This window comes from Canis lupus, chromosome 15 (assembly GCF_003254725.2).
Source record: "Canis lupus dingo isolate Sandy chromosome 15, ASM325472v2, whole genome shotgun sequence".
NCBI lineage: Eukaryota > Metazoa > Chordata > Mammalia > Carnivora > Canidae > Canis > Canis lupus.
Genome location: NC_064257.1, coordinates 40,526,141 through 40,670,319, shown reverse-complemented (window position 1 = coordinate 40,670,319; position 144,179 = coordinate 40,526,141). Strand labels below are relative to the sequence as shown.

The following is a 144,179-nucleotide window of genomic DNA, read 5'->3' as shown; positions in this document are numbered from 1 at the left end:
CACAACATGTACAGGACTGGGGGAAAACAAAAACAATCCAACTCCAAACAAAAACGGAACCAAAACCAAAACGAGACCATAACCAAAACAGGCACAGGGAGGAAAGAACTATTAATACTACAGAATTTTAAAAATCTAAGTAGACCATACATCTCGATGCATGTAAGTTTACAAAACTAAATGAAATCAAGAATTCCTTAGAAAACCATAGTTTACTATAATTGGCCCCAATAGAGACAAATCATTAAAAAGACCAATTTCTATAGGAGAAATCAAGAAAACTATCAAGGAACTACCTCACAAGAAACTATCACTAGGCTCAGAACCATTTTACAAAGAAATTCCACAAACATTTAGGACCAAAGACTCCCAATATTAGTTGTTTCAGAGCACAAAAAATGAAGGAAAACTTGAAAATTCTTATTTTTTAAGAGTTTTTATTTGAGAGAGAGAGAGAGAGACCATGAGCAGGAGGGTGGGCAGGCAGAAGGAGAGGGAGAGCAGACTCCTTGCTGAGCAGGGAGCCTGATACAGGGGCTCAATCTCAGGACTCCAGGACCAGAACCTGAGCCAAAGGCAGATGCTTCACCAACTGAGCCACCCAAGTGCCCCAAATCCTTTTTATGAAGTAAATATGACATTATTATTTAAATCTGATAATTGCAGCAACATAAAGGTAATTACAGACCAATATTCCTTATGAATATCATTGCAGAAATCCTGAACAGACTTCAATATTACAATAAGAAAATAATATACCATGGCCAAGTAAGACTTATTCTAATACAGAGATTGATCAATAATCATTTTAATATAATGTATTGTATTAATAGGTGTAAGGAAAAATTGTATAATTATCTCAACAGGTGCTGACAGAGCCTTTAACAAAACCTAACACTCATTTAAAATAAAAATTCAGTTGTAAAGTCATCTTAAAATGGGGAAATACCTGAGGCATTCTTACTAAGGTAAAGAAGCAAAAATGCCCACCACTTCTGCTACTGTTTAACTATTTGACACTGAGGTTTTAGCCAATGAGTGTCAAGAGAAAATAAAGACCCAATTGGAACTAAAATAATCACTGTTTACAGATGCTATGAAAACATACCTGCAGAACTCTACAGGCTCAGTAAGTAAATTAATACAAACATGAAAAGAATTTTGCAATGTGGCAGGATATACAAGTAACATGCAAAACCCAAAAGCCTTCATTAACACAAAAGATAATCAGGTATATAATGGAAGAGGAAAAAGTTTGATTTATTCTTGCAATAAAGACAATAAAATATTTAGGAACAAACTTAATGAAAAACATTCAAAACCTGTAGTAAAATATTTTTAAATGCTTCTTTAAGATTTTATTTGAGAGAGAGAGAGCTTGCACACATGAATGGGGGAGAGGCAGAGAGAGGGAGGGAGAAGCAGGCTCCCCGCTGAGCAGGAAGCCCAACACAGGGCTCCATCCCAGGACCCCAAGATCATGACCTGAGCCAAAGGCAGACACTTATCTAGCTGAGCTACCCAAGGGCCTCGTATAGTTTTAAATGTACATATAAACAAGAATAAAGTGCCACCCTGAAATTCATAGCTTTCGGATCACAGATCTGATGTCATGGGGACTGTACATGTGGGCCCTTGACATGTGTCTTGGTTTGCTATCCATGGGCAGATAGTTCCAGGGTCTGTTCGACTGATCTCCGGCCCGGCACCTTCTTCCCTCCAACTACTTACCTATCCCCATAAATATTGGGAAGGGAAGAAAGGGAAGGAAGGGAAGGAAGGGAAGGAAGGGAAGGGGAAGGGGAAGGGGAAGGGGAAGGGGAAGGGGAAGGGAAGGGAAGGGGAAGGGGAAGGGGAAGGGGAAGGGGAAGGGGAAGGGGAGATATTAAAAATAGAAAGTATACTACAATGGTGGAAAGATATCTTGCTCTTTGTTGGAACATTTCACCATCATTAAGATGACATTTTTTCCTAAGCAAATTAAAAAATATAATGAGATCCCAATAAAAAGTCAAGGTTTTTCTGAAATGAGAAAACTTGAGCAGACTAATAAGCAAAGAAACTGAATCAGTAATCAAAAAATTCCCAACAAAAGTCCAGAGTCAAACAGCTGCACAGGTGAAGTCTACCAAATATTTAAAGAGGTCATATCAATTGTTCTCAAACAATTTTGAAAAAATAGAAAAGGGAGGAAAACTTCCAGATTCATTCGATGAGGCATTACCCTATACCCAAACTACATAAAGACTCCACTAAAAAAGACAACCGGCTAAATCCCTGGTGAGCATGGATGTAAAAATTATTAATAAAATACTAGCAAACTGAATCCAACAACACATTTAAAAATAATCATTCACCATTGATTAAGTGGGATTTATTCCTGGGTTGCAAGGGTGGTTCAATATTCACAAATCAATGTGATACACCACATTAATAAAAGAAAAGAACCATGTGATCATTTAAATAGATGTAAAAAAAAGCATCTGACAAAGTAAAATATACATTCATGATAAAAACCCTCAACAAAGTAAGCTTAGAGGGAACATACCTCAATGTAATAAAGGCCATATATAAAAAACCCACAGCTAACATCACCATCATTGGGGAACAACTGAGAGCTTTTCTTCTATGGTCAGGAACAACACAGGATGTCCACTCTGACCATTGTTAATGAAAACAATCCTGGAGGTCCTAGTCACAGCAACCAGAGAGCAAAAATAAACAAAAAGCCTCCAAATCAGCAAGGAAGAAGTAAGACACTTACTATCTGTTGGCATGATACTCTATAGAAAACTTGAAAAGACTCCAACAACAACAACAACAAAAAAAAATGGCTAGAACTGACACATGAATTCAGTAAAGTTGTAGCATACAAAACCAACATACAGCATTGTGCTGCATTTCTATATACTAATAAGGAAGCAGCAGAAAGAGAAATTAAGCAATCAATCCCATCTACAATTGCATCAAAAATAGTAAGATATCTAGGAATAAACCTAATCAAAGAGGTGAAAGACCTGTACACTCTGGAAACTACAAAACACTAATGAAAGAAATGGAAGACAACACAAAGAACTAGAAGAACATTCCATGCTCATGGGTTGGAAGAACAAATATTATTAAAATGTCTATACTACCTAAAGCAATCTACACATTTAATGCAATCCCTATAAAAATAACATCAGCATTTTTCACAGACCTAGAACAAACAATCCTAAAACCACAAAAGACCCAGAATAACCAAAGCAAACTTGAAAAAGAAAAGCAAGGCACCTGAGAGTAGCTCAGTCGGGTGGCTAAGCAACTGCCTTCAGCTCGGGTCACGATCCCAGGATCCCAGGATCAAGCCCTGAGTTGGGCTCCCTGCTCAGTGGGGAGTGGGCTTCTCCCTCTGCTCCCCCCACCTCATGTTCTTTCTCTCTAAAATAAATAAAATCTTAAAGAGAAAACAACTATAATGAGATACCATCTCACACCTGTGAGAATGGCCAAACTCACCAAAACAAGAAACAGCTGGTGTTGGTGAGGATGTGGAGAAAGGGGAACCTCTTGCATAGCTGGTGGGAATGCAGACTTGCACAGCCACCCTGCAACACAGTGTGGAGGTTCCTTGAAAAGTTAAAACAGAATTACCTATGATCCAGCAATTGCACTACTAGGTATATACCTAAAGAATACAAAAATACTCATTCAAAAGGTTGCATGCATCTTAATGTTTACAGCAGCATCATCCACAGTAGCTAAAGTATGGAAACAGCCCATCCATCAACTGATGAATGGATAAAGAAAATGTGATATAGATATAGAATGGAATATTACTCAGCCATCAAAAGAATGAAATCCTGCCATTTGCAGCGACATGGATGGAGCTAAAGGGTATTATGCTGAGCAAAATAAGTCAGTCAGAGAAAGACAAATACTGTATGGCTTCACTCGTGTGTGGTACTTAAGAAACAAAACAAAGAAGCAAAGGGGGTGGGGAAGAGAGGGAGCAAACCAAGAAATAGACTCTTACCGATAGAGAACAAACTGCCGGTGACCAGAGGGAAGGTGGGCGATGGGTAAAACAGGTGATGGGGACTGAGGAGGACACGCACTGTGATGAACACCTAAAGTTGTACGGAAGTGCTCAATCACTACCATACGGTATGCCTGAAACAAATATTACACTGTGTTAATGGGGGTTTAAATAAAAACTTTTAAAAGTCAAGGTTTTTCTTCTTAGAGAGACGTAAGATGGTGCTAAAAGCTGTATTTTAAAAAATGCAAGAATAGCTAGGAAAACCATGGAAAATATGGCGATGAGGGGAACCAGCCTATCCAATATTAAAATATACTCATGGGGTGCCTGGGTTGCGTGGTTGGTTAAGCTTCTGACTCCTGGTTTTGGCTCAGGCTGTGATCTCACCATGGTGAGACTGAGCCCCTGCGAAGTATGGAGTTTGCTTGAGATTCTCTCCCTCTCTCTGTGCCCCTCCTGCTCTTGTGTGCACTCTCTCTCTAGAATAAATAAATCTTTAGAAAATACATATGCTCATAAGTGTCTATGATTCAGTGTGGTACTGGTACATGAATGATATGTCAGTGAGATGTAACAAAATCCAGATATTGACCCAACTCCTTATGGAAATCTAGTGTCAACTAAAGGTGGTATTTCAATTCAGTGGAGGCAAAGATTGACGTTTTAGTAAATGATGTTGGGATAACTGGATAGACATTTGGAAAAAGGTGAAATTAGCTTTGTTCCTCACACTATATACTACACAGAGTTTACATTCTAAAGGGGTTGGGGGAGACAATACGGTAAATAAATTACACTTATAATAAGAAATTGTAAGTGCTAGGAGAAAGGTAAATGGGGAAGGGGAATAGGGAAAGAGAAGAAACAAGGTGCAGAGTTTGCATTTACAGTACCTAAAAGTAGCGGCAGAAGAGGCCTCACTGATATGAATAGTAGTGTTTGAACAAAGACCTGACAACATGGAGCAAGCCATGTACATAGACTTCATTCCCAACTAGGTAAGAGCAGAAAATTACAAGCCAACCTCAATCATGAAAATGGACACAACACACTGTTGAAATCCAACAAAGCAATGTGCTTAAAAAGTGAATATTATCAGGATCCACTTGGGTTTATCACAGTAATGTAAGTTTGGTTTTACATTAGAAACACATATAAATCTTTCTCACCACATTAACAAGCGATTATTTCAATAGATATAAAAATAAAATGCAGCAGTCATTCGTGATTTAAAACAGAATGACAAAACAAAACAAATAAGCACACAAAAAACAGCGTACTACAAATAGAAGCTACATTTTCAAAAAAAGCAAACACCTAAATCCTTCATTTAGCATCATTGTTAGTAGAAGTCTTAGAAACGTTACCTTTAAGATAAGTAAGGATGTTCAATATTGATGCTTCTATTCATCTTTATATGAAACATTCTAGTGAGTACGGTCAGAAAAGAAAGCCAAAGAATTAAGAGACAAAAATGTCGTTATTTGCAGATGATATGATTATACAGCCCCAGCCTCTACAAACTATTAGAAGTAGTGTATTCTTATATCAGATTAATATCAGAAATCAATTGGATTTTTATATACCAGCAATTAGAACAAGATAACAACATGACTTATAATCTAATAACAGTGCAGACCCTGTGCAGAGAAAAAAAAAGGACTAACTTTATTGATTGATATTAACAAAGTTCTAAATAAATGAAGAATATGCTATATTCAAGAATAGGAAGACTGAAAAAAATTTTTTAAAAGATTAAAAAAAAAAAGAATAGGAAGACTCAATTTCCTCAAACTGAGCTACAGATTCAATGCAACGCCTATCAAAATCCAAGTTTTTTTTTTTTCCATGGGACTTGGAAAATGGATTCTAAAATTTACACGAGAAACAAAAGTTCAAGAATACACAGAATATTCCTGAAGAAAATAGATAAGGTATGAGACCTGCCCTATCAGATACCAAAGAGATAAGGCTGGAGTGATGAAAACTACAGTTTTGGCCAAGGAATAGCAGACTGGCCAGTGGAATAGGTTAAAGAAGCAAACTCAAAAACATGTAAAAAATGTTATATTATACAAACAGATACAGCTGTTGAAAGTTTGCACTATTCAATGAATTGGATTTCTCATGGGGCAAAAAAAGTAATTGGATCCGACCTTGACACCAGGCACAAAAAAATTGCCTCTAGATGAACAAAGGCTTAAAAAATAAAACCTTAAACCCTCTATATTTTTATGACTTCAGGATTAGGATATGTTTCTTTGAAAAGCTAAAGAAAGAGTCATAAAGATTAACATCCAGCATATATAAAGCCTCAAATACATCAACAAGAAACCTCCAATAGAAATCTTGAGAAAAAGAACATGCAGATGGCCAATAAGCCTAACAGGAGCATAATCTCATGAGTAACTGGAGTAAAATAAAGGCGGCCCGGAAGTCGTACCATCCTCTACCTGCTAGAATGGCAAAATGAAGAAACCTGCCCACACCACGTGGTGAGTCCACCCAACGGCAGCCGCTCGCTCTGTCGGTGGGAGCGCACCTCGGAAGCCAGGGCTGCGTTACGTGTGGTCCAGTTTGCGACCTGGTGACGTCATACCTCGGGTCTCTGCAGACTTGGTCGTATATACCTGAGCTCCGAATTTCATAGGGCCGACGTTCAGACAGGCTGTGCTCCGACGCAGCCCACATGTGCCGGGCAAGAAAACCGATGAAGAAGGTGCGGGAGTCACAACAAAATCTGTGCAGTGAAGATGAAAGAGCTACGGATGCACTTAATGATGTAGATTCTCTGAGTGACATAATGTGAAGTAAAACGTGAGTGGCCGAGCATTACAAGGGATATGGTATCATATATGTATGCTAATATGACGTATATATTTTTACTATCACCCAAACACAAAACCAAGCGAGGTGAAGGACACATATATGTAGTAATAAAACTTAGAAAATAGGAGGGACGACGATTTACACAGAATTCCGGATAATTAAACAAAACAAAACAAAACAAAACCCACACATCTGAAAGGGGAATTCGGGGCGAGGATGGAATGGAAAGGCCTTCCTAAGGAAATTCCAAGGCTTCCAGTAAATTCTACTTCGCGAATTAGGTCGTGTGTTCATCATGTTTCGTGACTTACATATTCTGCAATTTTCAAATTAAATTTTAAGAATTAAAACTTAATCTAGAAAACCACACACGAACAGGCCTCCAGGACACCAAGCCTCCACAGGCCGCGGCCCGCAAGGCACTCTGGGGCAGCCGTCTCTTGGTCGGTTGCCCGCAGGGGCGGAGCCTGTGGCCTTCTATACGCACGCGCAGAGCCACCAGCCAATCAGCGACGCCCTCACTAACCAATCAGCGACGCCCTCGGGCGAGGCGAGCCTCGCTTTTCTCCCGCGTGAAGTCTAACTTTCCTCAGAAGCATCGTGGCGGCACAGCGAACACCTCGGGGTAAGGGGCTGGAGCGGTTGGGACTGGGGTGGCGGGACGCCTCTCGGGAGACCAATTCCTGTGGTTTTGGCCATTGGGGACTTTTTTCAGGCGGGAGGAAGGGAGGACTTTGCCTCGCGCTCCCGTCCGAGGCTGCTTTTGATCCGTGAGGTAAATTTTTAGGGCCTCTGACAGGAAAATGAAGTCCGTGAACTTCCCTGAGGGCGGGGCTTCCTGCCGTCGAGTGACCGGTGGAATGCAGCGGGCAGAACCGGATCTGACTGGTCCCGACGGCTCAGGCCGGTTTCTGTGGGTGGGCTTTCGCCCGCCTGGCGTCGCTCGCTCATGCGCGCCCCCCCCCCCCCAGAACGTGATGAACTAAGGGTTTTTCCTTTGTACCCCGTGTTCATGTTGTGAAAATCTTAGTCGGAATCGTTATTTCCCGCGGCACGGGGTGCGAACCGCCTTTATTTTAGATTTAATTTACCGTGAACTTACGGAGGGGCGTGCTGACGGGGTTAACCCCACCAACTATTCTACAGTTTCCCTTTGTGACGGAAGTGCACAGACTTGAATTTAGCGAGAATCTTGACAAAGGCGGGACTAAAATTCAGATCTCCCAGCCCCCAGAGGTGAACCCTCCGTGGGTGGGTGTGTCGTTACCTCTGTTGATTTAGGGCCAACAAAATAAGTGAGGAGGGAACTCCTAGTAAAGTGTTTTTCGACTAAGATCTTTATTCGATAGCGCTGATTTTGAAATTTTAGCAGTTTACTTAAATGATGTCTTTGGATTCAGAAGGTTTGAGAGATTTATTTTTTAAAAGTCAGAAAACCTGTGACTATGGTGCCCTCTGGAAGAAAGCACACGGGGAAGTCTGGGAAGAAGTCCATGGAGGATCAGGTTATAAGAGCCTATGAGTTTGAGAAAGAAGATAAAAAAGATCTGAGAGGTTCCGAGGAGGATGTCCCTGAAGGTACGCAGTGTTTAAGGTGGTCGGGCAGTGACCATGTCCTGGCGGTGATTTGTTTGAGACGCACTACAGTTTAAACTTTAATAAAACTTTATTTGTAAAGCGTTTTCATGCACTTCTTATTTCTCATTTCAAGTTTGAAAAGCTTGTACAGGGACTTCTGGGTGGCTCAGTGGTTGAGTGTCTGCCTTTGGCTCAGGTCGTGATCCCAGGGTCCTGGGATTGAGTCCCGCATCGGGCTCCCTGCAGGGAGCCTGCTTCTGCCTCTGTCTTTGCCTCTCTTTGTGTCTCTCATGAATAAATAAAATCTATTTTTTAAAAAAATGAAAAGCTGCATACCATCTCTTGCCATTACAGTCACTATTCTCCAGATGCCTGCTTCATGAATATAGAATATACACATAACATTAATGAGCAAAAATAAAAACCTCACTTACGACATTAACATGGGAAAGCTTGCAGAATTGTTCCTATAAAATGGTCCCGAATCCCGATTTAATTCTATCTAAACTGCAGGGAAAGTGTGGTATTTACATGTCTGCTTTAAAAAGTTATGTTGGCAACAAAAGCCTAAAAGTACTCAAAATTAAGATATCACACCATAAAAAAGTACCAAAATGGAATACTTAGTTTCGAAATTTTTTTTTTTTTTATTGTCAATGCAGGGAAGACTCCAGTAATTGATAAGCATGGGAAGAAAAGGACTTCAGCAGTATTTGAAGATGTGGGGTGATGTGTTCAAAATAATTTTTGCCTGTTACATAACGTACTTTAAGAAAAGTCTAGTTTGGTTGTGCAGTGAGTATTGTATGTAAATACATTGTACATACGGTATTTCAATCCTTAATGAGAAGTTTTTTGATGTAATTTCACAGGGGTGAAGTACAAAATATGCTGGAAAGATTTGGAGGTATGTTTTAGGAGATATTTGTCTTTTAAGATAATTATTTCAACAGTATAGCACCTAACTTATATAACAGGAAATGTTAATCAGTGGACAAGACTTACCACATAGATTTCCTTACTTAACCTTCTCCAGTTGTCCATAGGAAGAGTAAAAATGGTATTAATGGTGTTGAGGTAAGAATGGTGATTTTATTTTATACATGTGTGAATTTAATGGACTTTGGAATTTTAGAATAAAAATGGAAGGGGAAAATATCTACCCCTCTTTGTATGAACTTTCACAAACTCACAGACCAAGTGTTACAAACACACATATCTGTATGTTATGTTTTCATTTTCTCAATTTAGTTATTTTCTATGACATTCCTGTGTTCTTAGGAGGGGCAATATAAATTGAGCCCTTTAAAATCCCTTTTTATTGTTATTTTTTACATTATTACATTATGTAGTTGAGAAAGGTAACCCTGCTAGCTAGTAAGAGCTCTATAATCAGATAAGTTCATAAACTTTAAATGGTATATTAAATATCAGTTACCTTAACTCTGTTAGAGGATAGGTTTTTGTTTTTGTTTCTTGTTTTTTTGTTGTTGTTGTTTTGTTTTTTAAGATTTTATTTATTAGGGCACAAGCCAGGAAGGGGCAGAGGAAGTGGGAGAAGCAAACTCCCCATTGAGCAGGGAGCCCAACACAATGTGGGGCTAGATCCCAGGACCTGGAGATTGTGAACAGAGCTGAAACCAACACTTAACCAACTAAGCCACCCAGGTGCCCCAGGGGTAGCAGTCTTAAAAAGAGAGTCAATATTTGTTTGGCTCTTCTATATGGATTATTCAGTCAAGTGTTTCTTGAAACCTTTGCTCTATTTGGTGGTGGAAAAATGTTTGCTTTTTAATCTTTTAAATTTGTCATAGGTGGATATTGGAAATATAAAATATTTGTATAATACAGATCCATCATGATTAACTGAAAAATAACTATTGGCGGTAGAGCCATAGTTTAGCAAAGCATTTTTTGAGGTATTAAAAATTTTATAAAATACAGTGCTTAAAGATGTCCTATAAAAAGCTTCAGAAATCACTCTTACTCATTGAAACTAATATGTAACGCTGTGTTGATTATACTTCAATAAGAAATAAGTGTTCTTTTAATAAGTCCAGGGGAAAAAAGTTCCACAAAAGTATTTAAAAGATTTCATGAATGAATTTATCAATATATTTTAAGATTTTTCTATGCTTGGTTTTTTATATTTTTTTGGTAAAAATTATATTTAAAAGTATCACAGACTTTTTTAAACTAATTTTCCTATTTAACTGTTTTTATTCTTTTTGGATTCTTTTTAAAAATAATTTTGCGTTTCATATGATGAGTTCTAGAAATAACTCATCTAAATGAGTTTCAGTTGGAGAGTATTTTACAAATTCAGAAAAATTTAGCCTTTATTAGTTTTTTCTTATGAAAAAGTTAAAGGTCTGTCTTTGAGACCCCCTTTTTTTCATGTTTAGCATTTTTCAGTCCTCTCTAAATTAAAAAATTAACCCTAGTTAGGAAAATCAAAATTGAGATACTAATAGCCGGAAATTTCCTTAGGAAAAAAAAAAAAAACAGATAATCTTGCTTTTTAATATTGTACCTACTGTAGGATTTAATTTTAACCATCTTTCCAAAACTGTTGAAGCAATTATATCTCTATTTAATTTGAATATGTGGGAATAAAATAATTTTCAACATTAAGTTTTAATGGATATTTATTTTTAATAAAGCTGATATTAACAAGGCCCTTCTTGCAAAGAGAAAAAGACTAGAACTGTATACTAAGGCTTCTCTCAAAACCAGCAACCAGAAAATTGAACATGTTTGGAAAACTCAGCAAGAGCAAAGGTAAGGTTGTTGGTTTTTTCATAGCCACAAAATTTGTATCATTTCTTGGTACAAATTATGAAAAATACTATCATTTATTTATTGGAGTCTCTAGTAAAATACATATTTGGCTTGATTTTTCTTTAAGCCTGTTAGTCCTAAAACCTTACTCCTTCACAGACTTGAGATATATTTCTTAGAAATCAATGCAGGTTATAATTTTCTCCATTTAAATAACAACTGGTGTTTTTACCCTAAAGGTTATTTTCATTCTAGAAATACATTGAATAAAAAGTAAATGTCATATAAATTATTAGCTTTGTGATAGTTACCTGTTTTTAACATTGTAGAAAAAGATCAGTTTTATTGTAAATAATCTGTCTATTTTAGCTGAATTGACTTAATTCTTTTTTACAAAATCATTATACCAAAATGGGGAAAAACCAAGTGGTATATTTCTATTTAGACATCTTACATGATAAACACGATAATTTGACTTAATCTACTTATATTGGAACCTATATTCAGTTGGAGAAAAAAACTGCTTGGAAATGAAATGGACTTTTCTGAAAAATGTATATATAATAAAACTTCCATAGTTTCTGAGAACTAAAGCCTGTGAGAGGGCTTTTCTGTTGTTAGCTGGCTAGGAAAATCAGCATAAATCATAATTTTACTTTTTGGTTTCGTATTTGACAATTTAAGATGCCATTATTTTCTCTTTTAGTATTTATAAAGTATGTCATCAATTTTGTTTGGAATATTTTGATATAAAATATGAAAATATTCATTGTTATGTTTTATAGGCAGAAGCTTAACCAAGAATATTCTCAGCAGTTTGTGACTTTGTTTCAGCAGTGGGAAATGGATATGCAGAAAATTGAGGAACAAGAAGAAAAACTAGCTGTTAGTATCATGCTTAATTTTATAATCTATTATAACCGAGCGTCAAGTGGGAATGGAGACCTTAGCCATGTAGTAGATCTAGGACACTCGGCTGGGTTCCATTTCCCATACTGGCTATGTGTTTCAGTCCTGCTGAATGGTAAACCAGAGAACTCAGGCACATTTGTGAAAGCTATTGGCCTTTGCTTCCTATATTGGTTGTGATTCTTGCAGTTCTAAGTGACAAATTATCAAAGTACAAAAGAAGGATTATTTGTTTATATAAAAGAAGTTCAGGTGTAGTTTTAGTTAGCTTCAGACATAGCTGGATGGATGTAAGGAAGGACTGCATATTATATAGTGTCATTTGGGCTCTGTCTGCGATTCTTAATAGGCTCTTTCAATGTGGTAAGCAAGATAGCTTCTTAAAATTTAGACTTACTACAAGTTTAGTAACCAGTGGACTGTTGTTTTTTTTTTTGTTTTTTGGGGTTTTTTTTGTTTTGTTTTGTTTTTGTTTTTGTTTTTCAATAGCTAGCAGAAAGAAAAGTCCTCTGGAGGAATATCACTGATAAAGTTTGGATCATTTGCCCATTCCTGAACCAGTCATTACGGTCAAAACATGGTTTACTCTTAATGGCCAGACTTGTGTTACATGCGCATCTCTGTGGGAGATGGAAGTGTGCTATACCTATATGTTATATAACTACAGTAACTATCCTGTTATTTTACTCTTTCATTTATAAAATTATCATGTATTTCTTATTTAAGAGTTAAGTACTATTCATATTAAATAATTTTAGGGGTTGGTTGATCAGCTCAGTTTTGGAAATGTTAATATGAAATACCCAAGGGGATGTGTTGAGTAGGCCCATTGGTATAGGAGTCTGGAGTTCTGGAAAAAAATAAGAGCTGAATGTGCAAAGTTGGGAATTCTCAACATAAAGACAGTAGTTAAGCCATAAGATGGATGATGAGACCACCAAGGAAGTGATTGTAAATGTAAAAGAGAGGCCTAAGGACTGATTTCTGGAATAAGTACTTCAGTGTTCAGAGTTCAGAGATATGAGGGAGAACCATAGGGTGGATTTGGCAATGTAAAGGTTGTTGATGTTCTTGATCAGAATGATTTTGGTAGAAAATGAGTGCAGAAACTTGATTAGGAGGAGTATAAAAGAATAGGAAATAGAGAAATGGGGTGGTAGCTTGAGCAAAAAAGGAATAATGTGTGGTTTTTGTTTAAGAATGAAGAAAGAGCAACATATGTTTGCTGAGAAGAACAATCTTGAGGGGAAAAATAAGTAATGGAAAAGGGGGACAGTTGAATTCTTAAGAATGGTTGGAACATGTGAAAAAGTTGGGGGTAGCAGAGAACAAGGACAGTTCATCCTTAAAAACAGGAAAGAAGGTAAAGTATGTGAGCACAGATATAGGTGGGTAGGTAGAAATGATGATGGAGACTCAAAGTTCTCTTTGGATTGGGTTTCTTTAGTGAAATAATTAGGTTATTGGATGGTAGAAAACATGTTGCCTTTTGAGGTCAAATAAAACACTTTCCTGAGTGGATCAGTGAATGGACTAGGGAAATATAATTTCTAAGCAGCATTAAGGATCGAATTTAGGCCAGTGATCATGATTTCAAGTGAGACATGTTAGCATAATTGTGGGATTTTCGCTAGTCAGGACCAGCTATAGGGATGCAGGCAGAATTACTGGAGAGTTGAATTTTCCAGGATTGGAGTTTAGCCAGACAAGTGTGACAGCGTGAGAATTGGGCAGGATATATGAAAGGATGATTCACCATAGAATTTAAGCAGGATAGGAGGAAAATGACATGGGAATAGGGATAGGGGATGTGAAAATGAGTAAGATGAGTGGATTTTAGGTATGATAGAGATTACTGAATTATGGTACCAAGAGGTAACTAGCATGGTAGGCAGGTAGTGGTTGTGAATAGTGAGTTATATGGAGAAATAGCATGAATAATGAATGGTTAGACCTGAATTCTGGAAATTCACTCTTTGGAATCACATCCTGGTATCACCAAATGCTAGCTGTGAAACTGAAAAAATTATCTTGATGCCTGTTTCCTTATCTATGAAAGAGGAGTAATAATAACCTCATGGAGTTGTTTTGAGGATTAAATGAGTTCATATATAATATGTTTATTTAAAGAGTTCAGAGTAGTATCTAACACATAGTTAATGAGAAATTTTCTATTGTTTATACTGTGTAGAGGTTGTAGTTATTGGCAGTGACAAAATCTAGGGTATGAGCATGTACTGTGAATGGCTAAAGTAGGGTGGGGAACAAAAACTGTTGGTGAAAAGTGGTCCAAGGAACTGAAAGATAAGCATTGGAAAGATCATACAGGGGATCCGTGGGTGGCCCAGTGGTTTGGCGCTTGCCTTTGGCCCGAGGCATGATCTTGGAATCCCGGGATCGAGTCCCACGTCGGGCTCCCGGCATGGAGCCTGCCTCTCCCTCCTCTTGTGTCTCTGCCCCCCCCCCATAAATAAATAAATAAATAAATAAATAAATAAATAAATAAATAAATAAATAAATAACCTTTTTTTAAAAAAAAGTAAAGATCATACATGTTGATACTGAGAGCACCAAGAATTAAAACATATTTTGGTATTGTTGGGGCACCTGCATGGCTCAGTTGAGTAAACTTCCAACTATTGATTTCAGCTCAGGTCTTGATCTCAGGGTCATGAGTTCAAGCCCAACATTGGGCTCCACATTGGGCATGGAGCCTACATTAACAAAGCAAAACAATATATTTTGAGTATTGTTAAGTGTTGCTATTTTGTGACTGGTAGGATTATTACTGTTGTATATTAGTGGTGAGCTTGGTCATAGTAGTTAAAACTGTTGATAGAAAAACTATTCCTTTTAAATGTAACGTAGAATCACATTTTGCTAAATTTTAAATTTCACCCAAATTGTTATCACATATTTTTTTTTTGCTTGTATTTGTAGAACTTGTTTCGACAGCAACAAAAGATTTTTCAACAGTCTAGAATTGTTCAGAGCCAGAGACTGAAAACAGTTAGACAGCTATATGAGCAGTTCGTAAAGGTCTGTTTGTTGTATTTGGTTATGTAATACATTGTGTAATACATTGTTATATAACATTATATTTGAAAGCAGAAGATAGTATTTTTCTAAGTTTAAGGGAAAAAATTATATATTTTAAATTCTTTCCATTTTAAGTGTTAAATATATTTTTACTTTAGGATTCTAATGCTTTGTGGGGATTATTCAAAACAAGAAATGGTAAATTGGGAATTTTACCTAAATATACATAAAGTGCATAAAATTCTTATTTTACTAATAAGAATAGTAATAGTAATAGTTCTGTCTTAACTGAAAATAAAAAGTCCATAAATCATTTCTAGGTAGTCTTTTACTTTGTATCTCCAGAATACAAAGTACTCAATTGAAAATGAGGAATATTTTTCATTTTCTAATATATATGTACGTTATGTCATATTTCTTGTTAGGATTACTGCAGTGACTAAAAATGGCTTTATATCCCATCTTACAAGAAATGGCTCAGATACATAATAGAACGAAAAACCCAGCTGATTAAAAACTTGTGCATCGAGAATTATCTGTTATGCATATTAACAAATTGTGGTTTGTGGCATTGACCTCTTATTCATGCAGATATGTACTTTTTAGTAACTATTTGTAGGAGTTCATTGGAATCCTGCACATACCTTTTTTTTTTTTTTTTGGTGTCAGGATTCTGTTAATCTTGTGCAAATGTTAAAATGTCACCCTTTTAAAGTAAGTGGGATGCTCTGAATGAACTAGTAGTAGTTTTAAAAACTTTTCTATGTACATCAAAGTTATTTTTAAAAGTGTTTCCAATCAGCTTGCTCTAATGCTCCCTAAAAACCATTTAATCGGTGTGAAGATTGATAAAATACTAACAAAGATTTCTTTAAATCTTATCACTAAATGTTACCACGTAGGGTAGGAACTTTAGTATTACGTTTGACTCCTCCATCTCCCTTATTGTTCATAGTAGGTCCTGTAGTTTTTACTCCTGCAGTGGTTCCTTCTTTTAATCCCCAGAACTACTCTCCTAATTTACAATCACATCATTCTTTGTTTATACTACTAAACCTCAACTCATTTCTCTTTTCCAAACTACTCTTCATAGGTCTGTCATATCTTCCTAAAACAGTTCTTCCCTCCTGAAAAAGTCAGTATTTCTCATTTTCAATTCAATTCTTAGATTTCAAGTCCCCTTCCATAATGTGATTCTTCTCTTTATGCTTCAGTTACTGCATTTGTTAGGTAACTCCCACCCCACCAGATAATTGCCTTCTCTGAACTCATTCATTGTGTACTTCTATGCATTTATCTGTGCTCTTGCTCTGAAATGTTTTTAATTACTTTTTCTTTTATATTACTCTTTTGCCAACTAAATTGGAATTAATCCCTATTTTCTACTACATAGCTATAACATGTTGCACTTCGTTCTTACTATTAAATTTTGGATTATTTTGTATGTATCTCCTTACTGGAGTAAGGGAGTAATCATATATTACTACTTTTTAATTTCTCCACAATACTTAATGTAGTACTTTTTATATAGTAGGAGTTAGGATCACTATTTGTTAGATGAGTAATAAAGATTTATATAACATAACTTGTTTTTCATAAATTGAAAGAAGAGGTAGATTACAGATCATTTTATTCTAATGAATTCACATCACATTGACTATTATAATAACATAATTACTTGATATTTAGAAAGCTTATTAGAAATTGTAAGTATTACAGCATTCCTTTTTTGTTCTATTTTGACCTTAGCAGCTCATTAACCCATTATTTTGAGCAAAGTATACTACTGTCATACCTCCTGTAATACTTGATCCATGTCTGATGGTTTTCTTCCTTTGTATTTTAGTTTCCACTATTAGAATATTTTCATTTGGCATAAATAATTCACATTATTTGAATAGTAGAAAGTTCCTACTATTGAAAATTAATTATATAAGTTTAGAATCTGAGATGAAAAGTGATGGTTTGTAACTGAACTAGCCTTTTGTGTTTTAGAATATGGAAGAGTTGGAGAAGAATCATGATAACCTACTTACTGGTGCGCAAAATGAACTTAAAAAAGAAATGTCTATGTTGCAAAAAAAAATTATGATGGAGACTGTAAGTCGTTACATTTTAAGTTGGAAAAATGAGGAGTAATGCAAGCATTGAAATATTTTATTTGGTGAAATATGTATAACACTTATCTAAAAATTAAACAAATGTTTAATATTTCCTTTCATGTAACAGCAGCAGCAAGAGATGGCAAGTGTTCGAAAGTCTCTTCAATCCATGTTATTCTGATGACTCTTTGAAGGAAGAACTTGAACCTAAGTAATATGATACAATTATAACATTAGCTAAGAGGCATGTAATTCTTTTAGAGTGGTTTAAAAATTCTAGTTTAAAATAATACATTGTGTTGTTAGCTTAAGTGCAAGACCTCTCTACTTGTTAACTTTCACATAAAGCTGAACAGTTATATGAATAGTAGCAATTCTTAAATTATTTATACCAAGTTTCCAACTTTTTAATAGTATTAGTGTATTTTTCTCTTTAACACTTGTATATTAACTTTTAGCAATAAAGATGATTTAATTTCAGTTTTTGGCTTCGGTGTATTTGTATTAGTCCCAAAAGGTAGAAAGCTACAAAGCACAAGTTTAGAAGGTTACATTGTTCTTCTTTAAGAAAAAATATACAAAATTTATGTTATATGTACATTTTACTGTATATACTTAAGTTACACAGCCAGTACTAATTGAAAATAAGATTTCAAAAGAAAATTAATAAAATTATAAAATTTATTAAAAGCAACTTAAGTTTGTGTTCTGAAATAAACTGCTAAAAACTATTAAGAAAACTAAACAAGATATATAAAAGTTTTAAGACATGTATTTGTGAATATGTCATTTCCAGAAAGACGTCTAAATGCCATTTAATTAGGCTTGGTCCACAATTAAATGACACATGCCCTTAGTAATGACTGAAAGTATATCATTAACATACCTAATTACTTATGGTTTAAATATGTCACATTCGTCTTTAAAGTTAATTACCTAGAAAATATTTTGTTTTTCAGTTTTAAATTCAGTAAATATATGGAAGTTTGATTACATTCATTTTCAAACTTGAACACTTAACTTTATACCTTGTCACTAAAACTCTGCATTTTTTAAACACAGTAACATGAAACACTAGAGTCAATAGACTAAATTGTCTCAGCATTTGAAATATATCCGCTAAACTTTACTTTTTGCTGAAATTGCTTTCACTGAATCATTCAAAACAAAAAATAATGCCCATTAGGAGGAAAGAATTGATTTTTTCCCTCTTTTTTTCATGTTTTATATTCTGATTTTTGCCACTATAATCCACCTTTACCTTAGTTTCAAGGTTTTCCAAGTTTTAAAAAGCAAGTCCATAAGATAGTCCATGACTGTCTTTTTCTAACTATGATAAGTTATACCGGAAGAAATTAACCATTATAACATTAAGGAAACAGTTCCTAAATTTTGTGAAGGACTTTTAAGCCAAAGTGTATGTTGGAATATACATGTTAAGTACTATTTAAACCCCTAATAAAGTCCTATTTGAGCTTACTAATAGAGGCAAATAAGTACTCCAGAGTGGTTTCTGTGTACTTAATTCACATATTTTTTACTTTTAAGGAATATCAACTTTCACTATTTTTTCAATATGCCTTTTTATTACTTAAGGTGTAATGTGTGTTCATTACTCCTTTATTTTTTTAAAATTATTTCATCATAAGGCTATGGTCTACAGAACTTGGACAAAATTAAAAATAAGGTAAAATGGGTAATCTGAGTCACAAGTCATACTTTTAATGAGAGTGGAAAGATAATTTATAATGTATTTAGTGATGGGATAACTGATATTTACATTATCCAGATTTCCTCATGAGCCAATGTCTATTTGAGGTAACTGTGGCTGATATTCTAAAGGGAAGATATTTTTGCCATGTTGTTGTCACAAATTACTAATTTTCTTACATCAACTTTGCTTTGGCTATTTTTTTTTTATGTTTCATAAAAGGGGATCTTTTTAATGTCCACTTTTTTGTGACTGAAATTTTACTATCAAGGAATAATGTTTAAAGGTTCATTTGTTTTTCTGAACTGTGAGACACATTCCTTTTACTAAATATAAATTATAGAAAATTCTAGTAGCCCTTTTAAATTCTAGTTCCATTTCCTTTTTCCAACAGTAATTAACTCCTTTGAAAAATAGCTTAAAAAATCATTTCTTATAACATCATTTGACTCCGTAATTACAATCCATGCACTTATGCAGTATTATGAACTCATCAATTATTAGCAATTGAAGTAATAAGCATCACCCTTAAGATGGCTAAAATCCTCTAAGCCCTCCATTTTTATGTAATCCTTTAGCAATTAAAATCCCAAGTATCTGATAAAGATTTTTGAGACAGGTTTTTAGAACCACAATGGTTTACTTTCGTGTCCTCAAAATTTGATTTTGTTTCTAATTTATAGATTGTAATATCCTGATAATACCTGTGATCAATAATGTTGATAGGCAATGAGGGCTTCACAACTGAAATAAACATAATGGAATCTACAGGACTTAATGTTCTATAGTCAAATATAACCTTATTTATTGTATACTAGCCTCCTGCAAAGGGGAATTTCCTTCACTCATAGGTTCCCCTAACTGCTCCTCTTTTCCTTGGGCTATTAGTCAATATGCTTGTGAACCTGTTCGGGTGCTTCATGATATGAAGTCTTGAAGATATTTAGATGAAGGTGTCTTGAAATTTGCAGGCACAAAGCACTAAAATACATCATCATATCAAATGAAGAAATGACCTTTAGAAGCAAAAAAAAAAAAATATTACAGTCTATCTTTTCTGAAGCAGCAATTTTTTTTTGTCTACCCCCCCGCCCCCCGGCAAGATCTCAAACCTTAACCTAAACTTCTTCAATGAAAATACAGTATTTTAGAGTATTTCATATATTTCATATTTGGATCTCCCTATAATCCTTTGGAACATGCTGAGTATGTCACAGTTATAAGTACTGAGGCTCAGAATGGTAAACGGCCTAGAAAAAATATAAAAGCTGGCAACACAATTTGTCTTCTGACTCCACATTCTTTACATTTTCTGCTGTGCAACAAGGCTCAGAATGGTAAACGGCCTAGAAAAAATATGAAAGCTGGCAACACAATTTGTCTTCTGACTCCACATTCTTTACATTTTCTGCTGTGCAACGAAGCCATAAATTTTCTATTAGGAGGGGCTGTTCGTCACTTAATAAAATCATTCTATCATATACATTTCTTTTTGCTTTGAGATGGTTGTAAGAAAATAAAGGCCTCGAAAAAACACCATAGTTGAGGGGATGCTTTTTTTTTTTTTTTTAATTTATTTATGATAGTCACAGAGAGAGAGAGAGGTAGAGACATAGGCAGAGGGAGAAGCAGGCTCCATGCACCGGGAGCCCGATGTGGGATTCGATCCTGGGTCTCCAGGATCGCGCCCTGGGCCAAAGGCAGGCACCAAACCGCTGCGCCACACAGGGATCCCGAGTTGAGGGGATGCTTATACAAAATTGTGTTGAATACAAAATTGAGGAAGACACACTAAAAAGTTTACCAGAGACCAGGGACAAATGCTTCCTTTCAGAGAAAGGAGGCTCACTGCTCTGCCAGTAAAGCAGGAATTCTCTCACTCTTGAGGGGAAAATCTCCCACATCATTTACTTGAAGCTCTGTCTGACCCTTTTCTCGCTGAAGTAAGCTTTTCTCTAATGATGTTAAAGGACACATAATGTTTTGTTTGATTCACATAAGTGTTTTCTATTGTTTTAAATTGTCCACATAATATTTTAGAGAAAAATTCAATTTGCTTTCCTCACCGTAATCTCTACCACAGGCATAAACCAGGCCTAACTCACTACAAAATAGGTGCTTGAATTTTTAACATCTGATTTAATTATGTTAAACAATTCCATTTGGTAATACATATGCAAGATTAGTAAAAGAAACCCTATTGAGTTTTCAGATATTTTGAATAATCACCCTATTTCTTAAATTTAGATTATTTTGAAGCCCTAAAATTACATATACTGGATAACAAAGGAAATTACTCTGATTTTCACTTTTTAGACTACTGCCTGAAAATTTGCAAGGATTAATATTTACATCTCACCACCATTTGAAGAATGGAAGACTTAAATATTTTAGTGCCCAAATCTAATAAATAGGGTAGATTATTTAAATTATCAAGAGATTAACTGAAGGATTTATTTTAGCACACTTTAATATGTGTCTATATATTATTAACAAAGCCATGAAGGTCCAGAGGTAGGGGAAAATGAAGCAAAGATGTTCAGAACCACCATAATTGAGGACAATAAAGATAATGTCTCAAAAATGCTCCTTTCATCCATGTCTGTGACGATTGAACAAGTTTAAGTAAAAGTCAGACACTTAAGTATTTGCATTTCTCTGGGCAGAGTGAGGTGATTTTTGTCATCTTTGTATTGTTTTTGGTGGGGAAGAAAGATCTATTTGTAAGGTACAGGGTTGTGTTTTTAAAGATTTAAGTTGTTGGAAGCCTGATCTCCATATGTGGGCCATTTCTATACCAAAAAATAAGAAAATAATAATAATAAAAAAAAAGATGCACAGCTTGAAAGGAGTTAATTTTAAATATTCTATTCAGGAACATTTACAGAATAGACTAGATAATGAGGCTGCTATATCACTGAAGTAACTTTTTAGCATAAGGTTATCTGACATCTATTAAAGAAAAATATTAGCAGTAAAGAACTTACCATTGCTATCCAAAGAACAACATATTCGTCTATAAAATTATTAAAGTACTGGTCTAAAAATAAAAGACCTGGGCCAAAAAAGACAGTGTCTTGAAGATACAGTTCACTTTTGGTCATGTGAGCTATCTATAAAAAGATAAACAAAATAATTTCACTATTAAATTTTAAATATTTTAACTTTCAGTTTTTAGGACAGGATTTATACTTTAATCGCTATTAAGACAAAGATAAAGAGACCATTTAATCTCACATTTAATATGGAAATACTGATTCTAAAACTTCTCACATTCATGACTGGGTAGCTCATTAAAGTTCCCAATATTTAAATTCCTTGATATCAGAAAATTATAGTTGACAATTATAGCTAAACAGATAATTAAAAGAACTTAGCATTCAGAAAGGAAAGTATCTCCCTGAATATAACACTAACTCATTTACAGTTTTACTTGGAGCACAAACAGCCATTTATTGTAATGACCATACCATTAAAAGCCTACCCATTGTATGAAACGGTTTCCAGCTTTGTATTTGAAGACCAAGTACATTATTTATATTATGAAATATAAATGAAAGAATTTCTTACCACCAATTTTTGTGATACTTTAGCAAAGACACATCCAAACATAAGGGTATAAAGACAAGGATGCTTTTCAAACACATTAGTTGCTGACTTTTTATAGATCATTATTGCCAATATAATAATAATTCCTATGTGGAGTCCAGGTGACAAGACACTGGTGCCCTAAGGGATAAATCAGAAAATCATATTTTAACATTGCATTTATCACAGTGCAAACATTTTCTGAACATCTATTTTGTGTTAGAAACTAGAGACCTAAAGAATATAACATACTATATGGCCTAACAGAGTATACAGACCTTAACTGTGCCTTCAAACATCCGTAAAACCCTAGTGTTACAAAGAGGTAATACAGTGCCACAGATGTTTGATTTCAATTTTATATATACACACATTTTAAACTAATTGCCACTAAGAAACAGTATGATTTATTGTACACCAATTTTACTGTGCCAAAGGCCATCGACATTTGGATTGCCAAGTTAAAACATATTTTTGTTACAGGTATTGAAATAAAGTTTAACCTGCCAATTTTATTTTATTTTTTACTTATTTTTTAAAATTTTATTTTTAAATAACCTCTACACCCAACATGGGACTTGAACTTAAACAACCCTGAGATCAAGTATCACATGCTCTACCAACTGTGCCAAGCACTCCAACCTGCCAGTTTTACAAAGTACTTTAACTACCGATCAGGAAAAGTTAATTCTGCCCTGGTCTCTCTATACCAACAGTCCTCACCTCTGCCTTTTTTGGCATTTGGATTGCAGATGCTCTCTTGTATAACACTGTAATTCCAACCCATTACATTTTTATCTGTGTGAATCAGGATTCTCTCAATACTGCTTATCCTAAACAAAATACTGAAATAAATTTGGTATTAAGGCTTACAAAATCCCAAACTACCAATTTAAATATATTCATCAAAACAGCATTATTCTTGTTTATTGTTTACATGTTATAAATTAGAATTTACTATAAAATTACAGCAACATTATAAATACTATTATACATATTGTATGCATAATAAAATGTGTACTATATGTTAACAAGTTATAAAAATTTAGACTAATAAAATAGTGCTTTTATCTGTAGTATGGTTCTGTAGATTTTATTCAAGAAAATCTGCTAAAAATATTGGAAAATCAAAAGCATAGTGTTTGATTTTTTTGTCTTCCTTCAAACATTTATTACTTATTTCTTAATAAAATATTCTCTAAAGTGGATACTGATCCTCACTAAATCTTATTTTCTTTAGTAAAATTCATGTTCCAGGTAGTACTCTATTTTATCATCCATGGTCAAGCAACAAGTATTCCTAAGCACCTCATGCATAGTACTGAAGTCAACTGACAAAACACCTCAGAAAATGACTGATTTTTCCAAATATATCAGGACTTCTGTATCTAAATAAGTTTTATACTTATGAAATAAATTGGCTCTCAAGATAATTTCAAAGGAATCCACATAATTCATAAATTTTCAATCTTTATGAATACATTTTATATACATGATTCAGAAGCAATTTATGTCATTTAAGAAAATGAGGCTTTTTTTTTTTTTTACTAAAAATGCCACATTTCATGCTTATTACTCTTATTTATTAAACCTGGCTCCATATGACTTTGGCTTTTTCTCGAAATCATAGCTACTCTTGAAGGATAGAAATTTTGAACTACAGCACCAAAGAAATCCAAGAGAGTAAGCTATCGCTCAAATGACTCTAAAAAGTCCAACAATGTTTTCATATTTTTTTTTCCTTTTTAAGTAGGCTCCTGGGCATGGAGCCCAACACAGGGCTTGGACTCATGACCCAGAGATCAAGACCTGAGCTGGGACTCTCAGCTGACTGAGCCACCCAGGAGACCCAGTGTTTTGATGGAAGATGACATCACTAGACTAAGTACTTATCTTCTTATATTTATCTTAAAGATGACAATATGGTTTTTAAAAACATAGATATCATATTTGTTTAAAAGTTGGCAGGAATTCTGACCCTTTCCCATATAAAAGTATTGAAGTTTTAAAGAAATAAGTATGAATAAATACAAAAGTATTATAGCATGAGCAAAGTGTAAAAAAAAAAGTACACAAGGTGTACCTATTCAATATAAGAATTAAGGTGTAAAATTTTACCTTTTAAAATATTAGAATAATTTTTAACAATACATTTCAGTGAAATTTCAATAAAATTTATTTCATGAGTATTAAATTGCCTTGTATGTGAAACCATGACCTTTGGCAACTTTTCTGCTATTAAATCAGGAATTCATTTCCTTCTCCTCCTCCTCCTCCTCCTCCTCCTCTCCCCTATTAATGTAAGGTACAATATGCAAGAAAACAAATGGCAACTCAATTATATACAGTAATGAGACAGTGGATGATTATACAGGATGTCAGAAAAGTCTACTAAGAAAAACAGAAAGTCAAAACTTTTAAAAATACTTTTGGGGCAGCCCCAGTGGCCCAGCGGTTTAGTGCCACCTTCAGCCCAGGGTGTGATCCTGGGGGCCTGATTGAGCCCCACATCGACCCCACATTGGGCTCCCTGAATGGAGCCTGCTTCTCCCTCTGCCTGTGTCTCTGTCTCTCTCTCTCTCTCTGCGTCTCTTATGAACAAATAATATCTTTAAAAAAATACTTTTGTATTATGTGCCTAAAAAAGAAAGATATTTGGTTTCCTTTCCCATTGTTGGAACATTGACATGCTTTTAGTATCTCTGGATCTGATAATAATAAAACTTATAATAAAATTAATATTAAATGATGATGAAATTAATATCTTACTGCTATAGTGGATCCATTCTTGCCAACACCACCATGGAGGATAACATGGAAATAATTTGAACAGGAAAATATTGCTCCACCTACTACTCCAAGAACTGGAAAGATCTTCAATTTTATTTCTAGAATGGGTATCTTTAGGGGTAGAGGAAAGAAACAAATCATTAAGAAAAAATAATTTCTTTTCCTATTAAATAGTAAAGAAACATTATGATATGGCCCTGTACGATTAGGTATCCTTTTTCTTATCAAACCTTAACTCCTGGATATAGCCTGTAGTGACAACTTTTTCTTTTAACAGTTTTATTCATTAAATGAAAAATGAATCCACCATATTCATGTCTACTTACATAACTGTAATGAAATATTTAATCTCACAAATGAAAAATGATAGTCCATTTGAATTTAATACCTCTAAAAGGCAGCATCACAGTAAAAGTCAGACACCATGATTTGCATCATGAATGTGACAAATATCACAATGTGTGTGCATGCAAGAATTCTGTGTAGTTAATATCCAGGATTAAATCTCTAGCAATATATTTACCTGTTGGTCAATTTGCTGTTCAAGAAAACTTCCAAAGGCAGCAAAGGATTTAAAAAACAGTAACAATAAATTTCCAAAAGCTATAGGCTAATGTGTTTTGAAAATAGGCTTTGAAATATTGTACCAACATTTGTGGAAACTACAGACTAACAAATTTAGAAAATCTACATCTAAAATAAATATTCTTGTTGGTAAGAATAATAAAGTGTGCTTTCCTCCTATGGTATTGCCAAAATATTGAATGAAATGATTTTAAGATTAAATTAAATTATTCCCCATTATAACTAAATCAGAATTAAATTCAGACATCTGATTTAATAACCTAACTGCCTCTAGGTCAACATTCACCTTTTTATGAGAACCAGCTGAGCAGCTAACACAGAAGACAAAGACACATCACATCATATCCCTCTAGATTTACTTTAGAGGTCTACAGTAGCATATCTTTGATTCTGTTATTCTTCTGGGATGAGAAGGAATACGAATGTCTCAGGAAATGTACCACTACTTAAAAATATGCTCCAAGTCTGAGCCCAGTGGTATGTACTTTAATTGGCTATTCTGAAACTAAATGCCACAGAGAAATCTTACTACTTTTTAATAGACTTAACTTTTACAGTAATTGTAGATTCATGGCAAAATTGTATGGAAAATACATAAAATCCTCATATATTCCCTTCTGTCTCCCCCCAGTGTCTCCCCTACTATCAACATTTCCCGCCAGAGTATTACACTTGCTATAATACGTGAACCTACACCAATACATTCTTATCACCCAAAGGCCATTGTTTACGTCACAGTTTAATACTGGTGGTATACACATTCTTGAACAAACGGCTTATGACAAATATCTGCCATTACAGTATCATACAGAATAGTTTTATTGCCCTAAAAAATCCCCTGTGCTCTGTTATACCTCCTTCCCCCATAACCTCTGGCGACTGCTGATGTTTTCACTGTCTCCATCATTTTGCTTTTTTCCAGAATGTCATATATCTGGAACCATACAATATGTAGCCACCTTTCCACATTGGTTTCTTTCACTAAGTAATATGCACTTAAGGTCCCTCCATGTCTTTTCATGTCTTGATCGTGCTTTCTTTTTAACACTGAGTAATAATCCATTGCCTGCATGTACCATAATTTTTTTTTTTTTTTAATTTTTATTTATTTATGATAGGCACACAGTGAGAGAGAGAGAGAGGCAGAGACACAGGCAGAGGGAGAAGCAGGCTCCATGCACCGGGAGCCCGACGTGGGATTCGATCCCGGGTCTCCAGGACCGCGCCCTGGGCCAAAGGCAGGCGCCAAACCGCTGCGCCACCCAGGGATCCCTGCATGTACCATAATTTATTCATCACCTACTGAAAGACATCTTGGTTGCTTCCAAGTTTTGGCAATTATGAATAAAGCCGCTGTAAGCATCCGAGTTCAGGTTTTTGTGTGGACATAAGTTTTCCGCTTACTTAAATATCAAGGAGCACAGTCGCTGGATCCTATGGTAAGAGTATGTTTAGTTTTGTATCTCTTACTATTGTTACTGGATGTATATATCTGAGTGATTAAAAATATAAAGTCTGGAATCAGTCTTCTTAATTCCAGTACTTACTAGCTATGTGTTCTTGGACAAATTACTTAATTATTCTAAGACTTACTTATAACACAGAATAATGATAATATCTATTTCATAGTATTGTTCTAAGGGTCAGATAAAACAGTGATGGTAAATTGTGGGAACATAAGGTGTTCAGTAAATGTTAGTTGTTGGCTGTTGATATTATCCTTATTATTCTTAACTCTATGGGCATGAGGTTGTGAGTCAGCCAGTGTATGGACTTGGGTTGCAGAGACAATAATTTATTTCTTCATAAATTCTTTTCCTATGCAAAGCATGGATTTGTAACAGTGGCCTCCCAAGAGTTAACTTTTATCAAAATACTGAGGCCAACCAAGCAGAACATAAGAACCCTCCTTAATATGGGCCACTTTACCTTATAGTAGATTATAAAAAATGCAAATTATTAACTTCTCTTTCTAATATTAAGGGACAAGTTTCAAACAAAATATTTTACTGAATTTACTTTTCAATATATTTTATGAGATAAATTTAAGCCTGGAAAAGGTAGTTCAACTAGTGTGTTAAAATTTTGTATTAGGGTAATGGGGTCATTTTCTTCTATGTGGTAACATATTCATGCATAGAGGAAAATGCCAAAATAAGGCATATAGGATAGTAAAGTTATAAAATGAAGAGAAAGGGTTAAGAAGTGGTATGATCATTAAATACAATGCCAAGAATTTCTGAAGAAAATTAACGCATTTTTTCCTAAATATCTGCTAAGTATTTAAATATAAATTTAAATTCAGATTTACCGTATAGTCCCACATTGTTGCTCCTCCAAATGTAGAAAACACAAAGACCATCACTAAAGCTATCTGAATTTCAGTTACATCCACTCTGAAGAGAAAGGACAAAGAATAGAAAAGGTGTTTGTAAATAAAATTTCTGAATATGAAAATCAGTTAACCATATGTTAAATATCAAAGATGTAAAAATCTTTATAGGCTTAGCTTATTTTTACCTTTAGTTCCATCATTGAATTATCAATTTAAACTGTTAAATAAGGGCAGCCCTGGTGGCTCAGTGGTTTAGCGCCGCCTTCAGCGCAGGGCGTGATCCTGGAGACCCGGGATCGAGTCCCACGTCAGGCTCCCTGCATGGAGCCTGCTTCTCCCTCTGCCTGTGTCTCTGCCTCTCTCTCTCTCTCTCTCTCTCTCTCTGTGTGTGTGTCTTTCATGAATAAATAAATAAAATCTTTAAAAAAATTAAAAAAGTAAACTGTTAAGTGAAAAGCCCACTGAACAACATGTGCTCACATACAGGTAAACATTATGATGTGCACAGGGGGGAGAAACACTTGTACAGAATGTATAAAATTGCTATGAACAGTTATTATCAAGATTACAGAAGGAGTTTACTTTCAACTTTATGTACTGTAAAGTTTGAATTTTTAAATAACAATCAGGTATTATTCTTGTAATGAGGACAAATTATAACATAAAAACAGCCAGATGACTTAAGACAAATTCTTAAATACTCCCAAGTGAATGTCACTTAAAAAATAGGGAAAATTCAAATAGCTTTCCTTATTAGGTTACTAACAGTCACTATAGTGTTTTGATTTCCACAGACATTATTTTTCCCTAATGTATGAACACGCTTAAGTTTCTTAAAAAAAAAAAAAAAACACTAAACCAACCAACATCAGTCTCTAGTTAGCATTCCCTGAAGCTACTGACTTCTCCTCTGCGCCATAATTAGGCTAACTGAAAAGTAGTGGATATATGTGTAACTTCCTCCTCTTCATATTTGCTGCTTAATTCATCGTAGTCTGGTCTTTGGCCCCATTCTACTAAAATCGTTTAAGGTAAATAATGACTTTCAATTTATCAAATCTAAGGGATACATTACAGTTAATACCTTGGGTAACTTTCTGCAATATTTAAAATGCTGATTGTTCCCCCTTTCTTAAAATGTTTTGCTATGTTCTTATTTATTCCGTGCTTTTTCATGATTCGGGTGCCTTGTTGGAAGCTCTGCTCAGTCTCCTTCCTAGACTGCTGCTGCTTCCATTCTGCTACTAGTTCCAGAATTCCATCTTTTCTCCTTTTGGATTTCCTGAACCATTGTGTCTATGCTTAGACTACCATCTGTAGGCTAAGGACCTCAAAATCCCTATCTCCAAATCCACATCTTTTTTTCTGAGCTCCAGATTTTTATGTCTGTCTATCCACTTGACATCTCTGCTTGGATGCCCTGGAGTCTTTAGATGATAGAGGAATACTCTCTGCTCTGCAAATATAAGATATGTAGTAATTATATGACAAAAAAAAAAAACAGGCAGGGAAGAAGAAAAGACTTCTAGACTAAGTTACTTTGGGGGCAGTTGAGAAGGTGAACTGAACATTAACCTACAAATAAAAGGGAAAATAGAAAAAATGATAACTAGTATTTGTAAGATCAGTGGCAGGCAAACCAAGGCTTCTAGGCTGTAAGTTAGTTGAAGAAGGTAAACATATTAATATAACATGTAGTACTTTGTAGAGAAAAAGGAGGAACGTTGGTTTCACATATACATCATTCATACTATAGATTTTAAATTAAACTCAAAGCTTCATTCTCCCTCTCTGCTTTTTAAGGATAAACTAAATAAATAACAATTATTAAGTCTAGAAAAAAGAAAGCTGAAATGATAAAAAGGGTAGAATCACTCACCAAATATTCAAACATCTGAACTATGAAGAAAGAGTTGAGGCTTGAAAAATATATTAGATTAAAAGAATCAGAATTAGAATTATTAGAATAAAAGAATGTTCTATATAACAATTTACAAACTTAGAGAACTCAATAATGGATCTAAGTTTTTAAAGTTTGGATCCAAAAAAGACTTTAAAACTCCAAGACAGATGGATACTGGGGATATTGTGCAAGTTATCCTTAATCCCCAACTGTAATCATGGAGGACAATCCACAACACTGTTACAATGAGATTGGTATAGAAATTGAGAGTAAGCATTTAAAAACTTTTATGGTATTTGACAGAGTAATTTTGTATTTGTTGAATTAAATGAAATATTGAGGACTGTATTTTGCAAGTAATTTTTCGTTTTTTATTTTTAAACTGCATGTTATTAGTCCACCATGGATTGAGGGTACAAGTAGAAACTAGTCCTTTACTGTATTTTTTTTGAGAAATGAACCTAATACCATATGGAAATTCTCATACTTTCAAATAAAAGAAAGTTAATAAGTCTATATGTTCACATGTAAATAACAAAATAGCACATAATACAAGTAAACACTGGACTTGGTTCAGGTTTTAAAATTGAGTTTTAAGCATTACTCTATAGAATTGCTTAAGACTCTTGCTACAGGAAAACAAACACTATAAATAAGTCATGTCTTATCTCACATGGCAAACATTAATATACAGACAGATTTTAACTGTAATCTTATATTGTGCTAAGGGAAATACTAATTGATGTGTCACTGATTTATTTTTAAAAAACTATTTTTTTTTGTTTTTGTTTTTTGCTTTGTTTTTTAAAGATTTCTTAGAGAGAGAGTACAAGCAGGGGGAGGGGAGTGGCAGGCAGAGGGAGAGGGAGAAGCAGACTCCCTGCAGAGCAGCGAGCCAGATTCAGGTTGGATTCCAGGACTGAGACAAAAAAGTAGGGATCGTGAACTGAGACAAAAGTAGACACTTAACCGACTGAGCCACCCAGGTGCCCCCAATTTACTAAAAAAAAAAAAATCTTTAAACAGTTGAAAATTATAGTTAAAAATACTTAGTAATGTTTTATAGTTTAAATGATCTAATTCAAGGTACCAAATTCTTATTTGCACCGAAATCCACTTATTTTCAAAAGATAAAACATACAACAATGAAAATATCCACAAGTAAAATAGAATATTATTTACATTTCTCTTCTGTATTACAATAACATAAATACTATAAAAACTAAGCCTCTCAATAGATGGATAAATATACGAGATACACATATATACATGTGTGGGAATACTAGCCGTAATAAGGACAAAATCTTGTCATTTGCAGAAACATGGATTGAACTAGAGGGTAAAACGCGAAGTAAAAGAGGTCAGAGAAAAACATACCATACAATTTCACTCCCATGTGGAATTTAAGAAATGAAACAAAAGCAAAGTAAAAAAGAGACAAATCAAAAAAACAGACTGATGGTTATCAGAGGGTGGGGGAATGCATGAAATAGGTGAGGAGGATTGAGAGGACACTTACCACGATGAGCACGGACTAATGTACAAAATCATTGAGTCACTATGTTGTACCTGTGCTAATATAACACGTATGTCAACTACACCGGAATTAATTTTTTTTTTTAATTTAGCCTCTTGGAAAATGACAAATTTTCAATTGCCAACAGACAATTGATACTGATATGGTTCGTAAGCATTTCCAAAGGTGTGCTTGAGAGCCTATATATGGGTCCTTCTTGTGATGCTAAGCTAAGCCATCATTGATTCTACTCAATGATCTATGAGGGGATCCCTAGGTGGCTCAGCGGTTTAGTGCCTGCCTTCTGCCCAAGGCATGATCCTGGAGTCCTGGGATTGAGTCCCGCATCGGGCTCCCTGCATGGAGCCTGCTTCTCCCTCTGCCTCTCTCTCTCTGTGTCTCTCATGAATTTAAAAAAAAAAAAAATCTTAAAAAAAGTGCTCTATGATATTTTTACCTTGACAAAGTAAAAAATATACTACTTAGGATCTCTGCCCCCTAGTGTTGGTATTAATTTAATTAATTACTTAATTTGGGGGGGGAGAAGCAGAGAGAGAGAGAATCTCGCAGGCTCCACACCCAGCATGGAGCGGATGTGGGCTCAATCTCACCAACCTGACATCAAGACCAGAGCCAAAATCGGAAGCTTCCAAAGTGGAAATTTTCCAACTGACTGAGCCACCCAGGTGCCCCATAATGTTAGTATTTTAAATGGCTGTCTACCCCCGCTACTGTAGGATCCTCTCCTGTCCCCTATACGCTAGGGACTCAACCACAATAGTCGTTTCCCTAGTGTTCTGAGTACTTTCTTTCTTCATCCTTCTTCCTAGGGGCTTTTACTCCAATTTGTCTGGCAAGGACCACCCACAAGTAACTCATCTCTGCTCCAGTCCTAGGCACACATTAGATTCGCAATCAACAGCAAATGAGTATAAAATTTACAACTAGGCCAGAGTGAACTAATTCATTTCAGAAAGATTTTTAATGAAGTTAGAAGCCAAAATGATAAAATATAGTTATTAAATAGTAACAACAATTAACCAGAACACTCATTATTATATTATTCTAGTTTACCACAGCAAGTTCAGCAAATAAAAATACATTAGATTTTGTAAAGCTATTTTTCTATTTTAGCATATCTTTTTTTTAAAAAGTATTTATTTATTCATGAGAGACACAGAGAGAGGCAGAGACATAGGCAGAAGGAGAAGCAGGCTCCATGCGGGGAGCCCGATGTGGGACTTGATCCCGGGACCCCAGGATCACGACCTGAGCCAAAGGCAGACGCTCAGGTGAGCCACCCAGGTGTCCCTATTTTAGCATATCTTAAGTTTTTAAAATAGATACAGATTCTTAACTCCACATAATTGCCTAGAATTTTTTCGTCAGGCTTTCTGATCCTTGGGCTCTTGATCAGCAGATAAAGAATTCTAAAGACTCACATATTCCATAAAAGCTTTCTTAAACTAATTCAGCCTATTGTTACCTTTTCCTTACTTAGTATTTCTTCAGTGCTTATGGAAACCTAGAGAAAGGCGTTTTCCCCTTGGTGATGGAGTATATTAGCAGTGTCACAGAAGTATTACCTCATCCCTTTAGTACAGTGCATTATAGCTCCTTAAACAGGGATTTTAAAAATGCATTTTGTATCCTTCTACAGACTTTAACACATTGCTTAATCCAATGTGATTAGCTGAACAGCAGTCACTAAGAGTATGGGGTTTGGAGTCAAACTTGAGTTTTAATCTTGGCTCCATACTTAGTAGTATAAGAAAGGTAAAAAACCTCTGCCTCATTTGTACAGCGGTTAATGTGAGGAATAGATGAGAAATACATATAAAGCCCTTAGTACAGTGCCTGAAACATGCAAGTGCACTAGATGGTAGCTGCAATTATTCCATAATTTAGAATCAATCTGATGAGTTCCCTAAGCCTTCCCTCTGTTATATGATCCACAGATTTGAGCTTCTCTTTTTTATCATCACCAGAGGTTTGTGGTGGTGTTGTTTTCCAGAGCTGTTTCTCCTATGCAGCAATAAAGACGGGCCAAAAAAGAACCAGAAGACACGGGAAGGTAGAGCTGAGAATGAACCAATGGCAGATAGTTCTTGAAGGATTGGGCAGAAAGGCAGCTAATGGGAAACAGGAAAAGTGAACTGAGCTCCTGCTTCATGCACTATTTCCTGATGTCTAAGAAAGAGGCATCGGGGGCATATATATCATCTAACATTTAGCTCTGACATTTTCAAGGTGCTTTTACAGGATCTCCCCAATTGCCTACCACATTTAAAGAGTCTCACAACTATCTGTTGTTGGTGACTGATGTAAGGGGTGCACCTTTTTGGGCACATGAAGACTTGATCAATAAGGACCTTTAGATTCTATATTTCATTATTTTATTATGTAAGTCAAATGCTATTTACTTAAGTACTGGACATTCTTTTTCTATATTATTCAGGTCCTTTATTTTTCTCTTTCTCTTATATAATGTAAACTTGGGTTAGTAAGCTACTAAAGTGAAGAAAGGGAGAAAAAATTATCAAATATGTAGCCATTTATAACATACAGAATATCTACAAGACTTAAAGTGTAGCATTTATGGATGCTCCAGTACATTTAAAAGATAATTTAAATTCCTGATTGAAGCTTTGTTTCCTTATGGATAAATAAAATATAACAGACTGTGAAAATAAACTGGATTATATTCTAAAATGTACAACTTGAAAAACATACTTACTTTCCAAACCTCAACACGCCTGAAACATAAGTCTGCCAATGAGCACAGTAAAACATGAACATCCCAATAAAAGAGCAGAAAAACAACCAGTCAGGATGAGTTCCTAAGCGCACAGCAATTGAAGCTCCAACTGCCATAAATACTGAAAGAAACAAGGTTTAAGAACCATTAATAATTAAAAATGATTAATGAAATAATGGTCATGTACTGTTTTTAAATACAGAGTTTTAAAGTACATAATCTTGACATTACAATAAGGTACACTAAACAAAATTAATTTTTGAACATACTTTCAAAATACACTGCAAATTTTCTCCCAAGTGTACACCTGCCCAAAAAATTGACCAAACAGCTCAGTTCATTTTAGTTTTTGAGCCATCGTCCCCCCACCAAAAAAAAAAGGGAAGAAAAAAGAAATAAAGAAAAAAACCTTCACTAATTTACCTGTGGAAAGAGAGTCACAACCATGGTCAAAAAGTTCTCCTAAAGGAGAACAAGAATTTGTTCTTCTGGCTTGTTTCCCATCAATAGCATCCAGTGACTGGTAGATAAAGAGTCCCAGTGCACATAAAAGGTATGTCCAGTATGGTGCCTAAAAATAAACATAAATAAGAAATACTGTTATGTGACAACAAGCTGGCTTCTGTTTGAAAATAGTTCAGCCCATGCTAACTGACACATTTTTCTTGTGTTCTCACCTTATATTATCTCAGGGTGTTACAAGAAACATTCACAACCCTCCTTTTACAGATGAGAACTAAATTGAGAAATCAAATGAACCGTTCTAAGTCATGTGAGTAAAGGGACAAAGAAGTTCATATGGTGAGAAGCACAAAGTTAAATGAGCAAGGATTAGGACCCTAATTTTAGTTCCTAATCCACAGCTCTTTCAATATATTATTTACATGTGGCCCTAGATTTGAAATTATTCAATAAGATTTTCTACGAAAAAAAGATCTTAAAGACAAATTGTGATTTGGAAGATCTCTGCTTCCATTCATGATAGAATATGAGGGGACTGGACTATTTCCCCACCTTATATAACCAGAAAAGCAATAAAATAAATGAAACAAGCTTTCAGACATTGCAGGCAGTGCAGCACTATGATCCCTGACAGAAGAAAACAAAGGAGGTAAGCCCTAGACGATTCTGGCTTAGTACCTACAGGCAGTTTTCCCATCACAGTATAAGAATGGAGAACCTGAACAGAGCCCAAAGATCTTGCTATGTTGAGAAGAAACGTAGCAGAATTCAAGAAGGTCAAAGCAGCTAGAATTTGTGGAGCACAGCACAGAGAAAAGAGGGACACAAGAAGGTACCTTTGAGTCTAGCTGAGAAGTGACCTGTGCCTGAATGAGAGAAAACTATACCAGGGCCAGGGAAGGAAACACCGAATGGCAGAAGGCCACATAATTCTTGAAGACCACTGAAAGCTGGGAATTTTTCATGCTCCTAGTATACACAGCAGAAAGACTTTGTAATACCTAGGATACTGGGTAGAGTTCTCAGGAATGTATCGCCTTAGCAGTGGGGAGAAATTAGCCCCAAGACTCACAGCCTCCTGGAATAGTCCTAACAGACATAAAGTCCATCCTCAAAAGAACCCAACTGATCCCATGCAACTCAATTACAGCCAACACAAAGTATCATGTCTTAAAGGGACAAAAAAAATCTAGTACCCAAAGATAGAAAGTTCACAATGTTTGGCATCTAATAAAAAATTACCAGTCATGCAAAGATGTAGGAGAATATGATCTACAATTAGAAGTAAAATCAATCAATACGATTGGATCCAGGAATGACAGAGAAAATGGAATTAGATGGAATTATATGAGCACATTAAAAGTTATTATAACTATGCTTCACATGCTCAAGAAGGCGAAGGAAAACATAAAAGATTCAAGTGAAATCCATAGATATGAGAAAACAATATTTGAAATGTAAAATATACTAGATGAGACTGGACAATGCAGGAGAAAACTCCTGATGGACTCCTGATGGAAACTATCCAAAATGAATGCACAGGAAGAAAAAAGACCACCAATAACTGATCTTGGTATCAGTGACTGGCGGGACAACAGAAGCAATCTAACATTTTTATAGGAGTCTTGGGAGAGAGAAGGGAGGGTTGGACATGAAAAATATAAGAAATAATGGCTGAAAGATTCCCAAATTTGGTGAAATTTATAAACTCACATATCTAAGAAGCTCAACAAACACAAAACAGAATAAATCATAATCAGAAACCAGAAGAACGGGCAGCCCGGGTGGCTCAGTGGTTTAGCGCCGCCTTTGACCCAGGCGTGATCCTGGAGACCCTGGATCAAGTCCCACATCAGGCTCCCTGCATGGAGCCTGCTTCTCCCTCTCTGCCTGTGTCTCTGCCTCTCTCTCTCTCTCATGAATAAATAAATAAACTCTTAAAAAAAAAAAGAGAAGCCAGAGGAAAACAGAAGCATAGATAATAGTGTTGTCAGATTTCTATGTCTTAGAGAGGAAGTACAGCAAAATTATTAAGAAGGGTTTTGAAATTAGCTCTGTGTGTGAATCCTTGGCTCTGTCATGTAATAGCCAAGTGACCTTGGTCAAGTCACTTTAAAGAGTCAGTTTAAAGAGGTTACTCTTTAAACTGTGGTTACTCACATGGAAGATATGAATAATAGTTCTTGTATCTGATGAAGCAATTCTTAGCTCTTTATATAGAGCCTGGCAAACAGTAAGTGCTCAGTAAAAGTCAGCTATTCTCACTAAATTGTTTTGTATACTTTCAGTGGCATATATATTTTTAAAACACCAAATACAAATTCCAAATTGTGGGAATTCTACAAATATCTAGTCAACCTGTTGACTCAATATTTCTAAGCAAACAGAAGTTTACTTTCAACTGACTTTAATCAAAGTTTCATCATTTGCTAATATTATGTGCCCAATATTAATGATTACACTACTAATTGCTTAAAAGGACTTATTGAGTCTCTTCCAGTTAAAAGACAAGCAGTATAAATATAATTAAGACTAGAAGCAATCTGAGTTGTGAATATGCATATTAAAATATCACAGTCAAAGAAACAGTAAGTATTGGTGAGGATGTGGGGAAAAGGAACCCTCATGCACTGTTGGTGGGCATGCAAACTGTATGGCCACTGTGGGAGACAGTCTGCAGGTTCCTCAGAAAATTAAAAATAGAGCTATCCTATGACCCAGTAATCATACTACTTGGCGCTTATCCAAAGAATGTGAAAACACTAGTTTGAAAGTACACATGCACCCCGATGTTTACTGCAGCATTACTTACAATAGCCGAATTATGGCAGCAGCCCAGGTGTTGAGGAACGAGTAAAGAAGATGCGGCCTACATACAAGGGAATATTACTCAGCTATAAGAAATGAAATCTTACCATTGTTGGACAAAACATGGATGGAGCTAGACAATATAATGCTAAGTGAGATAGTCAGAGAAAGACAAATACTGTTATATTTCACTCATATGTAGAATTTAAGAAACAAAATAAATGAATAAGGGGCGGGGGAGGAGACAATCCTAAAAGCAGACACTTCAGTATGGAGAACAGAGGGTTCCCAGAAGGCCAGGGTTGCGGCGGTGGATGAAGGGGGATGAAGGGGCGCACTTGTTGTGATGAGCACTGAGTAAGGTAGGGAATGGCTGAATCAGTGTATTATACTCCTGAGACTAACGTAAGACTGGATATTAACTATGTTGGAATTAAAATGAAAAAATTAAATGTCACATTCAATTCTAATTAGCATAAAGGCTTATCTGTAAAATATGAAACAAGAGGGAGCTAAAAATCAGAACTGATAAATCATTGTGACAGTATAAAAGTAGAAAAAGCAAAATAAAACAAACCACCTAGAATCTTTTTTGAAAAAATCCCAAAGTGTTTTTGCAGAGAACAATTCTGGTGATTCTTTTCAAACTAGCAAATTCTTTTTTTTTTTTTTTCAAACTAGCAAATTCTTATGCATTTTTTCCTACTATGAAAAATTATATTGTTTTAATTTTGATAAAAAGGATAGCAAAGTTACATATCAAACCTATGCAAAATTGGAAACTGAAGTTCTTAAAATTTCTAGAATGCCATAAAAAGTCGCTTTTCTTACCTATTTTCCATCAGGTACCTTCCCCCTAAATGATAGACTCTAAAAGTACACCCTCTCTACCTGGCAGGTAGACCATTTCTCCCTTCTAAGCACAGAACCTTCTTATACTAAGACATTGGAGCCAAGATCCACGTTAAAAGCTTAATTCTGATCTCTGATCTGGGAGTCTGGCTACAGCTAAGTTGAAAGGTCAAGGCATTAATGGAAAACCTACTGACAGTGCCTGGGTGGGCAGCTGGCTAAGTGTCTGCCTTTGGCTCTGGGCATGATCCCAGGTCCTAAGTCTGGTCCAGGGTCTGGTTCTCCCTCTGCCTCTGCCCCTCTCCCCTGCTGGTGCTTCCATCAATCAATCAATCAATCAATCAATCAATCTCTCTCCCCCCTCTCTCTCTCAAATAAATAAAATCTTTTTAAAAAATCCATACTGAAATAATTTCAGTCACTCCAGGACACCACATTTGGGGGTAGACTCTACCTCTCATTTGGAAAAAGGAAAGGAAGACTTACTAGTTCACTAACTTAAAATGACTTCATCAGGACACTAGAGGAGTTAAGATTTAGAACTTAAATAGGTGAAGAGTGCAGGGGAATTTGAACAAAGAAAAGAGAGAGGAGGTCTCAGCCAATACGAAGGTTGAGGCCTGGAAAATGCAAGATTTACCCACAAATCAGGGATCAGATCCCTGCTTCAGGACCAGAGGATCCATGAGCAATTACAGCCATTGGATCAGTATCTTCAACAGGACAACAAAGGGCATTCTTCAGCTTTATGTCGCTTGATGCGGCAACCCACAGAGGCAGGGCAGTTATCATGTGCTTGTTATTAAAGTAGAAAGGAAAACCTAAGGGGGAGTGAAGATATCCTATTGAGATGAGTGGCCGGACTGGGCCCATGAGTCAGACCTGGGTCTCCTGTCCTGCCCTAGGTAAGGGACCCATCATGCCACAGATGGCACAGACCCTGCTGAGAAGCGCTCTCCTGCTCACACACAATCCAATTTCAAGTGCACTGAGCCTGAGAAGATGGCTGTGACCACAGGACACCTGCTTCCTTTTAAACCCAGGAAGGCATTCTGATCCCCTGTATCCGGTTCACCCCTTTCCAGTCTTCCCAAGGCCAGAGGGGCCCAGCCTACCTTTTCTTTTCCATGATGTCATCATCTCCGCCCCTACCTGGAAGCTATTACATAGACTGCAAGCTGTCATCTTCTCTCCTAACTTGTTATCTCTACAAAACCAGGTCTCCAAAACCAGGTTGGAGATCCATTGGCTAAGAACTGCAGGACCCTTCCTTCCCAGAGTCTTCTCAAAACAGGTATAATTACAGAAGAGACTCCAGATTGAAGGAGGATCTACAAAATCCACCCCAACTCATTTCATCTTTTCATGTGAACGTCTTTTCAAAAATTTTAAACATAAGCCTGGAAAAGTCAGGCTTGGATTATGCATTATAAAGTCATAAGCAATTTATCAAAATACTACTACAGAAGGAACCTATTTCAAAAAGTAGAGCTTCTCCAGGTAAGATTAGATTCCTGACATTTAAAGTTTTAAATTATATAATTTTCATAGTATTTACTATGTCTTTTAGGATCAGAATTTAACTATATTGTCATGGGAATCTTTCCAGGTCAACCATTAAGACCTGCATCAATCTTTTAAATGAGGACATGGTATTCAATTATGTGGCTATATCACAATTTAAGTAATAACTTCACCAATGAAAGATAGATAGATAGATAGATAGATAGATAGATAGATAGATAGATAGATCCTATTTATGTAAATTTTTAAACTTAAAAAAAATGAAGTCTTTGCTTTAAATGGCCTTGGTGTGTGAGCTGACACATAGGCAAAAGTTATTATATAACCAGGAACAACGGGGTCAGCTGCTAACAGCAACTGACTTCTCTCTCCCCAAAAACAGAAAGCGCATTTGTAAGAAGTTGGAAGAAAGAAAATTAGAAGACAAATCATGCCTATGTGAAGAAATGTAATGCTGGTGTGGTGTTAACAAGAGAATTTTTCAAAGAAAATCCGTGGCTTTTCTTATAGACACCTAACCTGACACTGTGGTGCCCCTGACATGACTGTGAGGCTGCTGAGCGCCTGTAGCTGATCAGGCCACTTCCCTGGTCACAGAGGGAGTTCCCCCCAACCCCCCCCCAAGGCCCCCAGAACCGCGGGGGGCAGGGGGGGGAAGGCGGTGCTTGCACCAGTGGGGAAGGGACCCAGGGCCTTACTGGTTTGAACTGGACAGAGCCTCAACTCTGCTCAGGGCCAGCACTTGAGCCGGGCAAACCCATTTTGAGGAAATGAAGCAGGTTCCAAGACGGGAAGGAAAGCAGGCAGCATACAGCAAGGTGGCTCCACCTGCAACTTAGGACCCGAGGGGCTCTCACGATTTTAGAAATCTGTACTTTGAAAGGTAGCTTTCTTTCATTTTATATTTTGGGAAACAGTCCTTTTTTCCCCTCTCTCTTAAAACCTTCTTTAGTATTTGAGCTTTCGTGAAAGTGCCAGTCCCCCATTTTGCTCAGGGGAACCAGAAGGAGGGGGGCTCGAAGAGAATCCCCTGAGCCCGATGGATCATCAGCACCAACTGCACTGGGTGCTTTAACACCTGCTCTGTTAACGTTGCAAAACCCAAGGGGTCAGAGTCTTTAGACCCAGGTCAAAAGTCTCAGGAGGAACAGCTCATATAATGGAGCACAGGGAAACTATGGGAATCAAACGGGCAAGCCCCAAGCAAGGCTGGGACTAGGGTGAGGCCCGGGAGTCCATGCAGGCCTCAGAGGTGGAGGCTGCACTGACCCTCAAGGTTGCGGGCCAGCACATACCTCCTTAAGTCCTGAGGTCCGAGTGGCTGCTGGCCTCAGTTCCCTTTTGCTCTAGGAGCCTTAAATCTTGCTTACTCTTGTTAAAATTCCCAGGCCAGAAAACAAATACGTATTTAATCCAAGACCAGCTTAAACTGGGTAAGAGTGGGAAAACATCATCTCCTAGGATGACATTTCATGCATAAAGGCAATAATTTAGTGAATATTTATTTAGTTGGCCTCTGTATTATGCAAGGCACTGCGTGGTACACAATGTACACACGGGCAATCTCTATCTGAACTTAAAAGCTTGTAGGTTGTCCTGCTCAGTAAGACACACAGAACCAAAATAAAATGGAAAAGTTAGGCCCAGTCTAAAGTTCCAGGGAGACCTACAAAGAAAGCCCTGCGGCTGAAGCGCCACGGTCTGGCTTGGACTCTGGTCTCCTTTAAAGCTCTGTACCCCAGCTTTGTAGTGCAACCTGAAATATGGCCTTGTGATGCCCCCAGCTATGGTTTTCTTTTTTAAAATTCCCCTGGCTATTCGGGGTCTTTTCTGATTCCACACAAATCTTAAAATAATTTGTTCTAACTCTCTGAAGAAAGTCCATGGTATTTTGATAGGGATTGCATTAAACGTGTAAATTGCCCTGGGTAACAATGACTTTTTCACAATATTAATTCTGCCAATCCATGAGCATGGAATATTTTTCCATCTCTTTGTGTCTTCCTCAATTTCTTTCAGAAGTGTTCTATAGTTTTTAGGGTATAGATCCTTTACCTCTTTGGTTAGGTTTATTCCTAGGTATCTTATGCTTTTGGGTGCAATTGTAAATGGGATTGACTCCTTTATTTCTCTTTCTTCAGTCTCATTGTTAGTGTATAGAAATGCCACTGACTTCTGGGCATTGATTTTGTATCCTGCCACACTGCCAAATTGCTGTATGAGTGGAAGGAGCCTCGGTGTCCATCGAAAGATGAATGGATAAAGAAGATGTGGTCTATGTATACAATGGAATATTACTCAGCAGTTAGAAATGACAAATACCCACCATTTGCTTCAACGTGGATGGAACTGGAGGGTATTATGCTGAGTGAAATAAGTCAATCGGAGGACAAACATTATATGGTCTCATTCATTTGGGGAATATAAATAATAGTGAAGGGGAATAGAAGGGAAGGGAGAAGAAATGGGTAGGAAATATCAGAAAGGGAGACAGAACATGGAAGACTCCTAACTCTGGGAAACGAGCTGGGGGTGGTGGAAGGGGAGGAGGGTGGGGGGTGGGGGTGGATGGGTGACGGGCACTGAGGGGGGCACTTGGGTGTTATTCTGTATGATGGCAAATTGAACACCAATAAAAAATAAATTTATTATTAAAAAAATAAAAAATAAAATGTATAAACTGTAAGTGAAAAAAAAATAAAGCTCTGTACCCCAGGGGCGCCAGGGGGCTCAGCGGTGGAGCATCTGCCTCAGGCTCAGGGCGTGATCTCAGGATCCGGAATCAAGTCCCACACTGGGCTCCCCCCGCAGGGAGACTGCTTCTCCCTCTGCCTGCCTCTGCCTTTCTCTCTGTGTCTCATGAATAAATAAAATATTTAAAAACAAAAACAAAAAAAGCTATGTATCCTGGAAAAGGGTAATTTCCCTTTCAGTTTCCTAATCTATCAAACAGGGAGAATAATAGTACCACTTCATAAAGTTGTTGAGACGACTTTAAATGAGGCAATAGGCTAAAGCACCTTAAAATAATGCCTGGTACATAGTTAATATCCAGTAAATGTTAGTTGATGTTGTTATTTTTATTGGAGTTTAGAGGATTGACTCTGGAGAAGGAAGAAAAATTTTATAAAGAAGTCATGTTAGAACTGGGCACGGAGAGATGGAAGCAGGACAAGAGGAAGGAAACAAAAGGAGAAAAGAGAGGGACAAAAAGAGAAATCCTTGCTAGAGCAAGTAGTTGAATTTGGCTGCAGTAGAAGTTCTTTAACAGAAGCAGTAGCACGACATGCAATTCAGAACACCATTGTTGGGGGGAAAAAAGAAGGAACACCGATTGTAGTACTCCACATAAATCACTTATTTTTTTTCTATTTACTTCCCTTCATTCCCATTTCTGTCCTAGAAATGAACATAGTAGTTAAAAAAAACAGATCAAATGTTATTATTAATAGACATATATAGTCAACATTGCATATACATAACCCTCTACAGGTAGGATTACATCCTGTATGGGTACATAAGCCTAAGCAACTAAATCCAAAAACCTTATGTATTTTTCCTAACCCTTTCTGGGTTTTATCAAGTTTGAAAAAGCACTAATAATTCTTAAGCTTAAGAATCTGAAAACATGTTCCAAGTCAGGTATGTCACTTAACCCTCAGGGGCCTCAATTTCCTCTTAATAAAAATGTGTATACTACTATTACTTCAGGATGGATGGATAGAAGAAATACGAAAATGGTAGAAAGGCCATTCTAGGAAGGGAAAAAACTGGCCAAACTCTTAGGTGGATATAAAACACAAAGGCAGCAATGGATGTGAAAGCACTTTACATACCTGATAAATCTTATATAAGACACAAGAAATTTTTCCTGCATATCACATAGAGAAAGGCAGGAACTCCATACAAGAAGGTGATGTGTTGTTTATATGTATATATATATATATTTAAATATATGTATAAATTTAATAAATATATTTGTTATGTTATATATGGTTATAAACATAACCATAGAAATATAACTTGTATAAATATATATAGGCCTTGGGCTCAGATTGACTTGGATCTGAATCCTGTCGGGTCCTGTCATTTACTAGCTTTGTGACCTGAAAGCAAAGTAGCTCAGGCTGCCAATGCTTCTTTCCTGTTATTGCTAGGATTTTATCAAACAGGCAACATGAATCCTGTGATGGCTTGTCCCCTCACTACTTCAGCCACTTAAAAGCATGTGCAGGAGGATCTAATATGTTTCAGAAACTCTTCTCAGTTTCATCTTATTACTTTAACTCTCATTCCTCCTTTTTAGGGCCATTCTGATTTTTTCACTTTTCCTTTTTTTTTTTTTTTTACATGTCTGAGATTCCCCTCCCCCCAGCATTGTTTTTGTTTGTTTGTTTGTTTGTTTTTGGAATGAGGCTGAGCCTAAAAATTAATCATAAATTACCTCTTCCATCAGGCCCCTCTTGATACTCCTAAACAGGATCTCTTGGACTTGTTTGTGTGCCTTTTTTTTTTTTTTTTGCCCTGCTTTTTGTAAGTGCTCAACAAATGGATCTGAAATTAGTAATATTGACAAGTCACAGTTTAACTGGCAAGTATCAGAAACATCCAAATGCTGTTAGCCAAATTTAGGCCCAATAAAAATTAAATTTAACTACAGGTTTTTAGGCCATTTTTAGTAACAGTGGTATTTTTAATGTGTTGAGTAATATTTTTAATTTGTTGGGCAAATCGCCACTTCCTACATTTATCTTCAGCTAATACAGTATTTAATCTTCACTGTGTCCTTGTGAAATTGGTTTGGCAGGTATGACTTTCTATTTCACACATGGGAAAACTGACCAGCCGGTCTCTCCATAATGTGGCCAGATGAGAACCCAAACCCAGCGCTCCTTCCATTCTAGCCCACGACCCCTAGGTCTCTAGGAAATTCTGCAAACAAGTTTCAAAAACCAAAAACTAAAGAAATTTACTTTGTGCAAACAATATGAAAATGAACAACAGTGGAAACGTCTGCCGAGAACTCATATGGTAATACACATAACCACCAACGGGCAACAGGTGTTTAAAAAAATGTAGGCTCCATGACGTAGTTTGTTAAATGGACACACTATGGAAGGCATAAAATAGTTCCATTATATTCCTGCAATCCAGCCTCGATTTGAATCAGTTCTCCCACAGAACCTATGCTCACATATGATCATAATGGGGATTTCGCTATTTGGAGAGCAAAGACAAGAAAGTGTGGCAGCATGTGCAAGGCGGTGTTACCGGCCTGAGTGCACCGCAGGACAGCCAGGGGCGGGAGTGGGCCCCCTGGGGAGCCGGGCTTCCGGGGAACAGCTGCCCGGAGCCCCGCTCTTCGCTCTTATTTGGGACACAGGCCATACACGCACGGCCAACACGATCTGCGGTTCCCGGGTCGTGACGATAAGGATCGTGCCCTCTAACTCCCTCTTATTGGTCCTGTCAAGGAAGCACAGAGGAGTCGCTACTCGGAAGTACCGTGTCTTCCATCGGGGCCACCGAGAATTTCGGGGTCACCAGCACAAGCCCCAGGAACCTAGGGAGTCATCAAAGTGTGCACAGGGTCCCTCGGGCGGGCCGGCCGGGCGGGGACGCGGCGTTCAGGCCGCAGCGTGCAAAGCAACCGACGGCTCCGGGGGCCCAGCCGGGCGCCGACCGCGGGGCGGGGCAGGCAGGCCCCCGGCTCGCGGTGGAAGGGGCGCGGCTGGAGTGGACCCGGGGCGGCCGCGGCGACCTTGACGACCCGGCCGCCGCCGGGGAGGCTCGGGGCGGACCCCGCGCGGGGCAGCGGCCGCGTCCCCCACCTCCCGCCCCCGAGGGCCAGCCGCGCGGCGGTCCCTCCGCTCCCGGGACGGCGGCGCACTGGGGCGGGGCCGAGGCGGGGACGCGGGCTCCGGACAGCAGTTGGGGGGTCCCTCGTCCCCCGGGCGGGCGGCGGGCCCTACCTCCTCGGTGGCCGTGGGGCAATAGGAGATGAGCGCCAGCGTGGTGAACAGGTTGACGGCCAGGCCCAGCAGGGTGATGGAGTTGGGGGCCACCCAGAGCGGGACCCACCGCAGCAGCCAGGTCCAGTAGACCTGCAGCGGCGGCTCGAGCAGCGACACGCCGGCCGCGCAGTAGCGGTGCTCCTCCAGCCGCCGCAGCTGCGCCGCGCTCAGCGGCTCCGCCAGCGCCCTCGGCCAGCGCAGCCCCGGCCTGGCCCCTGCGCCCGCCGCCATGGCCGCCCGCCCGCCCCGCCGCCGCCGCCGCCGCCGCCGCCGCCGCCCGCCGGCCGAGCCGGGCGCCGGGGCGGGGACAGGTGGAGGGAGGGGCTCGCGGCTCGCGGCTCGCGGCTCGGGGCTCGCGGCTCGCGGCCTGCGCCTCGGGGTGGCACCCGGCGACCGCGGGCGCGGGCGCGGGCGAGGGCGCGGGCGAGGGCGAGCTCGGCTGCCCCAGGTCCCGGGGCCCCCGCCCCCAGAGCGGCCCGGCCGCCGGCGCGTCCGCGGAAGGCGGGGCCTCGGGGAGGGGGCCCGGGGGAGGGGTCGGGCCGGCGAGGGGGTCCGGAGGACCGGACGGGCTCTCGCCGGCCAGCGGGTCACCGCGGGGCTCCCACGCACGGGAAGTCTCGGGCCGGCGTGCCGGGACCGGCGTCCCCGCGGGGCTGGTGCACCTGCGTCTGAGGTTCGAGTCTTCTCGAGGAGCGTCTGGCGGCGCCGCGCGAGCAGGGGCTCCTCCCAGGCCGCCCAGGGAAACGCCGGCCTGTAACGCGCGGGCTGGTGCCCAAGGCCGCTCGCCTGGCGGGGGCGCCCTGGCGGGCTCACGGCCGCAGGACAGCGCGGGCCGGGGGCGTGTGAGAACCGCTTTGCGCGTGTGCCCGCCCTGCCGGCCCCGGACCCCCTGCGTGATAGACACACAACGAAGCGACCCTTCTTCCAAGGAGGCCCTGCCACGAATTAGTCCCGGAGAAGGCTCCCCGCGGGTTCAGGACTCAGAGTTTAGAGACCGAGGTGTTGAAGCAACAAACCAGGACTTGGAAACATTTGCTGAAAAGGGGCCTGAAGGAATGACTGAAAGCCCAACGCCCTTTTCCCAGAGCGTCCGGAACCAGTAACGGCGGGTGCTTTACCGGCAGCCCGCTCGGGGCGCAGTCCTGGGCCGGCGGTGCCCTCCCTCCCGCCGCACGGCGGCCTGAGCTCTCGGGCCTCCCAAGCTACCTCAGCAGCGCCCCCTCCCCCCACAGCGCGCCCGTGCAGGCCGCGGGCGTCCCGTCACACGCTGTTGCACACCCCGAGATGAGCCTGCCGTTCGCCTTTCCCTCACTTCCTGGTTCTGACCTCTATGCAGGCTTCGAACGCACAGAACCACCTGGGACACTGCTTTCCAGATAGTGAAGCACCGTCTGTCTGTCAGCAGATGCAGTCTGTCCCACAGGATTCATTTAAATACCTTGGAGAAGGAGCAGCAAAGCACTCCACAGCCCACCGCTGGTTTTAATACAGCCTACAAGCGGAGTGGCTGAAAAAAATTCAGAAAAAATTTTTGATGCGAAATTATATTACGTTCAAACTTCAGCGCCATGGATAAAGGCATGTTTATGCCCCACGTGTCGTTTACCTTATCACTCTAAAAGCAGAGTTCAGTGGTTGTGACGGACACCACACTGACCTGCAAACACTGGAATATTTATTTACAGTCCGGCCCTTTACAGAAAAAGGTTAGCAGCCCCTGCCTTAGAGCAATCTGAGGGTTCCTACAGACCAAACTATTCGTTGAATATTCATCTCCTAATCTAAAAAGCATATAATCTTTAATATGAAAAAAAAATGAGATCCTGAAAAGTGCAGGAATCAGAATGACAGAGATCTACTTTTTACTATGCTGGTTTTATATAGTGTAAACTTGGGGACATCTGCTTTTTAATTTATCAATGCCATCCGAGTAGAAATCCTTTTCTTTTTTTTTTTTTTTTTTTTTTTTTTTTTAGAAATCCTTTTCCACATTAAAAAATTAAATGCTATTACAGGTAATTTCCAGTATACATCAAAATGTCACAGGAGGATGAAAAGACAAGCCACAAGCCATGGAAAGGTATTTCTCTCAAATAAAACCCACATTGACTAGTACCGAGATTTTATTTTTAAAATTCCTAAAAATCAGTGAGAAACAAAAACAACTGGGCTTACATTCGGATACCTGTAACGAAAATCCCCCAAATCTGGTGACTTAAAATGAAAGTTTATTTCTTTCTCACATAAGTCTAGAATTATGGTGGCTTCATGATCACCAAGAACTCAGGCTCTTCTTTCAGCTCCAACATCTCTCTGACTTATACCTGTAAGGTCATCTCTCGGTTCTTCTGAACGGCTGCTGGAGCTCCAGCCATCCTGTTTGCATGTCCAGTAGCAGGAAAGAGAAAGAGGGTGAATGAAAAGTTAGATACTGCTGGCAGCTGAGCCAGCAAAGTAAGGTGCTTTTCTAGAATTCCCAAATGGCACATCAGCAGACGTCCCACTGGCCAGAACTTGGTCATGTGGTCTACCAGAGTACTAGTGTTGGCAAGGAGGAATAGATGGGGTCAAGCATTTTGAAAACCAACCTGGAATGACCTGCTAAAGTTGAAGATGCACATTCTCTAACCCCACAATTCTGATCCAGAAGTATGTCCTAGAGAAATTGTGGCACGTGTGTCCTAGGAGACAGGTGTAAGAATATTCATAGCATCTTTTTACAATAATCAACAATTATAAATATCCTGAATGTCCAATAATAGTGAATGGATCCACTGAGGCATTTTCACATAATTTAATATCACCCAGCAAAGTTTAATATAGCAGTGGAAAATTAACAAACCATAGCTATACTTATTAGCATCAATGAATTGTGAAAGGATAATATTGAGAAAGAAAAAAAAGCAGCTTGTAGAAAAAATGCATACAGTAAGATTTCATTCATATAAAGTTCGAAATGGGGATGCCTCGGTGGCTCAATGATTAAGCATCTGCCTTAGGCTCAGGTGGTGATCCTGGGGTCTTGAAATCCAGTCCCACATCCGGCTCCCCACAGGGAGCCTGCCTCTCCCTCGTTGCTCATGAATAAATAAATAAAATCTTTAAAAAAAGGAGTATGTCCATAAGTGAACAGTTATGAAGAAAAGGAAAAAAAGGATACATACAATTCTAGAGATGGGATCGTTAGAGGAGCACACAGATGGCTTCCAACATATCAGTAATTGTATTAGGACACAAAGCCCCACAGCCTAAATATGATGTACCTTTCTCTCCCCCAAGGTAGGCCCCTCTGCGCTTGGCTGGCGGCTCCTAAATGTCAGGGCCACAGCTTTCCTCCATTTTATTAGTCTGCCATCCTTAGGGTGCCCCCCTCGCCCTCGTGGCCAAAATTGGCTAACCCCGAATTGCATTTACCTGGAAGGGGAAGAGAGGGCAGAGAATACAGCACCCATGTCCTTGCTGGGCGTGGCCTACGTGTACGTGTCACCTCTGCTCTCCTCCTATGGGCCAGAACCTGGTCACATGGCTGTGCATAGCTACAAGAGAGGATGGCGATATGGAGTTGAGATGGCCAACTGTTCGCCCTTCTAAATACCTTCTATTACTACCAGAAAGTGGGAAAATGGATATTGGAGGGTCCTTTTGCTCTCTCAGCCACTATTTTTAAACTAGGTAATAGGAACGTGGTATTCATTTTATTATTATTTGTGCTATCTTTAACACTCATGCTCCTAAGCTGTTTTTCCCTTGTTTTGGGGGGCAAATTTTTGGAAGTTTCTAATGAATTGGAGACCTATTAAGGCCAACCTGTCTAATGTCAAGGAAAAGTAAATTACAGATTTTCTACTATTTTATCTCTTGCATCATAGCTCCCTTTGATTATCATGGTTTATTAAATAGTGATTGATGTATGCAAATTTTTATTTTTCTGAACTAACATGGTAGCTTACATTTATGAGCTCCAATGAGGCACTATTGTAAACATCAGAATTATTTAATATTCATAAAAATCCTGTGAAATAGGTATAATTATTGTCCATATTTTATACAGATTTTTTCACTGGAGCCTAGTGAGGTTCAATAACTTGCTATGACTGCATAATTAGAAAAGTAGTGAAACAGGAATTTAAGACCACATAGTCTGATTCCAGGTCCTATACTCCTAACCACTGCTAAATACCTTCTAATAAATTACACATATTCAATATTGGACTTACAGTCAGCGAAAGACAAATACCCTATGACTCATATGTGGAATTTAAGAAACAGGGCAGATGAACATGTGGAAAGGGAAACCAAAAAAAGAGAGGAAAGCAAACCATAAGGGACTCTTTACAGTCAACTAAAGAGAACAAGTTGAGGGTTGCTAGAGGGGCAGGAGTGGGGGTGGGGTTGGGGCATGGGCTAGATGGGGATGGGCATTAAGGAGGGTACTTATGGTGAGCGCTGGGTGTTATCTGTAAGTGATGAATCACTGAGTTCTACTCCAGAAACCAATAAAGAAATAAACAAACAAATAAATATCAGACTTAGATGGGTGTTTTTGTCAATATAAAACAGACATGATCTACAGTTTCTGTAGATCATGTAGATTTGGTGCTATTTCAGTCCTTTCTAAATATTATGTAAAATTACTTAAATACTAAAACTGATGATGAATTTCCCTGCTCAGATGCCTTCAGTGAAGTTCAAGTTTCCTCACTTGGGATTTGAAGGCTGAATCTACTCTTCCAGTTTAATCTCCCAAATGTCTCCCCTTCCTTCACCTCCCTTTCCGCATTCCATGCTGCCATTAGTTGTTCCCGAACACACCCAGAGCCTCCCCTCACCCTGATCCGCTCCCTGGGCCTGGGGAGCACCCTCCATCCCTCATTACCTCAAAAACATGCTCATCTGTCTGGACTCAGCTTACATTCCCTCTTCTCTGAGATGAGCCCTCACATCTTCCAGTTTGAGGTCTCCTGCTTCCACACAACCAAACACTTTGTACTTGTATCCCAACCTATCTTTGGTCACTTAATAATGTGCCAGTGTGCCTCTCACCCAGCTTGTAGAGTACCAGGACCACATCCCTGCACTGAGTGTGTTCCTCAGTGCCTGGCGCTTGGTAGACATTCACACTTTAAAAAACTTTTTAATTTTGCAATAATTATAGACTCAGAAAGTCGCAAAAATAATACAGAGATATCTCTTGTACTCTTCACCCCAGTGGTAACATTTTAACATATTCATAGTAGGATAGGTCCATAGGTTTTTTTGATTGTTTAGCTGAATTGAATTTCTTTCCCAAAAGAGAAAGGATCTTGGTTTTACTCTTGGTTCTCTTTGTGTCTGTAACTTTGACACACCTTTCAAAACTCCTTCCTCAGCATCCTCAGCATCTCAGCCAATTTCCCACAAAATGCAACACTGTCGTCTCATTCAGCCAGATGAGGAATGCATCTGTTGTGATATGACCACTTCAAAACGCCACTGACTTGCCCTGGTTTGGAAAAAGGCCTGGGATGCAATCAAGTAATTCACTGGATGGGTTTTTGGTGTAGCAGGATGTTATCACGCAGGGAACCAAACTATCCGCGTATTTCCAGGTCTGGACTCGGAGGCTGGAGTATTTATAAAGATTACTATGGTTCTGCAGGGTGAAGACTCGTGCTTTTTTATTTACCTGCTTTTATCTAATTTATGGTTTTATAGTTTTGCACTTTGAGACTTTAAAGTCCACAGATTTTATAGAACTATGATACCTTACAAAATACATGAGCAGACATGCAGTGTTTACTTGCAGATTGCCAAAAACCTTTGCTCTCCTCTTTTACAAATGCTTGATTTCCTGGACAAGATCAGAATACAAAGTTTCACAATAGGGTCACTGAGATGCTGTAATTGTGCTTTTTATCTGAAATTGCGAAAGCAATTTAGGATTAAGGAAACGGATTTCCCTCAGAGACAGTTCTTAGCACTCTTTTTTATATCCTTTAACCTTTTCTTAATTCATTATCCTTTCTGGAGCTCACAGCCTACTGCTTTAAAATTTTTTCCACAGTCTGATTTGAGGAGCATGAGCGGGAATGCCCTTCCTCCAAGATTCCTTCTTCAGCAGTCCAAGGGACCTAAAATCCCAAGAGTTATTCCTGTGTTCAGGACAGGGCTTTTAGGAGTGACAGGTTAGGTCACATTTCAGTGTTAGTTATCGGTAATATCTTAGGAGGGACATTTTTATCAGAATGTCTGTCCTTTGGGCAGAGAATGGCCCCAAATACAGATGCACACAGGAAACAGGGTTGGAGTGTGCTTCTCTCACAGGGCCAGGCACAGGACTCACCTGGAGATCCTGTTACAAGGCAGGTTCTGAGCCAGGGGATGTGGAGTGAGTGGTGCTTCGAGGTGACACCCAGGCTGCTGGTCACAAAACCACAGTTTGAGCGATGAGGAGGGAACTGAAACATCCAGTCTCAGAAGGAATGGGTGGAGGCATTGCTCTGGCGGAGCCCCTGGAGCCCCAGGGTGGGCTGGGGCAGAACGAAGAGACAGAGCACTCAGGGCAGTTGAGGGACAAGAAAGACCAATTTGACTCACTTAATTTTGCTTAAAGCTATTCTTCCCAGGGCAAAGAAGAGTTCGCTAGATAGATAGATGATAGATTAGATAGATAGATAGATAGATAGATAGATAGATAGATAGATAGATAATAGATAATAGATACAGATGATAGATAGGATAGATAGATGCTCACAATTTTGTGTTTTATATTTCTGAATTTATATTCATGTATAGATTTATTTAAAACCCATCACATACTACTATCTCCAGTGAAATCAAAATCTACTCATTGCTCCCCAGTGAAGGTGTTGGCTGGTGGTCGTTGGTGAGGCCTTTCTAAGATTATGCCTCTGTGCTTCCCAGACTGGGACACCCTTCAGCTCCCTGACAGTATGTCTGGAACAACATCCATTGGAAGATCTGGGAAGGGAAAATTGGTTTCTAGACTCCTGTACCATGGAGAAGAGAACAACAAGCAGATGAACGTCAATGGTAAGCATGCCAGGGGGTGACATAGTAGCCTCAGGCCATGCTCTCAGGTTCTGTCCAAGGTTTTCCATTTTCTGCAAAGAGGGATAGGGCAGCTGTGGACAGGCTAAGAAACCACAGCTGAGAATGTCTGTAAGTAAGGAAGTAGGTGCTCTTTTTTTTTTTTTTCTTTTTAATTGTTGACTTTATCATTGCCATTTCCTCTTTCTTTAGTTCTTGCCTTCAGAGGTTATTTCTGGATTTGTTTCTATCTCACTGCTCCTGACTTCCCTTCCCTCTGTACAGATAGTAATGTGTCAGTCTGTCCTCCTTTTCTCTCGTTTGATGTTGATTCTTGGTCTTGACCTTTGCCCAGCCCCATCTTGCCATCTCCTGCTGCTCTGTCCCTCACTCTTGCTTAACCCCCTAGAGAGTGGCCTTACTAATGGCAGACTTCGGGTCAGGGTCTATGCTTGCCATCACAAGGACCTGACTATCAAACTTATCTCACCAATGAGCTCCTACTACTGCTAGCTAATGTTTATTGAGACCCAACAATGAACTATTAAAAATAACCCTGTGCAGAGATAACCTGCCTCTTCTGGGCAACCTCCACTATCACCCCACCTGCCCCCAGCTCAGTGGTACCTCCCAGTGCAGGAATGGGAACCGAATTGACAGTGAGCCCCAGTGCACACTCAGGAGTGGGACTGAGATGACCAGTCCAATGGCGCTTCATCCCATAGTGGGCAGGGGATGCATTACTTGGCTCTCTAGTGCCTGGAATTTTCCAAATGACTGTATGACTCCAAATCAGTTTTGGTTTATTTTGCAATATGGCTCCTTTCCAATTACCCCTCATCCCGATCCTTCAAGAGGGACGCCTTACAAAGTCTGAATAAGGGTTTCTTTCCTTGCCATAGTGTTGCCAGAAGCCCTTCATTCTTATTTATTTATTCATTTCATTAACCAGAAAACTGTAAGTCAAGATTTTAAAATTGGTATATAATGTTTTTAAAATGTTTTCTTGCTGAGTGAAGTAAGTCAATCGGAGAAGGACAAACATTATATGTTCTCATTATTTTGGGGAATATAAATAATAGTGAAAGGGAATATAAGGGAAGGGAGAAGAAATGTGTGGGAAATATCAGAAAGGGAGACAGACCGTGAAGACTGCTAACTCTGGGAAACGAACTAGGGGTGGTAGAAGGGGAGGAGGGCAGGGGGTGGGAGTGAATGGGTGACGGGCACTGGGGGTTATTCTGTATGTTAGTAAATTGAACACCAATAAAAAATAAAAATAAATAAAATAAAATAAAAATAAATCTGTTCAGGGGAAATATGAACCTATAAAATGTGGTTTGAAGTCTGACTTTTCACGTATCCAGGTTTCTCCATTTATTAACAATAAAACCTTGGATAAATTAAAAAAAATAAAAATAAAATGTTTTCTTGGGCTCTAAGTCAAGGATGAAGGTAAGAATATAGTAGTAAAGGAGGGAACCTCTTGCCTGTGGATGGCTGTGTAAGTGCCTCTCTCCAAAGAACAGAAAGATGCTTTCTAAAGTGATTGCTTGGAAGAGAAGGAAGTTGTAGATTATGTGCTTGAGTGCAGTGTTTTTTCCTTTCTTTTTTTTGTTTTTTTTTTTTTTGTTTTTTTGTTTTGTTTTGTTTTGTTTTTTCCTTTCATGACTTGAGTCAGCCAGTGTACCAAGCCACACTGAATGCATGCCCCTCTGGGAATGTTTAATTGTCTTGCTGCCTCTCTGGTATTTTGTTCCTAGTAATCTACTCCAGATAGAAGAAAAATATTCAGTGAGGCCATAGATTGCTCAGGCCAGTGCATTTGGGGACAGAGAGAGCTCATCGGGTGATGTAAAGAGGGTGATGACAGACCTTAGCATCAGGAGAACTGGTTGTTCCATTAGGTTATTTGTTTCTTTAGTCCATGATAAGTTATCAGAGTTTAATTACAAAGGATTTTATAAATATCTACACATAGCAACCACCTGAATCTTTGGTGCAAGGATGGTAATTGGTGGCCCTGCTAAAATAGGAAATAAAACAAATGTACAGTTCAATCTAGAGTCAATTAATATCATAGGAGAATTGGTAAGAAGACTGTCTGGTATTATTATTCCCAGTTTTATTCCTACTCCCAGGAAAAAGAGGGCAAACTTGTATTTCTGGAATTCTCATCTAGTAACTTAGGTGTGGAAGGAGAAGGAGGGTCAGACACAGAGTTTGGGAAGTGATGAGGGGGATGAGTTTGGGGCAGGGTAGGAGAGATGTTGGATGGGGACCCAGGGAAGGAGACACAGGAGGTTGAGAGGTGGCTGACCCCTAGCTTTAATAGCTCATACACAGAAGTATAAGTTATAAATCAAGCTCACAGGTGGCTAATAAAATAGTTGCATCCTCTAGTCTTCATGGGCTGAATCCATAAGGACTTGGAAGGCCAGGTTTGAATTATAGAATGATCAGATTCCTCAGAGATACTTGCCAGAACATTGTGACCCACTGCCAGGCTCTGGTTTCCCAGCTTCTTTCATCCTATGTCCTTCTCGCACCACACCATGAGGGTTCTCAGCTGCCTTGGCCTCAAGCACAAGTTCTGATCACATCCCCCACACCTCAACCTCCTGACAAACAGGTATCTCTCGGCCAACCCTTGGGCCGCAGCATGCATAAACTGGGGACGTGTTTCTTCCTTAGGAGTTTGAACTCAGGGAAGAGGCCCAGCAAGTGAGCTTGGGTTCAGTCTATAAGAAGGAGATGTGGTGAGGGTTCCGAGTAGGCACATCCCCTTGGCATCTTGGCCCTCCTGTGGAGGGAGATGCAGGTGGACGAGGCCCTCTTGCCCAGGTCCAAGGCTAGTCCTAAGTGTAGAACTGTCCAGTGTTCCCACAAAGAACATCTTTAAAAGGAACAGGCAAATAGTCAAGCTATGGCTTTGGAGGTTGAAAGACCCCAGGTCCACTCTTGTCTGGGAAGTTTTGGAGTCACTTGTCTTTGAGGGGACCATGATGCACTGGACACAGACATCTCAACAGTCATCCATGTGGACTGAAATGGAGAGACTTTCCTTCTCTCCTTTTTCTAGGGGCAGAAAATATTCCAGTTGACCCAGAGCCTGAAATAGGACCTCCAAACAGAACAGAGAGAATTGCTCAATCTCCCTGGCTGGTGGAGAGCCATATTTTAATTTGATTTAGAAAAATAAAGTCAAACGACACATCCTGTACTTCATCTTAGTGTGGTACATACATGGGTAATAATAAACACACAAGCCACATTATCCAGCTTCTGAATCCTTAGCATGCTCTCCTATACCTGCTGTCTTTCCAGTTTATGTATTTCCCTTTGTATTTCTCTTCTGCATTATAAACCCCTTGAATGCATGAAGTGACTTATTCATCATTGGATTCTAGCTGAATCCATCACAGTGCTATGCATGCACACATCAGATACTCAATAACTCATTTGTTGAGTGGAACAGAATGTTTCAGAAGTATTAAAAATGAGTGGCTAAGGACATATTACTTTATTCCAATGTTTCTTGGAACTAGTGATTTTTTTTTCTATTTCTGTATTAATTTAGATGAGGCATTCATTAAGCTTTCTTTTTAAAGTAAGTAAATAAGCATGATCCTTTAAAACATTTTATAAATGCTTAGTTTCCAAAAAGAATTCTTGGTAAATTCCTGTGATATGTAATTTTTCTTAAATAAAGTGAAATTCAAACAGAATTACGATAAAGTTGTAGGAAAGCTAATAGCAACAATAGTTTCTGACATTTTTTTGTTCCTTGTAGTTTCAAAATAGATTATTTTTCCTTTTTGGGACTTTGTGGTGCATGAGCACCCTTAATAAGAGATTGCATGTAGAAAAGTACCATTATCTAGTACAAAATTTGAGAGCATAAGTCATGACTGGAGAACCAGTATTTTGTAAGGATACTTTACAGTTACTTTTAGGCAATGTTTATAAAAGGCCTAACAAACTTGACCCTGACTTGGCAAAATCAGTCAATGATGGTTTGAATTAAGCAACCAGCTGGGGCTCTGGGGTCCTGGCCCAGCGGCTAAACTGCTGAGGCCACACTGCTTGGTTTTGCCAGACAGTCTACCATTGGGTTTGTACATAGAAATATGACCTCCTTGACTTTATAGATACACCAACCAGGCTTCTCTTACATAAGATAACATGTAAATATATTTTCTGATTAAAATGGTTATTTACCTAAGGGTTGCACACACTACTCTTTCACAGTTACTGAGCATATGGGATGGTAGCCAATATTCTTAACATCCAGTAACAAGATCACCAACCCATCAGAACAGAAGAGACCCGAGTTGGGACAAGAACATGAGTTTTCCCTGGCCATTCCCAAAGGTACTACAACCACCTGAATTCTCCACTCCTTCCCTCAGTGAGATCCCACGTCAACCCAAGAGCATGACCACCATAGCTTCCCAGCTCTAACCTGGAAAACAAGCAGAGCAGATATTTTAAAATTCTGTCCCAGGATGCTACAGGCCCAGCTGCAGGTGGCAATGATTCTAGCTTCTAGGACGAAAGACCAAAAGGAAGAAATGGGAGGGGGCAAGGGAGTAAACAACAGGGGTGAGGTGACACACTCACACTTCACCCCACTCCCTGAACTGAAACCTGTCTAGTGCACAGGGAAGAATGGGAGCAATTTGCCGAGAAGGTGATGAGCTCCTGCAGATGTTTCTCAGCTTCCAGATGTGGACAGTCGCCACCAGGTGGAATGGATGCCATCAGCACACTCCCCATCTGTCCCTGCTCTGTAGCCTGGGAGCTCTGTCACTGTGACTAGCTGTGTTGGCACGGGCCCTGGTGCACTGGCCAGGAGGCTGTGCCAGAGATTAGGGAAGGTCAGGCCCACGTTGAATAGCACCCCGGCTCGCAGCCCTTTGTCCTCAGCTCTTTCTGGGCACACAATCCCAGACACCTAAATGAATGCCGTGTCACCTCATCATAAGCACTTCAAATTTATTGTACCATTTATTGAGTGCCTTTTTCTCTTCCATTGAGAAAACTCGTCTGAAAGACTATGAAGTCTCACAGTGAATTCAAATGGGAAAAAGGATACAGATTGACTGGTGTTAAGCAGGATTGTGTGAAATGAACAGCCCTGCTTTGCATAGAAAAATCTCTAAGATCAAAAGAAGAGTGGATTTTCAAGAGAAAGATGGGTTTTCAAGATCTGACTGTGCCCGTTGTACTACGTGTTTTCATTCTGGGAAAAAGAAAGCATTTACAGCTTACTATTTATTTTAAACTAAAGCAACTGCTTTTGCTAATTCTACAGCTTGCTCTTTTTTTTGTGTGTGTGAAGTATAGGGACCAAGCACAGACAATAATGATGAAAAAGCTGACTTCAAATGACATTTTGTATGCAATTTTTAATGAAGCAATCCGTGCAAACATTTTTTTTTTCTTCAACATTAGGAGGAAAGAAAACGACCACACTTGAGTGCCTGGTGGAAAAACAGAAAATGCTTTCTCATTGCAACCAGATTTCAAAGCAGTGGAGTGTAGGGAGGCAGGGCCCAGGCCCTTAGTATTCCTCGGGATTGCTTGATTGCAAGTCTCGCAAATATGAATCAATTATGTTAGGAGGCACACCTTGCAAGAGGAGCCTGCAGAAGGAAAGGCCACCTAGAGAGGACAGAGAGGAAAAGGCAAAGTCAAAACCGTCTACACGAAAGATTATTCAGATACTACTTCCTGACTAGCTGCCTAGAAATGTGACTAATTACGTTCCAGTTAGTTACAAGATTCATTCAGTCCCTGCTTGGAAACCTTCTGGGTTTAGTACATTTAAAATTTAAAGCGCTTGGCAATGGGAGGAAAAGCAAGTTCCCAGCAGACCCATGGCAGTTTTTTGTTCCCTGCTATTATTCAGTCTTAGTTGAAATTCCTGACTGGTTGGAAAGTAGTATCTATTGGTCTTGGAGAGGTTTTGGGATTCTTCTACAGATGATTTAAGCCTCCTGACTGAATAGTAGAATAAAGACAAGCCATGTTACGAATCAGCAGGAAGAGCTGTTCCCTGTTTGTTAATGTTCTTTTTGTTGTTGTTGTTTTACATTTTATTTATTTATTTCAGAGAGGGAGCTCATCAACGGAGGAGCAGGGGGAAGGGCTGAGGGAGAGAGAGAGCATCTCAAGCCGACTCTGCACTGAGGGGGAGCAGATGTGGGCTCCATCTCATTCTCACGACCCTGAGACCATGACCTGAGCAGAAATCGGGAGACAGACGCTTAACTGAGCCATTCAGGCGCCCCTTGTTGATGTCCTTTTTAATTAAGCACAAAGACTTCCTATTCAAGTATATTAGAGGAGAAAATAGGGACCACTCCTTTAACTGTGGCTATTTATACCCTGTCAAAAGTGCAAAAATTGGAAAGATTTTGTTAAAAAGAGTAAAACCCATCCAGTATCTTCTGAAGGTGAAACACCTACTGATATTTCAAACTTATCTTCCATGTTTCTGAATTATATTTAAAAAATAAAAGTACCCCTCACCAGAGAAAAACCAGAAAAATTCATGGTCCTTTACAGAAGTGGTTCACTACTTGCTAATAAATTCACGTCCAGGCAAAAACAGCATGCCATTTGAACATTCTTAAAACTTATTTAATGCAAATTTGGGAAAGTCATTCTCCTTTTTTTAAAAAAAAAAATTCAAGTCACATATAGGTATAAATGATGCCACTTATGTACATGTCCATTCCTTGATGCAAAGCGTTCAGAATGCTTGGGTATCATTTTCATCTACATTAAATGCTTTAATTCATGCTCTACTGCATTCAACAACTTGCTTCATGTCAACGGGAGATTGCTGCGATGAATAAGTACTAGCTGTTAATTTCAAGATACTTAAATACAAATTAAAACTACAAAGTTAGAGATTTTAAATCGTCTATTTTCATTGGATTACATAATGAAAATCATGCCATACTCCACAGGCTTTGTATGGCTTATGACAGTCATAAGCTTCATATGCCAAAACCATATGAAAGCTTACCTTAGATGATAATATACATTCAAAAATCCTTACTGTGCTACAACTAAGGGAAAGAGAGAGAGAGAAAGAGAGAGAGAGAGAGAAGTTGTAAGCATTAATAAAGTGCTAAAACCAAAGTTGAGTACTTGTTGGATGAAATTATAGTCATAATTATGATGAGGTGATGTCATTAATCCTTAGTCATGTGAAAGATGTAGGAAAGTAGAAGCGCATGGAATGAAGGGCAGGGATCCAGTCACTTCAAAAGGATCATTAATATGTAAAACATTTATTAATATGCACAACCACTTTGCCTGAACGAGTGGCAAAGCCAATCTGATTGTACAGTGAATATTTATGGTAAGAGCTTCCAAACCATCAGCTTAAAAAAAAAAAAAAAAAACCTACAACATATATATATTGTGTTTTTCAACAAAAGAAAAACAGAGACAATAGACAAAGCATTAGTGTACATATATATATGTTGGAATTCTAAAAGGCAAAATTATCAAGTAGATATAATATTAGAATAGCGTACTCTGTAACTGTATTCTGAACTGATTGTATATAACTGATGTAAATAAACACAAGGCTTAAACAAACTTAGGCTAGAAAGTAACTATATGTATAATCTATGAAACTTTAAAGAAGGAGCCCTAATTCTGTCATCTTTTGCAAGCTGATATTATCTCTGGGAACTGTAAACTCAGGCACAGATTTACATCATCAGAGTTTACATCACGTTGCTTACCCAGGCCCAAAGAACTTCATTCATTCTTCCAAATGGGGGCCCATTATATATATAGGATAGGACTCGGTTATTGCTTAATACACTAGTAATGGAGCCTGGAATTTTCTTTCAAGTTCATAAATATATGAAACAATTTTGATACTATGAAAATATCCAAAGTGTCCAACAGATAAATGGGTAGACAGAAATTCTACTGGTAAATTTTTCACTGGAAATTTTATACAGGAAAGCTCCAGAATATTGGATCCAAGTATCCCAAATAATTCTTATTTGTGTCCTCTCTCCATCAAAAATGTCCAGGATACTTTTTCTACAACTCGCAATTTAAAAACATTCAGTCTTCTGAATTTTAACATGAATCTCAGGAGACTACAGTGGAAACTATCTTAAAGGAAGATCATATTTCTCTACATTTGAAAAATGAAACTATCAAAGAAATGTTACTGATTACTAAGGTCTGATAACCTGATGTCTACAGTGAGGTCATCTTCAAATGTAGCTCCCTGGCTTTACTTATGGGGGCGTGGGGTATGGTACTTAGCTTTCTGACAAAACATACTGTCTACATTAATTAATATCCTTGAATAATTTGGCCTTCCTGTTCATGGCATAAACAGTGTATGCCATGAGCGGCTAAGAAATACAATGAAAAGCAAATGAGAAAGTCAAGCTTTACATGCAAAGTGCGATTTCATGTAAGAGGAATGGAACAGAAAGTAGAAATATCCAGTGGGATATGAACTTTTAAAACCTGTTGCTGCCCCTCCAGGAAGACTGGTTGTCCAGGGGTATTTACTCCTTGATATATCACTGTAGAATTAGAATATTTGTACCAGTATTTATTTATTCTCGGATGACATTCTTACCTTTTTTTTTTTTTCACAGCTTAACTTGATTCAAGTCACCTATTATTATCAGATAACAATCTGATGATAAACAATCTTGACTTTACTCTTAGGACCAAAAGTTTTCACCAGTATATCACAGTTGCTACCTTAATATGAACTTACATCTACGGTACATTAATTATATTATTAAATGCAATTACTATACAACTTACTATACAATTACTATAAAGGATAGGTCATCCATATGTACAATATTACTGGCTTCTATGGAAGACCCCAAATGTTGAACCATTTATGAACTAATCATTTTATATCTTTAGCAACATTCTTTATTTTCAAAGCATGCAGAAGTGGTACTGAGTTTTCATTGTTGTTTTTTTTAATCGGATATTGAGATATAAGTACCAACAATACCTTGAAAATAAGTCTAGGAGTCGAGAAACCAAATATATTTGCAACTGTTAACTTAGCCTGTGTTTAGAGCTAGTAAACAGCTAAAACGATATTTAAACTTGTAAATACTATCTCAATAGTCATATTTGACATTTTCTAAGGATATTGTTGTCTTATACTTGAGAGAAAAAAAGCAAAAAAATTTTCCTCTTATTCAGTTATGAATCTACTATGCTGTATTACTTGGTGGACAGAAATCATAGCAAAAGGAATACTTTTTTTAAAGTTCGAAAAGAACATTTTTTCAAGAAGTATATTTATATTAGAGTCAGGACTAAAACCTCTTTTTTAAAAAAATATTAATACCTTAAGTATTTGCTATGTTTTTTTCTAAATAGATATTTACAAAGTTGTATTTCTGATTTGGGGATCATAATTTCTTCATTACAGAGAGGTAAAAAAAAAGATTTTGGTTATCACAGAAAAGCAATATAAGAAAAAGAGAAAAGGGATTTATTTGCATCATGTCACACATTATCTCGTAACAGTGACTCTGACACCTGTAGGAGTTCCCATGGCCCAAAGTAGGTTCTGATTGTTGAGATAATTTTATACTTCAGTATAAAAATTATACACAATTACTAGAAAAACTGATTCAGATGACAGGTCATTCTGAGACTTTCCTACCACATAAATCCTTACATGTTTTCTTGGTTTATATGAGTTGCAACACTTCTAAAAACTGGTATAAATGAAATGCATACTTATAAATGGAAATCCTCTAATGAGATTTTTAAAGCAATTGATTATAATAGGGATATGCTGTATTCTATACATGCAATAGTAAACACTAAATTAGCAAACTTACCCATATAAATATATATATTAGAAGTTTCACAAAATAGTCAACTAATTAAAAATAGTATAAATTCCTTAACTGCCGTTTCATTAGATGAACTTTTGCACTAGTTTTTTTTAAAGTGGATTATATCACCAGAGTCATATCCCCCTGTCTTTATTCGTTCCCACTGTGCTATACATATACTAGAATTCCACTGAAATTACTATTCCTTTAGTTAACAAGAATTGCAAGTGATGAGAGAATAAGTCTACTTAAATAAATTAGAGTGAATGCAAACTGTAATAACGTCTTCTCTCCCCTCCCTTTGCCATCCCCAGACATTTTAGCAAACAATTTGGATTTTGCAGTAAGGGCAATAATTAAATGGTTTTCTCTCATTTTAGTCTATACATGAGATCTTTGATGTCATACCTTTCACCTCCAGTTTGCATTCGATCTCCACTGTCCCAAGGTCATTGACTGCTTTGCAGCAGTAAGTGCCTCCATCATAGGGGCTGGGCTTGCGAATCTCCAAAGTACAGACCCCTTGGTTGCTGAACATCCTGTACCTTGGATCATCCACAATAGCAACTTTATTTTTCATCCAGGTTATTTTGGGCTGAAGAATGAAGTAAATAGGTCAAAACATATTGGTACCTAGCATAATAATAGACTATTTAAGCCAGTGACCAGATTTTAAAGCATGTCTTAGAAAGAAAGTACATCTCAGATGAATCCACATCTACTTGAGCACGGTTCCTCTCAAATTAAATTCTACTTAGTGCTTGGTAAGAAGGCAATGAAGAGCTCTGAAGAGGCAAGCCAGACTTGTTCAGAGGACAGCGCTGGGGCTCTCTTCCCAAACAGATTCTGACGCCTCCCAATCTGATCTACAGGTCCCTGAGCTCCATTCATCCAGGAGAGTGTATGTTGCTGGGCATTTTTCAGAGAATCCCAATAAGGTGTCAGAACTGTCTGCTTTTCTTCACTTCCCTTTCCTGACATTCTTTTCTAATTCTTTATGGGCTGCTTATTCCTCCCCACCATTTCATCTCTCCCCGAACATCTCTATTCGTCATCTGGTGGAATGGGTCCACTTCCCATAATGCAAGATCAGTAATGACCAGTCACCCAGGAAGCCGACTCTCCTCTCCTTGGCCTCTGCATTATAGTCAATACCCTTGTTCCCCACTCCCACCATACTGCCTTCTCCTCCCTTAGGTAAATGCACACTCTCCACATTCTCTGTTCTACCTCTTACCTACTTTTGTGTTGCTCAGCCCCTAGAAACCTGCTTCTGTGTCTCCTTCATACCATCTTCTTCCTCCTTTTAGATGGGACCACTCACTGAGGCTTATACCTTGGACTTTGGCTTTCTGCTCACTCCTAAGCTCTAGTGAACGTCTCTCTTCCCTCCTGGCCATTCCCATTTGGATATACTGATGTCACCTGAACTCAACAGGAATTCAGGATCCTCCTCTTGTCCTCAGTATAACTTCTCCCTTGCCCCCTTGACTCCCACTCATGGTATACACGGGAAAATTACTACTTTGCAATTTTTCCAAATTCTAGGGCACTTTTCCCACAGTGCCACCCAGGAATCGATATCTCTATGGGCAACATTCATCAACTGGTTGTTCTTTCCAAATGCCAACAAGAAACCTTAAAACCCTTCTGAATTTCTTCAATCGGATGCAATTCCTTCCTTCCTAGGACTCTGTACCTTATCCCAGCATATCTTCAATTCTGCCTTGCATTATAATATCATCATTTACTTCAATCTGTTTCAGAAGATTTGATGAATTAATATTACAACTTAATTTTTCAGGTGAAATGTTATTACTTCCATCTCTTTAACTCTCAGGTTTTTATTAAGAATGGGTGTTTTGTTTTTTCCTTAGTAGGTACCCTTTAGTTAGTATAGAAATATAAGCATTTTTTATTACTATATTTAAACGGTGGGCCTGATCATCCACCAACACCACAATGCTGCACCCACCTTCCTATCCCAGAGAAAGACACAATAGCACTTGGTAGGTCTGTTCATACTATTACTCACAATTATAATGTGTCTAATATTAAAAACAGGAAAGTTGTGACTAATTCTTAAGTTTAACCAATGTGATTAAAAAACGTTACCTTAGGATTTCCTCTCACACTGCAGTTCAGGGTAGCATTGTAACCAGCCACAGCATAGGTGTTAACCAAAGGCTGAGTAAACATGGGTGCCTCCGTGAAATCGAAATCTTCAAACACTGGATTTTTGTAGATTTTACCTTAGAAGCAAGCATTAGAAATCTACAAGTTGGCCTGAGACGATGTTATTCTTGGCATATTTTACTCATGGCAAAATTCCCTGAGCTTCGAAGAACATATTAAAAACATGGGTGATCATGAAAGACTCCTAACTCTGGGAAACGAACTAGGGGTGGTGGAAGGGGAGGTGGGCGGGGGTTGGGGGGTGACTGGATGGTGGGCACTGAGGTGGGCACTGAGGTGGGCACTTGATGAGCACTGGGTGTTATTCTGTATGTTGACAAATTGAACACCAATAAAAAAATAAATGTATTAAAAAAATAAATAAAAACATGGGTGAACACCATACAACATTCATTCTGAAGGGTGTAAAGCAATAGCCAATCCCACCTGGGAGAGAGAGCCAGTGTGGTCCTATGAGACTGAAAGAATTATTGAGGAGAATTTGATGTCTGAGTATTTTGATCCACGATGTGCTCTAATGTGAGAGCAATGAGCAAGGGCTTTCAGGAGAGTGGCTTATTTGAAATGAAATTCCTGTGTCTGTGACTTGAGCCATTTCTAGACCCAGCCCAGAGGTTGTAATGAATTAAAGCTTACATTTTTAAAAAAATGCAATATTAAAAAATAAAAAGAATTGTACTGGTAAAATGAACATGCTACTCAAAAATTTTTACCACAATTTAAAAATATGTTTTATCAATTTGAATTCCTTTTCATCACATCTCTTCTTCTAGTCCTCTCCATGTGGTCATGGAAAACTGAGGTTTCCAGATGTCCAGTTGTGATACTGTGATTTATAATAAGAAGTAGATATGGTCTTCTGGCCCCATTTCTGGCACAGAGCTCCTAAAACCCTTGGAATTTCCTCAATGAGGAGAGCTATAAAGGGGTCTTTGTTAACATTAATGAGGTGACCTTGGGGCCCAAGGATGGGGACTGGTTGCCAGGGAAATCAACTCTGCGTTTAATGGATTCAAACATTAAGCCCTATCCCCAGAATTCCAGGGAAGGGAGAGCAACTTGTGTTCAATCACAAGGGCCAGTGACTTAATCACTCCCATGTAGTGAAGCCTCTATAAAACATCAACAACAACAACAATAATGAAAAGAAACCCCTCCCCCCCACACACTAGAATTGAGTCCAGAACCCCCTTATACCAGTCCACTGCTAACGCACCATCCTTGGCAATCACAGCACTCTCCTTTGTCATTGTCGCGTCCTCACTCAGGCCACACATGTTCTCAGCAAAGACCCGGAAATAATACTCATTTCCTATGACCAGTTCAGAAATGGTGGCATTGGTTCGGTGATAATGTTCAATGACAGTGAACCATTCCTACAAGAAAAAACATTTTTTTTTTTTTTAGAAAAATCATCTAAAAATACATAGCTATTCACACTGTTGATTAGAATAAATAACAGGGATGTTTCATTAACTGAAAAAAAATAGTGCTGATTTTTATATTGAGAGTAATAACAATGGATGTTTAATTTAATGCCTTGCAATAGGCTTATACTATGGCTATGTATAATTTAGTCCTCATTGACATGTTAGAGTCATATACCCTAGATGGCAACTCCTACCTTTGTGTCTTTTTCACAAGTATACAGTGTCTTCCACCTAGCTTTTGTATAGCAAGATCTAATTACAGAATTTTAGTGCAAACTTATCTAGTTTAAGAAAGAGATGATGTAAAAAAAAAAGAAAGAGATGATGTTAAATCACTAGAGAAATATTAATATCGCCCAATAAATTTTCCATAATGCTTTTAACGTGGGTTCTCCCAAGACTTTGCTCAGATATCACCTCCTCCTCAACTGCTTCCCTTTCACTCTCAGGTGGTCACACTCTATTACCTTAACTTGGCTAAGTGTTCTTTGCAGAACTTGCTGATTTTAATTCATTATACATCATAATTATATATACTGTTTTACTTATTCGCCGTCTGCCTCTTCCACTGAAGCAGACACACTGTGATAGTAAAGACAGACTTTTTTCTCACCCCTGTATCTCCAGTGACTATTATAATACCTGGCACATGGTAGGAACTCTGCACAAAATAAATGTTTATTATATACTTGAATGAATGAATGAGTGAATGAGAAGCTAAAACAAGCTTTTTAATTTTCTTTTCAGTGTTTCCTCGCATACCAAGAGGTAAAGGAGTCTCAAAAATTTATCTTGCAACCAGTAAAGAACCATGTTGCATTACATATGTTTGGTACCACTATTTGAGAAAATACATTTTCTGACATAAAAGGGAAAAGGATTTTTCTTAGAATTTTTAGGGGCCATCATTGTATCTGTATTTGAGATGTTTTGAAGACACCAGACAAATGTAGCTACATTCCCCCCTATATTCCCAAAGCATTTTACTTCGTGTATTCTGACATTTATTATAGTGTTTTATCATTTATCAGGTTTTATGATGTCTTTCTTCTTGCCTAGATTGTGAATGCTCCCCCCCCCCCCTTTTATTGGATCCAGCAGCTGGAACAGTGCTCAACGCATAGTAAATGAATGAGTATGTTAATGTGTCGGCGCATGTAATGAAAACGTTTATGAAGCTATGACTGACAAAAGGAACTTAACTGAAGGGTAGCCCCTGTCACCACAGTGAGACAATGGGGTGGTAATCTCTTGGGACTTACACTGGGCAGAGGGAGCATCTTTCGGTCTACAGGTAACAGACCAGAAATATAGGGGTCCAGGGACTGGGGATCAGCCCCTGTCACCAGGGAGAACTCAGTTACATGAAGCAATGGGAAAGTCCTGCTTCTTCTGGACTTGACTGGATACCTAAGAAGACAAACACCGGGCAAGTCTGCTGGGAGTGGAAGAACAGACAGGATGCCTGAAGGACCCTATAGAAGAACCACAGTAGCCCTGGATTCGCAGCCAGTCTCTGGGCCGAGGCCCTTCTTGCTGAGGAAATCTGAGATGTTGAGATCCTTTCCTCACCAAGCAAATCGGCTCATCCCGCTCTGGAGCTGCCCGGCTTTAGCAGAGAATGCTGCCCTAAGTGCCAAATCTTACTTAGTTGTGTAATACGCACCCAGGAAACAAAAACAAAAGGACAAAAGGACATGCTAGACATAGTTTATGGAAAGGAGAGGCTTAAGGTCCCTTCCTGTCCCCAACACTGTCCTTTCCAGCCCTCTCCCTTCTATAACTTCAGTCCAGAGGTTACAATCTGATGTGACCTCATAACCTAAACTCCTACTGAGATCTACTTGTGCAAACACCTAAAGCCTTTCTCTCAATATCATGAAGCATGACCTTTTACTTCTCCTGTAAGAAAGAAGAAGGTCTCTATGCCCTCATGTGCACAGATGGTCACTTATTCGTTCATGCACGCACAGGCAGGGTAGGGGTGTGGTGCAGTGGAGGAACTCTGAGGCAGGAATACCCAGACTTTCACACTTGAAATCTGGTGATCACGAGCAACTCCTTTATCCCTTCTGAGCCTCAGCTTCCTCAGCAACAAAATGCAGGCCACAATAACTCATCCTCTGACCCAAGGGAAAAAGTAACTTACACTAAGCTCCTTCCCTCTTCTGGACCTTTGCACACACTGTCGTTCCCTTTAGAATCTTCTTTTTCTAACTGGTACTCCTCTGTCCCTGTTACATTTCTTTTACAAGGAGAAAGACTTGCATGATAGAGATTTGAGTTAGAATCTGGAGTAAATATTTGGTGAACAAATGAATTTATTAAATTCCACTGGGTGTTGTGGCAGCTGCTTTATATTGTTTTAGCCTCACCATAACCAGGCAAAGCAAGTACTCGCATCCCTCTTTTATAGAGGAGGAAAATGGGGACCAAAGAAGGTAAGGGACCATCCCACACATGCTCATAGTGGCTGTGCTGGGGTTCAAGCCCAGTCCTGTGGCTCCTCAGGCCTTGCCCTTACTCGGAGGTCACACCATTTGCCCAGGCCCCCTGTGCTTTCCTCGCCACAGACGGCTTCGTGCCCCACCTCTACTTCTGATAAAATGGGATTCTGCTGCTGCTGCATCAGAGAAAACCAGACCTTACCATGCTCTTCTTGTCAGCCTTCTGGATTGTGTACCCCGTGATGGCTGCATTCCCATTATCCTTTGGTGGTGTCCACGACAGAGCAACGTTCTCTCCCCACACGTCCTCAATCTTCACCAGCTGAGGTGGACCTGGACGGTCTGTAAGACGAATTCACGGCACCCCCGTGAGACCCCTTTCCCTCTCCACACAGGCAGTGTCCCCCCTCACGGCGGTACCGGGATCCGGAAGCAGGTGCTCCTCCTCCTGACATGGGATCAGAAGGTCAACGGTGGCCTGAAGCAAGGTCAATGCCCATGATGCTCACGTCCCTTCCTGCTGTCACACAGGCACCTTGCTGTCTCAGGCATTCTCCTCGGGCGTGAGTACACGCCACGGGCTGCTTTGCGAGAGGGAGCACACCGACGGCGTTTACCCCCCTGCTTCATGCTTGGCTGTCGCGGCCGACTCCTGTGCTCGTGTGTAAGTGGAACCCCGTCACAGGAACAGATGTACAGACTGGCCCAGGGCACACACAGGGCCGGGCACCCCCCGTAGCCCCACACGTCTGGGAGCATGTGTCCCTCGTGCCTCCGTCCAGCAGGATACTGGAAATGTCCTCCCATCCCTGCATTTCTACCCACGTTGCCTTCACCATTCCTACGCCTCGGGGACTGGGATGCCCCAGCCAAGCTTACCTGGAAGCTCCTGACTGTCATCTTCATGGAAAGAAAAGGGTTTTGAAAAGAAAATTTAAATGAAACGTCAAACCCCATCAACCTTCCCTCCTGGTGAAGAGCCACACAGCCACCTGCTAATGGGACACGCGCTGGCCCTGGGCTTCAGATCACACAGCCCACCTGGGTAAGCATCTCTGGCTTCTGGTGAGAGGCACAGAGGCCACAGCTCAGGTTCCTCTGTCGTACCCCAAGACACCCTAAACGGGCAGGAGGAAAACTTGTTTTCTCTCTCTGCCAACACAAATTTGGAACTAGAAAAATAACTAGGATAATAATCGTTATTATTGTATAAGAAATGTCCCAGGCACTTATAACCACCCGGTAAAGTAACTACACGGCAACGTAGAAAAGAAAAGTTCTTATATGGGATGTCTGGGTGGCTCAGGGGTTGAGCGTCTGCCTTCAGTCGTGATCCTGAGGTCCTGGGATCGAGTCCCACATCGGGTTCCCCGCAGGCAGCCTGCTTCTCCCTCTGCCTGTGTCGCTGCCTCTCTCTCTCTGTCTCTCATGAATAAATAAATAAAATCTTTTAGAAAAAAAAGAAAAGTTCTTTCATATGCCTCAGAGGGCAGGGCCCTTACAGACCCTCCCAGGGGAGCTTCCATTGTTGTGGAGGCAGGCCAGGTCCAAGGACACAGGGTGCCCTCAACACTCTTCTCAACGTAACAAAAATCAAGAAGCTTTAGCCAGTGGGAAGAGAGTATTTAATTCAAAGGGCATGAACTTTTACCCAATCTGTCATAGGCAGTTGCTCCTCGGGTGAGAAAATCCTGGGTTTCAGCAAATTTGCTGAAATACAATAATAAAAATGACTGGAAACAAGGCTTCTGTAGCTCTACTTTTAAATGTATTTCTTGACATGGCAAAATTCATAGAGCGATCCAATGAGAGGGGTCCATCTGCTAGAGCACCTCCCTCAATTCCTCTAACTCTGGACAGAAGTAGGAACTATACTTATTACTTGGACAAGTGAGTGAGTACCTAGCCCTACAGGATCAACCAATTTAGTGGTTTAACTGTTTAGGTACATCTTTCTTACATTTATAAAAAAAAACTCTTCCTTCTCTGTTAAAAGCTTATTATTAGCAAATTTTAGGGATGGTAGGAAACATGTTAAGTTTTGTCTAGAAGCTACTATGTGTTTTATGCAAGAATTCAAAAAAGGAAATAGTTTCATCACCAAGGGGTTGAGAAACAGAATAAGAGAGAAGTGGATCACAAAGCAGTACAGACAGTTTGCACTAAAAAGCAGATACATTAATTTTCTTTAACACATATGCCCTAAGTCTCCAAAAATTAGTCTTTTTAGTAAGTAAGAGATTATTTGAAATACTAACAAGTCTTACTAATTCATCTATTTTTTTTTAATTTTAAAAAAAGAATTTAACAGAAATTCTTACTCTTGCTCTACTGATAAGGACAGTTAGTCCAACTACTGCTTTGACCGAACATTCTAGTTCCTTCTTCCAAACCTACCAACGATCTGGATATCAATTGATGCAGTTTCCACGAATTTTTCTACTTTGACTTGCAGGTCATATTTCCCAGAGTGGCTCCTCTCTGCTTTTCTGATAAATATGATTGTATCAGTCTCAGAGTTGCGAATGTTTATTTGATTCTTATCAATTTCTGCACCATCTTTCTTCCAAGTTAATTCTGGTCTTGGTTTTCCCTAAAAAGACAGAAAAAGTCTAGGAGGAGGGGGAATCAGATTGTCTCAAGACTTTTTTTCAGTGTTACAAAAACTGACAGTTGCTTCCCCCATTCTGGGCAAGGGTGGAGAGCCTGGTGGTCAGCAGCCTGGGCAGAGGCATAATACCCGCCTTGCCTGGGGACTGCATGCTTTGTGCAAGGCACTGCTTTAGGTGCATGATGCTTATTATTTCCTTTAATCTTCACAGCAAGATAATCGGCATCATTATCCTCATTTTTTGGGTAGAGGAATTAAATGACATGCCCAAGGCCTTGTGGCTTAAATAAGTGCTGGAACCAAGTCTTATATCCAGGTCTGTCTAGCTCTAAAGCCTGCACAACACAGCATAATTGTTAAGAACATGGGCTCTGGGGCCCTGGAATCTGTATTTGGATGCTAACTTCTTAATAGCTGTGTGATCTTGGGCAAATTACTTAAACTCTCCATGTTTCAATTTCCCAATCTGTAAAATGAGAACAATGATAGCACCTATCTCACAGGATGTTTATAAAGATTGAATCCGGGCATCTGGACGGCTCAGTGGGTTAAGAGTCTGCCTTCTGCTCAGGTCAAGATCCCAGAGTCCTGGGACTGAGCTCTGTATGCATCAAGTTCCCTGCTCAATGGAGAGTCTGCTTCTCCTTCCCCTCTTGTGTTCTTGCTCTCTCTCTCTCTCTCTCTCTCTCTACCCCCTCTGCCAAAGAAGTAAATAAAATATTTTTAAAAAATTAGGTGCAGAAACCTAAATTCCAATTCTAGAACCATGCTGACATAACAGCCACAAGCTACACACTGCTATTTAAACTAAAACTAATTAATATTAAGGAAAATTAAAAAATGAATCTTCCCGGTTGTGTTGGTTCCAAGTATCACATTTCAAGTGCTCAATGCTCATATCTGGCTGGTGGCTACCATATTGGACATGGATGCTATCAAACATTTCCATCATTGCAGAAAGTTCTACTGGACTGTGCTGTCTGGAGGCATAAAAGGAGTCCAAGTAATGGGGTGGTGGTGCAGTTTGTGTGTGTGTGTGTGTGTGTGTGCACACGTGCGCACGCACACACGAGACTAAAATTGATTATTGTAGGTGAAGGCTGGTTAATCTTGTAAACCACAGATTGTTTTGGGGAACAATGATTTAACAATGTTTGCATTGTTCAGTTTGTGGCATCAAGATTTCAACACTCAGTTATCCTTCCTTTGCTTTGGGCTAAGTGTGGAAAGTAAGTACACGCTGTTTTCCTGAATGTGACACCAAAAGCTTCCCTTAAAATGAAGACCAGTTTTACAGATGTGCAGGGCCAGAATCTTCAAGCATTCCTTATTTTTGGCCTCTCCTTGGTATTTCCTGTCTACCCAGCTGTAGTTCCTGAGCTTCAGACAGCCCAAGCTAGGTGTCATTTGTCTCACGCAGAAGGAAAATCTATCAGTTCAACAGATTTCTAACAAGCACAAGATTTACTCACTCCCCAAATCTCTTCCATTATTTATCTACTTTCCCTCTGACAAAAATCCTGAAGCACGAGGAATTTAAGTGCTAGAGTACCTATCTCTACTTCCTAAACTCTCCAGCACTGGAAAGAGAAAATAATTAACCCTGAATTATTACCTGGAAAGGTATAACCAGATTGACGGCTTCTCCAACTCTGCGGATATAAGTCTGCTTCAAGTGCCTTGGGATGCGAATCTTTGGAGCCTCTGAATGAGAGCAGAATAGCATAATTGTGTGATGAGTAGAGCACACTGGGAGTAACCATACACAAGCATACAGCACAATACTCACTGGGATATCCTTGTGTAGATGTCTCTACGGTAAAATCTTAGGTGTGCTATTACTAGCTAACTTTGCTGCCAAACGTTTTCTTCAAGCAGAGATGTTTTCACAGTTTGACTCAACAGAATGTATCCTTGACCTCCCTGATTTCATGGCAACTTCCTTGACCTCCCTGATTTCATGGCAACTTCCTATTTTTATAGTCATTATAAGTCTAAAGCAACTTCATAGAAAAACACTAAATTTTCTCTTAGGACCTTATATGCTTTTTTCATAATTTCTAATAGCAAGTGTATTTATTCTCCAGTGAACATTCCACAAAAGATCTGCAGGCACATTAGCTGGTAGGACTACCCATTTTTTTTTCTCACCAGAAACAAAACCAAAAAGTGCTTTTTATGCAGGTAATTCTGTTGGAATTGGACAGTAACTTTCTTTCTGTGTGGCTAGCAGTACATAATAGGCTGCTCCAGCCCACTCTATATTGATGTTCATTAACTGAACACCATAAAGATATTAAACCATGTTCGCAGTCCATCAGAAGCAGGGAGTCAAAGGCTCTTATGCCCACAGGGATGAGGCAGTTCTCATCACCTGAGTGCTTAGTATGTGACAGACACTGGGCTAAATGCTTTTCATAGGGGACTAATTTAGATCTCAGGGCCACCTAGTAGGATGGGTACTGTTTTACTTCATGATAAAGAACAGGGGCATAGGAGGTTAGGCAACTTGCCCTTGGTGACAGCCAGGATTAGAAGCTGGAGTTATCCTTGAGTGCCTACGCTCAGAAGCATGGACTTCAGAGTCAGAGATCTGGTTGGAGTCCTATATCTGATATATAGGAGTTCTGGTTTCAGACCTCTTCTTCCATAAAATCAGAATGATGAAAGCATGTAATTCATAAGATTGTTGTGAGAATTAAATAAGACTATGTATAAAGCATTTAGCAAAACAGTTGAGAATAATAAGTGCTCAATAAACTTTAGGAGATAATGGTGATGATGATTACCACATGTTGGGGCTGGAAGAGAACCTGGAGATCCTGAGCTCCCTAACTTTACATATGAGGAAAAAGAAACTCAGCCAAATTCTGCAGTAAACTAAACCACCATCATAATAAAAGATAACACATATAGAGAGCTTATGTTGTGGCAAGCACTCTACTAAGCAGTATCAGGAATCAATGGATTTAGGCCTCAGCCTCTTGATGTGTCAGGTACTATTATCTCTGTTTTGCAGATGTTAAGAAATTAAGGCTCAGGAAGATCAATCAAGTCTCGTGCCCGAGGTCACACAGCTAATAAATGATGGAAATAGGATTCAACATATAAAGTATGTCTCCAGAATCTACTAAGACAATATGCAAGCTTCATGCTTTCATCTACTCATCCATCCATCCATCCATCCATCCTGTAACTCACTTCCTAAAGGCTTCAGTCAGCCACCCCTTAAGTCTGTGGCAGAACATGGTCTAGAACCTAAATATCCAGGCCCCCAGCCCAGTGTTCTTTCCCTGGAGCAGCTACTCTCAAACGTTTTGGTCTCAGTATTTTATCACACTCTTAAAAACTATCAAGGACCCCTGCCAAAAGAGCAATTTCTTGGCTTGGTTTACGTGTGCTGTATCTATCAATATTTATGCTAGTAGAAATGGAAATAGGACTCCTGGGATGTTTACTTATTAATTTACAAATAAAAATATAAATAACATTTTCATCATATTAGTTTACATTTTAGCAAATCTACTTAATGTCTGGCTTAATAGAGGATATCTGGAGTCTCCTATTTGTCCCTGCCTTCAATCTGTTATATGTTGTATTGGTTGAAGTCATTTAAATAAAGAAAATCTGGTTTCACAGACAGGAGAAATATTTTAATAAAGTTTTTAGACAATTTTGGATATTTCTTTTTGATTCTACAGTAAAGGTGGGCTGCACTGTGAAACCTGAAACCATTTCAATTAACTTTTCACACTCTGTTACACTAAAATCCATTGGTCTAGCTTACATTTTTAATATACATTTTACCCATGCATTTTTTTTAAAGATTTTATTTATTTATTAATGAGAGACAGAGAGAGAGAGAGAGAGAGAGGCAGAGACACAGGCAGAGGGAGAAGCAGGCTCCACGCCGGGAGCCCAATGTGGGACTCGATCCCTGGACTCCAGGACCACGCCCTGCGGCTAAACCGCTGAGCCACCCAGGGATCCCATCATGCATGTTTTTTAACATGCATTTGTCATTTGGAAAATATTGCTTCACTAAATTATGTGGATCTTCCAAATGTTGACACATTCCGTTATTCGATTTCAAAAAATTACATTCATTAATGTTACTGCTTATTTATTGAGGACAGTTTTAAGTGTTGAGAGCTGTCAAGTCCATGGGGGTGGATATAAGTTTTCCAAAATTCTAATTTTTGCTTGAAAGCTCACTTTTTTTTTTCATTGAAACACTGACAACAAATGCTATAAGTTGTTTTCTGTGAAGTAACAGGCTCATTGCATCCATTTTCTACAAAACACCTGCCAAATAGCCAGTCATTTTTTTCAAGTAAAAATGGAATATTCTGAAAAAGGTCACTAGTTTAGCTTCTCACTCAGTTGCACAAGTGCTATTTCTAGAGACCATCATTGCAGTACAGTATGTAATGTAAAACCACTATATGTACTTTGCATTTCATTGCCTATAGACATTTCATTGCCTATTTCCTATAGACATAGGAAAAATGTGTACTCAAGGACCAAGGTTTAATAAAATTAATTTTTATCCTTCATCAAGAATATGCTGAGGTGGGGCACCTGGGTGGCTAAGTCAGTTAAGTGTCTGCTTTGGGCTCAGGTCATGATCCCACAGTCCTGGGATTGAACCCCTGCAGAGAGTCTGCTTCTACCCCTCCCCCGGTTTGTGCTCTCTGTTTCTCAAATAAATAAGTAAAATCTTTTTTAAAAAAGGAACATGCTGAGGCAAAGCTGGCCCTTTTATTTGAGCTATGAGTGCAAGGTGGTGAGGAAGATGGGAATAACTAGCATAGTTTGGTGGCACTGACTTGGTCTGTGCTAAGCCCCTGCAGCTGTACCCACTATCACTTTTGCACCATCAGTGCAGATGTCAAACACTGAAAAGGGCAACTAGTGTGTTCATTTCGTTATGAAGATGCTCATTGGAGCCAGGCTGCTGCCATGTCTTTGCCCTGACATTCATACCTCCTTCTCTTCAGTGTGAATTGGCAGCCCAGCCAGTGCTGGCTCTTGGAACCTGGTGAGGTCCTCATATGGAGTTACGAACTCTGAGCTGACCTCCACACTGATGGAAAAGAGTTGTTTGGTTCATCCCTAGCTCCCTGGGGCATAACAACACATCAAAGGAGTGACGCAAAATAGTAAGTTTTGAGAAAGAAAGGGGTTAAAAAATAAAACCAAATAATGTTGGAGATGGAGGCCAAATTTCGAAAGCCTTGCCACTCACCTATGATTTCCTTCACCAGAATGGGCTGGGAGTAGTACTTAGGCTCACTGGCTCCCGCGGCATTAATAGCCTTCACGCGCACAAAGATCCTTGCATCCGTAGGCAGGCCCGTGATGGTGAACTTGGTCTTCTCAATCAGATCTGTGTTTGCAACTATCCAATCTTCAGCTGGAAGTCCATAAAAGAAAAAGAAAAGAAGGAGAAAAGGTGTTTAGTGAAAGAAATCATCCTAACTGGTATAGTTGGCTCCAAACTAGTATTTTACTCATAATTAAATCAGTCAGAGGAAATATGATTTTGGTCTGGAGTCATACTACATGGGTGAGCATTTTTCATATTTAAATGAAAAATGGCCTAGAATGGCAAATGTAACTGACAGGAAGAAAGATAATCCGATTCTGCGATTTCTGAAAAGCCTTTTATTCAGGATACTATGATACCAGAGTAATCCTGAATCCTTGGCCACAGTTACTGAGATTCAGGATACTAGAATGATACTGAATTACAGTAACTGTCCCCAAGAATTTGGGAGCAGTTTTATTACAATTCAATTGTATAAGGATTGACATAATGATGACATTTGGCCTCCTACAGACGTTAAACTTCAGAACAGGAAAATGCTATTCTTAGGAATGAGAGACACAGACTTTTACAGTCATATCATCTGTTTTATCTCAGCTGCTTTTATTATGAGGTACTAAGATGGGCCTGGGGAGTCTGATCATGCTCCCAATTAGGAAGACAAGAAGCTAATATCCACAGCAAAAAGGAAACACAGTTCAGGAGCCAAGACCTGATAGAGAATTGGCGTAATTCTTTCACCTCAATCAAAAGGTTGGAATTTTTAAAAGGTTTTGGTAGCTTTGTCCATAAAATCAAGAGAGGGGTTTGCAAGTATTTCAACTTCTAAAAGTTTCTATGCATGATGCCCTCAGGGGAAAAAAAGAAAAAGAAAAGAAGTCTTGCACATTTCGCACATTATGAGTTCACTGCCCGCCCACCCCCTTGATCTCTGAGGGCATCTGTATATGTGGGCAGTAGATGTACTTCATGCTCGGTCATGGAACATTCCCAGAAACATTATCATATAGTAAGAAAGTCTGAAAGCTTTCAGAAAATACTTTACCTGGTAGATCATATGCAGCCTCCCCATTTTCATCAGACTGTTTTGCTGATGTACCTTTGAGAATCCGTCATTAAAATTAATTAAAGACACCCACTTTCACACCAGAAGAATATCGTATCAGTAGTCAGCATTCTCTGTTAGTAAAGTATGCAAAGTATGCAAAGATATTTGTCTTCAGAGCAGTGACGGAAGAGACTAAACACAGTAGGAAGGGAGACAGTTCCTCAGGAGAGCCACAGCCTGCTCTGTTCAGACTGTGGTTTTTGTCCTGAGGCACCTGCCACAGAGAAGAGGAGGAGAGAAAAGAGGCTGGGCACTTCCAGTCGTGGGAACGAGAGGCAAAGAGGAACAAAGCAGGACCCTGAAGAGAAAGGAGGAGCAGGTCCTGGACTGCACACAGTGGAAAGGCCTAGCCTTTCACCTGTCTCTGCTGCCCTGGCCTGGGTGGGTCCTCCCAGGGACCCAGGGAACAAATGCCCCCACTATGCGGTCTGTCGTCACAGGATGGAGGTGAGTGCCCTCATGAGAAAGCCAGCCCTGTCTTCCCAGCTGCTGGGGGCGGCGGGGGGGGGGGGGGGGGGGGGGCAGCTCCCGGTTGCCACGACAATGAGCTCAGCAGTCAAGATGACAAATGGCACTCTCCCAGGGGGCCACATGCACATGGGGTGAGGGAATGCTGCAGGCTGGTGGGCTGGGGGTAGGGGCACCACTGGCTTGGGGTGATGCCTTTCCAGGTTGTCAGAGAGGAGCAGGGGAGCGAAAACCCTGGAAACTTCTCCTCTCTCTTCTATCCCTTTCAGGAGTATCAGGGGGAAGGAAGAGGGAGCCAGAGTATCTGGTGGCTGCCAGGGCATGTGGGTTGACACCAATGACTTAGAACCTTGAAAAAGAGATACGTCTTTAAGCCAATGGTCAGATTGGGAGCTAAAGTGCTGATATTATCAGAGTGAAGAGACAGTTGACGAGAAAGTGAAAACAGGAGACAGAAAATGTGCTCAAAAGAGTGAGGAACTGGTAAAGGAGAGACTTCAAGAGAAAACAGGACGAAACAAGATCAGAGGGGAACAAAAATAGCCCATCCCTTCACATCTGAACCACATTAACTGAGGAAAATGGAAGAAAGAAAATGGTGTCCGAAGGATGGGGAGGCATATGGAAGTTATTTGATACACGAGGAGAAGTTTTAAGAAAGAAAAGAAAGAGCTAGAGTGAAGGAAGATAGCAAAGAAGAGTAATGTGCTGCAGGCATTTTAAAAAAAATCAAAAAACCAAAAACCAAAACAAGAGAAAGGCAGAGTCAAAACCAACACACGATCTTATCAAAGAAAGAATTTTCTTACAGAATAAAACCTGACATGTCTAAAAGCATTAAACACTACAGAAAATTAGTCTGGAGGACAACAGCCATTAAAAAGAATGAAGAATAGGGCAGCCACATAAAGAAAGAAAAGACCACAAGAAGAAAGATATACACGAGAGATATACACGTTATGAAAGAACTTCCATAAAAAGCTAATTCCAAAACGTTATATGGCAAAATATATACATCATAATGACTGTGTACAAATACATATATGTATATATACATATACATATATATCTACACAGACCACACACAAAATCATGTAAAATACACTTGGTTGTATTTTATCTAAGGTGGGTAACATCAAAATGACAGCCATCTATCATTTTGCTGTATCTTCTTACTTTTTAAACCTATCAGAAAGAAAAGAGTAAAGAATTTGCTCTGTTTCATACATACACAAATGCTCGTCCTCAGCAGCCACATCCCATGTAAGAGTGGGAGACTTTGCTGGTGGGGGTGATATAAATAACTGACTGGACTACTCATCATTTTTTGACATGGGGGCAGGAGGAATGGAATGGGAATAAACCATACCTTGAAGCGCTCAAGAATCTACCTGCTGCATTAGTGACACCCCCCGCCCCCCACTGGGATTCCAGGCAACTTTCCCATAACGTCCCCACTACTTTTGGTTAATAACTTTCTAAGCCCTGGAGAATTCAAGCAGAGCGATCTGTGAGTGAAGCACGGGAAAATGGAACTGTTACCAGGATACCTTGTCCCCCCCATCTTGCTCCCTTGCAACCGACATCAACGCTGGTCATTTCCAGGGACACCCCTATCCAGGGGCCTGGGATTTCCTTTTCAGCAGTTTTCTCTTCATACAAGGCTTCTTTTCTATGGAGCTTTTCCTCCTGGGAAGGTGCCTTTGTGTTCACATTCCTCATTTCCCAAATGTACTCTGTAGTTTCTCTTTCCTTCATGTAAGATCTGCGTTTGGGATCTGAAGGGTTTTCTCAGAGGTTAAGTCTTGGTCCATGATTTGTAGAGGTGGGAACAAGCTTCCCTGTGCACAGGTTACCTACCGTCACTAGAGTGGAGCCTGGGTTCACACTGGGACAGTTCTATTCACCGATTTTCACATCCCATCAAGCAGGAAATCAAAAATCACAAGAGGCTTTCAATGAATTTCATATTATTTTTGGTTTTAGGTACACTCTGGCCCACATATTCTTGTGTTGTTTCTCTTTTTCTATTATTTCTATCAACATTTCTTTTTTGCCTGTTTCTCTTCTCCTCCTAAATTAAAGTGATTACATTTTTATATATTGTGACAAGTTCCTGTCACATGCAAACCTATTGTATATACTCTGGGATTTAATGCTGCTTCCTCTAAGCACTGAGAGTTGTCCTTAATAATAATAATAATAATAATAATAACAACAACAACAACCACAACAACTCTTCTTTAACTCCTTCTTCTTCTCCTTCTTCTTCTTTTCCTTTAGGAAGGCAGGGGATGATCACCTGCTAGACAAATATATAGTCTCTCCTTATCATCCAGAAATAAGCAGCACTTTGATAGCTGACCTCTGCTCAGTACAGGGTTTAGAATTTCCAACTTGCTTCATCCTAACTAGACTTTTATTTTGCTTGGTACAATTTAATTCCACCAATTCAAGAAGTGGAAATCCCTGAAGTTTTGTCAGAATCCCTTCCTCCTTGGGCATCTTAGACCTTCTTATGTTGTCTGATCCGGCAGGATATTTTTGAGATCTCCATTTGTTAGTATTGAGTACCAAAGAAGGGCGAAATTGTTATCCATCTTAGAAGGATGACCTTTGCTCATTTTCGATAGGAAGGTGAGGATTTCCCAAGAATGAGCAACAAAAGAAATGGGGGAGCATATCTCACCTATTGATGATGGTATTCATCTTAACTACCAGTTGTACTTACTTCCTTCAAAGCAATACTCTAGCACATAGCCATCTAAACCTGCTGCACCAATCTGGTCTGGAGGCCGCCACTTCATCGTGACAGTGGTGTCAGTTACAGAGTCCACGGTCAGAAGGGTAGGAGGGCTGGTTACAGCTTCAAAATTAAAAAAAAAAGGGGGGGGGGGAGGGGGGCAGAAAAGAAGAAATTATTAACTATAGTGTTACAGCACCAGCTGTGATAAAATGAACTAGAATACAAATAAAAATATACACATAAAGCTCATGTTTTAATAAAATTCAGTGAAGATTTCTTAAGCAGATGCTGTGTGGAAGGCAAGGATCTGCTAGGCATAGAGAATTTTAGAAACACTTTCCCTCCGGTTTGGGAGGTTAGTGTGGGAGGTTGGGAGGGCACAAGGAAATTGAAAAAAGTTAAAGCTTGAGATCTAATGGTCCAGAGAAAATCCCCTAACCCTCTAAATTTAAAGTGCAAACTCTTGAACCAAATCTTTTTTCTACTGAAAAAAAGTACTTCACTACCATAAAAGAGTGAAGACATCTTATCTTGGTTTCTTTGTCTTTACCCAACTGTCTTTGTTGGACTAACAGATAACATTTAAGGTGTGATTGTAAAGCAAAGAGACTCGTTTCCAAGTGTGCTTTCAAAGTGGTCTCTTTTTTAGTCATAGTGTTTACACCAAGGTGCTGGTTTATACCTTCAGAAGGACAAACGGGGAGTGGTCACGTGTCAGCAGACTCAGCTACCTGTTTTCAGTGCGAAGTAGCAACAAGATAAGTAGCTCTTATAAGAGCTCTCACTGGAATTCTGGTAACAAATCCCCCAGTTTATGTTATAAAGACATTCAACCCTACCAAACTGTTTTTCATTTCTTAGACAGAAAATTGCCCCTAATTGCCTCCAGCCTCCAGCTCACCCACTACTCTAAGAAGCTTCCAGGTCTGTTCCAGTTAGAGGCCATAAGGAAGCAGTCACAAGTCAGAGCAATGATTTCCATGACAGACATACATCTCTATTGACTCACCCAAAGGAACGAAAGGCTTGGAGGGCATACTGGGTTTGGAGATGCCGATGGCATTGACTGCAAAGATGCGGACCTCATAGGCCACACCTTCAATCATCTTCTTGGGCTCAAAAGTTGTTTCTTTGCAGAGATCAAAATTTAGCCTCATCCACCTGGAGCTTTGTTTCTTCTTCCTCTCAATGAAGTATCCTGCAAGTGACACAAAATGGAAACTGAGGTTTTTCCATGGTCTCCAAAATTAAACTTTGTTGGGTGTTGAAATTCTTAAAATTTCCCATATTCTTAGCACTCTAAGTGAAATATTCAGGTATGCATATATTTTTAAGCCACCTTATTCCATCAGTTGTTTGAGAGAGATTACAGGGAATACAAACATTAATATTATAGGATATAGAGAAAATAATATTAAAATACTAAAAACAATATAAGAAAATTGTATAGGAAGAGAAAGAGAGAAAAACAAATCAGATATGTAGACTGTAGAAACTTATACCATTTCTAGGGTTGATTAAAAGATTTGACTCCAAGTCCCAACAATGTAGGTAAGAAGAGGGAAATGACCAGTTTTATGAGCTTCAAGTAGAAAAAAATTCTTGTTACATAGGGAAAGGAAATTCTTCTGAATATTTATCTCTAAAAGAAATTTCTTCATAGACATAGCTCTATGGAATGAGACATTTACTGACTAGGACAATTTAAAGTTAGACTTATAGATGTTGCAAAACTAGATAATAAATGTAAATGTCAAATAGAAAAAGAGAATAGGCAGCCAGAAGATATTCATCAGAGTTATTTAAGTCTCAAGTACTCACAGAGAATTCCAAAATATAGTTCAATTTGAGTGGATATTTAAAGTCATGGTATGATGGGTTTTCTGCTAAGTGCAATATTTTAAAATGTGCTCTATGTTAATGAGCATAAAGAGGATTCCAACTCCACTGGCAATTCCACAGACTGACCAACATATAGTTACCTAAGATTGGGGACCCTCCATCATAGGCAGGAGGCTCCCAGTTCATGATACACCAATCATCTCCCACATCTGTCACTTTTGGTGCCACTGGAGGATCAGGGATGTCTGTAGCAAACAGAAAATGGAATAGAATAATAAAATAAAAGTGAGAGCACTAAGTGTTAATTGGAAAATAAAATTTTTTTAAACATTTTCTTTTCTTTTTTTTTTTATTTATTTATGATAGTCACAGAGAGAGAGAGAAAGAGAGAGAGAGAGGCAGAGACACAGGCAGAGGGAGAAGCAGGCTCCATGCACCGGGAGCCCGACGTGGGATTTGATCCAGGGTCTCCCGGATCGCGCCCTGGGCCAAAGGCAGGCACCAAACCGCTGCACCACCCAGGAATCCCGGAAAATAGATTTTTTGGTGATAATCATCAAAGCAGTGTTTTTTCTAAATACCTTTCCATGTTTATTCAGATGCACATAGTAACTAATTTAGGCAAAAAGTCACACTCCATATGGGATAGGTGAAGGTGAATCTGATAAAGATAAAAATAATGATGTATTTAAGTCCTTTAAACTAGCATTGCAACATTAGAGAACAAGCTCCATGGAAGGACACTTGTCCTTTACCTTGAAAATGGTAACTAAGAAAACTAAGAAATTATTGTCTAAATATCAGAAGTGATTTTGTTTTATGTTTTTTAACTACAAAGTGAACTTCTAGCAGAACTGAATCAAGGACTAATTGTTGTAAATCAGTTGGAAGAATCAAGATGTTGACTAGTAGAAATCCAAGTTGAAAATGGCAAGCTACCATGTCTTGTTAACACAGTTCAGCACCTGATAAAGTGACCCTCGTTTCTGTTCCATTTGGAATACATATCTTGAGGGAAAAATAAAGTGAGATGAAGAGACCATGAGAGCTTGGCCCACCAATAATCTGCGGGACTCATTTCACTTGGTTTCAGGCTTATGAAAAATGCACTTAGGAGGTCATCTAAGGACCGAGACAGATCTTACTCTTCCACAATGATTGTGATGTTGGAAATTGTTTAGCAACTGTGTTTCAGTGACTTTAGCGGGCACCGGAAGGAAATATGACTGTGGAGAGCTAATGACCAGCAGCCGCAAATGGCTGACTTTAATTATGCATTCCTGCAATTGGACGTCTAGGCAAAGAAAAAGAAGAGAAAGGAAGGGAAGGGGTGGGAAAGAAATTTTTAAAGAGGAAAGGAAAGAAAAGAGAAGGAAAGAAAAGGAGTGGCAAAGGTAGAAAGATGGTGATTTCTAAAAGACAGCTATACTGTGTTTTTCTTTGTTGTGTATCCAAAAGAACTGGGAGAACCAAGAGCTGGCAAAGTCTACTCTGGATGTGGATTCATGTCAGGTTGATTCTAGAAGTCTGTGGACCCGGAGGACTTACCTACAACTTTAATCTTGATGCTTGCATGTGCTTCCCCAGCTTCATTTTTCAGATTTATGTGGTAAACACCAGAGTCATCTCTTTCAGCGACATCAATGACCAGGGTGCTGCTGTCAGGGTAAGATTCTGCTCTTATCCGGCCGCTGCCCTCCATAATGGCCTAAGAAGGAGAGAAACAAAATATGGCACGACCTGTATGACAAGGACTACCCCAGAATGCCTTAGAACCTAAGCTGGATGTGGTGCGAATGCCTAAAAAACATATTCTTGGGGATCCCTGGGTGGCTCAGTGGTTTAGCGCCTGCCTTCGGCCTAGGGTATGATCCTGGAGTCCCAGGATTGAGTCCTACATTGGGCTCCTGCATGGAGCCTACTTCTCCCTCTGCCTGTGTCTCTGCCTCTCTCTCTCTGTGTCTCTCATGAATAAATAAATGGAATCTTAAAAAAAAAAATTCTTAGTGTGATCCTCCGCCAACCCTAAGGACAGAGGTATTAACATCCCATATTGCACAGAAGAAAGCTGTGGCCCAGGGCCGTATGGCTAAAAATGAGAAGAACTGGGATTTGTCTCCAAAGCCCACTAACCATGAACTCACTGAAAAAAAAGCTGGAGGACTAAAAATATGGCTGCAGAAGTGTTATTTTAGGAGAGGAGCCTCTTTGTATGTAAAATTAGAACACTAAAATTTATATCAGGGACTAATCCTTATTTGCCTATTTCCTTATACATCTTAAAAATTTAGAAATACTGAAAAGGGCTGAAGAAGACCAGAATGCTGATTTTCCATACAAGTTGTTAAGAATGGATTTTAAGTTGTTAAGTATGGATTTTTCCCTTCTGATGGGACACAGGACACAAATGAATGTCTAATTCCCAAAGGAAAGACAGGGTGAGGTTGGGCCTTCCATTATACTTTCTTTTTTTTCTCCTTTGCCTCCTCCTCCTCCTCCTCCTTTTCCCTTGTCTTCTACCTCACTTCTTCCCTTTCTTCTTAAACCAGAAATTTAAAATAGCATTCCATTTTTCTGCTTCTTAGGTCATATCTCTTATGGACAACGAACAGCCAGTTATAAAGAGAAAAAAACAGAGGCGGCCATGGTAATTTAGAATTCTAATAACTATTAAATTAACTCGTTACTCTTTTGGGTCTGGATTGGAACTCTTACATCTTCAATAACAAAAGATTGTGACAACATTAAGAATGCTGCAATAGTTTATAGTTTTCATAACTCCTCCTTTTTACAATAGAACAAAATTTCCTCATATTAGCCAAATTCTTTTTTTAAAAAAGATTTATTTATTTATTTATTTATTTATTTATTTATTTATTTATTTGAGACAAACAGAGAGAGGCAGAGACACAGGCAGAAGGAGAAGCAGGCTCCCTGCAGGGAGCCCGATGCAAGATTCAATCCCAGGACCCCGGGATCACGACCTGAGCCAAAGGCAGACACTCAACCACTGAGCCACCCAGGTGCCCCCATATTAGCCAAGTTCTAATCTTAAGATCATAAAAGATGTTCTGCTTTCTTTTTAATGTGAAAAGAAAAATACTTATTTAGGGTGGTGTTATGTTATCTTCTTTAGTTTTCCCTAATTTCTTTGCTTGTCTATTGTGGTATCATTTATAATAGAGTAAAATTCACACTTTTTAGACAGAGTTCTATGAATTTTGACAAACTTGTGTGATTGTGTAACCACTACTGCAATCAATATACAGACCATTCCTGTGACCCCCAGCAGTCACCCAATGTTCCTTCATCATCAACTCCCTCACCCCACACTCTGGTTCTTGGCAGCCACCAATCTGTTATTCATCTCTCTAGTTATCCTTTTTCTAGAATGACATATAAAGGACTCCAACCATATGTAGCCTTTTGAATCCGTCCTCTTTCACTTAGCATAATGCTTTTCAGATTCATCCATGTTACTGCATATATTACGTGTACCTTCCTTTTCACTGTTGGGTAGTATCCTATTGTATATCCCATGTGCAGTTGGTTCATGCATGTACAAACTGTATGTTTGTAAAATTGGACTTTTTGGGTTGTTTCCAAGTTTTGCTAATTATGAATAAAGCTGTTATAAACATTCATGTACAAGTTTTTGTGCAGACATATGTCTTCACTTCTCTAAGGTAAATGCCTAGGAATTTCTTTGAAGAGTTGTAGGGTAAGTTCATATTTAACTGCATAAAATACTACCAAACTCTTCCAACGTGGGTGTACTATTTCGCATTCCCATCAGTGATGTGTGAGTCTTTAGTTGTTCCATATCTTTATAAGCGTTTGATATTGTGTGGTTGCTGTTTGGCTTCTTTCATTCAGCATAATTATTCATCCAAGTTGTTGTATAAATCCTCTATTGCTAGTAATATCCCATTGTGTGGATATCCTATAATTTTTTATCCATTCATTTATTGATGGACATTTGCATTATCTTCAGCTTCTGGATATTATAAGTAAGGCTACTATGACCATTTGTGATAATAGAATTTTTTTGTAGGCTACACTGAATTTTCTATATCTATGATTATGTCATCTGTAATAATATGTACAGTTCTACTTTTTCCTTTCTAATATGGATGTCTGTTATTTCTTTTTCTTACCTGATTGCCCTGACCAGAACCTCTAGTACAAGGTTGAATGGAAGTGGTGAGGATGGGGTGGGGGTGGGGGGGTGGTTCCTGGCTGGTTTAGTTGGTTAAGTGGCTGCCTTCGGGTTGGGTCCACATGGAGCTCCTCATCAGGCTCCCTGCTCAGTGGGGAGCCTGCTTCTTCCTCTACCCTGTTTGCACTCTCTTGTGCTTGCTCTCTCTTAAATAAATAAATAAATAAATTCTAAAAAAAAAAAAAAAAAAAAAAAGAAATAGTGAAGATGGATATCTCTTTTGCTCCTGATCTGAGGGAGGGGAACCTTCAATCTTTCACATTAAGTAGAATGATCACTGTAGGATTTTCAGATGTTTTTTTATCATGTTGAGGAAGTTCCTTTTACTTCCTAGTTTGCTGAGAGATTTTTATTAGGAATGGATATGGGATTTTGTTAAATGCTTTTCTGTGTCTACTGAGATGATCATGCTTATTTTTTCCTTGTTTGTTAATATAGTGAATTATCTTAATTAATTTTCAAATGTGAAGCCAATCTTTGCATTCTCAGGATAAAACCCAGTTGGACATAATGCATTATTCTTTTTATATATTATTGAACTTAGTTTGCTTAATTCTGTTTATAATTTTTCATCGATGTTCATGAGTGATATTAGTTTATAGTCTTCTAATGTTTTTTTTTTTCTGGTTTTGCTATAAGGGAATAACTGGGCTTCAAAAAAGAGTTGGGATATACCCCTATTCTCTTTTAAATTTTCTGGAAGAGTTCGTGTAGAATTGGTATTATTTTTTTCTTAATCTTTGACAGAATTCTCCAATAAAGCCTGGAATTTTCTTTCTGAAAGGTTTGTAACTACAAATTTCATTTCTTTAATAGATATGGGGTTATTTAGTACTGACTTAATAGCATTCTGCAAATTCTAATATGTGGTATGCTCATAAATATTTTCTAATTTCCCTTGTGATTTCTTTTTTTGATCTATAAATTATTCAGAAAAAATGTTAGTTTCCTAATATTTGAAAATTTTCCAGATACCTTTCTGTTATTGATTTCTATTTAATTCCATTGTGATCAGAGAACTTTGCATGAATTAAATCCTTTTACATTTATTGGGGCTTACTTATGGCCTATCTTGGAAATTTTCCACATGCAATTTTAAAATAATGCCCATTCTGCATGTGTTGGACTGTTCTATAAAAGCTAATTAGATCACGATGGTTGCCAATATTGTGAAAACCCTGAATATCCTTACTGATGGTCTCTCTACTTGTTCAATCAACTACTGAGAGAAGAGCATTGAAATCTCTAATTTACCTATTTTCTTTGCAGTTCTAGTACCTTGCTATTTGTTTTCTACTTCTCTCATCTGTTCTTTGTGCCTCTTTTTCTGCCTTTTTTAGATTAAGTATTTCTTGCGACTTCATATTATGTCCTTTGTTGGCTTATCAGCTATAACTTATTATTTTAGTGCTTCCTTTGGGGCTTATCATCTACATTTTTAACTTTTCAGCCTCCCTTCATGTGATATTACAATAACATACCTCTCTTTTAACCCTCCTAATTCTTACTTTCCATCTTTCCCCTCCTGACTTTGTTTCTTTTGTCATAAATTTTACTTTCACTTATGTTACAAACACCACAATGCATGGTTATTACTTTTGTAATAATAAAAACCTCATGTTTATCCATGTAGTTATCATTTCCGATGCTCTTCATTCCTCTGTGAAAATGTTTCCATCTGGCATCATTTTCCTTCTGACTTAAGGACTTCTTTTAGCATTCCTTGTAGTGCTAAAATTGTCCCAGTGACAATTTCTTTCAGCTTTTATATATCTGAAAATGATTTTATTTTGCCTTCATTTCTGAAAATTATTTTTCCTTAGCACAGAATTCTAGGTGATAGTTTTTTAGAATGTATAGAATTTTTTTAGAATTCATAAAATTCTAGGTTGACAGTTTTTTTCCTTAAAGATGTTATGCCACTGTTTTCTCACTTGCCTTACTTTGAGAGAGATCTGCTATCACTCTTGTCTTTGTTTCTGTATATATAATGTGATTTTTTTCTCTGCCTACTTACTTTTTCATCTTAACCACAGGTTTTGAGCAATTGGATTATTATGAGTCTTGGTGTGGTTTTATTAATGCTCCTTGTGCTTAGGTTTTCTTGAGCTTCTTGAAACTGAAATTTTAGTTTTTATAAAATTTGGAAAAATTTTGGCCCTTATTTCTTTTTTTAAAAAAAGATTTTATTTATTCATTAGAGACAAACAGAAAGAGGCAGAGGGAGAGGTAGGCTCCCTGTGGGGAGCCCGATTCAGGACTTGATCCCAAGACCCTGGGATCATGACCTGAGCCAAAGGCAGATGCTCAACCACTGAGACCCCCAGGCATACCTTGACCCTTATTCTTTATACATTCCTTTGTCCTTTTTAGGGACTCCAATCACACATATATTTCACTGCTTGAAGTTGTCCTAAAGCTCAATGATGTTCTTCTTTTTTCTTCCAGAAAACAGAAATTTATTTTTTGAATAATAAAAATAATTATTTTTAAGAGAGAGAGAGTGGAGGGGCAGAGAGAAAGGGAAAGAGAGAATCTTTTTTTTTTAAAGATTTTCTTTCTTTCTTTCTTTCTTTCTTTCTTTCTTTCTTTCTTTCTTTCTTTCTTTCCTTCTTTCTTTCTTTCTTTCTTTCTTTCATAGAAAGAGAGCACAAGGAGGGAGCAGCAGAGGGAGAGGGAGAAGGGAGTCTGAGGTGGGGGCTTGATTCTAGAACCCTGGGATCATGACCTAAGCTGAAGGCAGATGCTTAACCAACTGAGTCACCCAGATGTCCCTGGAGAGAGAGAATCTTACGCAGGCTTCATGTCCAGAGTAGAGCCCAATACGGGGCTCAATCTCACAACCCTGAGATCAAGATCTGAGCTGAAATCAAGAGTTGGATGCTTAACTGACTGAGCTACCCAGGTGCCCCAATAAATTTTTTGAAGCAGACTTAGACTCACTGCAAAATTTAATGGAAAGTACAGAGAGTTCTCATATATACCCCTCCCAACACATACACAACCTCCTCCACATCTGACATCCCACATCAGAGTGGAATATTTGTTACAGCTGATGAACCTACACTGATACATCATTATCATTTAAAGTCTATATTTACATTAGAGTTAACTCTTGTGTTATATATTCTGTGGGTTTTTCCAAATATATAATGACAGTGTCCATCATTATAACATCATATAGAATAGTTTTAATGCCCATAATATATTTTATATAGGGTGCCACAGAGTGACACTTGAGCTCGTACTAGTCTACCACTCCAACCTTATTATTCTCCTTCTCATACACTCTGACCCATCCATACTGGCTTCTTTCCAATTTCTTCAACACATCAAGTTCATTTTCTCCTCTTCTCTTGTCCTTTGCACTGGCATTGACTTTACCTGGAAATCTCTTTCCTTTGATCTTCACATATGGTTTTCTTGTCCTTCATAGAGACTATTGTCATTTACCTCACAATCACTTGCTAATCATATTACTCTGTTTTCTTAAAAAAATCTTCATAGTACTTATTACTATCCAAAGTGATTTTGTTCATTTATTTATTTAATAATTCATTGTCTATTTCTCTTCAGCTTCATTGTCTGACACCCATTAGAATGAAATATGGGATCCTGTTCACTGCACATAAAAACTTGCCTGGTGAAAAAACAAACAACAACAAAACACACACACACACACTCACACAAACACACAAAGACTTGCCTGGTCACATAGTAAGTAGTTAGAAATATGAAAAGTAAATGCATGATGATTATATTTGCCTGAAAATCAGTGATCTTTCTTAATCAAAAGGGATTATATCTATACTGAACCCCTATACATATATTTGCTTTCTTCTTTCATCTGACTAATGGAAGGCAGGAAGTGGGATGGGCAGTGTGTGTGTGTGTGTGTGTGTGTGTGTGTGTGTGTGTGTGAGTAAAACAAACCTTATCAGCACGGCTCCAAATGGCTTTGGGAGGTGGCTCTCCACTGATAGGAATCTCAAGACGAAGCTTGCTTCCTGCAATTACTGTCACTGTATTGTCAGCATCGAGACCATCCAGGATGATCTTAGGAGGATCTAAAATATTAAATATAGCCTTTGTCATCAGACAATCATTTCCATTATGAATATCTGGGCTAGTACTTTGCTAGTGCTAAATATTGGTCGTAACCAATATTTTATCTGGCCAAAAAGAACATGAAGAGTCAAAGTAGTTAGTGCCTGGCAATCTTGCAAAACGACTTCACTATAAGACTTCGTATAAGAATCAACTGTTATGATTAGTGACTTATACCAATTAATGTATTTTTTCTTTATATATCATACTTTTCAATGTGTTATATTTCCAAGGTAAGCGAAAAAACACCAAAAACCAAGAACACAAAATTCTGCAATGATTTATCTACTCACCAATAACATGAACTTTGGCAGGCAAAGTAATAGAGTAGGCATCTGGTGCAAATACATAATCACCTTCATCTTCAAGGAGAGCATTGGCTATCACTAACTTGTGGATTCTAAGGAAATACGAAAAACATTTCTAAGAATTTACAAAGATTTAGATTGTTTATGGCACAACTGAAGAGACCCTGCCCTTTATCTGATTAACTTATTTAGTGCAGGCCGGAGAGAAAGACAGACCAAGAAACAGAAAGAGAGAATATGAATATGAAAGCTTAATTTTCCTTTTTATTGGTACACTATTAAATATTCATCTTGGAGTATATGAAATTATCTGCACAAATACAGCCTGCTTATTATGCATGCAAGAGTTTATTATTCCTTTCTCATCACATAGCTTTTAAAAAAGACTAAAATATAACATCTCACTAGAGCCACACTTTAAGATTTAAGAAATTACCAATAATAATCTTGATTTTGGCTTTATATGCTAAATCTAAAAGCAGGAGTTCTTAACTTTTTGGGGGTCAGTGAATATCTGATGGACACCATCGATTTGCTCTCTGGAGAAAAGTGTGTATTTTTGAATACACAGACCTTGCTTACAGCTTTAGAGAATTTATGGGGCCCTCTGAAGTTCATTTATGATATCCTAGAATTCATAGATCCAAGGGTAAGAAAGCTTGCCTTGGATTTTTGCTAGATTCTAGGATATTATGTCCACCCCAAAAATTGTGAAAGCTCACACGACACTTACTAGTTAGGGACAGTTAATCCATTTTGATTCATTCCTTAACTAAGATTCAGTATCATTCCTTTAACCTCATGTTTGATGGAAAAAAATGAGTTGATGGCATTTGAATAGACAAAGCACCATGCCATGAGGTACAAAAAAGGAATCACTGGTAGGACAGGATGTAGAACAGAGAAATCATGTTCTTGCTGTTTGGAAGCAAAGAACCAGACATAGATCCTCTCTTTATGACTACTCTCCAGGCCTCCTCACCAAATATGTTAATTTAAAAGGTAAAGAAAATAGATATGGGGATCAGCCCTCCCTTATGGATCACCTAACTTGCTTACCTTCCTTTGTGAACAACCTTTAGACGGTCACTTTCCTGAATAGGTAGGCCATTTTTAGTCCATTTTCCTGATATGTTTTCAGAGATTTCACACTTCAAGCAGATTTCTTTTCCAAGGTGTACAGTTTGATCAGTCAGAGGTGTCAAAATCTTCAGAGGTTTCACTACAGAAATAATAGATAATTATAAGTGCCAAACCCAAACTCCAGACAGGCCAAGATGGTATCTGGTTTTAAAAATGAGAATTTGTTCCAGTGCAATTGATTTGTTAGGGGACAATTGGAACATAACACAAAGTTTGTGCTTGATTATGCATGATTTCATTCATGAAAAAGAGAAAATGGCACCCAGCTGACTGAGCCAGGTAGGACTGCACAAAATGCATTCGCACACACATACACACGCACGTGACAAATATCTACCAGTTACCTGAATTCACCCACGCAATATGAGACACATTCATGCACACTGGCGATTACCACTGTCCATCCAATTCCAAATAACCTCTTTCTACCATTTCACAGTGGCTCACTAGATGCAACACTTCCCACACCATTTCCACAGGCAAATTCCAGGTCTCGTTTAACATAAAGTGCCATATTTATTAAGTATTTGATGTGTAAAACTGTGATACTAGTTTTATTAGGTTCTTTTTTTTAATGCGTGCTGACAAAATTTTTGAGTGTCGTGCCCATCATCTCCCTTTCCCCAATTTGTCTTGTGGTTTTTATTGCATGAGTTTGTACAGCATAGTGATTTTAAAAATGCGTATATTGCATTATGGTAGAACTGACGGTAATTACTTTAAATGGCTACAAATAGCAGGTAAGGATCTGTCTATGATTGAAAAATCTTCTTGGTATTAAACTAAAATGGACACAATTCTGTGAAGCATAAGGAGTGTAACTGAGATAACCTCTGAATAATTCAGTGATCCTATGGATCACAATTGGACTAAGAAAGAAGTAAGGAAGCAGGGCTTCTTCTCTGCGTGTATTGCCAAACTTCCTGTGAGATTTGCAATTTTAATTTTCATGGCTAACTAGAAGATCCCGACCCTGCTGCTGAGGACTGACTACTATTTGGGGCTTTTGGGGAAGTACATGAATTCTCTCATGCCTCTGGATTCTAGCAGCAAATGAGTTCTTACAACATTCTCATTTCAGCCTCCTTGGTTTGAGCAACTTCCTTTCTACTCCAAGTGTAGTTGCAGAATGTTGAATGTTTATTTAACGAGTAGATAGCAAATTCATTCATGGGTTATGCAAACATCAGGATTTTATATCCTATCTAAGTATTCACTGTCTATATATGTGGTCTTTGGATTAAAGTATTTCTTTAGTATTTGGATAACTTCTCTGGCAGGTGATTTTTATACTCCCTGATACTGTTATACTATTAAATTGAGTAGTCAGTTCTATCTCAGAGATCCTGACTGCTATGACATAGACATTCATTAGAATGGAATCCAATTTTACATTTTTAAGATTGCTACAGTAGAAATCAAATAGACTGAAACTTTCCTAAATTTGAATTTAAAAAAGGCAACACCATTACTTAGCCAACTTGGAGGATACTCAAGGAAATCTTACTTACAGTCAACACTAAGCTTAGCAGACGACTGTCCTCCTGTTGTCATTACAGAATATTCTGCGCTGTCAGCCTTCGTTGCTCCTTCTATGATCAAAATATGTTTTTTGCCCTCAACTTTAATTCGGTATCTTGATCTTGGACCAGGGATAATCTCCTCACCATTCTTAAACCTGAGTTAAAACAGATTATAAAATGGATTATAAAAAGAGTTTTGTAAAAGACTCTTTAGGAGATGCACATTATTGGTTTTTCTTTTTTTCTGTATCCTGGAATCTAAGAACTATTTGTTAAATTAAACAATGTATGGATCGTTACATCAAATGGATTAGTAATATAACAAGTATTGTCTGAAAAATTCCATTAGAAGGACATCAGTCTCTTCTTCCCATTCAAGATCAATCAGATGAAGATGCTAAGAGTGGATATTACCTCTTGACCCACACTAATAAGAACAGCATCATTTAATATGTCTTAAAGTTAGCTATGATTCTAGATAAGAATGAACAATCTACTCTGTACCAATTACCACAGGTACATGCTGTGTAATTTACTATACTTCTCCACAAAGCATTTCATTTTAGGATTCTGAATCTCGTACCTTTAATTTTGAGGTTACTCACACAGAACTTGAGAAAACACTCCCTATCCACACACACGCAAAAATAATACTTTTATTTTTAAAAGTATTTGGTGATTCTTAGTCTAAAATATTTTCCTGTGGTACTGTGTCAATAAGGTAAGTGGGGATTAAATGAAAAATATACATGTAAGTATACTTTTCCATGTAAGTTGCCAGTGTGGCATAGTGAGAGTAAGCGAAGTATACACGTTAAGAGCATCCAGGGCAGCCTGGGTGGCTCACCGGCTTAGCACCACCTTTGGCCCAGGGCATAATCCTGGAGACCCAGGATGGAGTCCCATGTTGGGCTCCCTGCATGGAGTCTGCTTCTCCCTCTGCCTGTGTTTCTGCCTCTGTGTGTGTGTGTGTGTGTGTGTGTCTCATAGATAAATAAATTAAAAAAAAAAAAAAAGCATCCCCAGAATTTGGAATCAAACAGACCCAGGCAACTGTAAGCCACCCATTTCTTAGTAAGTGCCTACTTCCCCACATTTATCAACCTAGATTTCTGAATTGCTTTCCAGTTTCATAGGTGAAAAAGCCCCCAGTATCTTCATAGTTTTAGTTACCATTTCTACTAATGTGAATGGTTATGATTCTTTTCACATGTATAAAAGCCATTTCCTGTTCTCCAATCCATGAAGGCACATTTTTTTAATCTATTACAAATAGATAGACGTCTGGAAAGTTATTTACCATTTCACATTGGCGTCGTCTTCAGACACCTCACATTCTAATTCCACTCTTTCTCCACAGTAAGCATTCGTATCTTCCAGCTGTTTGGTTACCAAAATTGGAGGCTCTAGTGTGAAAAAAGGGAGAATCAGAATCATTAAATGTCCAAAACCTGCTCATGACCACAGATTTGTTCACAGATGAAAGACCAACAGTAAGAAAGTGTCATCTACCATAGGGCTATGTTAGATGATGGTGAGGTTGGGTTTTTTTTACTTTTTTTTTTTTCAAAATAGCTGGCAAACCTGGGTGGGGCTTTCCCAATTTTCTCAGAACTCTTCAAATCAAATCAATTATTGTTCTGGAGAGCAGACAAAACACGTATCAAATATCCTTCTTCTGGCAAATATGAAATCAAGTGGTAGACATGTCTGATGAAGGAGAATTGGTAACTATGATTCTTTGATTCTGGTTCTAGGTGGATGATAGGTCTGTATTCAGAGGGCCTCAGGGACACAATGTTTTAGTAAATGATCATCTTCAGCATCCTCAGTGTCAGCCACTGATACCCTTTTACTAGTGAAGCTGGTTTCTAGAGAAATCTCTTTGTGATCAGCTGAATGTGCAAAATGAGGATTATCCAGTAGAGCTTGTTGGGTTCCAGAAGCTATAACTAAGAATAATTGTATATCGCTTGCTTGAGTCAAAAACATGGGGCATTTTGACTCACCAGTTTGTTTGTTTTTTTCTCCCCTCAGCCTTTCTAGTCTTCAGCAAACTTGAAGATTAAGTAGGCTATACAATAACCGCCAGTGTAAAGGAGCTTCCACTCAGAGCCAACCTAACACCTGGGCTGACCCACTTCTAGAGATACTATTACCTCTGCTCTAGAGCTCAAGAGCTCACCTTGTCATGCTCATTTTGATCACTATCCCTGGGAGAAGGAGCGCCCAAGGCTATTGAAGACGACAGTAAGAAATCTCACTTTACCTCTCACAAAGAGCTCGGTGGAACATTTCTCATCACCAGCTGTCACATAATACTCTGAATCATCCGTCAGCCCACAGTTATTGATAAACATGATTCTTTCACATCCTTTATGTTCAAAGATGTATCTGTTTTAAATAGGAGGGAGAGAACAGTCTGTGACCTTGATTTATTCTTTCCTTTATTACCAGCAAATCTGGCTTATAATTCAGTAATGTTTAAAAGTCAGGGATATAATTTTGATCTGCCATTTATGTAGCACATCTTACATAGTGAACACAAAACATGAAACACTTGTTATTTTTATAACACATAATGTAATACATATGCCTCTTTATACATAATATTTAATTTCTGTATTTTTATAAAAGGTTTTAATTTCCACTACAAGTCAGTAATAATATATTTCCTATTTAATTTTTTTAACCTATTGTTGGAAAATAGGCTTGGCTGAGGTTGTCAGAGAGATTTGGAACTCTGTACAGTTTTTTAAATGACCAGTTCATCTAGTTTATAGGTAGAGAGGGACTCAATCTTATTCATTGATTCATTGATCCCACTCATTGCCTAGTGCAATGTCACATAGATTTTGTTAGGTGAATAAGTGATTATACAGTCTAAGCAGTAATATGAACTTAATCACTAACATAGGCAGTAATTTTATAGAATATGATGGCCTTTTAATTGAGCTTAAGAACTAGTGTTGTCACATCACAGTAACCACCTACTAAAAAAGAACTTGAGTGTTTGGAAACAAAAAACTAAAAGCCAGGAATATCACAAAATTTAATTGTCTGTGATCTGGATTATGAATGAGTATATTAAGGCATTATAACAGACTGATGAAAAAGTTCTCATTTGGAAAATTCCCAAATTGAAGACTTCAAGAATAAAGCATTACACAACATTTTCTAAATAAAGATAACTGATTAAAATTATGTTTTTGGTAAATTCAAGCCACTTTCAAGAGATTTTTATCAGACTAAACATTATCATCATAAAGTCACTCTGCAGGCATGGCCCCATTAAGAAACTGGAAACCACCTAATTGTACTCCAGAAGCGACAGATTTTCAGGATTAAAGTCTTTTTATAAATGTGCATGTGGCTCCTGTTAACTTAAAAAAATACACTGGAGTTGAAAATCTCTCAGGCTGAGAAGGCTCTCTGTGAAGCAGTTTCATAATAAACTAGCGATACCATCAGACATCAGGGATTAGTCTGATTCCTTCCTTTGAGAGGGCCAAAATATAAAACACAGGCTTTAGATACTCTTTTGTAAAAACAAAAGTTCTCTAATTATAAGGTGTTATTTCCAGTTGGTTTATCAAGTATGTATTTCAAAATTTTCAAAGTTTTATTTTAAAAATTGGGAGAAGTTTGGCAATGCTCTGAAATAATCACATATAACATATATTGACACAAAGCTAGAACTAGAATCACTCAAAAATAGTTTGTATAGAATTGAAACATAAAACAAGGTTTTATATAGCACTATATGTTAATGGTTCCAAAACCATTATATAGCACTATAATGTCAATGGTTCCAAAATCTATGAAAAGTTTTTATTCTCCCTCCATCTGATTTTGCATTAAAAAGGCATAACTAAAATGTGTTTTTATTTACAGAAAACTAAGTCAAATTACTGTTTGATTTATTCAGCTATCCCTGAGTATTTGCAAAGCCCACTTACTTCGTACTGGGTCGAATTTCTTGACCATTTTTATACCATTTCACCTCCAACTTTGGGTCTGCCAGTTCCACAGCAAACCTTACTCTGCCTCCTTTATCCACTTGATATGCAGGATCAAGAATTTTTGCAAAAGCTGATAGAGAGAAAAAGGAAAACTATGTCAATATGTGCACACACATGCTATGAATTTAAATAGTTGATGTATGTATAAGAACCTAAAACTAAATGAAAATTCGAGACTCGAAGTAGAAAAAAATTAGGAATCTTCCAAAGTATCCTCTATGTTTTAGAATTCAGTGTTGATTTATATATGATAAGATGGTTTAAAAAACTGAAGAGAATCCACATGTTTTTGAAACAAACATAAGAATTATTGAAGAGCAAAGAAACTGAGGGTTGCTAGAGGGAGGTAGTGGGAGGATGGGGTAAGTGGGTGATGGGCATAAAGGAGGGCACGTGATGGGATGAGCACTGGGTGTTCTATGCAACTGACGAATCACTGAACTCTACCTTTGAAACTAATGGTACACTTACTATATGTTGGCTCATTGAATTTAAATTTTTAAAAATGGGGGGAAAAGGAAAAAATAAAAATTGGAAAAAAAGAATTATTGACGAGACTTTAAAAATGATTGTCCTAATTCTTCAGGGAATTATAAAGCACCTAAATGAAACTGAACTTGAAGAACATGCCTATTCTCCTAGCATGACTACTATCAGAATCAAGGGCACTATCTTTGTACTTAGGTATGTCACAGGAAGTTTTTTTTTTTTAATCACAGAGTTTATGAGATAAATTCAATGACTCATCAAATTAAATAGAATGCCTTTGACTAATTGAAATAGTAGGCTTATCAAAATTTTTGTATTGTGGAAACTTGCCCAAATAATGACACATTTAAAACACTCCTACAGGGGCACCTCGGTGGCTCAGTTGGTTAAGTGTCTGCCTTTGGCTCAGGTCATGATCCCAAGGTCCTGGGATAGAGCCCTGTATCAGTCTCTTTATTCAGTGGGCAGTCTGTTTCTCCCTCTCTTTCTCCCCCTGCCCTTCCCCCCCACTCGTTTTCTCACTTTCTCTCTCAAATAATACAATCTTAAAAAAAAATAAAGATAAATAAAACACTCCTTACCTAAATAGTTAGGAACTCAGGATTTCAAAACATTTTAAATAACAGAGGACACAGTAGTTAAAAAATATATGATCTTTGAAAGGTCCTAAGCAGATGTTAACTTCTTTTCTTAATTTAATTATTTTTCCTTGATTTTAATGATAATACTCATTTAGAGAGTTTGGAAAATACAAGTGTGTAATGCCTCATGGAATTTTTATGCTTGCATTTACATCATCCCAACTTTGTTATACTATTGCTTAAATAAGCTCACTTCCTTGTATTTTAACACAGTAAACACTAGCTTTAAAGAAAGTTATCTATCCTATACCTCAAGACCTCAATTCAGAGCTAAGTGGTAAGAATTAGATCAACCAGTGTGGAGAAAAGAGATGTCTGCTTGGCATTCACATGTTTGTGACTCTCAAGGACAATACTTCTAAAAGTTTTGAAGTTTCAAAATAGTGGGAATGGCTGAGTTCTGTAAACAAACCAAAAACAAGACACTTCTATATTTCTCTGGGCCTAATTGCTCCACCAGTTTACAGGGGGTTGAGAAATAATGGGTAGATTTTTTTTTTAAAAAAGGAGGTGGTGAGAGACTTTAAATTCTATTTGGGCACCCAGGTTGGGTACTCAAATAAGTGAAAACATAAATTCTATTGGGACGTTAAGAAATAATGAACAGTAATAGGATTGATATGTTCCCTTCATGCATCACAAAACAGGTAACTGACCCAACCAGGTACAGGAAATTTGGAAGAGCACGTAATCAATTTAAAACGTATTTAAAAAAAAAATTAAATTTTAATTTAAATTGCAACATCTCAAAGTATTTTTTTTTAAAGATATTTAAAACCACAACAAAATGCAGTCACTTCAGATCCCTAGAGAGCTGCACAGCTATTTTCCAGAACCTTCTGGTAACCGCATCAGGGTGAGAGGTGGATTCCCCGCCCCTCATGAAATTGGTTCAAGACTATGAGGGTCAAAGCAAGGAACATCTACTCTGCGCACGTAAGAATCAAGCATTTGAGAGGGAGGGCGATGTGGAGGCTGGAGAAAGGGGCCCCGTGAAACTCCCAGTGGCAGCGAAGATACGGGATGTTCCAGGACGTTTACCCGTGAGGTTTGACCGTTCGCCGGCTCCCGTCTACCCTCACGGCTACAGATGCCCGGAGCCTTGACCCGCATCGCCTGAGGCCCGGGAGCACGAAAGGAAGGGGAACGCCTGTCCCCGCCGCCCCCCGGGTCCCCGCGTCCCCGCGTCCCCGCGTCCCCCGTCCCCGCCAGCTGGGAGGACGCTGCCCCGCAGCCCCGCCCGGGGGCGCTCACCTGCACTCTTCTTCTCCACCCTGCGCATGCGCTTGAGCCGCTTGAGCATGCCGCGCAGGTCGGTGATGCCATACTGGAAGGCGATCTTCTCGTACTCGTTGGGGTTCGCGTTCTTCAGCAGCTCCCACACGTCCACCTCGGGCTCCTCCTCCTGCTGCTTCACCTCCCTACCCGGGGACGGGCCCGAGTCAGGAGCTGCCCCGGCCTCGCGGGCCGCCAGCGGGACCCACTTCCTGGCTCAGCGGTGGAAGCGCTGCGCGTGAAGCCTGGCTGGGGGCAGCCCGCAGCCCGGGACACGGCCAGGCCCCTAGAGATCAGGGGTACGCGCCTGCCAGGCCCCTAGAGATCAGGGGTACGCGCCTGCCAGGCCCCTAGAGATCAGGGGTACGCGCCTGCCAGGCCCCTAGAGATCAGGGGTACGCGCCTGCCAGGCCCCTAGAGATCAGGGGTACGCGCCTGCCAGGCCCTTAGAGATCAGGGGTACGCGCCTGCTAGGCCCTGAGAGATCAGGGGTACGCGCCTGCCAGGCCCTGAGAGATCAGGGGTACGCGCCTGCCAGGCCCCTAGAGATCAGGGGTACGCGCCTGCCAGGCCCTTAGAGATCAGGGGTACGCGCCTGCCAGGCCCTTAGAGATCAGGGGTACGCGCCTGCCAGGCCCCTAGAGATCAGGGGTACGCGCCTGCCAGGCCCTTAGAGATCAGGGGTACGCGCCTGCTAGGCCCTGAGAGATCAGGGGTACGCGCCTGCCAGGCCCTGAGAGATCAGGGGTACGCGCCTGCCAGGCCCCTAGAGATCAGGGGTACGCGCCTGCCAGGCCCTTAGAGATCAGGGGTACGCGCCTGCCAGGCCCTTAGAGATCAGGGGTACGCGCCTGCCAGGCCCCTAGAGATCAGGGGTACGCGCCTGCCAGGCCCTTAGAGATCAGGGGTACGCGCCTGCCAGGCCCTTAGAGATCAGGGGTACGCGCCTGCCAGGCCCCTAGAGATCAGGGGTACGCGCCTGCCAGGCCCCTAGAGATCAGGGGTACGCGCCTGCCAGGCCCTTAGAGATCAGGGGTACGCGCCTGCCAGGCCCTTAGAGATCAGGGGTACGCGCCTGCCAGGCCCCTAGAGATCAGGGGTACGCGCCTGCCAGGCCCCTAGAGATCAGGGGTACGCGCCTGCCAGGCCCCTAGAGATCAGGGGTACGCGCCTGCCAGGCCCCTAGAGATCAGGGGTACGCGCCTGCCAGGCCCCTAGAGATCAGGGGTACGCGCCTGCCAGGCCCCTAGAGATCAGGGGTACGTGCCTGCCAGGCCCCTAGAGATCAGGGGTACGCGCCTGCCAGGCCCCTAGAGATCAGGGGTACGCGCCTGCCAGGCCCTTAGAGATCAGGGGTACGCGCCTGCTAGGCCCTGAGAGATCAGGGGTACGCGCCTGCCAGGCCCTGAGAGATCAGGGGTACGCGCCTGCCAGGCCCCTAGAGATCAGGGGTACGCGCCTGCCAGGCCCTTAGAGATCAGGGGTACGCGCCTGCCAGGCCCTTAGAGATCAGGGGTACGCGCCTGCCAGGCCCCTAGAGATCAGGGGTACGCGCCTGCCAGGCCCTTAGAGATCAGGGGTACGCGCCTGCTAGGCCCTGAGAGATCAGGGGTACGCGCCTGCCAGGCCCTGAGAGATCAGGGGTACGCGCCTGCCAGGCCCCTAGAGATCAGGGGTACGCGCCTGCCAGGCCCTTAGAGATCAGGGGTACGCGCCTGCCAGGCCCTTAGAGATCAGGGGTACGCGCCTGCCAGGCCCCTAGAGATCAGGGGTACGCGCCTGCCAGGCCCTTAGAGATCAGGGGTACGCGCCTGCCAGGCCCTTAGAGATCAGGGGTACGCGCCTGCCAGGCCCCTAGAGATCAGGGGTACGCGCCTGCCAGGCCCCTACAGATCAGGGGTACGCGCCTGCCAGGCCCTTAGAGATCAGGGGTACGCGCCTGCCAGGCCCTTAGAGATCAGGGGTACGCGCCTGCCAGGCCCCTAGAGATCAGGGGTACGCGCCTGCCAGGCCCCTAGAGATCAGGGGTACGCGCCTGCCAGGCCCCTAGAGATCAGGGGTACGCGCCTGCCAGGCCCCTAGAGATCAGGGGTACGCGCCTGCCAGGCCCCTAGAGATCAGGGGTACGTGCCTGCCAGGCCCCTAGAGATCAGGGGTACGCGCCTGCCAGGCCCCTAGAGATCAGGGGTACGCGCCTGCCAGGCCCCTAGAGATCAGGGGTACGTGCCTGCCAGGCCCCTAGAGATCAGGGGTACGCGCCTGCCACGCGCCTACATTAGCATTGTCGCTTTGCTAGTTAAAAACAGAATATTAGGAAGATAGCAGAAGACATTCTGATTATGTCTTTACTTCTTTTCACTTGGAAGTTTAAAGAGAAGGTGAATTTGTGAGGAACTTAAGATCCCTTGTTATCCGGGACATGGGTACGGAAATCATTTTGAAAAGTGGATTGAGAATGAGAAGATTTAAATACTGATCTATGAAAGGAAAATGATCTCTTTCTACCTTCGTGAATGTACACATCCTAGCTATCTAGGAAGACAGTACAAATAGGTCTTTTAAACCTTAGGATTTCGTAAATAGCATTTTCCCTACTGTATTAGTAAATGTGCACACTAATGATTTTTTGCTGTTTTTTTCTACCAAGAAATTGAAACTGCCAGGTTTTTTTTTTTAAATACGATTTTTGTGGATACGTTCACTTTTTAAAAGACATTTTTTTTCTAAGTTGGCAGGAGAAGTTTGAAGCAAAAAATCCTCTCATATTTCGTCTTAAATAAAGCACTGTCTTGAATTTTTTAAGGCAGGTTGTATATGAATTATGAAAATATGAATGTTAAACTCTAAAGCAAATGGCTAAATTCCAATGAACAAGGGGGGAGTAACTTCTTAGTGTAATTATCAAAATTATGACCCTAAATTTTGATCACTGACTAAAGAACATACAGAAAATATAAAGAATATATATGGCTAGAAAAATATAAAATTTAAAGTACACTTGTCTGTTCTTATTTTAAAACCAATAAATGAAAGAAAAACTCAAGAATAAACACTCTTTAGGGAAAGAGCCTAGGGTTAATGCAAAATGTAATTTAAATTGAACAAAAAAAATTTCCTTTGCTGGCTAAATAGCTCTTGATTTTTTTTTAAAGATATAGGTGACTGGGGACAACACCTGGGGGACTCAGCGGTTGAGCATCTGCCTCTGGCTCAGGGCATGACCCTGGGGTCCTGGGATCGAGTCCCACATGGGGCTCCCCGCAGGGAACCTGCTTCTCCCTCTGCCTGTGTCTCTGTCTCTCTCTGTGTCTTTCATGAATAAATAAATAAAATCTTTTTAAAAAAAGATATAATTGACTATTTTCATCAGGTTAATTTGGAAATGTTTTAGTGACTACTTCCAGTGAATAATGTGATATGATTTTCCAGAAAACTGGTCAACATCAATGTGAAAACAGATTCATGCTATCATGCCATCAAATGATGGTTACATATGTTTGCATTGTCACATTAATTACACCTGTTTCTGCATTTTTTAAAATGGAAATAGCAGATTGTAATCCTAGTGAAGGGGAGGAGAATATAAATATTAACATAGAATTTAGGGTGGCGTTAGGCAAGGATGACTTCTCAATATCTAATTTACATTGTCATGTAAGTCTGTGCACCCAGTGAAGGAGGATGCTGAGGCAAATCTCCTGGAAAAATGAAAGGAAGTGAGAGGTCATGGGTCCGTCAGTGACCTTTATGGGAAGGACTAGGGAACACCATGAGGAAAATGTAACTCTTAACTCAAGACATAGGGCACCTGGGTGGCTCAGTCAGTAGAGCATGGGACTTTTAATCGCCAGGTCATGAATTTAAGCCCCACGTTGGGTGTGGAGCCTCCTTAAAATTAATTAATTAAAAATTTAAAACGTGAGAAACAAGTATTATTTTCATATCACTGAAATAATAACTACAGCCTCTATTAATACAGGCAAATTGAAAGCTTAAGAAAATTGTCCTGAAGTTGTAATATTGGTAATAATTTGCAACGCCTAGTAGGTCTACCACCTGAAAGCAGTCTAAATTTCAGATACATTCTTTAAATATTTTGTAGGCAGTCTTGGATAATTGCAATTAAAATGTGTCTATATGTGCCTATATAAAGTCTCTGTAGATGTTTCTTCAACCGCTTTATTAAGGCTATATTTGTGTCATATTCCAGCCTAAACATAGTCCCCAAACTATAAAAATATACCAAATTACATTGTGTTAAATTCATACTTCAACCAAGAAGAATTACATACACATTTCCACCATCCTCCTGACACTGGTAAAAGGATTCCAAGATACCAAACTAGATTAAAATAGATAGCAGGAAGCATAAGTCAAACACTAAGGCATATCTAGATCCACGAGGTGAATATTTATATAAGGGATGCCAATATAAATATCATTTTCAGTGTGATTTCATGTCAGTTTTGTTGGCAGATTCATCAAACTGATCATCCTCACCATTTTTTTTTCATTATAAAACCAAAATACACCTCACTCTACCATGTTCTTAATCTTATCAAACTTATCAAACTATATACACTCCAGGGACCTCTTACCTACTCCTTCTTTTTCTCTCCATTACTTAATTCAATTCCAAGTTGCAGGAAGTATTCATTATTTTTTTACTACAATGTGAGGTCAGGGCTCCCACCTGTAGCATTATCGAAACTCATCCAGCACATAATCTTTACTTACCACGAGGGCTGCACATGACCCTATCTGCATGGTTATGTTAAATTTCAGCAGGGAGAAAAATTCAAATTCTATAGGCATCACTGATTCTTTTTCAAGCATTGGGATAGACCTATATCAGATTCACAGTACTTGCATCTACATCAAAATTTCTATAACTTGATGGTCCTAGTAAAGAACAGAGCAATTATAGAAATTTTATATAGAATAAAACTTTCAAGTATATATATACATATACACATACATATATATAGGTCAAATCCCATAACAAGAGACTACCTAATAGATTTAATCTGATTTAGCTAATGTCTATTTGAAATACTCTGGCTTTGTTCAGGGCAGAGAGATCTTTTGTTGTAGAAAGATGTTGGTTGCAAAGACGTTTATGCTGATGGGGATTTTGCCACACACTCTTGGAAGAGTAGAAACGGTGTCATTATCACAATGAAAACACATGCAATTCACAAATTAGTAGGGAAACACAGTGATTTCTAAAGTTACACTGGTAGATTAGTAGAGTATATTAAATGAATATATTCTTATGCTAACAACAATTTAATTATGAGTCAACATCATAATTAGGGGATGTAAAGAAAATGAGAACTGGAGATATGTTGACTGCCCAGTTTTTTGCCCAGTTTTTCCTAATAATTTTTTTCTTTGTTCATTTCAATCATCATTAGCCTTCTTTTACTCTATGAACTACTGGTAGTCTGTTCTTTTTTCTTCTTGATCAGAGCATGGACTTTAATAATCTGTTGTATCATATTGTGATTGATTCATATATGTGTATGTGTGCCTGTATATTATGTCTTTTTTATGAATATAGGCTCTTCAAGGGAAAATGTCACATTTTTGGTGGGAGTGAATACTTGACACTTGCCATGAGCCAGCCTCTTACATAACTGATTTAACTAGTTTTTGTTCTCCACGTTTATGAGTGTGGAAAACAAATCTCAGAGAGGACATGTAATTGGACTGAAGTCATGCAGTTAACAACTGGGAGAATTGAGACCCACATCCATGTTTTTACCACTACATTGTCCTTTCTGTGTGCTAGGCACTGGAAGTCACTGTGAAGAAAGCATTTAGTGTTTTCCTGGTTGAGTAAATGACTGCAGGAGAGAGAGGGAAAAAAAAGACATATTCTCTTCTCTTCCCAAAGTGTCTATTTGTGTTATGAACTGAAGCACCAACTTCCATAACAGATTTAGAGTAGTATTTCTTAGGTGGTATTTCTTATGGGCTGACTCAGAGGGAAACTTGGGTTTAGGTTCCTGCTCTGTCTTTCATTCACTGTGTGACTCGGGGTAAGTCACCTGACATCTCTGTTCTTTGGTTTCTCACCTGTAGAATGAGTAAGGTTAAGGTTCACTGAGTGTCACTTCAGGTACTATTGCTTTAAATAAATTTGGGTAATTAGTAAATATTATTGAGACTAATGCTTATTTGAAGTATCCAAAGAGAAAAAGAAGTATTTGGTACTGTCAAGGTCTCTTGATTGGCTGATAGTCATTGGTAATTAATAAACTGCACTGGTTAATATTTCTGTTCTCAATCTACATGTTTAGAGCTGGAGGAATTTTTCATTCATAGGGACCTGGATAAAGCCATTCAACTAAACTGAGAACAAGCACAAGTCCAGTTTATTACTACTTGTAATCTGTTGTGAAATATATTTATATGTTTCCTTATAACCATAGAAGGCACTAAAAGTAATAAAAAGCAAACCTGAAAAGCTAAATGAAAACTGATATCAATATTATATATTATTAATTTAGAATCATAGTTTTATTATTTATTCACAAATTTGGTACTTAAATAAAATCCCTGCAAAAATCAAATTCTTTTTGTTGCACTATAGTAAATATATGCATAGCTTTATATATAACACATATATGATTACATATGCTTGCATATATGGTCAGAAATCCTATAAAATGGTTATGTACTGAATATTCCTAATGAAATCTACAAGTTTTATTGTAAGAGAACAGTGTTAAGGGAGTGTGAATGAGAGTGCTAAATATTGCCATTTTGTAACTATATTTTATTTCTTCTAAAATGCATATTTTTTGACATTTTAAACATCTTAAATAGGCATGTATCTTATGATAAATAGTGTGTCATAATAAACTCTCTGGAGCAATTTTTCATTGCTTAGTGATTTATGAAATACAGGTATATATTAAAATGTCTTAGATTTGGTGAAGTATGGTAAACATAAATACTATTTTAAAGTAGATCTGCCTTTACTATATATATATATATATATATAGTACATATAAAGTACATGTACATAGAAAGTACTATATATGTATATATGTGTGTGTGTGTATGTACACACACACACACACATATATACCTACAGAGACTTTTACCAAATTTGTGAAACTGATTTTTTGGTAAAATATCAAAGGCAGGAGAATAAAGTCTTTATTTGATCATGCCAAGGAATCATGATTGAAATGATAGAAATCATCAGAGAAATCAGAGGCTTCTAGGTATTTGGGTTGTCTGCTTCAGTTTTCAGATCTTCTCATCCCCAACTGAGAAAGTATGTGAAGACTCATGAAAGATTTGAAAAGAAGGGTAAAAAACATCAGCTAAAATCTTTAGCAGATTAGTAGGCAGTAGTTTCTCTGTCTCTTTCTTAGTCAACTCTGTGTTATATATTCTATAAGCAAACACATTTTAAGGAATGAGAAATTCTCCGAAAAACATCCACTTTAAACTTGAGTTCTCTGAGTGAGTGTCTACAAGATTTCCAGGCCACAGCGCCTCACTCCATCGCTTGGTTCTCACCTACGTTTCAGGAGACCACTAAAGTCAAGTTCCCCTGCATCGTCTTGACCTTCTCCACTGTCATTAACAAAAGAAAAGCAAATCTGGGTTTAATGCTGAGACATATACACATCAGTTTCCCCCAAACACTACGTATAACGTATATGCAATTTCGTACTGGCACACAAGTCATCAGACTAAATCCACACAAACTATCTCTTTTCACACAAGTGACATTTTAACTTCTGGAGCATGTACTTGTGGAAAAGTAAACGTGAGGAGCTTGTGTTACTCTGCGATTTCAGGAGACACATTTTTGTAGATTGCATATATGAAACTGCTTGGATTTGTGTTAAAACAGAGTAACACAAATGCGCTTAAGCCAAGCAACACAAAGTACTTTGTTTTTCCAAGTTGGGGGTGCTAGAAACATACCTGCGTAAAAAGCAAAGGACTTTTGCTGATCTCTGTTATTCATGTCAGAGATTGGCTTGGAGAACGAAGTATACCAGTGTCAAATATATAAGTGCGAAGCTTATATTCAAAGGTAACTTCTTTGTGTCCGTTGGTAGTTCAGTCAGATAATGCGGTACCAACATAACGTACAAATGAAGCTAGTGCAGAACTTTTTTAAAAGATGCATTCCTTTCCGTTTTAAAGGGATATCATTCTAAACCTTTCATTTTCTTGTTAACATTTATGCCCTTTAAAAAGTATTTTTAAAAAATTTGTCTTTGAATTATTGACGAGCTCTATACTAGGAGTGCTTTCCTACTGAGAAATGCATCTTACATTAGGCATGCAGCCACCTTCATAATTTCATAGAAACTCTAAATAGAAGCTATGGAGCTGACATTTAAATGGCACTACATACTTACATGTTTAATTTTTTAATGAAGATTTTATTTCCTGCTCTTTACAAATGTTAGTTATGGTTTCTAAGAAAAGAGTCTGCAGGTTTAAAAAACAGCGTGTGTATCACATAAGTTTGTAAGAAGTAAACTCAAATAATGTGATTTCAAAATTTCTTTAATAGCAGGTATTTAGAGAAGACTTTTGAAGTAAACCCATTTGCATTCTTTGAAATAAAAAAAATTTAGTAGATTACATCTCCCTGTGTTAGAATATGCTTGTACATTGGATGAGTATATTATTGGATCATACATATTTGCTGAACATGGCATGAAGAGAAGGTGGAAGGAAAGTAAGAGGGATTAAGGTTATGACTTTAAAAAATACCAATTGATTGATCAGGTAATACTACATACATTTAAAGCCATTAAAATTTTCATTTTAGGAGAGAAATGTACCTTTTATTAATGGATTAAATCATTGCTCTATGATAGTTTGGAATAACTTTCCTTATTCATCAAAACTAAGTGGATTCAGTCTTAAGAAGAGCAAAACATTTGCTGTCGCAAATGAACTTACATTAGGAAAAATTAAGTGCAGAGAGTAAAATAATTCAGGAAGGGGCTAGTTACATGTGTCATACTCGATTTTTTTTTCATTTTTCTTCTTTGTCCCTTCGCCCCCCATTTTTCAGCCTTGGCAATTGCAAAACAAATCAAATAGGTATCTATATTTCGTCTTTCTGCAGTGTTTGTTATTCTAGCAGACCTAGTAGTCTTTCATCTAACAATCCCATATTTAAATAGCGCTAACTTCGATAAGTAGCTACTTAATTGTGATTTTCTGGATACATGGTTCAGTAGCTCCATGTCATTTCTAAATGAAAAAGCACTTAGGATAAAAGTTTTCTGACATGACTTAACTGATGTTATATTATTATATAGCTTTCTTGATCATCTGGTGGAAAATAATGCAATTAAGAAAGAGCCACATGTGAAGACATTAAGAGTATGTTTTTATAAGGCAACTGTAAAACCTGAAAAAATAGGAGCCTCACTCTGACAAGAATATTCTAAAACATGGTCAGTATATGCTTGATTTGATGTTAAACCTATGGCTTTTCTAGACCACTAACCTTTGGGCACACAGCATGTTTGGCTACTGTGAAGAGGTGCTTGCTTTGGAATACAGAGTGTAGAGGAAGGGAATGTGTGGTTTGAAAAACCCTCCACTTGCACATTATATAAAAGCTACCTACATTCCCCTTTCAAAGTTACCTTCTCTTGAAAGCAGATCTGATGTCAATGTTTGGAGTAGTCCCGGTAGATTCTAAGAAAGGAAAGAAAACAATAAAATAAATAACCATTACATAGGCAATTTTGTGCTCAGTTCCTTTGCAGGCTGTGGACGATTCTTCAGATGTAAGGAATGCCAGGTAAAGAAGGGCTGGGGGATGGCTCTGCTCCAGATGGCTGAGCCGCTGAGGTATCATACCTCGTCCTCCCTCACACAGAATCAATGTGGGGCTGCAGGAGCTACTGTATCCGGTTGTCATTCCCACTAGAATCACCTGAAGAACTTAAAAAAAATCAGCTTCTTGGTCTCCTTGTTGGAGATTTGGATTCACCAGATCAGGGACAGGCACCAAGAAATCAATACTCTTCAACAGCCCTTCAGGTGATTCTCAGAGATGCTTGGCCAGGCTGAAGAGGCACATCTAGGCACCAGATTCCCACTCAACACAGAAATCTCCACAGCACCTCCAGGATCACCCAGCCTTCATTTGATGTCTCTTGAAATGGGGGGATCTCACTTTTCCCAGGCTGTTTACAGAACTTTAATGAAAGAGCTCATGCTAAAATTAATACAAAAAATTCACCTCCTCCTAATTCCTACCTTTAGACTCTAATTTGTCTGAAATACTCTTGTGTGACAGCACTTCCCCTGTTTATAAGTTGTGCATGCCTGGCCTCTTTCACACCACATTCAGCTGCCTGGGATGTAGTTTCTGCCTTCTTCATCCTACCGGGCACCACTCCAGAGGAGGTCCAGATTGATGTATGGTGCCCATGGCCACAGACATCACTCCACATGTGGAATGAGTACCAGGTTGCAGAGACTAGTGTTATTTCCTAAACCTAGATCCTATACCTTGTAATGGCTCAGCATTAAATTACACCAACTCTGTTTCTTGTAGCTTTACCATACTTTGGACTCACCTTAAATTTATGATCTTTGCTGTCAAGTCAACTTTCTCTTTGTGTTCTTATAGAAGTGCTCCCCCCGACCCCAATCTACATGTACATCTTTATATTTATTCCTATTAAATTCACTCTGAGCACTACACAGAACCTATGGATGAAGAACTTCCCCATCTGACATTGGTCCTTATAAGAGAAATCCTTCTCTTCTACACTACTCTTCGGCCATCTGGGAATCCTGGACATCCTTGTATTGTATGAACTTATCCCCAAACTCAGGTGGGAATAAGTGGACCCAAGGAAACAGTTATGTTCAGTAGAAGAAAAATAAATGGCATCAGCCCTTATCTGGGAAGTTGAGGAAATATAGATAGCATGGAGAAGAGATACTTAGCAATAAAATCCCTGAAATTCCATTTTAAAATTGCTTAATAGCAATGTAACTCAGTGGGCTTGATGATACTACCACAATCAGAAACACACAGTCTGAAAGAAAACTTTATTTTCAAAATCTCGTAGTGTCAAGTGACCTTCTCCTCCTCTATCCCCTCACATGCCATGAAAAAACCCACATCTATCCAGACAAGAAGACTCTCTTACCGTGTACTTCAAGATCGAATGTGCAGCTGTCAAACTTATCCTTGTAGGTGACCTCGCACCTGTAGTTTCCCGCATAGTTCTCTTTGGCCTTGATGATCTGCATCTCGAATGTGTACATCTGCAATGAAATGCATCCAGCATATTTTAACCCCACCTTGCAGACCGAAAGAACCTACCATGTTTGGATGGTTTTCAAATTCCTCAGTATTAGCTTAGAGTTCTGTCTATATCCGGGCATTCCAGCCCAGCGTTCTCAACATAGGAGGGGCCAATGTGCTCCCTAGCTCCTGGCACAGCAGGGACAATTGCCTGAATGTCGACACTAGGGATGGTAACTCTAGAGAATTTTCTGGGACTGAAATCTCTCAAAGCTGACCCTGACAGTGACCTTTACTCCGTACAGAAGGAATGACCCAGCCATGCCCCAGGACTTAAGGGTCATACCCGAGTTTGCCTTTCAAAGGTTTCCTTCAGCTGGAGGTGCTTCCCAGCTTTGCTGGCCAGGTCCATCCATTTCCCTTTGAACCATTTGATGGTGGGTTTTCTAAGAAGATCTTCAGCCTTGACTTTGGCTATAAAGGTGATATTTTCACCTAGAGAAAGCACAAGTGATTCAGACTGTGGCTTCAAAATTGCCATTTGTTTGGGAAGGAGTTACAGAGGATTGCACAGTACAGACTATGGTATGACATTGTGCCCTGATTTTTTTTAATGCATGCCCTAGGAGTTCTTTGGATACTCCAACTTGTTCTGCTTTTGAGGTTTCTGAGGCAGAAAAGGAGAAACAGGTCAACCAGTGGAGCTAGTTGCTGTTTGGCTTTATCATGTATACATGAAATAAAAATGGAAAGCTTCACGAATGTATGGATTTTTCCATCCTTTTTATTAGATAAGATGATGGGAAGTCTGGACTTACATGACTAAATATGACTAAATGAAGCTAACCTTTTAGAAATAAACCTATCAATTTGTATTGATTGATTGGGTCCCAAGGACATTAAAACTCTAGCCCAGCACTTTGATGTCTTCCAGAAACACCAGGGAGCAAATATTTCCATCTACATGCGGTGTGCTCCTATATTCTAGAACTGAAAGAAGTAATTTAGGATATGATCAGTCAGCTATGTGCTTATTTGTTCTCCTCACAACATATTCCTCATAAAAATTTATTTCATCAAAATTCCCAGACCCCTAAGTCCTCTCTAACTTACCACCCTGTTTATTTCCTTCATGGCACTTGGCTTTTGTAATTATCTGTTTGTTTGATTTCCTGTTGTGTGTTCTTCCCATTAAGATTGTATGTTCTGAAGGTGCACATGTTATACTCAGTGTTCAGCACAGCACCTAAAGCAGGAGGTGCGCAAGCACTGTTTTTTGAATGATATCTCCAAAGTTGAGCCCTCTGTCCGACTTGTTTCCTCTGAGATACTACCCATCATCATATAGCATGTGCACAGATTTGTAACCATCTTACGGGATGAACATGTCATGATGACAGCAAACTCTGACTCACAGCTCTGAGATACGCCAGGTGCTATTCAAAGTACTTCATAGGGACCGTCCCCATTTTACAGATGAGGAAACTGATGTGAACCCAACCTGGCTCCAGGGTCCAGGCGCTCAGCTACTATGTGCTAAAAGTCACTGAGATGCTAGCTGTCACTCTCCTTTTCAGGTTATAAAAAACAAGATTTAGTATATGACTACAACAGAATAGTAGCCAGCCATGAAAACGAATGAAGTACTGATTCATGCTACAGCTTGGAGGGGCCTCAAAAACTCTATGGTAAGGGAGAGGAGCCAGACACAAAAGGTCGTGTATTGTATGATCCTATTTAGACCAAATATACAGAATAGGGAAATCCACAGAGACAAAGAAATCAGTGGTTGCCAGGGGCTGGGAGCGGGGGGTGGGATGTAATGGGATAGTGGGGTACCTGGTTGCTGTTTGGGGTGATGAAAATATTTGGGAACTAGATCAAGATGCTGGTTGTGTAACACTGAGAGCTGCTGGTTATTGACTTTAAAATGGTAAATTTTATGTGACGTGAATTTCACTTCCATCTAAAAAGAAAAGCAGGATTTAATGCTTGGCACTCACCAACTTTCACCGATCCCGTTTGAGGCTTTTCCACAAACAGGGTGGACAACTGGGAATTGGCATTCTGCTTGTCTTGTTCCTCTCCAGCAGGTGATTCGCCAAGAGACCACTCTAAGGAGCAGAAAGGAGGAAAAAAGATCATTTCGGGGACACATTTCTCTTAGGCAGACTTACCTGGGGTGCTGTCCTCATCAACAGTGAAGCTTTTCTTTGTCTAATAAACCTGGGTAAATATAACCTCATTCTTTCCATCCATCGCCCCTGCAGCCATCCATATAGTGACAGAGTCCCGTTCTTACAGGGTTGCCTCTTTCATGATGGGATAAAGACCATTTTCTACTCCTAGAAATCATGAAACTTTTCAGGTAAGTTGTTACTCTGTGTGTGTTGGCAGCCATGGTTGCTTTGTTTCCCCATCCTTCCTGTGTCCTAGCAGGCACATGATGGTGGCAGGTACACTAAGGCAGTACCATGTCATGTCAGGGGTATGTCTGTAACGTGTCGCATGGGTACAACACAACTGGAAAAGACTAAAGTGATGAGTCACTTTGCTGGTCAACTGGGAAAAGTCAGACACCTAAAGCTGGCCTGGTATTTCTAGATTCCTTGCCGTTATGTGATCAGATAATTCCATGAGGGCTGTTTAAATGAGGCCATAGCTCGACAGTTAAGGAACGGATCATGACCTGCAGGCACAAAGTTCAAAAACACTAAGTGCATCCTGCAAGAGGGGAGGAATGGAAAAAAAGAAACATCAACTCTCTGAGGCTTTCCCGTGAAAAGAGAGAAGCTGAAAATGAAGCTTATTTTCATTTTCTAGGATGCACTCCAGGAGCTTAGCTGGTATTAATCAGTAGTCAACTCCAGTGAGGACGGCAGGAGAGAGAACAGTAGACATCCCCTCTGTCTTCAAGAGCTAAACGGAGAGACATTCAGTTTCAGCCACTTAGTAACTGGAAAAAAATGCATGGGTGCCAACCCTCTGTTAATGTTTCTTGAAAAGAGGGAAATGTACATTTAGTTATTTTAGTTTTCATGTATCAATCATGCTATCCATGGAGATCATCATTTTCACAATGAAGTCATACAACGTAGACACATAGTTACATACGTGTTGGTGTATGGGGGGAAGGGTGGTGTGTGTGTGTATGTCTGTGACACTCACAGTAATGATGAATGTGGGCACTCATATTTGTAACCCAGGGGAAAGAACTTGTATTGTTTGCATCCTTTTTATACCTACAAGTACCTGCAAAAGTGCCTGGCCCCTGGGATGCTTGGGTGGCTCAGTGGTTGAGTGCCTGCCTTCCACTCAGGGCATGATCCCGGGGTCCTGGAATTGAGTCCCATATCGGGCTCCCTGCAGGGAGCCTGCTTCTCCCTCTATCTTTGTCTCTGCCTCTCTCTCTCTCTGTCTCTCATTAATAAACAAATAAAATCTTTTTAAAAAAGTGCCTGGCCCATAAGGCACAGTAGGATTGTAGTAGGTCCTCAACACAAATTTGCTGAATGAATGAATGACCTCACAAAATTGTAGTGATTGCTGGCTGACAAGATGCATTTCAAGGTCTTTCTGAAATATAATAAAGGTCTATGGAAATGTGAATTATTCTCCAACTTTAGCACATACCCAAAATGGAGGTTTTTAGTTTCTTAATCCCTGTGTATTTGCTAACTGCTAAAATTGATAGCTCTAATCACCATAAATCTGTGGTATATGTGGTTAAATTCCTGAATTTGTGTGTGAGTGTGTGTCATGCAAAATTAATTATTTCTCAATACATTAGTTTTCTTGTAAGAGGATACATAATGAAAGATCGCTAAAAAGGCTACAAACGGAATAAAACAAAGATTAGAATCAAAACAGCTTCAAGAAATGAGGTCATTAGTGACTAGATTAGGATGGGGTCGGGATGCCTTGCTCCAGGCGAGTGCTCACCTGAATCTTTTCTTTCCAGGGCCCGACTACCCACACCTGAAAGGAAAGCGTGATTTGGATGATACATGGGCAAGGAGTGAAAATGGAGAGCTGACTTCAACCTTCTTGGATTCCCCCAAACCCCGTCTTTCCCCATGATAGAAAGAGCTAGATGTCAGCTTGGATAGAAAAATCAGTAGAACTTCAACTATGAAAGCATCTATAAAACGTATGTGTCTTACTTAAGAAAGAATAATAAAATAAAAGAATTCAAATATCTAAAGAACAGGGAATAAGGGCATATAGGTGGAAATGGAAGACAAACATTTTTGTCCCTAAAATTTATATCGAAGATCGACTAATCTTATTTACTTCATAAATAAATAAATAAATAAATAAATAAATAAATAAATAAATAAATAAATTTCTCGTTTTGTGAAAAAAAAAATCATCATTAAAGTCAAGTTTTTCCCTCCTGGTGTTGGCAAGGGCAAAACATTGTCTTATCAAGGTTCTCTACCTTTTCTTTTTCTTTACTGTCAATTAACAATAAGTTACAATGTAGGGTAAGGGGTTGGAATGGTCCTAACCTGGAGGCACGGCGCTAGGTGGGGAGGCTTCCTCTTCATCTGAAACAAGAAATGGGAGCAAAAAGTCAAGAAGGAAAGGACTTTGTCCTGAGTATCCTGTGAAAAAAAGAAAGCTGGAAAAAAAGAGAAGAAAACACAAAATACTTTGAACTGAGGAGTCAGCCTTAGAAGACTCAGTACCTGAAAGGTTAAATTCAATATTTCAGACCAAAGAGAGAAAGAAATAAATAAATGAGTTGAGGGAATAGAGAAACCCAGTGAAAGTGTAGATGGAGAAATGGAACTCTGCACAAACATTTCATGTGATTGTATGTTAGAAGAAAATCTATGTTAAAAATCAAGCCTTGACAAAGTCAACAGTAGAGATTTTTTTTTTTTTTTTTTTGGTAACAGTAGAGATGTTTTCAAGTTCTTACTTTATAACTAAAATCAATGTCAGGCATAATTCATATGCCACAGTCATTTGAACGAGACGTGGAAAAGCATAAATGAATGAGAACTCATTCTCTCCTGCTCCTGAAAACCTTGTGATTAATTCCCCTTTCATATTTAGGAGACAAAGGGAAGCATTACCAACATTACCTTGACTAAGAGAAAATCAATTTTTCATACTTGCTAAATTTACTAATATTTACTTTGGAACTTTGAAAGCATTTTCCCATGATTATATTGGTGTTGGTCAATGCTGTATATTTTTTTAATCTTTATGAACGCATATTTGCAAAATTCAAAATATGCCTTATAGAATTTATGTGCAGACGCACCGCATATTCTTCTTTTCTAAAATGTCTGAGTTTTAAAGTGTCTTTACAACTTTAGATACTTAAATAGGCATTTGGCATCACCTGAATCTCTGCCTCTCCTTTCCCAAAGCATAAAAATTAATGTTAGAAAAAAATTAATGTTAGTGTGAATAATAATAATAATAATGGTTGTACTTAAAATGCTAGAATAATTGTGAATTTCATACCACAAACCAATATGACTATATAAGACAGGATACAGAAAACACAGCTGTTAAATTTAAAGTGCTTTTAAAAATTCCCAACAAGAGGTAAAATAGCACATTTTTAAATAATCTGTTAGAATATTTACTACAAAGATTATTTACTAGCCTGAAATTTCTTTTCTAAAACGACCAACCAAGAATGTTTTATTATTTTTTAACAAAATAATTAAATGCCATGTATTTAATTCCATATTTAGCATTTTATTCTTGGAACCTATTCAGAGGCTTTTATTTACTGAAATGTGTAAGGAATCTTGATTTAAAGTCCTGTCAAAATTCTTGAAAAAGTTTTAAACCTCAACCAAATCCTGTAAAGGAGTTCCTTTATGATATGTAAACTAGAGGCTGGAACCATTTTGAGTCAAATGAATACTTCATTTTACACGGGGTTTGTGGTTGCTTGTTTGCTTTGTGCACTATGCATAGTGAATTGAGTTGGTTGTTTGGAACGCAAAATGATTGAGAAAAGAGTATTTACATACTTTCATAAAACAAAAATGAAAAGAGAACCCACCTGTTAAGCAAAAATTTGATGGGTGAGTAGTTTCAGAGCACACTAAATGATAGAGGGAGGTGGGCAGGGCCAGGTGAATTAAATGGACGATGGGCATTAAGGAGGGCACTGTTTTGATAAGCACTGGGTGTTAGATGGAAGTGATGAATCTCTGAATCCTGCTCTTGAAACCAATATTATTCTATATGTTAAACTAACTAGAATTTAAATAAAAACTCTAAACAAAAAACTTTTAGAGCGACATGCACAATTATTTTAAACTATTAAGGCAGCTGCAGTGCTTCAAGGTGTCATGAAATGATACTCTGATGATCCAAAATCACTTCCAAACAGCAATTACTTCTCAACTGGTGATTCATTATACATATACTTTCAAATTTACTAAAGTGCTAGGAAATATAATTGGCCAGGGGCAAAGTTTTTTATTTCCCCCTTTCAAAAGTAGCTTTGGTCCTGGCATCCCATTGGATTGGGAAATGGAGTTAAGATATTGGATCCTGACCTTAAATTCTTGAAAAGTTGCCTGCTTGCATTTGGTTGAATTGGATGAGAATAAAAGGTCTAATTGTTCTTATTTATGGAGGGAAAACAGCGACTATTGTTAGAAGGGAAACTGAATATCCAGCTCTTCTGGGTTGTGCCTAATTGAACAACACATATAGGAAAGACATGGCATCATACAAAGAATATTTTCAAATAAAAGGAAACAATACAATATGTGAGTCATTAAATTCATTCTATTTAAAAGTGACTACAATGATGATTAAACATCTGGTTTTGGCTCTTTAGAATATAGCATATCTGAAGACCTCAGACCAGAGCTGCAGACTATCTCCCTGAGCTCATGGAAGAGAAATTTTCCAAAGCAGAATTTTACTTGTCTTTGAGTCATGGAAAAATGGCATTTGTAAAAACATAAACATGATTCTTTAAATGACTGAAGTTCCCAGAGAAGAAGGCCTGGAAAGTAGAGAAGAAACTCAGTATCATAATGCAAGCCTGAGATTTTAGGGGGGCACACATAAAATCTGGAATGCCAGGAAAGAACTGCAGAGATAGTAGACTATATAGATTCTTATGATCTCATATACTCTCTTTGGCATAAAAGAAAACTTCAACATATAGTCTATTTAAGTTGCCTTTCTTAATTAGTTTTTTAAGTCATACAAACTTGGGACAATTGATGAGATTCTTGGAAAGACCAAAAAGCACATAAAATATATGTGATTCTCAACAAGCCTCAAGTAACTGCTGATACAATAATACCTTGTTTGATTGTGACCAAGCTCTGAATCCTCAAGCAGAGAAATCAGTTGTGGAAAATATTGGCTCCCATGACCAAAATAACAACAGCAGTAACAACAACCACATATGGAAGGCAATAGCACCAATGGCTAACATGAATTCATCATGTTTGGAGGCATCTGATTAATTTCTCATACTTTCTTAATGAAAAGGCACATGTCTCCATACCTTGATGCTTCTAAAATCAGGATTCATCCTACAGTAAATATATCATTTTGATGAGTTTTTTTCTCCTCCAAATTTATTAAACCAATGCTGCAACTTATAACGGTTGTGTCACAGAATTGAAAAGTATGGTAATATTAGCTTTTAACAAAGATCATTATGAAGAAGTAATGTAACTATAAAGTGTAGAGAAAGCTCATTAGATGGTTGGTTGTCTGATACCTAAAGGTAAAACTGCTCAAAAAAAAATTTAGCATGTGAGTAAAAAGCACCAGAATAATGTTATTGCAGGAAAGGGATCTAAATGAAGAAAAAAGTTTAATCATTCTTTTAATTAAAAAAAAATCATATCATTTAGGAGAAAACTTGCTGGAGCTTCTGCTGATTCACTTCCTCATCTGCCACCCACATTTGGGCCAAATGAAAGACTCTTCACATCATGTTATGTGAGATCTTTAATAGGCACGAGTTTCATTCACGATTGTTTATGCAGTAATACTAATGTTAATGCCTGGAAAAAGAAAATAAGTCTTTATTAACTTGCAGTGATTACCAAAGTCAAATATTTTTTTCTGGAAGAAAAATTTAAAAAGGCAGTAAATATCCCAGTTGGGCTTACCAAAGTATAGATAAGACTATAAACTATTGGGCAGCCCCGGTGGCGCAGCGGTTTAGCGCCGCCTGCAGCCGGGAGTGTGATCCTGGAGACCCGGGATTGAGTCCCACATCGGGCTCCCTGCATGGAACCTGCTTCTCCCTCTGTGTCTCTGCCTCTCTCTCTCTCTCTCTCTTAATCTGAATAAGTAAATAAATCTTAAAAAAATCTAGACTATAAGCTATTAAGATGCAAAAACAAAGAAAAATTTTAATGTCAGAAGTTAGCATCAAAATGAATCCTAATCTTCAAAGTAATGTCTGATTCTAATGCTCTGACACATCTGGAAGCACTCTCAAGACCAGTTTTGAACCTCCAATTGTTAAGGTAAAGAAGAGACCCAATCCCATTACCCTGTATTCACATGTACCAAGGTTGGCTGACAAAAAAAAAAAAAAAGTATGATCCCACTTGATCACCCACATAGCTCTCTACACATGGCTCTCCGTGACAACACTGAGTGAAAACTTGCTGAATAAATGGACATTGAAATAAAAGACAGATCTTTGGTCTTCCTGAACATATAGAAAAGGAGAACTTATACTTAGTGCTCCATTGATTGGCCACCTGATTTATTCTGGAGGAATTCTAAGCCATCAGTATGGTTTTTATAAGGACATTGCTCCCCGGTATGATTACTCTAGAAGAAATTTGTACATCTAATTTCTGGTATTGCTGTTTGGTTATACACACTTCCATGTTGTCATCTCTATTGTTTCAATTCCAGGACAAAGTTGGCAGTACAAGGGAGCAAGGCAGCTGGATGGACAACTCCAGAGATAAGCAAGCAAATGAAACACATATTAAAACCCCTTCCTGGGAAATCAGCTATTTCCCAGACAGAGACCCTTAGTAAATGTGAAAAAGTTGGCAAATCTAACCACAAACACTACTTATAAGATTGACAGAGGAACCAAACAACATCCTCCAGCTATAAAAATAATTTTTTTTAGGACATTTCCAGATTGCTGCAGAAAGACTCAGGCAATCCGAGGACAACATTAAAGCTACATTGCTGTGAATAATGTTCTTACTGGTGACAGTCTTGGGGCTATTAATTGAATATACTTCAAAGAATTCGATAGATGACTAATTCAGGTGCTGAAAATGTACTAATATCCAGGCATGACCATTTCAATCATTTTAAGTGAGTTGGCCTTAGAGTAAAAAGCATCCATCTGTTCTGAGGAAGAACACTCAGAAAGCACAGCACAGGTATCTTATCCTGAGTCTCATTGACTAAGAGTATGCATGAGATAGTCATGCTCCTGCCCAGCAAACATAGAGAATGGGATAAAAAATCTATCTAGCTGACTGCTGTCCATATGATTCACAGCTAAGCCCACCTGGAAATTCAATCATTCGTTCTACAAGCATTTATTAGGAATTTGCTACATGCAGCTCTCTGCCAAACAGTGCAAGAGGTGAGCTAAGGGAACCAAAGAGGTGTTAAGACATGGTACCTGACTGTCAAAAAATGTACAACCTCTTTGGGAAAGGAGTGAACCACTACTAGGTGAGTAAGTGGAGAAAAGAGCGATTTAGCAACAGAGGCAACAGGTCCAAGGGAAATCAGGAAGAGGAAGGGCAGATGAAAGTGAACTAAGCGGCACCGAGGAATGGAACCTGAATTGACTGGCTAAAGAACAATGACATGGATGAGCACTGGGTGTTATTCTATATGTTGGCAAATTGAACACCAATAAAAAATAAATTTATATTAAAAAAAAAGAACAATGAAATAGCCTGAGGGCTGGGGGAGGCTGAAGGGCAGGGAGGGACATTGGTCAGGGCTGGAGGAAAGGTCCTGTTGCACCTGTCAATCTTGGTTTTGCTCACGCAAGCCTTCTTTCTCAACCAGGGCAATGCATACAGCTGTGAGTAGTGTATTTACCTTCTACTTGAGCATTTTCTTTGAAATTTCCCTGTCCTTGATGAAAGTAATAGTTGAAGAGGACTGTGTATCAGTCCTTCCAACCTCTGACCTCCTTTATTTAGGGATATCACTTTCTATCATAGCCCGATTTGCTTTCTTGTCTTGTAGAGCAAATACAAACATGGCAGTTTATGTGGCTGGACATGTGACTACATGTGGCCATGGCCTTGCTTAACTTTCGCAAATGTCAGAAAAAGTGCTGTTAACTTCAGGATGCCCGAGTCATTCGGCCTTGCTCTCTCATCCTACTCTGTTCTGTGTGTAGAAAAGAGTTTTTGTTGATTGGTTGACTGGTTGATTTTAACCATTTTCTCATTTAAGCATACAAATACAACATGATGACTTTTCACATTAAGGGTCAGGAGCGGGCTTTGTTTAAATGCTGACAGCTTGCCCTCTGGGATTATATCATCAACTTTGTTAGTTGAGCCTTACAGCCGGGTCCAACTACCTTTCCAAATTTGGAAACAGAGGTGTATGCCATTGGCCTTGTAGAGAATAATGTTACAATAGCTTCAGCCAGGAAGTCTAAACATCCTTGAACCCATCTCATGGAAGGAGTTCTAGGAGTTTGAACTGTCTGAATTCCATAAGCAAATAACCTTTAGACTGTAGCCCATGTGGCCAGGATTTGTATTCATGTTACTATCCACGGGAGCCACTGAAGGTCAAGGACAAAGTGAGTGTACTAACATTATGTGTTCATTTATGAGACCATAAGTTCAAGTGAGCTGAAGAAAAGAGGTCCAATGTACTGAAAGAAAGAAAAAAAAGTATTTTACTAATGTATAGGAGACAATAATACCACAGGAATCAGATAATGAAATATGATGTAGTAAGAACAGAGAAATACTCGGCATGATTTTGAGTAGCATCCAAAACAAAGAGAAACATCTTATTGCAGTCAGGAAATAACTGGTTATTCCAAAATTCAAACTATGTGATTCAATGCACAAATAAAAGATGAACTCTTAAGAATGATGATGCAAACATAGAAGCAGGACCATCAAGTTTACCTCTGTAAAAACCTGCTTAATGACTTCCTCCACAGGGAGACAAAGCAGTGAATGTTTCACAGATCCCAGCAGTATGTGAGAAGATTCATCATTTCCTCAGACTGGACTATTTCCATATAAAGTACAAATGGAATAATAATATTACAGTGATGAATGAGCTTCCCATTCAACAAGGAGCCGCATAATATTTGCTTACGGTTGTATCGTCAATATATATATATAAACTATCATGTAAGTCTACACAAATACATAGAGCTACCAAATGATATGCTCACCTTCAAAGTTACTGCTGAGACCTGGCACAGTTCACACAGTAACACAAAAACAGTTCGTTAAAAAAATATATATACCTGTCATCCAGATAGCTTTCCAAATTTGCATAACAACCCAAAGACCGAACACCTCTTTTCCTTTCCATGCCCGTAACTTGGAAACTACCAATTAATTTGTGGGCATCTCAACAAGTGCTTGTGATATTTTTATCATTGTTGTTTTTCTTTTAGAAAAGGGTCTCCTGGGACGCCTGGGTGGCTCAGTGGTTGAGCATCTGCCTTCAGCCCAGGGCGTGATCCCGGAATCCCGGGATCGAGTCCCACGTCAGGCTCCCTGCATGGAGCCTGCTTCTCCCTCTGCCTGTGTCTCTACCTCTCTCTCTGTCTCTCATTAATAAATAAATAAAATCTTGAAAAGAAAAGAAAAGAAAAGAGAAGAAAAAAGAAAAAGAAAAGAAAAGAAAAGAAAGAAAAGAAAAGAAGAAAAGAAAAGAAAGAAAAGAAAAGAAAAGTAAGAAAAGAAAAGAAAAGAAAAGAAAAGGGTCTCCTGAAAACTGATTCATTCATTTTGCTGACACAGATAAGATGCAAATGAAGAACTCTAAACTACAGAAACAAAAGATCATTACTGACCTCTTTCTGCTTCTAATTTTGTTGTATTCAGCCTCATGGTCCCTCCCTGCAACTCACCTTTTGCTGGCGTAGTTCCGGCCTCCTTCTCTTTATTTGGTTCTGTGTGGAAAGTACAAGCACATTTTTAAAAGCGTCTTAAAGAAAGCATTTCAGTGTGTGATGAGTAATGGGATGGAGGGTGGGAGAGAAAAAATTAATGACAACAGAACAGGTCACAAATGATGCTACATATTCATGCTGTACGTGAGTTATGAATTTGAGAATGATAATGTAAAATCACATTAAACTTTTAATAAAAGCAATTAATAAATCTGATCATTTTGAAAAAAGTACAGAGAAACATGCAGTACAGATTTTGTCAACATATGCTTTGCTATGCTGGGACTGTGTTAAACACGCTGGTGTGGAAGCAAGTATAAGATGTAGGTCACTTCATGTTTAGACCCCAAAAGGGACTGACTTTTTAAGGAAGTTTGAACCAGGTAATGACCCCAATTGTTTGGACTTCTCAATAATATTATAATAACGAGTGAGGGTATAAAATCTGTAACTGTAAAGTAGCTTCAAGGAAAATACTTTGGTGCACGTACTAATCTCCTAGGTTGAGCTGAGTGGCAAAAAGTGCAACACAAGAGCAGTAACACCCGATTTTGTCAACTGAGACAGACCATCTAGCTTGCTCCTCTCTGTCCAGAGTCATATTAACTTAGGTACCTGCAAACAGTGTATGACTTGGGACATACATAAGAAAATAATTATTTCAAGCATGAATTCTCTTTCTTGTACTGATGAACAAAGGTCTGATTCTTGGTTAACTAATAACTTACTTAGTAAAGTTTGGTAGGAGAGTTGTTTTAGAAGCAGGAGGTCAGTATTATACGATGGATATGGAATATGCCTACGCCGTCATAGGGGAAACTCCAGAGGGGCCCAGTGACGGCAACTGATCTGAAGAGCAGAAGGGAAAGGTTATGTCTATAGTGGCCTGTGGGGTTTCAGTGCACTCATACTGTCCAAAATAACTCTGTATGTGCAAGGAGCAAACATCCCAAAGAAGAACATCCTAAGAAGAATGTCCCACGTCTATACTGGCTGAAAGAAAACTAAACTGAGCTTGTCCCTATTTGAACTCACATGGTACTGAGCCTGCCTCACCATCTCTAGCAATATTATTGGATTTAATGGTTTCTTGAGCTGTGAATCCAGTGTCCTTAGCTGGACAAAGGGGCTCCTGGGAATGGCCAGATTTCTCAAAGCGCCCTCCTGAAAATGATGTCCAGGATGGAGAGCTTCATAATCTCCTCATCAATTGCCATACAAAAAAATCACCAGCGACTGAGGCCTATTTGTTTCTTGCCTTCACCTGGACCATGGTCTGCAGTGGCCTTTCACCCCTCCCTTCACACCATATTGTCAACCAAAGAAACCTTCGCTAGGTCACAGACTGCCTCGTGAGGTTCTCGTGGTGTTGTCCTGTGTTTCAGTCTAATGGTTGTATTATATCGGGTTGTTCTCCAGATTGTATTCTATTTTCTACTTGGTTGCAAGCAAACTGAATCCAGACAAATGTGTTCTGCTTAGAATTCCAATCCTGTTCTTTTCCTTAGGTCTGTGTCAACATGCAAGCAGGCTTCACCTGTCCTGTGAAGTAGTGATGCCCACATCCCCAGGCCTTACCTCAATCTTCCAATGAGGGCAGGAGAACTCTGCACTCCCTGTGTTTTTGTTGCCACCTGGTGGACAACAGGGTCCTAAGACGGGAGGAGGGAGCCTCAGAGGCCACCAAACTGTTGGGAAACCATTTCTCATTCAAGGTGCTTGATGGTGACATAGTTTCCATGGGCAGGAGGCTGCTCATCCTCCAGGCTGAGGGGGGATGCATTTCCTCCTCTCACAACAAAGGTGTGGGCTTCGTTTGCCTTTAGCTCTATGTGAGAAAGTGCTGTGAAGCCTTTACCTCCTTCATCCTCTGTGATGCTACAACAGGGACATAACACTTTGGCATAGCTAGGAGGGTGTCGTGAGTATATGACATGCCATCCAAATCAGATCAACATGAGGGGACCACATAAACACAGTGTATTACTACTACTACTACTACTACTACTACTACTACTACTATTACTGTAAACTCATTGAAACTGTGCTCATCCAACCTCTCCATAGGAGTTAGGTTAAAACTCACAGCTCCAGTGGAGGCAGATCATGCTGGGATGGACGTTTTGTATTTGCAGCCCAAGCACATGAAACGGTGTTTTTACTCACCTGGGGCTGGAGGTGGGGGTGGAACTGGGGCCGGGGCAGACACTTCATTTTCTAGAAATGAAATGAATAGTGGAAGTGTTAGTCTCGCTTCTCACAGACAGCAGCTACCTTCCCCAGCCCCAGGCTACTGCCACTCCAGGGCCAACACCTGTGCACTAACGAGAGGGGTGGAGCAGCACAAGCATCAACCTGCAGCCAGCACACACTGCCTTTGGAGGTATGGTGTGACACGAGGATCTAAATGGTATTCTAGAACTTCCCAAGGGCTACTGACGGAGCATAGGTAAATTGGGGATTCAGGGGGTCTTTGGCAGTTACTTATCCCCAGACAGCAGACTGAGTACTTAATGGCATGGAGCCTGTTTTCCGCTTCTGGAAAAGTGGACAGGACACCTTTCCTATATGCACGGATTGCAAAGAGGATGAGAAGAGACGCTGTGAGGAGCATGTATGTGCCTTCAGACCTCCAGGGCTCACATTCCATATAACCTACAGTGAAGATGGTCTTGGTAAAGGAGAGCCCGCTTTCCCCAAAAAGCAAGTGTCTCTGACATCATCCTGCCCTCCTGAGACATATGTCCCAAATGGTGACGCAACCAAAGTCCCTGGGCTCTGCAGAGTCTCCTTCTACCACAAGGCAAACCATGGCTCATTGGGAAACAGAATTAACCCCTCTCCCAGTCGTTTCTGGGAGTGCACATACCTGGAGTAGAGTTCTTTCCTTTTTATTTATTTATTTATTTATTTATTCATTCATTCATTCATTCATTCATTCATTCATTCATTTGAGAGAGAGAGCGAGGAGGAGGGGCAGAGGGAGAAAGAATCTCAAGCAGGCTCCATGCAGGCACAGAGCCTGATGTGGGGCTCAATCTCACAACCCTGAGGTCATGATCTGAACCAAAATCAAGATTCAGAAGCATAGCTGACTGAGCCACCCAGATGCCCCCTGAAGTCGACTTCTACTTACACTTATTCAACTTTTTGAGTTTTCATTTTGAGGTTTTATTCCTGGCTTGGATATCCAGGAATATAGAGCAGTCTGGCCATGAGTTGTTTTAAAGGAACTTGTGCTAATGAGTACACTATGTCAAAGTAGCTACAGGCATAGCCCCTGACCCAAAGGCATGGACTTTTCCCCGTGGCATCCCCCTGGATCCCCTGAACTGGGAATTAAGTGACGTGTGTATGAATCAGCGTCTCCTACTCCAGGGCAGGAAGAGGCAGCTAATGATGTTGATCTCTCTTAAACTCACTTCCTGCTTGGTGAATATCAAAGAAAATTTTTATTCTATAAGCACCTGGGATCCCAGGGGCTTCATCTCTGTTCAGATCTAGGATGTTTTACTTGTATTCTCCACAAATGGCTCTTTCCAAGCAAAGAGAATGACAACTCATCAGTGTGGCCCAAAGGTCATCACTACATGTAGTCTAGGCAGGCTGGAATGAGCATCGAAGAACAAGTGGACTGCACCCCAGTAGAAATCAAGAAAAGAGCGACATGGGGCTGTTGGGAGGCCACAGCATCTTCTTATATCACTAATTTTTTTGTGCTCAGTCTAAACTCCAACTTAAAAAAAAAAAAAAGAAAGCCCTTTTCCTTCAGATGACCATAAATATGTTACTACTTACTAAGGAGGGAGAAAAATATAAAACCAAAGGAGAGAACACACCCACTGTTCTGGTGGAAGGCAATGTGGTAGGATGCAATGTAGATAGAAGACACGGTGAAACAAGTGGCCCCCGGATAGCCTCGAGGGAAATGTGTTAGGTTCTTCACCACTTCGACAAGGATCTGCAGTGCTAGCGTCCACCAGGAGACAAAACCCTAAGTCAAAGTACTTTATCTTCAGAGATCTGAGTGCAGAAATGTAAATCTCATGTTGACCTCCTGGCTTGGGGTGAGCTGCTGTGGCACACAAATATCAGGACACCGAGAGCAAGAAGCCAACTTCTTTGGCGTACTCTCTTGGATGGGGTCGTCATTGCCTAATGCCCAGAGACCTCTTCCTGGCTCTCCCTGCAGACGAAGTTCTCCGCGCTCTACTCTCTTTTCCCCACAGCTGCAGGGATCACTGTGTTTCATCCCAATATTCTACCAGAGAGGGTCTCTGGGATCTGTTTGGTGAGGTCTACACTCTTTGCCATCACCAGTAGGCACGTCCTCCTTCCCTCCCCTTTAGTGCACCATGGTTCCCCCCTCTGTTCTACATCTGGTTTCTTGATTCAACTTCTGACCTGTTGAATAAAGAGTGATGATCTTTTCCCTGACAGACCTTTTGTTTATTCCCTGAATGTGACTGCATCAGGTAGACCTCAGTTAGAATCCTGACTCTAGGCCTTATTAGTGGTGTGATCCCAGGCAATCCCTTCATCTCTATGGGCCTTGGTGTCACCATATGCGAAATAACAACAAGATGTTAATGTATGTAAAGTGCAAGCACAGGGCCTGCAGGTAGACAGATCTTTATAATTTGCAGCAATAACTACTACCATTGTGTTGTCAGTCTTGGTCTATCTTTTTGACAATTCTCGGAGCACTCCCAGAGCTAATTTTCCCTTCTGTTCCCCTCCCTTATTCTCTTGGCATTCTGGACCACATGATAATACACCTTTTATTCACTAATTATTTTAAAATTACTTTCCATTTTTCTCAGTATATCTATGTTTATTTTCCCTCTCAATGGAACAAGGACAGGGATCTTTCATTCCTTTCCTATTTCCCTAATACCTCATTTTGTTGTTGAAAACCCATTAAATCCATACTGAATAGATTAAAAAAAATCAGAAGACTTCATTGATGATCGTGTAAGTACTATCACATCGCCCATGCTTTCTCAACATCTAGGTAAACAAAAGCCCATTTTTGTAAGGGAAACTGTGGTTACTTAAAGTCTTATTTTGGAAGTAAGGCCAAGATTAGAATCCAAAAGATTAAATCTAATCCAAAAGATTAGAATCAAAAGAATAAAAGAGAAATATTTTGGGTACTGAAACTGTAAATGTGATCTGAACATGAATCACCCATTTCCATGGTGTTTGGAGCACCGTGTTCTATGCAAATGCCCCCAAATCAAAGAAAAATGAAAATTTAAAGGGCTTAGTTCAACTTCCAACAAATCCACAGAACTTCAATCATTAGCAGCCAACTGTACTATAGTCAGAACTATAGAAATATTACAGGATATTAATGCTGATGTTATTAGAATGTTTGCAGGAAGTGAAAGTAGGAAAATGCACATCTGCCCAATACTGGAAGAGCCAAAACTTTTCCTTCTTAAAATCATAGAAACCTTGTCACTTTTTAGCCAGTGGAGGAATAAGCAAGTAATAACCATGTATAGGCTCCCACTGCGTGGAGGACGTAGTGTCTGTTAATGTCTTATAATCCTTACAACTTTCTGAAGCCAGTGCTTTAATTAAACCCACTTTGCAGATGGTAACGGAGGCTCGTGGAGGCTCCACAGCTCTGCCCCAGGTCTGCCTCCCCGCCGCCCTGACCTTGGGCTCTGCTACCTGGAGCTGTACTTCCCTTGCTCAGCTTTCATACTTGTGGAAGCACAAGTGGGTTGATGGACTTTTGAAAAATATCCCTCCATTCTTCCTAGTGAATTGGTTGGTCTTACTGCCATGGCCACCCAACTTCCTGTGGGTGTTCTCCTATCTCTAAGGAGGCCCTGAGGAATGTGCCTCAGGGCCTCATCTATGCAGGGGAAATAACAGCATGACCTATCTTAAGAGCCCTTGGCTCATCATCATTTTGCTCTGACACACCCAGTGAGAGCTGCACCCTTATCTCGCTAGGGATTTGCCTTAGCCCTAAGTGTGGGGCTGCATCGTGTTAGAACAGGCTTGGAGCTGAGGTAGGGGTGAGGAAACAGAGGAGGTAGGCCCCTTGCTCTCCCACTGTAAAATAGTAATAATAATTGGTGTTGATGATGTTCACATGCATTGCTGAGCTTGAACAATGGAAAACACAGTGACTAGGGAATCAGTAAATCCTGGTAGGGCAGAGAGGATAAAACGATGAACTCTCCAGAGTCTTTGGTTCTCTGGGACAGAAAATGCTGGTTGTCCTAGGCCTGGAGAAATGGGGCATCTGGAACGGTGAAGGCCAAGCAGTGAAGGACCCGGCCTGAAAATGCACAATTGCAGCATAGCACCCAAGGCTTAAGGGAACTTCTCGCGCATCTCTCACCCCAAGGCATGTCTGTTACCCACAAGCACCACTGGCCCAGCTTCACCCCTTCCTCTAAGAGCCACTTGCACGTTCCCCAGACGCATTAGTTGCCTCTGCAACAATAACTCCCTCCCAACGACTTCCACAGTGCCTGCTGAATGGGGCCTAGAGGAAGAAGAACCATGCGACCAGAGTTCCCTGAGCATAAACGCATTATACATCTCACAGGAGTGGATGCTTATAACAGTGGCTCAGATGAGATGTCTGTGTTTGACAGGCTCACAGGTTCCTGGCTCAGTAGGTAGAGTACGCACAACCCCGACACTGGGTGTAGAAATCACTTAAAAAAATTTGGGTGGAAGGGGGGTCGCCTGGGTGGCTCAGTTGGTTAAGCATCTGCCTTCAGCTCGGGTCCTGGTCCTGGGGTCCTGGGATGGAGCCCCCTCGGGCTTCCTGCACAGTGCGAAGTCTGCTTCCCCCTTCCCCCTATGATCTCTTTTGCTTTCAGTCTCTCAAGTCAATAAAAAATCTTAAAACAATTTTTTTAATTAAAAAAAAGAAGCTCACAGGTAAATGAACTACTCTTTTCTATCATGTTAGGCTTTGCTTTCTCAAAACGTTTGAGACTCACCACCTCTATTGTCCTTCTAGAAATTGCTGTTTGCATATGAATCACTTAGGGAGTTGGTCAACTGCAGATTCTGATTCTGGGGGTCTGGGGCAGAGGTCAAGTTTCTGCATTTCTAACAGGCCCCCAGGTGATACTGATACTGCCAGTCCACACACCCCACATGTTGAGTAAGAAGGCTCAGTCTATGCCCTAAATATCTCCTAATCTTGTCCCATTTCAAATGTGACTGTGAATGGTAAAAGGTTTACAGTACTTGGGGGACTGTTCCTCTCTGATCACAAGCTTCTTGAGGACAAGGCCCGTCTCCTCCTCCTTTTTAAATTCTGCACAGCAGGTGCTCTATAAATATAGTTGACTGGCAGACTGTTCCTACCCACACAAAAGCCCCTTCTCCTTGCTGCCAAGAAATCAAGACCCATCCACTGGCACTCCAAAGGCAGCTTTCTTCATCCGCGTTACCCACAAGGAACACTATGTCTCCCATTGGCGACCCTTCTGCTGGCTGGACGCTGAGAGGCACTTATCCAACCCCACCATTTCTTAACAAGGGCAGGAGAGCAACTAGGCTAGAGTTTTGGCCCTCAGTGCCGATACACCACTGGCCTTTCTAAGGAATTCCCCCTTTCAAAATCTGGGCTGCATTTCTTAGCAAATAACTCTCCATCAGCCATGCCAACTCCACTGTCAACAAGCTTAGCCCTGTCCAAACCATCAGGAGGCACCAGGCCTTGGGAAGCTCTCCAAATCTTTAGATTTAGAGTAAAAGGCGATTTACTGAGGAGAGACTCTGCTATACTTCGGCTTCTTCCAAAACCCAAAGGCAAATTTTGTAGGACGTTTCTGCCAGGTGAATAAAGTCAGATTTTTGTCTCCCTCTTCCGTCCTCCCCCATTGTTGTCTTGATTAGGAAACACACAGAAAGGATGGACCAAAGATATATAAGTTGCTGTGCTAAGCCTCTTTTTAGTAAAAAGAAGAAGCTCAGAAATGCAGAAAGTAATAAGCCCAAGGAAATATTTTTATGGACAACATAAAAACTAGCTAGATTCTGAACCAGCAAATAAAGCTACCCCTTTCCTCATTAGGCAAGGACGGGTGTTCTTTGATCCTTTCTGGTTCACAGAGATAGACTTTCTCTCCCTCTGCGACACTGAAATGCATTCAAAGGGCTTGATCTATTTCTGGTGGATTTTTCCTATGAGCACCTACTGTAAAAAGCACAGGTATGCCACCAATGGCATGCCTGCACAGCGAGTGCCAGGGCCTCTAACTGACGGGCACTGGTGGCAACTAGTAAACAGACAGCCCATAGGTGACCTCTGTGCTCTGCTGGAAGACCAAGGACCCAGTAGCTCCATACATGGTTTGGCTTTCCCCTCTGCAGTCTGAACCTATTTTCCATGATCAAGTGCTCCATGGTCAGTGATTGAAGGGGGAAAGAAGCCTTTGGTCTTAGGAGGCATTATTAGCCTGCCTCTCTCTATGTATGGGTCTCCACACCAAAATGACAAAAATGTCCCAGCTCTCTGCTTCCCATGGGCCCACTAGCTCATAGAACACACTGTTTGACTTACTTAAAAATACTCTATGGGCTCTCAGATGCAATGCAATCTAGCCTCTTGCTAGTATGGAGAGCATAATTACAACACGTGAATATGCTGTCTAGGATGGAAAAGACAGGAAGAACACAGAATAACAGTGGTTGTCACTGAGTGGTAAGATCATAGGTATTTTTTTGTGTGGCTTTCTTTTTGTGACTTTTTTGGATAAAATAAATGTGCTAAAGCCATCCTTTGGTAATTTGGTGTGCAGAAGACTGTTAGGTTATTCCTATTATTTATTCTCAAAAGCACACTCTAGGTTTGAACAGTCTACGTGAGTGCTTTATAGACTGTAAACATTGTGGTGATTGAGGCGCTATCTGGCCAACTCCTATTTTTGTCACTTTTGGTAATGTAGCAAATTATCTTTCTTTTTAGGTTCAATAAGCTAAACACTGTCTGGCATATACACTGTTGATAGTGAGGTTTGGCTCTGGTGCATGATGCAGCCTAGACCTCATATGCCCAGCAAAATGGAAACTGCTTTAATAGAAAATATTATTTGCATGGAGGTGTTAATAATGCTTAGAGAAGTTTTGGTTAAACGAACTATAAGTGTCACCAAAAAATATCAGCAAACACAATGACAGTGCATTTGTGCAGGTTGTATTCCTTATGTATCGGAATGTAGATTTTGAGCATAAATTAATGTTTAAATGAACATTTTCACAGTTAAGTTGTCTTCTATTTTATTCATCATGGGCTATGGATGTGGATATCTTATACTTTGGGATTTAGGAAATTGACATTTTTTTTTGAAGGCAATTTTTTACTGATTTATAATAGTGATTCTTCAACTATGGTCTGAGATTCTCAAGAGCTCCTGAGGCTTTTCTGGGGAGCCTATAAGGTCAAAACTATTTTCATAATAATGTTAAGGCACTATTTGCCTTTTTCAGTCATATTCTCTCATAAATATGCAGAGGATATATAATGTGTGATGATGTCGACACTCCGACAGCTAATACAACGTGCACTGTGTATTTTGTATGTTTTAAACATTTATCAATTTTAATTCTTAGTATAGTAAATATTGACAGATATAGTGTGTGTAAACAGACACTTTTTAGTTTCTCAATAATTACTAAGTGCCAATGTATCTGAGACCAAAAAGTTTGAGAAACATTTAGAATTTACGGTAAACCTTCTTAAAAAAATATTTTGTGTACATGAACTTTATTTTTTTAATTTTTTTAATTTTTTTTAATTTTTATTGATTTATGATAGTCACAGAGAGAGAGAGACAGAGAGACAGAGAGGCAAAGACACAGGCAGAGGGAGAAGCAGGCTCCATGCACCGGGAGCCTGACGTGGGATTCAATCCCGGGTCTCCAGGATTGCACCCTGGGCCAAAGGCAGGCGCCAAACCGCTGTGCCACCCAGGGATCCCTGTACATGAACTTTAAAAAAAAAAAAAAAAACTCTCGTCATATGTCTCATTTAGGAAAACTCTTTAGCCTTGGTTAATAAAATGAACGAGGCAGTCAAAACAAAAGCCATAAATTGGTTTGGTGGGCTGAAATAGAACTTACTCTCCTGTGTGTATAATAAGAGAGACGAGAGGACACTGAGGCCTAGTATCACCTCCCCTGCTCAGAATTCAGCTCTCTAGCAACCTCACTTGTCCAGATAACAGCTGCTTACCATCCAACTTAAAAGGGTCTCCAAAATGAAAAATGGATTTGTGTCAAGCTCCTCAAGCCCCGTGCACTAAGAGTGCAAGTGCTCTACTCACAAGAGAGCCCACCTGGGTCCTCAGCCAGCCTGGGGACTGGGACCAGGGTGAGGCAAGCCTGGGCCAGATTCAAGGTAGCTCTCTCTCACAAGTGCCAGCAGCACCTGAGGGTGAGTGCTTCCTTAAACACGGGGCTTCTAAACGCTTCACCAAGTAGGCCCACGCAGCGGTGTGCAGGACCTGGCCTGGGGTCCACAGCAAATAACAGAAAAGAGAGGGCACCTGCAAGTACTGGCCAACAAAAATAATGAGAGAAGACAGCAGACTTGTAGCAAGGGGTGAAACAGGAGAGCTGTGGAAAACTGGACACAAGTTCAAAACACAAATAACATGAACCCATTTAATACAAAAGCAGATAATTTGGGCTCTCAGGATGTCACGTGGAACTCGAACAGACATTTATCATTCAAGGCAAAGTTAAGTTAAATGCAACAGTCCTTTGTTTCTAAAAGCCAGGAGTAACAGGTTACATTTTTCGGTATGCTTCTTTCCAAATTGGTAGAAATAATAAGGCTCAAGAGCAAAATAAATTCATCGCTATCCAAGAAAACCAGCTGTTTCAGACGCTTCAGTCAATTAAATCCATTTTCATTTACTGTGGTGGAATATTGCCAGACTGTATTTGAAGGTTCTGAAGAGATGAAGTCTAACTGTGCATCGAGGATGCAAATTTTCAATGACTCATTATTCAGCTTGATGGAATTTCCCTGAACCCACAGGACTTTTCCCCCCTTCTAGTCAAATTGTTCTGATGTTTTTCTAACTGCACATGTTTCAACTTCCAGATGTTATTTCACACAGGAAGAGGATTAAAGTAGGGTTGGTATTGCACAGCAACAGGGAGCTTCTCACCGTTCACACAGGGCTGGGTGAAAATAAGGTCTTTCACTAAGATCTGATGAATTGTCTCTTTTTGCATGATTCTTACTGTATTTTGAAGTAAGAATCAAATGGGGGTTGGAGTGGCATAGACAGGGGTGTTGGTGTAGGGAAAATCTTTACTCAAACTGTAGAAGTTTAAAATTTTAGTGCAGGTCACAAGGAAAAAGCAGGTCACAAGTGAAAGTGATTCAAATTGTTAACAATCTCCCCTTTTAGTCTCTTATTATGTCTTTCCCGGGGCGGGGCGGGGCGGGGGTTGGGGGTCTATTCCTGGGCAGACCATCACCACGATCATACTGCTTTTATGTGGTTATGTGGTTATCAGATAAGTCCCCTAAAGGCCTTGCCCCAAGGCATTGCTGGGCCTCACATTGGGTGACTTTTAAAAATAGAGGAAGGACAGGCCTGCTGCCAGGTGGGGTCATAAAAATAAATTCCGCGGCAGTAAATGCAGTGGCACTTAGTCAATCATATCCATATGTGGTCATGGAGAGTTCTTGATGTGAATATCGCAGAAATACTCAGACCTGAGGAAAGACCCCCACCTGCTAAAAGCACCCCTGGTGGGGAGAGAAATCTTAATGTTCCATAAACCCAAGCCTTTCAACCTTTGGTGGTGGATATAGTTACACGTTCAACTGTGCAGGGTGACTCTTTCATCTGAGTGGGAAAAGGCTATGTTCCCACCATGGAACAGTGAAGAAACAACTAGTTATCTTCATCTGTTTAACAACTGGAGACCCTGGACATGACTTATTTCAATGGGAATACAACAGAGGCCCTGCAGCATAGACCTCTTATTTGATCTGGGCTTCTGTGGGTGAAAGCTAAGATGATTTACAAGTAAAAAAGGAAATATTCATGATGGCTAGGATAGCAACAGCAACTCTTTGGGGATGTATTATAAATATTAATAATACTTATTAAATAAATATTGAGAGGAACAGGGGTTGTTATGTACCTTACAGGAGTTGTTACATGTAGGTGGAAATGCCCTCAAGGTTTACGTTAAGGGGGAAGGCATTTAGCACCTTATACTGCATTCTGAGTTCGCTGTTTTAGGAGGAAGATATGTAAGTTCTTATGTGCTAGGTCTTGTTCTGAGCTTTTTTACATTATTTATCTTATTTCCTTGGAACAAACACCTAATGGGTTAAGTAATATTATTATTCACATTTCACAGAGGAGGAAGCCAAAGCATACTGAGTGTGACTAACTCAATAGATGGTGCAGCTAGAATTGGAATAGTCTAGAATGTTCTATGAATAGTACATTTTGTTCATGTCACTGCATTTAATAATGAATATTAGTTAATATGCATAATGAAAAAGCCAAAGTGCATACTATACGCAGAACAACTCTAAAGTCTAAAGACATCTAACTTTAAAAACTGAAAAATTAAAATGAAGAATTATATGAATAGGTGATTTTTTAGTTATAAGGAGAGCATTCCATTGCAAGATTTATAAAATTTTGTTAAATGCAAAAGCTTTTATCTGATACAAGCAAAGAATGCCTGAGGAGTTTTTTGTTTTGTTTTGTTTTGTTTTTTTTCATGAGAGATGCAGAGAGAAAAAGAGGCAGAGTGTACACAGGCAGAGGGAGAAGCAGGATCCATGCAGGGAGCCCGATGCAGGACTCGATCCTGGGTCACCAGGATCACACCCTGGGCTGAAGGCGGCGCTAAACTGCTGAGCTACCCAGGGATCCCGCCTAAGGAGTTTAAAAAGAGATTTGATACTATTTAGAGGGAGAATTGAATGATTTTGGGGAGAAAAAAACATTTTCTAGCCTAGATTCTTGTAAATCTACAGTATAGTTCAGAAAAATGAATAAAACAAAATTATAAGATCTAACATCTGACATATTATTAAACATAACTTTAGGTGTTGTATGGATGTGCCAAATTGGTGCCTAAAAACATTCTTAAGGGAGTGTAAAAGGGCAAAAGACTTATCAGAGTGGATTTCGGACTTGAAAGGCATAATGAAAGTCAAATTACAGTTAGCTTTTTATGAACTCATTTAGAGAGAAATAAGCATGAGATTACATGATCTTCATTTGCCAAATTGACCACTTCACGTCCCAGTCTGATGGAATCTAAAGCTCTACTCCGTAAATGCATAAATAATGCATTGCCCATAACATAGGAATGGAAAACCCATAAATAATCCGCCCCGTGAAGGGGAACATCCTGAAATTCGGCTTGTCTGTTGGTGCAGCTATCCAAAATGAACTCTTAACTCTTTTGGAAGTTAAAACGGGGCCCAGCCGCGCAGAGGACAGCAGACAGCATCATCTCTTTGACAGTTAGAGGCTGTCTTTACTACAAGTTGTGGGGACCGAAGCCCCATTCTCTCTGGTTATGAGACAGTTTGCATACTTAGAGGAAGCTGAGTGATCAAGTCTTTTGCACAGTTTCATATTCCTTAATCACTACACTTTCTGATTTGAGGAAACTGCTCTTGAGTAAGCAATGGCTAGTTCATGATTACCCTGTCAATCCACAACTGCCTTTCTGCATATTTGGGGGGTTTTCCTCAGGTATAATAGGTTGGACCAACAAAGACTCCAGAAAAGACATCTGTTCCTGTCAAGAACTGACAGGGAATGAAAACAAAGAAAGAAGACATGGCCATATCCCCTCAGGTACACACATAAAATAAGAACTTTCTGCTTATTTTTTATTGCTAGAGCTTTCTTTAATCTTGTTCTTTATTACCTAACACACCCAAGTATGTCTAGAGATGAGGTTTAGAATTACCAGAAGTCATAGGCTGCCAAGAGTATTTTCTGTCTCTTAACATAGGTTTCAAGACTAATTAAGGAGGAGTGCAGATAAAAATAGTAATTATTAACAATAATAAAAATTCTTTTCTTTGTGTGCATAAAGAGCCTACGAGTAAATTTTGGAGAAAATAATTATAGAAATTTCAGCAAAAATAACAAAAATGCTTTCTGGGACAGTAAAAACCACAGTACTGATTTTCTTTCATGGCAGTTTCATCCCACAACTCTCTAACATTTTTAAAAAGGGACATATTTACTTACAAAGGTATTGCAGAAGCCTTGTTTTCATATCTGCTCAGGTTTTGCTCAGGTTTATTTTAGCATTATGCCCATGCATTTCTTTTTTTTTTTTTCTTTTTTTCAGATTTTACTTATTTATTGATTAAAGACCCAGAGAGAGAGGCAGAAACACAGGCAGAGGGAAAAGCAGGCTCCCTGCAGGGAGCCCAGGGCAGGACTCAATCCCAGGACCCCAGGATCACTCCCTGAGCCAAAGGAGATGCTCAGCCGCTGAGCCACCCAGGCGCCCCTGCCCATGCATTTCTTAAAAGTGACTTTAGCCAGGGTGGTTTCTTCAGCATTTATGTGAGATTCAGGGATCCTTTGAAATTGCTATAAGTAAGGAACATGTGACTTGTGTGCCCATAAGGGGCCTAAAATAAAATGTTTCAAGGCCATGTCTCTCGTCCAAAATACAGGGAATCATTGAGGGAACAGAGGCTTGTGAGTACTCTCCTTTTTCCATTCTTTTGGGTCCCTCAGAGTCGCCTAAGAGCCCAGCCTTTTCCTTTGTTCACTTCAGGACCTGCTTTACCACTGACTTTGCTGTGCTTTGACAGGCCTGGGGAAGACTTCTTCAGATTTACTGGATGAGGAGCAAGGATACAACTTGTTTTTCCAAAGTTTTTTTTAAAGCGATATATTTAGGGCGCTTGAGAGGAAAGAATTGGCCAGTCCTTTATTTATCTTCCTAACAGGTGCAGCCCGGGCAGTCATAAAAGCAGGCTACTGAAAAAGAATGATTTTGCCAAGTATTAAGCCTCTGTGGTGTGCATTTGCCCCAGAGTATTCCTTCTTGCAGCAGAGAGCTCAGATCTATACCACCTATCTCCTGTACAGCATGGCAGAGGGTTTTTGGGGGGTGGGGGGAGGAATTATCATGGCATTCATTCAGACAACTTCTTTATTCCTCATCCAAATCTACAACTTGGCCTAAATGAACCATTTCAAATTTGGAGGAAACCAACTGCCCTTGATAAAATAGCTCCTCCCTCTTTCCCATTCTTTCCCTTACTTCCTACAAATTAACTAGTCCTCAATTTGAACAAAATGTAATATTCGACATGTAAGATGACATTTCCCCAAACAAATTCATTTTGGTGTTTGAAATCGGCTATCCAGTCTCATGTAGGTAGAACCTGAAGGTCAAGGAATGAATCTGAGAGGGAGGTTTGCCATCACTAGGCACCTTTTCTGATGATGACTAAGCCTTGGACGATGCCTAGAAATGAGCAAGAGGTAATGAATCCTCATCTACGTTCAAGATAGGTTGGGGCAGAAGTTTAAAATGGGATGAAATCTCTTGGGACCAAGAAAGAAAGATAAAGTAAAGGAAAAACTCCTATGGACTGAAAGAAAAGTCTTTTCCCATTACCATGTTCCTATCTATTCCTACTGGAAAAGGCCAAGATAGTTTTGGCAGATAGATCTTGTATGTTGATATAACATAAGGGTCTGTAGCAATAAGGCCATATCTTTGATTCCGGAAGCTATCAGAATGGTCTCTTATGGCTGTGGTCACAAATAAACCTATGTTTTGTCATATGTTTGAGTTTTCAAGAAGAGATCTTACATGGAAGAAGACAAGGTAACAGTGTTTCTCCCAAGGTTTTATGGATCACACCAAGTGCCAAGGAGGACTTTTGCCTCTTTCCTATGAGTTAAGCACATGAAATATACTAGGGCCTGATACATCACATAACAAAAACTGAAATTCCTGTTAAGGTCTCAACCTGGTATGTTAGAAGATAATTTTTCCAGGTCCTGTAGATGCTGACACTTAATAATTGTCTAAGTATCTTAAAGAACCAGATTTTGATTACCTACTGCAGAGATAGAATTCTGAGGAAATAACTCTCATAGGTTTAAAAGCCATTCATTGTATTTTTAAACTATTAGAGATACTGTGACAGAAGAATCTTCTAATTTCTAATTAGAAATTTCCTAATTTCATGTTGATAAAAATCACTCTTTGATAGGAAAAGAGAAATTTGTAGTGAAAGGTAATTCCTTTACATAGTAGAACCCAGAGGCAATGAACCATGAGTGCTTTTAGAACAGACACTATGCTGTATAGATCTCTGAAATCCCAGAGACTAGCTTACAGTAAGAGCTCAATTAACAGTTGATATGCGAATACATGTACCAATAAAGCATTCTGGGAGATTCCTACAAACCTGAAACTTCCGTCCACATCCTGTTGCTATTTGATTAGAATAACTTAATTTCACTAGGGCCTCGGGCTCTGCATGAAGCCTGAGGGTAAGATAGGCCTTTTATTTGGAACTGACAGCACACATACTATAGTTCTCTGATGAATAAATATACAATTGATGAAGGTGGAGAGGAGGGCAATGGGAAGTAGTTACTCCTTAAATGTAAGCTTTCCTTCTCCAAAAGGGGTTACTGAGCCATACAGAATATTCTCAATCATCTAAATCAGGACTGTTGACTAGCTACTTCTATTAGACTTCCTCCTGAAGGTCCAAAGTTTCTCTACCTCTTTTTTTTTTTAATTTTTATTTATTTATGATAGTCACAGAGAGAGAGAGAGAGAGAGAGAGAGAGAGAGAGGCAGAGACACAGGCAGAGGGAGAAGCAGGCTCCATGCACTGGGAGCCCGATGTGGGATTCGATCCCGGATCTCCGGGATCACGCCCTGGGCCAAAGGCAGGCGCCAAACCGCTGCGCCACCCAGGGATCCTCTCTACCTCTTTAGAAGATTTTAGTTCTCCCAAGACACAACAGGAAGCTACCAGAATTTGGCCACTGTAGGTTGGGAGGCAGTTAAGAGAGACATCTTTTACAACTTCAGGTGCTGAAAGCTCAGCCTCTTTTGAGGACTTGCCAGGTGCTCCTGGATGCTAGGTCCATGTACCCTATCAAGATTCACAGCGAGTGGTCATGTCCTTCCTGGGCATGCTTCTCCCAGCTGGACAGGAGATGTAAGGACATCTAGGGGGACTAGAGGAACCTGTCCCCTGGGAGTGCTCCTGCCTGTGGTTTAAAATGACTCTGAAGAATTGGTTTGGTGGCATATTTTATTCTTGAGGCTATCTTCCAGAAGGATGCTTTTATGGAACAAAACCAACCCCAGTGAAAATGAAATCAGTAAGGATCAGGGTCATTCCTGAATTGCCATGCTCCTTACTCTTTAATGGAAACAATATTAAAATACAGTGATTTCACCAGGAAAATGGTGTAAGGTGCAGTTCCTTTAAGAATCAGTTCTTCTGGCAAGGAAACAAAAAATTCCTGTACTTCCTCAAAGAACTTTAAATATATCAGTAACCCTCTTTTTATCCCCACTCCCCACCATCCAAATTTAAACTAACCAAAGAATTTATGAATATACAATTACTGTCTGGGGTGGGGGGACTCCTACACAGAATATCAACAGTGCTTTTATAGCAAAAAATGATCATGGGGACTTTGGCATCTGTATTGACTTATTCAAAAAGAAAAAATAAAAATAATTTTTTTGGGGGGTAGGGATACTGAAGTTAAAGATCTTCTTCTAAAATATCATTATCTCTAAAAGCAATGTGGGTCAGATTGAGTTGTCAGACCAAGGGTAAAACTTTATCATATCTAGCAACCAGAATAATTTAATTAGCTTTATAGGCTCGCCATCTGTCATCTTATTTATTAGTTTTTCAGCTTGTCATTTTCAATTGAGCGTTAAAATAACCCATGCAAATTCACCCACTAAACACAAGATAATTAAAACAATATTCTGTCCTTAAGTCGGGAAACACAGAATGCATTTCATCCAAATAAACCTTGAAGAGGCTAGTCAAGTGACAGATCAAATAAAAAGGACACTTAATACACATGTAAATCATTTGCATTACAAATAAGACACTTTAGCAGGGGTTGGACTCACTGCCTGATAGTTGGGATTAAGTTCCCATATTAATGCATGCATTTGGTGTGGTTATTTCGGGTGGAAGACTTCATCCATCAATGCCCTCCACCACTAAGTAAAGCCAACCTGTAAACTGATCACTACAGCCTGTCAACACTGGTTACTTAATTACATGAAGAAAATATATCTCATAAACTTTAGATAATTTGCTAGTATTTCAACATTAGGCGCAATTTCTAGCATCTTTTTCAAAGTTCTTTAAAACAATGGTTAAAAGCAGTTTTAAGAATTAAAATTGAAAATACTAAATACTATTTTTATGCTTCCTGGTCATCTTTTTTTTTTTTTTTTTTTTTGCTTTTACTTGCAGAAATCAAAAGTAAAGATTCAGTTAGCATTGATGAAGACTAATATGAATGAAATAATATCTTAAAAAGATATTTCCATTAAAAATTAAATTCAATGTACTTGTGCTGTTACTTTGTGTTTCTCCTTAGTGATGCAGTAATTTCTAAATCCAATTTATGTATGCTACTAATTAGTAGTTTTTAAGAGTTGATATCTTCATAGAAAGAAGAAACTGTTTATTGGAGGAAGCATTTCTTCTGATGAAGAACATTGTCATATTTCTAGTGTGATTTTTTTAAAAGCCTATATATTATGAATATGTCTGCAACAAAAATCATTAAAGAACACAATCCAGCAGTGATAGTCAAAGACATTCTTTTAGTTGTCTGACCTTTTTTTTTGCATGCAAGAATTTAGTGACATAATAAATAATGAAGTTTAAAACGCACCGATAAAAACCAAAAAATACCTGCATCTGTATCTCTGTATATTTGAAATACCTTCCCATGAAAAAAATAGAGTAAATCAGGAAATACTGTCATAAATTCTTTTTTGAAACCTTGATCAAATTTATTAACTAAGAAAGCACTGCAAGCTCCTCCCACCACCCCCGAATCACAAATACCTGGTGAAAAATTTGTGACCGAACCCAAGAAAATATGCCTGAAAATGCAACCTATTCATCATAAGCAATCAACCATCTTTAAGTAACACTCTGAGGATCCCTGGCAACCGAATGATAAAAGTATAATTTGATCATTGTAGTCAGTAACCCTTCATCAGCCATCTGTACCAGGTATCTTTCCATGGTCACACTCTTCCTATACTTTCCGTCTGGCCTGTTTATTCTCAAGGACCTTTCCTGAAATCAGTGATTCCGTTACCTCAGTCTGCTTAAGAGGTCAGCATACTTTATTGAAAAGTACAACAAAGAGATTTAGGGATGAGTCTTACCCTCCTTCTTGGTGGGTTCTGGCATGACCACAGTAAAGTGTTAGCCTCCGAAGAGTGTCTTCCCCTCCGACAGCAGTTGGCTGAGACCCCAGGAGCGGCAGAGAGGATGCAGGTCGGCGGCGCGACAAGCAGCTGGGGCCAAGTGCAGGGCTTTTATCCGCGGCGGCCCCGCCCTCCCCCGGCCCCAGGATGCTGGCACTTGCCGCCGAGGACCTCTCCCGCCTCCGCGGCTCACCCTGCTCTCTCGCCCACGGGGAGGAATCTCCTGTGCATCTCATGTGGCTCTGAGAGCACCTCTAACTTTCTAAATTCAGCTGCAGCTTCGTGTGTCTTCTTACTTTTCTCCTTCTGCCCGACACGGGCATGTGTCCACTCAGGAGTGCTAGTTGGACGGTCAAAAACTAAGTTAAAAATCATTATATGCTAATCCAACGTACACCTTGGTTTC

General features: G+C 39.3%; 3 protein-coding genes across 28 annotated transcripts; 1 reads left to right on the top strand and 2 right to left on the bottom strand.

Moving 5' to 3' along the window:
- The first annotated feature begins 7,317 nt into the window (after positions 1-7,317).
- Positions 7,318-17,739, top strand: SYCP3 (synaptonemal complex protein 3). Of its 4 annotated transcripts, none has more exons than XM_025439096.1 (9): positions 7,319-7,475; positions 8,279-8,428; positions 9,091-9,154; positions 9,301-9,335; positions 11,092-11,209; positions 11,995-12,094; positions 15,059-15,157; positions 17,153-17,257; positions 17,387-17,739. In XM_025439096.1, the coding sequence occupies exons 2-9, from the start codon at positions 8,296-8,298 to the stop codon at positions 17,438-17,440; spliced, it is 708 nt and encodes a 235-aa protein (XP_025294881.1). In that variant the 5' UTR covers positions 7,319-7,475; positions 8,279-8,295; the 3' UTR covers positions 17,441-17,739. The 4 variants fall into 4 exon arrangements, with proteins under 4 accessions (XP_025294883.1, XP_025294881.1, XP_048950000.1 ...); XM_025439097.3 differs by having other exon boundaries at positions 7,323-7,475; positions 8,283-8,428; XM_049094043.1 differs by having other exon boundaries at positions 17,153-17,739.
- CHPT1 (choline phosphotransferase 1) lies at positions 14,214-51,063 on the bottom strand. 7 transcript variants are annotated; one of them, XM_049094042.1, is made up of 12 exons: positions 50,982-51,063; positions 49,520-49,641; positions 48,694-48,786; positions 48,430-48,481; positions 34,869-35,016; positions 34,425-34,566; positions 28,245-28,329; positions 25,328-25,459; positions 22,541-22,699; positions 21,958-22,083; positions 19,876-19,986; positions 14,214-14,571 (listed from the first exon to the last, which is right to left on the bottom strand). In XM_049094042.1, exons 4-12 carry the CDS (start codon positions 48,478-48,480, stop codon positions 14,338-14,340), a joined length of 1,188 nt encoding a protein of 395 aa, XP_048949999.1. In that variant the 5' UTR covers position 48,481; positions 48,694-48,786; positions 49,520-49,641; positions 50,982-51,063; the 3' UTR covers positions 14,214-14,337. The 7 variants fall into 7 exon arrangements, 5 of the variants coding, with proteins under 5 accessions (XP_048949999.1, XP_048949997.1, XP_035555298.1 ...); XM_049094040.1 differs by lacking the exons at positions 48,430-48,481; positions 48,694-48,786; positions 49,520-49,641; positions 50,982-51,063 and adding exons at positions 37,720-37,776; positions 46,064-46,349; XR_007402257.1 differs by lacking the exons at positions 14,214-14,571; positions 48,430-48,481; positions 48,694-48,786; positions 49,520-49,641; positions 50,982-51,063 and adding exons at positions 17,297-17,466; positions 37,720-37,776; positions 46,064-46,349 and having other exon boundaries at positions 19,790-19,986.
- Positions 51,064-58,525: 7,462 nt separating this feature from the next.
- MYBPC1 (myosin binding protein C1) lies at positions 58,526-143,886 on the bottom strand. 17 transcript variants are annotated; one of them, XM_025438919.3, is made up of 33 exons: positions 143,732-143,886; positions 126,464-126,514; positions 124,256-124,297; positions 116,694-116,732; positions 116,125-116,160; positions 114,186-114,296; positions 112,529-112,677; positions 112,085-112,202; positions 110,561-110,612; positions 108,453-108,509; positions 100,893-101,059; positions 98,446-98,578; positions 96,756-96,880; positions 95,787-95,892; positions 94,475-94,641; positions 92,880-93,042; positions 91,806-91,912; positions 91,339-91,472; positions 84,735-84,894; positions 83,327-83,431; positions 82,354-82,542; positions 81,330-81,464; positions 78,068-78,121; positions 76,942-77,109; positions 73,309-73,397; positions 71,480-71,675; positions 69,285-69,424; positions 66,422-66,581; positions 65,125-65,261; positions 63,418-63,604; positions 61,655-61,713; positions 60,174-60,216; positions 58,718-58,801 (listed from the first exon to the last, which is right to left on the bottom strand). In XM_025438919.3, exons 1-32 carry the CDS (start codon positions 143,754-143,756, stop codon positions 60,211-60,213), a joined length of 3,567 nt encoding a protein of 1,188 aa, XP_025294704.1. In that variant the 5' UTR covers positions 143,757-143,886; the 3' UTR covers positions 58,718-58,801; positions 60,174-60,210. The 17 variants fall into 17 exon arrangements, with proteins under 17 accessions (XP_025294707.1, XP_025294701.1, XP_035555290.1 ...); XM_025438917.3 differs by having other exon boundaries at positions 58,775-58,801; positions 61,646-61,713; XM_025438922.3 differs by lacking the exon at positions 61,655-61,713 and having other exon boundaries at positions 58,526-58,801.
- Positions 143,887-144,179: the final 293 nt, after the last annotated feature.

Excerpts from the sequence above, each read along its gene's own strand:
- SYCP3 (XM_025439096.1), top strand. The coding sequence starts at position 8,296 with ATGGTGCCCTCTGGAAGAAAGCACACGGGGAAGTCTGGGAAGAAGTCC. Across the intron at positions 15,158-17,152 it reads TATATGAGCAGTTCGTAAAG|AATATGGAAGAGTTGGAGAA; the intron begins GTCTGTTTGTTG and ends TTTGTGTTTTAG. Across the intron at positions 17,258-17,386 it reads AAAAAATTATGATGGAGACT|CAGCAGCAAGAGATGGCAAG; the intron begins GTAAGTCGTTAC and ends TTCATGTAACAG.
- MYBPC1 (XM_025438916.3), bottom strand. The coding sequence starts at position 143,756 with ATGCCAGAACCCACCAAGAAGGAGG. Across the intron at positions 110,613-112,084 it reads ATTCGATCTTGAAGTACACG|AATCTACCGGGACTACTCCA; the intron begins GTAAGAGAGTCT and ends TTCCTTTCTTAG. Across the intron at positions 108,510-110,560 it reads AGATCTGCTTTCAAGAGAAG|TGGAGAAGGTCAAGACGATG; the intron begins GTAACTTTGAAA and ends TGTTAATGACAG.
- CHPT1 (XM_049094040.1), bottom strand. The coding sequence starts at position 46,336 with ATGGCGGCGGGCGCAGGGGCCAGGCCGGGGCTGCGCTGGCCGAGGGCG. Across the intron at positions 37,777-46,063 it reads GCCCCACGGCCACCGAGGAG|GCCGCATCTTCTTTACTCGT; the intron begins GTAGGGCCCGCC and ends CCTTGTATGTAG. Across the intron at positions 22,084-22,540 it reads AAGTATCACAAAAATTGGTG|ATAGCTCACATGACCAAAAG; the intron begins GTAAGAAATTCT and ends ATCTTTTTATAG.